Genomic DNA, 144,179 nt, shown 5'->3' on the forward strand with positions numbered 1-144,179 from the left:
AAAAAATCTTCTTCAGTTTAATAGAAAGGAAGCGGCAAATGAGTTGTATTTAATGTTGATTTTATTTTTAATTTTAATTACTTTTTATTTTTCTTATATGTAAATCCTATTTTATCCTTGTAAATAATTGAAAAAATGAGACTTTTTATAATTTTGCTAAGAAGATTATGGTACAAATCATTAAAAATGATAGGATAATGTGTAAGTCATAAAAAAAAAAGATTCAAATCATAAATTACTGTGTTAATCTATTTTGTGGATTAGTCAACCCAGGCCAGCATGACAATGAAGCCCATTAAAGTATAGACAAGCCCAAGATCAGGCCCATTTCTCTTTGGACAAAATGTCTAACTCATGTCATATGTGTCAACTACATATGGAAAAATTAAGCAGCAAATATATACTAGTTAATTAATTAATATAGCTATAATTTAGCTAATTTATAATTCACCACTAACATTTAGCGTTAATTATAGTTCAGATTTGTATAATTCGCACGTTTGTATGATTCTAAATTTGTATAATATAATTTGTATAACTTTTGTATAAAGTAATTTTGTATAATATAATTTGTTTAACTATTTAAAGTTTAAATATTTGTATTTGTATAAATTCGTTATTTCTAGTTTATACAAAAATGGCTTACTTATCCGCGAATTATACAAACTCACGAATTATACAAACCCGCGAATTATACAACCGAGGCAACTTAAATTATAACTATAATCCGTAAATATACAAACTATAGCTAAGAAGCCTAATTAAATTTATTACAGTGATTATTTGTGAAAAATTTCCAATACATATTGCTTGGTGAGAAAATACCTACCAACATTCGATATTTATAGTAAACTAAACAAATTTGTAAACTTTCAAACAAAATTCTTGTGAAATAAAAGAGAAAATAAATAAACAAAAAAACTAAAACAAAATTCTTACGAAATAAAATAAATAAAATAAATAACTAATATGGCACGAAAGAAGTTCCTATTTTGTGTTGAGTGTGAAATTCGTTACCTACCTGTCCCCTTGTGCTTGGTGTACTTCTGTGAAGTCGTTTAATGAAAATTGTTTTGTCTCTAAAATAAGATTTTTCATTTAAATTTAGATTAGTTTAACCCTAAAAACATAAATCAAACATGAAACATCGAGTGAATAAAAAAATATAATAATCTTTTAGGGAAATTTACATAGATATACTATAAAAAAAAAGGCACCAAGCTCCCGTTATGCACAGGGTTCGGAGAAGGATCCGACCTGACCTCCTGGTCACATGGCAACAACTTTACCAGTTACCTCAAGGCTCTCCTTCAGTTACTCCAAGGCTCCCCTATATAGATATACTATATTAAGAAAATATTTATCATTTATATTAATAATATTTTTTTCACTGAACACTTATAATACATTAATAATAAAATTTTAATACATATTACTGAAATAATTTATAAAAAATATATAATACAAATTTTATTATGAATAATACATTTATCACACACTTTAATATATTTATAATAAATTGTGTTAATTTCTTACCAAACATGCCTAATATAATTTAAAACAGTTATAACACATTTATATTGTTTGCATAATTTCACTTTTAATACATGACATATTTATAATATTATTATAAATAATAATAAATAAAAAATATCGCTAAAATTATTAATTATTTATTAAAAAATATTCATTCAGATAATTTTTCCAATTTTTTTTGTCTAAATTTATGTGATATTTTAGCGCACCTCAATGTGATAATCTATAGTTACATAAACTCCTAAATATAATTTGTTTTATATCATAAATCTAAACAAAAATAGTATTAAATTGGGATGAAAAAAGTACTAATAACAAAAAACATAAAATTGCTAGAGCTACATAATGGAATCCCATTTAACATTATATGATACATATGGTTAGACATCATCTTCTTATAGAGTTTTTTCAAACCCTAATCCTCCTATCTTAACTACCCCCCCCCCCCCCCCGCCCCCCCCCCCCCCAAAAAAAAAGACAATCTAATTGTACACAAACTAATTTAGAAAGAAATTACAATTACAATTTCCTAATTTCCCAAAGATTATGTGATTCTTCGTGAGAGATATCTTGTTGGTGGAAGATGTGAATTTTGTCCAAGTGCATGAAAGCTACAAATTCCAAATTGCCCAAAATTGAGTCAATGATCATCAACACCAATTTGTTCTTGTTTATTCCTTGTAATGAGCAGAACAAAATAAGCAAGAACAGCACAAAAAGCAGCAGCAACATTCCCTTCTTTAATCAAAATCTTAATAACAAATCCAGTAATATCAAGAGTCAATTTCTTGCCTTCTAACACCAAATCCCTTCTGGGTTTTCCAGCAAAAGTTAACAAAACCAAAATTGTAATCCAAGTGACTAAAGTAGCTGGTAGAGCTACAGCTAAAGCTGCCACCATTGAAAGAACCCCAAAAGCTACACCTAATAACACAGATGCATATAAAGCAGGCCACCCAGAAGAAACTGAGATTGTGGGGTTTGAAGAATTAGCTGAAATAGTTGATTCGTACCAAGAAAGTACTGATTTGAGGAAATTCCAAGAAATCGATAGCAAAATTGCGTAAACAGATATGAAGAGGAAGACCCATGTTCTTCTTTTGCTCATGATTTTGATGAGGAATATAGAAGAGATTATTGATTTATTTTCTTGTTGTTTTGGTAATTGAATTGTGGGTTCTTGTTCTGCCATTGAATTGATTTTTTGGGTATAATTTGATGGCTTTATTGGACTTTGATTTTTCCTCAATGGGTTTCTATTTTCTTCACTTTCTGGTAAACAAGGGGATAATACTAGAATGCTTTTAATTTACCCTAACGAGATACAACGCGCTTGTTATAGTGCGTGCTGTCACTCGAAGTATCCCAGGCCGTGATTCTAATTCAGATCTTCATAGGAAAAATTATGTGAACTATCAAATATTATTATTAGTGTATTATTTAATATGTCTATAGTTTCACATAATATTGAATTGCGATTATAATTTAATAAATTTTATTATTATATAAATTTAGGGGTTCATATATAAATTTGAAAGCGAATTTAGGGGCTAATATATAAATTTATAAAGCAAATTTGTATACTTTTTTTGTATTTGTATATTTCGAAGCTCGTATATAAATATATGGGCTCATGTACAAATCTCTAAAAGTTTGTATTTGTATACAAAGCAAATTTAGGAATTCATATACAAATCTCTAAAACAAATTTGTATTTGTATATACAATATCTTTGAAAATCCAATTTATATAATATAGCGACATATACAAATGGAAAATAACATAGCAACTGAAACAATAGCTATAAAACATAATTAGATAAAATACACCTAAAGAACCAATTATATTTCAAGTATTTGTTATTTTCGAAAGTTCGTATTTCAATCGTTTGAAGTTACACAAAAATAATTTTATCCTTCCTTCAATACTCCATTTCTGATGTTCTAAAATGAAAAAAAAAAAAATATATATATATATATATATATATATTCTTTACCTTCTAATTATGTATCAAAATCAAAATATTTTTTATATTAGGGAGATTTGCAGATTTAGTCCACAAGTTAGCGATTTGATATTGGTGGGTAATATCTAATTAAGCATATTTTATGTTTAATTAATTAAAAAAAACGCTTTTAATCATCGTGCTTGTGAATTTTTCGAAATCAACGAATTACTGACTATTGAATTATTTAATTACTTGTGTACATGTTGTGTGAATTTATATTATTACTTTATATTTGAAGATAGTATAAATCTAAAAATAATATACTTTATATGTAAAGGCACAAAGAATATATTTAATCAATTCAAAATTAAATATTCTTCGAGAAATATCACAAGAACCACAATTTTGCCTTTCTAAATTATCAGCTACCTTTTTTTTTAATTCCCAAAACACCACCTCTGTTTTCAATTATTTTTTTTGCTTTTCATGAAGTAAGATTGGAGATCAATTTGTCACTTCAATGAATCATTTGAACCTTTTACATTTTTTTTGTGTGTCATCTAGAATTAATGAGCTATTACTATCTTATACCCAAATGGGACAGAGCAAGAGCTCTTCTTATCTCTTTGAGTCGTCTGGCGAAAAAAGACTTTTTGAATAAGATAAAAAAAAAACATCCTTCAAAAATTGGGATGAGGCAATACCATTGGGTGATGTGAAAACACTTCTTGCGATCGAATGAGATATTAATTGGAGTAAAATTTATTAATGCATGCTAAGTTGAGTCACCATGAAAGGCATAAATCGCCTACGGGACAGTACAGAGATAAAATAACGACAGGAATGGACACAAATATATTTTTTAAATTTTTTTCTTGTGGGGGTAGGGGTAGGAGGTGGGGGTCCAAAATTAAGTGATTAATGGGTGGCATTTATCACTCTTTTGGAATTCAAGTCTCTGTGTGTGGTCCAAGATTCTTTGCTGCTGCATTTCACAAGCCATCTTTCAACACGGCATTTTATGTAACATTAAAAGGGAGAAAAATAAGCATAAGCTATAGCTATTAGATTAATGTGATAATCATCCCATAATTTACATCTAGAGTGTTTTATTATGTGGAAGTTTTAATTTGTTTTTTCCATCAAAACATACATTAATTGGGACTTTGAAAATATCTTAAACTAACAAAAGTTGAGAAAAAGCAAAAATGAACAAAAGCTGCAAATCTACTACTCCATTGAGATATACGAAAAAAGTGACTTGAAAGCATCAAACTGGTAATTATTATTTTTTTAGAAAGAAGTGTTCACAGGACTGATATAGTTATTATCACGTAATAGAAAATCATAGGTTTGAGTCCTAAATGCCGAATGCAGGATCCTTGTCGTCCTGTCCTTTCCTGAACTCTTGTGGTCTGATTCTTCTGATGCTTGGTAGGAAGATAATTCAACTAATCATACTTGTCCCTCCATGAACTAACAAGAAAAAAGACCCAAGAAAGTGCTAGAACAAAATCACCAACAAATTGTCTTGGCCAATCATAAGCCAAATCCTCAACCTTCCTTTCAAAATACACTCTCCATAACGCCATTGATACATGAAGAAAGATACAACCTTTAGCAAAAAAACTCTGAAATTCCCACTCCTTAACAAAAGACACCATGAATAACAACAACCCAATTACACATAACAGCAATCCAACAAATGAATCAGACGTTTTTATTAACAATTGATCATGTGGGTTTGATCCCAAAAGCTTTCTTGATGTTTCAATTCCATGTCCGAGAACAGATATTTCATTGAGATAGAACATTATCAATACACCACTAGTAGTCGTTATTAGTGAATGGAGAAGACAGATTATGAAGAACCCAGATGAGCCCATTCACAAATATTGATTTCAGATAGAAAAAAACCCAAAAACCTTTTGAGGTTTATGGTGAAGTAAAACTTTCAGCTACTTATTGAACAAAATTACAGAGACCCATTTGTATTTGTATGGATGAATTGAGAGTATCGAGGGAAATTTTGAGATCTGAGATTGATAATGGCAGAGTATTGAGGATGGAAAGTTTGAAACCCTAACGCTAGATTCACGGGAGAGGAAGGTCGCTGACAGCTGGCGATATGTTATTGGTAAGCGTGCATTTTGGAATTTGTTTGCATTGCATTTCGGTTTTTATTATTACCTGTCTCGTCGACATATTATTTGTCATTGTTACTTATATTATTTGAGGCCAATATTAATGACTGCAGCCATTTTAGATAAAAACCAACTAGTCAAGTTAGCATTTCTATCGCTCCATTTAAACTCGTCTCAAGAACCCTATTTTTTTTTAGCAGTAGGATGAATCATATTCATATTCATATTCATACTGTTGCAATATTAGCTGCTAAAATTACTTGATTTCAGTAAAGTGACTGATCAGACAGTTGGGAAATATTGTGCATTTTGTAAGGATCATTAAAATGAATTGATCTTAGCATTTTTCGCTGCTGCGTAAAGCTAATGAATAATCACAGATTCTTCAATTTGGTGAGTAGCTAGAAGCAACGTTTCTTAGAGCAAAGCACCAACATATCAGGTCAAATGCAAGCAACTATAAACTGAACAATATGCTGACAAGTAATAGTTACAACTTACATGATGCATAGGATATGTTAATTTAATAAATGTCAACAGATTAATAGTCTTGACTTAAATAAACACAAGGCAAGGAATCCAAAGAGTGATGGGAGTACAATGTACATGATTGATGATTAACTCATGTGTAATATTAACAAGAGGGGTAACCTGCAGAACATAACACTAAAGTTGCTGCTGAAGACAAGTATAGACTGAGCAATTGATAAAGAGTGAATGACCCATAACCAGTATACTAAATGCAGCAGTATCATTTATCAGAGACAGCAAAATCTCAACGATGCAACATTTAGCTACAATCATTGCCAAGAAACAAAGCACCTAAATTTCTTATCATTTATCTAAAGACTATAAATTTCAACTAGATTTTGCTGACAGCATAATTCAATTTTCACTACAAAAGGGAGTAAACTAAAACTAGAAACACACTATATCACTGTACTCTTAACAAATTAAACATCCCATTCACTGACACAAACGATCAAACACCTTCAAGGCGAAAGGCACTTGGACAATCTGGGCGAAGTCCTTTTCACAGATTCAACCTTCTTCAAACTCTTCTTCTTATTCGAATTTTCACCTTTAGATTTCACCTGATTAACCACAACAACATCTTCATTCCTCCGACTCCTCGTCCTCACAGCAACAGCTTCCACTTCTTTCTCCTCAAACTCAAGCTTTCTCGCCAAACCACTCTCCACATCCTCAGATTCATCAACCAACCTCCTTTTCCGCTTCAACACAAACGGAGCAGGCGGCATAGGTGGACTACTACTCTCCGAACATGGCAGTGGCACTGGAGAACCCTTTTCCGGGGTTTCTTCAAGCTCCGCGCGTAACTTCTCGATGCTGCCTTCAATTCGGCCCTGCAGACGGTGACGCGTGAAGCTAACGCCGCCCATGGACCAGTGAGCTTTCTCCGCCCATGACATAAATGGATCGAGGACGGAGATTGGTGGATCTACTCTCTGTTGGTTGGGCTTGTAGAATCTTGGTCTAGGGAGGCTGCTGCCGTAAAACTTTCCAGGTTCTAGGGCTACCACCATTGTTATCAAAATTGAAATGAGATTTGACGTATTTATTTGCCAATTTTCTTTTCAATTTATAGCAAGTATAGCGGATTAATGGGAATTGAAATGGACGGAAATAATTTTGGAGGGAAACTTGGCGCCAAATATTTACCGCCTTGTTTCTATTTTTTCGTTCTGAATATGAATATTTTAAACTTTTTATACATATTGGATAATGGAAATTATGTTTTGACTATAAAATTTCTGAAATTTGGAATTTTAGAAATATTGAAATAGTTGTTTTTGTTATGAAATATTCTATCTTTAACAAAATAAAGCGGAGAGAGTAAGAGAAAAGGAAGAAAAACAGAGGAAGAAAAAGAGAACGAGAAGGAAATTTCCTTTTCTTTTTTACGTTACCTTCTTCATGCCAATATGGCATATATATATAGGAAAAAATTAGTGGGCTGCCCATTTTCAGTGGGCCCCACTTTATTTAAATAATTTATTGTAGACATTCCACTTACATTCCACTTAACACTCCCCCTTGGATGTCCACGTGTAAAAAAAAAAAACTTTACAAAACATAATATACATATTTATCATGAATATCCATAAAGCTTGTGTCTACATATCTGGTAATACGTCTTGATAGCTGCCTCATTAAAAACCTTACCAGGAAAACCCAGTGGGACAAAACCGTGGTTAAGGAAAAAAGAGTGCAGCGCGTATTTTACTCCCCCTGATGAAAACTTCATTTGATATTTTGGAGACGGCGCATTCCAACCTTATGCCTTAGCTTCTCAAAAGTTGATGTTGGTAATGCCTTTGTAAAAAAATATGCAAGATTATCACTTGAACGAACTTGTTGTACATCAATATCACCATTCTCCTGAAGATCATGTGTAAAGAATAATTTTGGTGAAATGTGTTTCGTTCTGTCTCCTTTTATGAAGCCACCTTTCAATTGAGCTATGCACGCGACATTGTCTTCGAATATAATTGTGGGTATTTTAACATTATTTTTCAAACCACATCTTTCTTTGATGAACTGTATCATCGATCTCAACCACACACATTCTATACTTGCTTCATGAATTGCTATTATTTCAGCATGATTTGAAGAAGTAGCAACAATGGACTGTTTTGTAGATCGCCATGATATAGCAGTCCCTCCGTGTGTAAACAGATAACCTATCTGAGATCGAGCTTTATGTGGGTCTGATAAATAACCTGCATCTTCATAACCAATAAGGTCTACACAACCCTTATTAGTATAAAACAAACTCATATCAATAGTACCCTTCAGGTATCGCAAAACATGTTTGATACCGTTCCAATGCCTTCGCGTTGGGGGAGAACTATACCTTGCTAGCAAATTAACAGAAAATGTTATATCAGGCCTAGTTGCGTTAGCAAGATACATAAGTGCACCAATAGCACTGAGATATGGTACTTCAGGACCAAGAATTTCTTCATCCTCTCCTAGAGGTCGAAATTGATCTTTTTCCACTTCGAGTGATCGAACAATCATTGGAGTACTTAATGGATGTGCTTTGTCCATGTAAAATCTTTTTAAGATTTTTTCAGTGTAGGCAGATTGATGGACAAAAACTCTGTCTGCTAAATGTTCAATTTGCAGACCTTGACAAAGTTTTGTCTTTCCAAGTTCTTTCATTTCAAATTCTTTCTTTAGATATTCAATTACCTTTTGGACCTCCTCAGGGGTTCCAATTAGATTTATGTCATCAACATAAATGGCGAGTATAACAAACTCTAATTCCGTTTTCTTAATAAAAACACATAGACAAATGACATCATTTATATAGCCTTCATTTATCAAGTACTCACTGAGGCGATTATACCACATACGCCCTGATTGTTTTAAACCATATAATGATCTTTGCAGATTTATTGAGTACATTTCTCGAGACTTTTTACATGCTTCAGGCAATTTTAATCCATCTGGATTTTCATGTAAATTTCATTATCAACTAAACCATAAAGGTAAGCTGTAACTACATCAATTAGATGTATTTCAAGATTTTTATGTACAGCTAAACTGATGAGATATCGAAAAGTTATTCCATCCATAACTGGTGAATATGTTTCTTCATAATTGACTCCGGGTCTTTGAGAGAATCCTTGTGCAACAAGGCGTGCCTTATATCTTACAATTTTATTTCTCTCATTTCGTTTTCTAACAAAAACTCATTTATAGCCAACTGGTTTTACACCTTCAGGGGTTTGGACTACAGGTCCCAAAACCTCACGTTTAGCAAGTGAGTCTAATTCTGATTGAATTGTCTTTTGCCATTCTGGCCAATCACATCTACGTTGACATTCTTCGACGGATTTAGGCTCAAGACTTTCACTATCTTGCATGAGGTTAAGTGCAACATTATATGCAAAAACATTATCAATCGTGATTTTAGATCGATCTAATTTTATCTCATCACCGAAAGAACTTATTGAAAGTTCTTCATTCACTTGAGTCTCGGGTTCACTGATTTCTTCAGGAATATCAGGATTACTCAAATCTTGACCTTCTTCAGGAGTTTCTATTGTAGTATCATCTTTATTATTTCTCACGCTTCTCTTTCTAGGATTTTTATCCTTTGAACCCAACGGTCTACCACGCTTCTGGCGTGTTTGGGATTTAGAAGCTATGATACTTGTAGATCTTGGTATTGTTTCTGAATTATTCTTCGGTAAAGTTTCTGGCTTTTTACCCTGCCTTTTATATTGCTGGTTATTTCTCGGTGCCAGACGACAATCATGATTAAAATTTCTTCTTTGACTACGACCACGACCACGACTGGGGTCATGGCCTCTTTTTCGTTGGTTAGAATTTGTCTGATTCACTTCACGTATTGGCAAAGAACCAACTGGCCGACTATCATGATTTTTCTTTAATAGTTCATTATGTCTTTCAGCAATAAGAAGGTGAGAAAGTAATTCAGAATATTTTTAAAAAAAATTTTCGCGATATTACTGCTGCAGGAGCATATTCGCGGGTGGAAATATGGAGTATGTCTTTTCAAGTTTATCTTGCTCAGTAATTTCTTCTTCGCATAAATTTAACTGAGCTATAATTCTAAATAAAGCAAAATTATATTCAGTTATATTTTTGAAATCCATTAATCTCAGATTTAGCCAATAATGACGAGCTTGTGGAAGCATGACCAACTTCAGGTGGTCATATCTTTCTTTTAAATTTTTCCACAATTTAAGAGGGTCTTTTAATGTAAGATATTGTAATTTTAGCCCCTCGTCAAGATGGTGACGGAGAAATATCATGGCTTTAGCACGGTCTTGATTGGATGCCATATTGTCATCTTTAATGGTGTCTGCTAGACCCATTGATTCTAAATGAATTTTGGCATCAAGTGCCCATGATGAGTAGCCTTTTCCAGAGATATCAAGAGCAGTAAATTCAATTTTGGAAATATTTGTCATTTTATAAAAATAAAATTAAATAAAACTCTTACCACTTTTGTTATCTTGAAAAATTAGCCGGAGCCTCGTGCTGATAATGTGTTATGAAATATTCTATCTTTAACAAAATAAAGCGGAGAGAGTAAGAGAAAAGGAAGAAAAACAGAGGAAGAAAAAGAGAACGAGAAGGAAATTTCCTTTTCTTTTTTACGTTACCTTCTTCATGCCAATATGGCATATATATATAGGAAAAAATTAGTGGGCTGCCCATTTTCAGTGGGCCCCACTTTATTTAAATAATTTATTGTAGACATTCCAATTACATTCCACTTAACAGTTTTTAATTATTATTATTTTACTTAAGATTACTTACAAAAAAAATAAAAAGAGAATCTTCAATTTGTATTAATGGTCAAACACAAATCCAATTTATAAATACCATTTATTCATTTTGAAAACAATTACTTGATCCACTTTATATTGTATCATTTGATTTGCATGATATTTAAGAAAATAAATAAAGACTTTTGAAATTTATGGTCTAAAATAATTCATCAATAATTATGTAATTATAAATTATTTCATTAAAAGTAATAGAAAAATCTTATTTTTTTAACGTATTAAATAGAAAATTTCACGGAATCAAGTAGTACTTAGCTTGTGCAACCTAAACCATGGTTCTCTAAGAAAAATGAAGGATTGACCGATCTAAATATCTGCTAACCCAATCAGTTAAACTTAAAATAATCGACAAATATATATAAAATCTATGTATATTATGCATATATTTGTGTATAATCAATATATAATCTACGCATGTAATTAAAAAAAATGACTCAACCGGTTATTTGTGAAAAAATCCCTCACTTCTTGTTATAGAGTATACTGGACTTTTCTTTTCTTTGTTTTATCATCTATAGTCACCTTACATATAACCCTCTAACAATTTTATAGTTGTATTGTTTACTAGCCTATCACGTGGATATGATCTTAAATAAGATGATAGGGAGGATGATAAAGGTAAAAGGTCAGTATGTAGTTAAGAGTTATTTTATTAGTAGCTTATTCGTGTCTTTGGTTAGGTGAAAGTATAAAGCTTCGTGTTGGTTGTAGTATTACCATATTCATGTAGTTTTTGACTTTTGGTATTTGCTATCATATGTAGTTTACTGTGTTTAGGTGATCGCACCTTGTTGTTGTTGTTGTTGTTGTTGTTACGGTTCCTTGCATGTATGCTTCACATTGCGTTGCTATTAGCTATCATGTTTTTCTTTTAGTTATTGCGCTAATTTGCTTAAGGCCGATAGTCTTTCGAAAACAAACTTTTTACCTCAGAGAGATAGTGATAAGGCATGTGCATACACTCAACAATCTACCCTTCTCAGATCCAATTTGTTGGATTTCACTAGTTTTGTTGTACTACGTGGTCTAGTTCGAGTGTCTAAATGAAATATCTTGACAAGTTTAAGGTGCTCTCGATGTATTAAGCCTAACAAATATAGAAAATAATATCAATACAAACTAATTATTTAGATGTTTGAGAAATTAAAACTCTGACTACTCTATCTTGAAATTAAAACTCCGACTACTCTATCTTGATTGAATTATCTTTTTTTGTTGCTCGTACATAGGGAATGTGTTATTATATTAGAATTGAGACATTTCTTGAAAAGCCAAAGTCACAAATCTCTGTAATATGAGTATATATCAGTTAAAGTCAAATAAATTATATTTACCAACTTACTGTACGAAAATAAATGCAAAATCGAACTTTAATATACCTAATTATATCAATTTAGTAAGCATTGGTTTAGTTGATCGTTTGAAGAGTTGGTTCTAAAATCCCTGGTCGTGAATAAATTTACAAGGCTGGTTAAATGTATGCAGTATATATGATGATCAAATCATTTACGTTTAGAGTAAAATAAGATATATTTTTTTCAATCATCAAGTGTTTTTATGAAATTGATAGGATTTTCATTCTTAATCAAAAGTCTCTAATTTAAACAAATTATATACCAAAAAATATTGATAACAAAATATTTTCTCTTTCTAATAAATACGATGATTTTAAATTTAAACTAAAAAAATGAATTTAAATTAATTAATATTCCAATATAGCTTATATTGGTGAAACTAGAAAGTAATATGATTTTTAAAAACAAACATACTATAAAGTATTATAGTAGACAATGTTATAAAACAAATTAACTTATCAAATTAATAAAAAAAGTGGGATAGTAAGAGAAAAAGAGAAATCTGTGGCAGAAGAAAGAAGTAGAAGAGTTATTTGTTTTTCTTCTTCAGTGTATCTTAATTTTTTTAATCGGTAAGGCTATTTATAGCCAAGGAAATAGAAGATAAGGAAGAGAGACAAGGCAATATGCCATTTAGTGGGTCCTCTAATTAAAGTGGAATATCCACTATTTTTTTATAACACTCACCCTTAGATGTCCACGTGTAATGTGCATCATTAAAAAATTACTATGAAAAACTCAGTGGGAAAAAGGTTATTGAAGAAAAAAGTGTACGCATATCTGGTAATATGCCTTGAGTGTTGCCTCATTAAAAACTTTATCAGAAAAATCAATAGGACAAAATCTTAGTTAAGAAAAAAAGAGTACAACACATATTTTACTCCTTTGATGAAAACATCATTTGATATTTTGGAGACGACGCATTCCAATCTTATATCTTAGTTTCTCAAAAGTTAATGTTGGTAATGCCTTTGTAAAAAAATATGCAAGATTATCACTCGATCGAACTTATTGTACATCAATATCACCATTCTCCTGGAGATCATGTGTGAAGAATAATTTTGGTGAAATATGTTTCGTTCTGTCTTCTTTTATGAAGTCACCTTTCAATTGAGCAATGCACACGAAATTGTCTTCAAATACAACAGTGGGTACTTTGACATCATTTTTCAGGTCGCATCTTTCTTTGATGAACTGTATCATCGATCTCAACCACACACATTCTCTACTTGCTTCATTAATTGTTATTATTTCAACATGATTTGAAGAAGTAACAACAATAGATTGCTTCATAGATCACCATGATATAAAAGTTCCTCCGCATGTAAATAGATAGCGTATTTGAGATCGAGTTTTATGTGGATCTGATAAATAACCTGCATCTGCATAACCACTAAGGTCTGCACAGAGTTTGTTAGTATAAAATAAACTCATATCAATGATACCCTTTAGATATCGCAAAATATGTTTGATGCCATTCCAATGTCTTTGCGTTGGGGATGAACTATACCTTGCCAGCAAATTAACAGAAAATATTACATCAGGCCTATTGCGTTAACAAGATACATAAGTGCACCAATAGCACTGAGATATGGTACTTCAGGACCAAGAAGTTTTTCATTCTCTTCTGGAGGTCGAAATGGATCTTTATCCACTTCAAGTAATCGAACGATTATTGGAGTACTTAATGGATGTGCTTTGTCCATATAAAATCGTTTTAAGATTTTCTCAGTATAGGTAGATTGGTGAACAAATACCCCATCTGTTAAATGCTCAATTTTCAGACCCACACAAAATTTTGTCTTTCCATGATCTTTCATTTTAAATACTTTATTTAGATATTCAATCGCCTTTTGGACATCTGCAGAGGTTCCAATGAGATTTATGTCATCAACATAAATAACGAGTATAACAACTCTGATTCTGTTTTCTTAATAAAAACACATGGACAAATGACATAATTTATATAACCTTCATTTATCAAATACTCATTAAGGCGATTATACCACATACGCCCTGGTTGTTTCAGACCATATAATGATTTTTGCAATTTGATTGAGTATATCTCCCGAAACTTAGTACATGCTCCAGGCAATTTTAATCCTTCTTGGATTTTCATGTAAATTTTATTATCAAGTGAACCATAAAGGTAAGCTGTAACTACATCCATTATATATATTTCAAGATTTTTATGCATAGCTAAACTAATGAAATATCGAAAAGTTATTCCATCAATAACAGGTGAATATATTTCTTCATAGTTGACCCAGGTCTTTGAGAGAATCCTTGCACAACAATGCATGCCTTGTATATTGCAATTCCATTTCTCTTATTTCGTTTTCTCACAAAAATCATTTATAGCCAATTGGTTTTACCCATTCAGGGGTTTGGACTGCAGATCCAAAAATCTCACATTTAGCAAATGAGTCTAATTCTGATCGAGTTACCTTTTTTTCATTTTGCTCAATCATATCCACGTCGATATTCTTCGACGGATTTAGGCTCAAGATTTTCACTATCTTGCATGAGGTTAAGTGCAATATTATATGCAAAAATATTATCCATCGTGATTTTTGATCGATTTAAATTTATCTCATCACTGATAAAACTTATGAAAAGTTCTTCATTCACTTGAGTCTCGGGTTCACTGATTTTTTCAGAAATATTAGAATTACTCAAATCTTGACTTTCTCCAGGAGGTTCTTTTGTAGTATCATATTTATTATTTTGGTACACTTTTCTTTCTAGGATTTTAATCCTTTGAACCTAATGGTCTACCACGCTTGAGGTGTGTTTGGGATTTAAATGTTATGATATTAGTAGATGATACTTTTGGAACATCAATCCGGATATGCACATTTACTGCGGAGATATGTGACCTAGTTATCCATTTCAAATCAGTAAATGCATCTGGCATTTGATTTGCTATTTTTTGTACGTGAATGATCTTCTGGACCTCTTGCTCATATATGCGGGTACGTAGATCAAAATAAGATAGTGATGAAACTTTGCAAGTAATTTCTCTTTCGGGTTCCTTTTTCTCTGCCTCAAATTGCGGAAAAGTTGTTTCATCAAATCGACAATCTACAAATCGAGCAGTAAATAAGTTTCTTGTCAACAGTTCAAAGTAGCAAATTATGAAGGGTGAGTAAAATCCAACATATATGCCCAACCTTAGTTGAGAGCCTATGGTGCTATAAGCACGTATACCGCAAAAATAAAAATTTGTAGGCGGCTCGTGACCAAAAACTAATTGCGATGGAGAATATTTATTATAATTTATCGATCTGAGACGTATAAGTGTTGCTGCATGTAAGATAGCATGACCCCAAATAGTAATCGCCAATTTTGTTTTCATTAGTAGGGGTTTTGCTATCAATTGTAGGCGCTTAATAAATGACTTTGCAAGGCCATTTGTAGTATGAACATGAATAACATAATATTTAATTTTTATCTCAATTGATAAGCAATAATCATCAAAAGCTTGGGATGTAAATTCTTCAATATTATCAAGGCGAATAACTTTAATTGGATAATCTAGGAACTACGCCCTTAATCTTATTATTTGTGCTAATAACTTCACAAACGTCAGGTTGCGAGATGATTAGAGGCATACATGAGACCATCTTGATAATGCATCTATTAGGACCATAAAATATCTAAACAATCAACTAGGTGGATGAATAGGTCCACATATATCCCCATGTATACGCTCTAAAAAGCCAGGAGATTAGATGCCAACCTTCAGAGTTGACGGTCTGACAATTAATTTACCTTGATAACAAGCAGCACATGAAAATTCATCATTCGTAAGAATCTTCAGGTTCTTTAACGAATGTCCAGTTGAATTTTCAAGAATTCTGTCACGATCCAACTCCGTGGGCCGTGACTAGTGTTCGAATTGGGCACTCGTATACACACTTGTTATCTTTAATCAATTCATAACTAAACATGATATGAGACTTAAGGAAACATAATGTCATCTCGAAACTGTCTCATATTTATATATGTTACAACCTGTCTCCTGAGGAGTTACAACGTCGAAAATAACATAGTACGTAAGCCAACAAGGCTGTCATTATATGTAGGAACGTTTCACTATATATTATATACATATATCCAAGACGATAAGGCTGCCACTACACATCACATTCTAAAATATACATGTACATACGTAAGCCGGCAAGGCTGCCACTATGAATGGGATGGTTCCGAAACATAAGTCATACTAGCATAGCTCGACCACATCTATATACAACCCACACATATGTCTACAGACCTCTAAGAATATCAACCATAACATATGACGCGACAGTGCTCCGCCATACCCTTAGATAAAAAAATATATACATCAAAATATCTATACCAAAAGTCTAGGCTCCGGGACAATGGAGCACTTTCAAAACCGCTGAGTGAAAATTCTAAGCTGGCGGATCTCCGAAATGAACGTCTGTACCTACGGACATGAAACGCAGCCCCCCCAAAAGGAGGTCAGTACGATATATGTACTGAGTATATAAAGCATAACATATCATAAATAAGATCACATCTGAAGTAGAGATTCAGAAGACAAGTATGATACTCAAGAAATCACTGTACCTGTGCCTTATGAAATAAAATCATGCATGCTTATATCATATATCATATCCGACCCTTTATGGACTCGGTGAATTTGTCATATACATGTATATCATATTCAACCCATCATGGGGCTCGACTCCATCATCACATCACCATGTCATCATATCATATCATCATATATATATATATATATATACACCGCACCCGGCCCTCTAGTGAGAGACTCGTTGAAAAATGCAATGAATATAATTCCTAATATTTGAACTTGAAATCTCAAAATAAATTTTGAACCCATAAATCACTAATCAACCTTTAATCTTATTTTCAAAAAATTAAAATTTCTATATATACATTCATATCAAAACTACAAAAATATCTTGTATACACCATATAAGTAACTTTTTGTCGACAGAATGTTGGTAAATACCTTGCCCCTTCCACATTTTTTTCAGGAAAATCAACGAAACAAACATATACCGGAAAGATTAAGTATGATAAAAGACCGAGAGTATATCTCGGTAATATTCTATAATTTCGTTTTAGTCAACACGTCAACACACGAAAATTATCTGCTGCAGCAGCGGACCACCCCGAATGTAATCCTCGGGTAAATATCCAATGAAAACCTAACACGTGTCATCCTATTAGCTTTACTATACAAAGCGTGTTCCTTCCAGCGTACGATTAATTAACGTAGTTGATAAGGCAACAAAAATATCGCACCCTCTAAAACCCGAATAGTTCATACATAGTTGTTAGTGTGTGTTAGGGTTTTGGGATCACTGAGAATTCTTTTTTGAAATTCTTGCGCTGCAATGGACGTTGAAATCGAAGAAATTTCTTCTCTTGATGATTCTGTCAAGGTTAAAGACAATAAGGTATTTTGAATTTTTCATTTTCTTTTCCATTTTTTTGGTTTTTTTGATGATTGATGGCGATCGCGATCGCTTTATGATAGGATTTTGGTTGGGTTGATCATTGTGTATAATTCATCAGTTTTTGGCCTTAAAGTTGCCAACTTTGTTAAGCGTTGCATTGTTATTAGAGTTCTTGGCCTAGGGTTGCTTGTATTGTGTTGAGTAATAAAGTATTGATCATCGAAGAATTGTAATTGTGAGTCATGCTGAGTTGGCCTTTGTATAATGAGGAAATTGTTGAATAAAAAGGAAATGATCATTTTTAAAAATTGTTGTCCATAAAAGTGACTCTGGTGAGGTAGGGCTAAGGTCTGAGAATTTGGGTCTGCAATGGAGCAAAGTGGGAGGGGAGGGCAGTGGGCAGGAGATCAGGGTTTCAAAAGGGGATTCTGAAATTGTGCATGCAACATTTGATTCCTATGCTTCAGAATTTTACTGTACTAGAGTAGCATACACTACTGTAATTTCTAGCATGCCTAAATTAGTTTACAGTTTGAATATTGAAAATAGCCATTTCCCTTTGCCTAACAGGAGGCTATTACTAAGGATACTCCACATACTGTAGCTGGGTCCACATCTGGATCTTTAGACTCTGGCAATAACAACAGTTCCAATTCAGACCTCACATTTCATGAAGATCAGAATGATGGAGATGAAGGGATGGATGATGAATGCGATGATGTGTCAAACTATGATGATGACGATGACTATATGTATTACGACAATGATGATAAGGATGAATGTGATTACTTGAGTATGCAGGCACAATTTGATAATGTTGATTTGCCTGCTGGAGTTGAGGCAACAGTTTCTTGGTTAAATGAACCTGCTCCCAGTTCAAAAGCGTCTTCCCAATTTAGCTCTTCGACTCATCTAGCAGGTGCTCAGACATCAAATTCCGCACTTCTTGAGCATGCAAGTAGTAGTTTTGCTCAGGTCCCTGCTTCAAGCAGTTCTCTGGTGTCTGGAGGGTCAAATTCTCGTGGAAAGGAAGAGGCAACTGAAGATGAACTCATGAAAAAGTATCAAAGTTTTAAGCATTTTGATGTGGTAGAGGACTTCTCAGATCATCATTACAGTAACTTGGGCGTCCAGGGACAACAGGTAACTTGTAAGGGAATTTCTTGTGCTTTGCAGGTCATTTTCTGCTATTTTAGTTGTTTGTTAAATCATGAATGTTACTGTACTAACCTGTGCTGTTACTTTCTTAACAGCCACCTAAGGCCTGGAGTAAGAAAGTTCAGGATGAGTGGAAAATATTGGAAAATGATTTACCTGGTGAGTCAGATGCTGTTCGTTAGTGACCATTTGTTTTCCTTTTGGTTTGTATTTCTTATCTTGTCTTGGTTAATTTATCAATGTTGGTTTCCTGCGTAGAAGTCTTGTGAAAGTGGTATGTTTTCTCAGTCTAACCTTCTTTTGCTGGCTATTATGGTAAATGCAGCAATTGGTTCATGTGATATGTGTGGTTCCTGAAAAGATGTGTTGTTTCTGGTGACATCCATTGCAATTTATATTATGACGCATTGAAGTAAATGATAGAATAGCGATCCTTGCTTTCCCAGCTGGTTTTCCCCCACCTCAACTCCCTTATCCACTGCTAAATTTAGGACTCTATCCTCTTTGTGGCATGCTGCCCCGTCTGATTTCTCTGGTATATCTGATCCGTTTGAGGATTAATGTTGAACTCACACTCTCTCTCACCTTCAGATACAATATATGTAAGGGTCTACGAAGCTAGGATGGATCTCCTTAGGGCTGTCATCATTGGACCTCAAGGCACTCCATACCATGATGGTCTCTTTGTCTTTGATGTCCTGTTCCCTCAAAATTACCCTGATGTGCCACCAGTATGTATTGGAGTGTTCTTGTTTTTCCTTTATTTTGTAGCATGGAAGTATAAATATATTTATTTGCTTATTTTCCCTTTTCATTAGATGGTGTACTACTACTCTGGTGGTTTGAGACTGAATCCCAACTTGTATGATTGTGGAAAAGTCTGTCTCAGTCTTCTGAACACTTGGACTGGTCAAGGTAACGAAAGGTGGATGCCCAAGACATCGACCATGTTGCAAGTCTTGGTTTCCATACAAGCTCTAATTTTGAATTCAAAGCCTTTCTTTAATGAGCCTGGATATGAAACTTCATATCCTGGACCTGAGGGAAAGAGGAGATCTAACGCTTACAATGAAGATGTTTTTATTCTATCTTTGAAAACAATGACATACACATTGAGGAGGCCACCAAAGGTATGATCTTGTATCATTTTCTTAACTTCTACTTCATTCAATTATTCTGTCAAAAGTAACATCTAATTGTATTTTCCGTTTAGTCCAAGAATGTCTTTTCCGTTGAATTTCTGGATCCCTGAAATTTTGCTGACTTTTTAATGACCAATGCAGTTGTTTATTGTAAATTAATGCCCTCTTTTTCATTCTTCCTGTTAAATGGTGTCACATTTAATCTGGCTGCAATACTGGTAACATAGGTTTATCTGGGAAAAGGTGATCTATAAACTAGTTCATCCTTAAAACCTGTTTGCATCTTCTGTTGTTTGTTGTTCTGTAATTGTTCTGGTTGCATACAGTCAGTGAAGTAGTTTAGGACGAAGGGAAGGGAAGGTTCATAATGTAAAGTATGTTAGGGGTGACGAAAAGTTAGTAAAATTAGCTCGGTGGTTGTCATCTTAATATAAGTGATGTTTCAATTTGTTATTGGAAGTTGAACTTTTTCTGCTTAGGTTCCTCAACTTCGGGACCAAGCGCAGACAGTATCTGGTTTCGGAAACAAGGTTGGACATGGTAGCATGATTTCTTTCAACTACATAAATGGCTATATTTCAACGGAAGAGCTATAAAGTTGAAAACAAAACTTATTCTACTCTTATTCATGTGTACTCAAACAGAATCTTACATATTTTAACCAAATGGACAATCGGAACATTTACTATTCAGTACAGCATAGTTTTGCAGTCTTGAGTGATAATGGACGTTTGTAGATGTAAACGGTGCAAATTACTAATCTTTGTCGGTGTGGGGGGAGAATCTTAAGTATAAATCTTCTTAAGGTTACTTGTGCAGTAGTATCCAAGAGAAAGTATACATCTTTATCTTGAGGCTACTTGTGAAGCTGGCATGCTCTAATTCTTTATTTTGCATGCAGCATTTTGAAGACCTTGTCATAGGTCATTTCCGTTGCCATGCTGTAGACATTCTCTCTGCCTGCGAGGCATATATAGAAGGAGCTCCAGTTGGTTCTGTGGTCAAGGGAATAGTCCAGGGTGCTAGTACAACTGCAGACAGGAGCTCATCAACATTCAAAGAATCAGTATCCAGAATGAAGAATGGTCTTATATCCCTTTTCACTAAGAATGGTGCCAAGGATTGTGACCGGTTTCGTGCCTAAGCCTCTTTTGATATGAAAATCTCACGATGCGTTTGCAGAATGGTCCATTTTTGACTGCTTGATTTACTCCACTCACAATTTCGTGTACATAGAAACTCTAATTTTTGAATGTAGATAAAACCAGATACCTTTGTGCTGCTGCAGTAGGAGTTTGGCTTATTGTAGGTGGAAAGTAAATTGCAGCGGGAACTATAGCTTATTCTGGACAATTATTTAGATAAAATTGATCATACTATCGTAATATTTCAGAGAACATAATGTCTATTTCTTTCCCAAATGACTTGAGAAATGCTAGTGCAGCATCCCTCGCCTTTCCAGTTTGAGTTGATGGTAGTGACAGCCACAAGAGACATGGTGTATTACAGTTTGTCTATATAGGACTTTTTGAATTCAATAAACTTGAAATAGAAATTATGTAAAGAAGTTGTCTTAAACCATTACATATTGCACGGAGAAGTGAAAATGTTGCAATTGGCTCGATGGAAAATTTGAATAGAAATACATCACAATTCACAACTATCTACAAGTAGGTTGTTAATTGCTATTTTTATCCACCACAAGGTCCAAAATTACTCAACTTCTGGAGCTCACAGTATCATTTTGGTGTCATTTCCAAGTGCTACTAAATTTAGCAACAAAGTGTCGTCAGCCCATAAAGAGAGAGTAAATGAGAAGATCAATTGTCAAAACAAGAAAAAAAAGTTAAAAGTTTCTAAAATGGTTGCTGAGATGAATAGTCTTTAGGAGACAAATAATGGGAACACGACTGAGGAGGGCCACGAAGATTAAAAAACATATACAAGCTTCACTACTGCTTCAAGAGAGCTTTTTCGTGTAACAAGCAGAAGAGGAGAGAAATGAAAATCCAAGATGAAGTGATAGCAGCAAAGAATCAAATATACCTGTAAATCAAGAGAGCAGTAAATGTGCATAAGATACAGAATATGGTCCCCAAGTATTGCAGCAAACAATGTATGAGGTTCAAAAATGTGGTAACGAAATCATGAAATAGCTCAATGTGCATCAAGAGTCTTATGAAACGTACCATTCTTGCAAAAAGAAGATAGTGAATCCTGTAAGCACCAGCAAACAGAAGCAATTTCCGTTGGACATGAAAGCCAGACAATGAGGACTGACTTCTTAAGTAACTGTGCAAATTGCAATCCTACATAAACACAGTTAATATCGGTAACATCCGAGAAATCATTTAGCAATTTCACTATGGTAAGAAGTTGAAATTTAAGCTGAGATTCAAATAATTTTACATTATATATTACTCATTAATACTAATGACATTTATGGATGACAACACAAGGCGGGCCAAATGACATTTTTGTGATTTGTACTTTCCTTGAATAATGTCAACACAAGGCACACCTATGGCATCTTCATTTAATAAATAAAAACACAATACATACTATATACTTATTGAACTAACAACAACATATTTGTAGACGATTACATAAAGGATAAAACAACATACAAATATGTATCTTGTGGCAACGAGTCCTGTTTGTTTGCAGTTACCACACCTCCTACCGATGTGAGAAGGAGCAATATGTTGCACTCCTGAGGTTCTCTCATATTTAGTAGTTGCAAGTACATTAAAAGGGGGAAGGTGGCCAATATGCCTCTTCACCTAGGGGAAAAAACTTTTGTTTGTAAAGCCTGCAACTGTAGTACTCGCTAACGTAGTCCCTTGACTCAATGCCACGGAAATCACAAGATTTAATGGCATGTGAGCATGTCATATGGTAATTTCTCCATTTCCCACACGAACATTTCTTTTCTCGACCTGTGACCATATGCACATGAAGGTAAAGGAGGAAATGGGAATTCATGCAATCAGTGAGCATTTGTGCTCCCTCTCAACAAAATAAGGAAATGTATTTAAGACTTAATATTACAACTTTTTAATGTAGTATTAAATATTTACCACTTATAATATTTTATTTACAGGTCTTAATATATCTGAATTAATTTAAAAATTAGTTTAAATTAATTTCTTTTTAATATATTAAATTAGAACATAATTAATAGGAGCGATAATCACAAATACGACGCATTTACTCCCTCAGTCCAACAATACTTGTCCATTATTTACTTTGCACAGTTTTTAAGAAACTATAAATAGAAGGGTAATTTTACCATATTACCCTTTGAAAATAATAAATACAATGTTTTGAAAAATGTAATAGAAAAATGACTACTAATTAATGATAAGGGTAAATTAGAAACTATGTTAAAATTATCTCTTGATTTCATAAATTGGACAAGTATTGTTGGATATCTATTTTTAGTATAGTGGACAAGTAAAAATGGACGGAGGGAGTATTACAATAATCTAGTCACTGCAATAAATTAATTTTAAATTATTAAGAAATTATTAAATGTCAGCATAATAAATAAGAAAGAGAAAAAGGCATACCAAAAAGAAAAAAAATTGTGCTTTCCTTTTTGTAACAATCCATTACTATCTTTAAGGGATCTAATTTTATATTGCACACGTTTCTCCACCCCACATTTCACAACCAACAATAATTCTTCTCTTTCCCCGTTACTATAGTCTTCACCATATCACCATATTCAATAAAATTTCATCTTAACTGACTTTATCTTTATCGCTAAAAAAATAATCTTTAGCATAAGAATCAAAAACTTGTTCTTACATCTAGAAAAGTCTTAGGGTTGTCCAGGATAAAAGATTAGTCGAGATAGAGCCACAAAATTTTCACATTTTAACTCAAACACCGATGAAAAAGAATGTCTATCCAGTAAAGAAAAATATCTCTCCTTTAAAGACGAATTAAAATCCATCAAGGGAGATTCAAACCCTTGTCATGAAGATTGTGCAGATGGTGAAGAAAATCTCAACTTCTTCAAAACAAAAGGGGCAAAAACGGAAGAGCAAGATGGTGCAATTTTTTTTGTCTGATTATTAGGATTTTGATTTTGATTTTGTAAATCAAAATAAACAAAAAAAGCCAAAGAGTGTTTCGAGGGGAGAGTCTTCAAAACCCTCAAGAAAAAGATCTAGTTCAACAATAAAGAGGATTTAAAAAATCCCAAGTCAAAAAATGTCGAACATATTGTGAAGAGATTTTTAATAAATAATTTTTTTTTAAAAAAATATTTCTCTTTTATATATACAATGATATGAAATTGACGTGAAATTGGTATGAAATTCATAAACTTTATTTATTGACCGTGATTTTTGTGTTGACATGAAAATAATTTTATTTTGGTGTACTATGTGTATATGCAAAAAGATGCAAGTATGAATTTGGTACGAAATTAGTATGAAATTGTTATAATGTGTATTACTTGGTATGGAATTAGTACCAAATTGTTATAACCTGTGAGTATTATTTGTTATGAAATTGATATGGAATTGTTATGAAAAAATATCGAAAGTCTTTATTATGAAATTGGTGTGTACTTTTTTTTGTAATTAGCATGAAGTTGATATAAATTTCATACTATGTATACTGTTATAATGTGTGTATTTTTTGGTATGAAATTGTTATAACATGTGTAATTGGTATGAAATTGAAGATTCAGCATACTGTTATAATGTATGTATTATTTGGTATGCAATTGACATGAGTGACATTGACGTTGATGCAAAATACCAAAGTACGACATAATTTTTTGGCAATATGAAACATACAAGATCAGTGAGGGCGTAATTCGCGAGAGCGAATTAATCGGTATTGATGTTAGAAAATTTGATGGACCACGCATAGCAAAAGAACAGACCCTGGACACCACTAATTATACTACATCAAAACCTTTGAAATCATTTGCCAGATAGAAAATCGACTCATATCTTTCTTTCCCTTTTTTATTTATTTAGAATGCTGTAAATTTTTGCTTCAGTTTTTGACATTAAATAACATATATTATGTTTTTCTTTTATCAGTGTTATTATGCAGTATACTAAGAGTTTAAGTGTCATTTGATTTGTGTATAATATTTAGAATAAAGTTTAGCAATTAATTTTATAAAATTGAAATCCAGTTACATATCAAATTTTTATACATAAAATACAACTACAATTCTAACTAGATACCAATTACATACAATTATGCAGACTTCTGTACAGTGAGAAAAGACAAAAAAATATACCACATTTATACGAATCTCATATCAAATTAATACAAACTGTAAATAGATTATATATAAACATAATATACTAGTTTTATATCAATTTCATACCAAATTAAAATACAATGTAAACAGACTACAAATAAACACTATGTACCAATTTCATACCAAATGCATGCCAAATTCTTATAACATTTCAATGAACAATTCTTTCAAACAAATCACATTCGATAATCCAGATGTTACCTTATATATTTTGTAATTCATTCTTTGAAAAAAATAAAATTTAACACACCAATATTAATATATTCATAATCAATAAAATTGAACACTATTATACATTAATATCAGATTTTCCAATACAAATATATTCAAAAAACTAATCTGTTTATTTAAATATATTTTTATCAATGAGCGCAACAATCATAAATAAAATTATTCTAGCACTAACATATACAATTTCATCTGCCACCATATTGTATAAGTATCAATAATAATCATTTATTCTCCATGTCAATACGTCAATATCAAAGAAAAATTCTTTCAAAAATGATAAGAATAAAAATCAGAAAAAATGACCGAGAGAGAAGACAACAAGATGATTGAAAAAAATTCTTTTATAAAAGCAAATAACAAATTGATTAAACTGATTTGAGTAATTTAAGGAATATAAATGTCTAATCAGTTATAGTCTCTTGATTAGATGTCAATTATATAAATTATCTTTTCCATTTATAATTGGGTTGAGTGCTTTAAGGAAGATAAATAATTAATACATTTATTATTTTGTTATTTTCTAATCCATTTTTAGTTGTTTTATTATATTAAAAAATGTTATAAGCTGTCATTATTTGATAGATAAGATAAAAAATCATGTTATAACTAATAATAAAATATCTTATAAATATCATTTATGAAATTTCAGAACATCCATGTATCTAGGCAACACCTTGAAACATGAGAAAATTTCTAAGACATTCAAATCTCAAACACAGTTAGAAGTCCCCTAAATTAGGGGTGTTCATGGTTTGGTTTGGGTCGGTTATTGATTAAAATCATAACCAAACCAATTTAATCGGTTATTAAATGTCTAAAACCATAACCAAACCAAGTAAAATAATAACCACGGGTTTGGTTATTGTCGGTTTGGTTCGATTTGGTTCGGTTATTCAGTTTATGACTAGCCGAGACGATTCAAATATTCTCTCTCTACATTCTTTAAATTCTTACGAAGCTCTTTTTTTCTCATTGCCCACAGAGGTTCGAAACAGAAAAGGAAACAACCTAAACATTCGAAACAAAAAAGAAAATAACTTAAAGTCAATTTAAAATTTGAAAAACTTCTTATAAACCTTCTCAAAATTTGACAATCTTGTACTTGGGGTTGAGGAGTTGAGGTTGCTTTTGAGCCTTCACTGTTAGTTTATGACTGTGAGTCTGTGACTTTGTGAGAAACCAACATGAGAGGAACAGAAAAATAGATACTAGGGTTTTAAAGTTTTAACTTTTACCTTAAGTTGCTGCCTGCTGCTTAAGTGCTTAGTGCTTATTAGGAATTTAGGATAAAGAATTGAGGATTTAGAATTGGCCTTGAGAGTTGGGCTAATGGGCTTGGATTGTTGGATTTGGACTGCTGTTTAGTTGGGCTTGGATTGTTGGGCCTTAAAAATAAGTAGATTAATATTAAATTAATAATTAAAAGGTATAAAATATCTTTAATTATTTATGAAAAACTAATATTATACATATAAATAATTATAAATTTTATGTATATAATTATCGGTTTGGTTTGGTTATTTATTCAGTTATTTTTTTCTATAACCATAACCAAACCAAATATTATCGGTTATTCAAATTTAAAACCAAACCAAACCAAACCAAACCAAATGTCGGTTTTTTTATTCGATTTGGTTAAATTTTTGGGTTGGTTTTGGTTTTAACCAAAACTGTGAACAGCCCTACCCTAAATAAGGTTAACATAATATCATTATATTTACCTTAATTACCTATCATTTGACTCCAATTGAGCAGGGTGATGTTGATTGCTACTACCCAAAGCACAAAACGCTTCACCCAAACAAAAGCTTCCCTCAATTGATATCCATGAAAGTTAAAAATAAGTAAAACATCACAGATATCATAGCATTACTATGATCTTGATTATTAACCAATTCGTTAGGATTTACGTGCCGGGCCTGTGCAGACTCTTGGTGAGATTGTTCCAAGTGTGTGGCCCCACATGTTGCTCATTTCCTCTGTTGGTGGTCTTACAGTAGCAATGGACATAAAAGAAATTCTTTGCATGGCTTTTAATGTTTGGGTTCAATAACATTCACCTTAGTGGGGACCCCTAGCACCATCTTTCCTTAGTAACAGACCCATCAAGCAAGCAACAGAAACATAGTAATAGTTAACCAGTCATTCAGAAAAGTTATCTGGTAAGCAAGATCAACCACATAATCTTCTTCTGTACGAAGAAATGATTCATCGAAATAATGAATCACCATTGATATCGACACATCTGAGATCGCCAAATGCTCGGGAGTTCCTCTATTCAATCGTAGTAGATTTTCTCCGAAAGGAATTCAAACCTAAGGAGTTACAACTCTTCCATGAAGGGTTGGTGTTATTTTTCTTGATATTCTGATGGAAAACGACTCCCACGTTCGGTTCTGAATACTAGATATGACCTCAAAATAACAGGGGTCAAGGTCGGCTATGTTGCCGCTAGAAGCAGAACCCCGTATTTCTTCTAGAGAATCTCCTAATTGTTCCAGAGCAACTAGAAAGATATGAAACGGGAATGAGTGCACCGCAAGACCAAACAAGTTGCTCCCTCGCCTCGCAGCGACGACATCTGTCTTTTAAGTTAAGTGTTTTCTTTGGCCACCAATCTAGCCTTCAACCCCTCAACAGCTCCATCAGCTTTTTGTTGACTTTATAGACCCACTTGTAGCCAATGGCTTCTTTCCTAATTCTTTCTTGTTGGGATGAACGGAAAAGAAAGTGTGCCATCTAAATTGGGACAGAAACGAGTATCTTTTAGTTTTTGGGAATGTTGATCCTTTCCTCAAAACTCAGGTTGGGGCTACTTTAACTAAAATTTTATTTTGCATCCAAAATCCAATTAGAGAGATTGTAGAGAGAGTTTGATTCAAACCGTAGGCAACAAGATTGACTAGGAGAATGAACACTAATATATAGCGCCATTGACCATGTCTCTCAACTTCTCTAAGCTGCTAGTGAATTATAGAAATTTGGAATACATAATATAATGATTAACTTGGCTTTCACCGGCAACTATGACCTCTAACTTTACTAGTATATAAGTAGGCATTTTAACTATTCAAAATCTGAACAAATAGATACATTCGTTTTACTTGGCATCCTACATAACAATTTTGTGGCATACATGGCGTCCTACGCGTATTATGCCACGTAGGACACGTGTGTCTATTTGTTCAATTTTATACAAGTTTTATGTGCCTACTTATATACACCCAAAGTTGGAAAGCATAAATGCTTGTTGAACTCAAGTGAAAATATATATTAAAATGTGTTAATCTTATAATCTTACACATGTTATATGAAAAATTTAGAATAAAAAAGTTGCTAAATAAAGAAAAAGACATTGTATTTAAATGGATTAAAAAGGAAATTAAAACAAACCGAAACTAAGGGATTACTATTTAGCTTTAAAAGTGATCCTAGTACCTTGTTTCAAGTTGTTTGTCTGATGTTTGATATAATACAAAATTTAAGAAAATAAAGAAATTTTTAAAAACTATCTATTTTTTTTCTTGTTTTTCGCTCAGTGTTCGATGAGCGCATTGAAACTCCAATTAAATTCGAAGCGCACACTGCAGAGCCCATTATAGGATGTGCTCCCAGAATTTTGTGGATTTAATTATACTAGGTAGATAACTAGAATTAAAGAATTGTCACTAAATAAATAAATAAAATTTTAAAATAGATTAAAAAGAAAAGAAAGAGAGATTGAAACGGAGGTAGTATTAATTTAAGCACTTTGATTTTCTTAAATCATTCTGTCATTTTTCCTTCTATGCCCTAAAATAATTGTCCTCAGATGAGAAAGAAATGAAAAGTAGTACCATTTTATATTCTGAAAACGATAAAAGATTACTTTAAATTATTTAAAAGAAAAGTAAAAATATTCTATATTTGATTTTTAGTGTAAGATATCCTTGAAATTTGAATGATTAGAAATAAGATAAAAATATCCTGATTAGTAATAAACTGCCCCAAATATCCTTGAATTGTTAGAAATAAGACCTTCAGGTCTCATCTATCCTTTTTCTAGTAGCTTTGGAACAATTAAGTGAATTATCTAGAAAAAAATAAGCAGTTCTGTTTTTGGTAGCAATATATTTGGTCCTGTTTATGGGTTTAAATTAATATGTTATAAGAAGGATTAATATCAATCTCATTGAAATCCCGCTACCTTTATATTGGGGCCTGATTTAATCCAAATAGGCTCTTACTCTCTGAAAAGTTGCTATTCCAACAGAACTAACAATCATATCTAGGAGATAGGGAAACTGAGACAGGAGAAGAAGGGGAGCCTTGACGTAACTGGTGAAATTGCTACCATGTGATTAGAAGGTCATCAGTTCAAACTGTGGAAACTCAAAACATCCTCTTGCAGAAATGCACGGTAAAGTTGCATACAATAGACCCTTATGGTCCTTCTCCAAACACCGCGCATAGCGGGTGTTTAGTACAGCGGGTTGCTCCATAGAAAAATGGAGACAGGGAGAGAGAAAGAGGAAGAGAGAGGATCAAACACTATAAACTGTAAATGAAAAATTGTTTAAATTCATTCCTCATGTTTTCACTTGAATGTTTGAAAAACTACAAGCAATCAGTGTACAATATTGAGTAATACAGCAGCATGTTTCCCATATGTGCCACAAGAAAGGAGCAGATAAATTACATCTATGAGTGGAGTGGAACAGCTACAATGTTGTCGTAGGCTCGATGGAATTTATACTACGTACACAACACACGAAAATTCCCGACACATACACATAACTAGTTGGCAATGTACATTGCAATTTCGCTTCACCACCAAAATAACTCAAGTTCTGTCGTTCACATGATTGCAGAAAGCTGAAATTAATGAAAAATATAACAGTTCAAGAGTCAACGTATTGACACCTCACATGAAAGCATTTCTATCAAATTTACAATCAGAAGTGTTGATGAAGGATGCAATGCTAAAGAAGGTTTTTATGGAATAATAATATTCAATTTTTTTTTTTAAAAAAGGATAAAAATGAAGTTACCAGCATGGAGAAAGGAGCAAACTTATGGATTGTCATGGGAGCATTCTGTCAGTTCAGAACTCAACATGTGATGGAGGAGGAAATCTACTCGCTGGCTCCGAGTCTTACTGCTGTTCAATGGAAGAAGTTGCCAATCAGAAAAATGGTTTACATTCTATACGTGTTAATGAAAATTTTCCCATATCTCAAGATTAATCAATCATACTTACCCAACATTACGTCGTCGCTCACTTCTTGCATCCTGAAATTACACAAAGAGTTCAGGTTCACACAAGTACGTACTATTATTAATAAAGACCAACACTGTTAAGTAACGGAAAAAAAAGAGATGTAGATCTCCAAGATTAGTACCAATTGGTTCGATTATGAGTACTTGGTTCAAGACTAAAGGATCAAACAGAGGGTAGGCTGGTAGAAAGACATAAAAGTCTAGAACTATTTTGAGGGTTATATAGTGATGAAAGGTTAGAATACAATTTACTATGTTCTGATATAACTGCTGTTTGCGTAAATGTAGATTTAAATGTCGAGGGATATAAAAATAGGAGGAAGTGAGGAAAGAGTAAAGAAACAGGGTTTATGGGGCAAAAGGCCAGAAACAAAATATAGCTAAAGTTTAGGTTCGTGCCCCAGACAGTTGTTGGTGTCATTTCCATGTGCTTACAACATTTAGCAGTGATATTTTTGTCAATGATTTAGCTTCTGTTTTTTCTCTTTTGACGAATGATCTAGCATGGTAGATCATGAAGAAATCGTTCTCTTTCTAAATTTCAATGGCTATAATTTTCACGAGTGTAAATAAGAAATAGCATTTCTATGATGAAACCAAGAACTCCAACAACTCGCTAGAATCTGTCAAGATGTTCCTGCGTGCAAATGAATATGCTAGTAATAATAGCTTCACTTCATGAGAACCAGCTGATGCAGGTTCATAAACTAACCTTGTCATCACCATCCACACAGCTTGCTGCAGCCTCTAGATCCATTTCTGCTTGAAAAGCTTCCAAGACAAATGCAACAATCTGGAAGAGTCAAAGCAAACGTTAAGTGCTCGTTTATCATATTTTTTTTTTCAATTGTTGAAGTGTTTGTTAGTCGTTTCGGCACCAACACATGCTACGAGCCTATACAGAGGACAAATACATAGGAAAGAAGAAAGTGCCCGGCACAAAAGAATAGTAAACATGGATACTTACCAAATTTAACAGCCACAAAACAGAGATAAGATAGAAGCTCACGAAGTAGGCATAAGTCCAGGCAGTCCCCGTTAGTTCCTTGTAGCTCTGAAATGTTAGGTAATTATTATCGGATACTTGGACCACCCATGTTAGGAAAGCAGGTAGGTCTAAACTGTCAAAATGACATTAATCATCTCGATACTCTTTACATTAGCATATTTAAGCAGAATGCATGAAGGATGCAACAACTTGTAAAAACTAAGATCTTACTACAAGTTACTCAAAGTAAGTTCACAACGGTCATTGAATCCTCAAATACATAATTTATACTTGTAAGGAAAGTCCACTTTGTTCACGTACAGGTTAATACTCAAAAAGGCACAAAGAGAAACTAAACAAACGACTTACTGAAAACAACACAAAAAAAGAAACAAGATTTGTGATATTGATAGAATGTTGATATTTTAAATCACATCCAGAAGGATAATCAATAGTATTGGCATGTCACAAACCACTCAAACATCAGAAATTTGCCAAGTGTCTTCGACTTCCATCTGTTTGTTGTACACTCATTAAGCAGAAAAAAAGAAATACTCTCCTCTCTCAAAATTGTTAATTACCTCGTACATAATAATTACCATCTCAAAGCTGAGGAAATGTTCTTGAATAACAGAAATACCTCCAGTATAGGTACTTGTGCATATAAACATTATGAAAGAATCTGAGCATCAGCCTAATTGTTAAATAGACTTAGATCAGTGAACAACATTTGAAAACCATTACATAGTCGTCTAGGATATAGTATATCTACAACATCTTCCCACATGAGTAACTTGATTATAGAGTTCATGATGCAGACTTCCAAGTGTCTGTACAGGTCTACCAAGAGTAGGGTCAGATACATGCTAAAATATTGAGCATCAACCCAAAAGTTTGAAGTAACTGTGTGATTAAGAAAATGGACATTGGGCCTAATTCAACCCAAAAGGCTAGCTCATGAGGAGAGAATCTCCCAAAACCTTATAAGAAGGGTATGCGACAGTTCATTTGCAACCAATATGGGATGCTTAACACCCCCGTCTCCCGCACGCCTAGGACCGGGATGCGTGGACAATATAAATTTGGGGCCAAAAAGTTGGGTCAGATACATGCTGAACTATTTCAGCCTCAAACCCAAAACTTTAAAGTAATGAACATAGTTAAGAAAATGAATATTGGGCCTAATTAAACTCAAAAAACTATAGCATGAGGAGAGGCCAACCCAAAATAAGGGGAAGCAACAGCTCATTCACAACCAACGTGGAATACTTAACTCCCTCGTCCCCCACACGCCTAAGACTGGGAATTGGTGTGTGGACAATATAAATTGGGGCCCAATATTAGGTAAATGAAATAATAGGAATAGATCTAGCTCTAATAACATGTTAAAGAATTTCAATATCAAAAAATCAAAACCTTAAGGTAATGGGTAGAATAGTTCAGGACCATTTGAGCTCCTTTGGAAGCCCTTACACAACCAATGAGGGATCAGTGTCATATCTTCTAACAGGTCCAGTACTCTAGAAATGTTGGAAACTCGCATCGGGTAACCTGTGCGATAAGAGTGTGCCACCAACCTTTAAGGTAATCTTTATAAAGTGATGGTCAGACCAGCTATGCTATAGGCAGAGTGTTGGCCGGACAAGAACTCGGACGTCCAAAAGGTGAGAGTAGCATAAATGAGGATGTTGAGATGGATGTATGGGCATACTAAGACAGATAGAATCAGGACCATAGATGTATGGGCATACTAGGACAGATAGGATCAGGACCAAAGCTATTCGTGCCAAGGTGGGAGTGGCCTCCATGATGGACGAGATGAGGGAGGTAAGGTTAAGATGGTTCGGGCATGTGAAGAGAAGATGCACAAATGCCCCAATGAGGAGGCGTGATAGATTGGCTATAGTGGGCATAAAAAGAGGTGACAGGCCGAAGAAGTCTCGAGGAGAGGTGATTTGACATTACATGACACACCTGCAACTTACCGAGGACATGACCCTAGATGGAAAAATATAGAGGTTGAGGATTAAGGTAGAAGGTTAGCAGATAGTCGAGCGTTGTCTAATTCCCTTATCAGTACTGTTATTGACTTACTGTTACTGTACTACTATCTTATTCTTCGATTTTAGTATTACCTATTATTTCCTTTGCTTCAGTCATGTATTATTTATCGTTTCTACTTGTTCTCTTCTTAATTGTTTTTAGCATGACTTCTTCGCTATTGTATTTGCTATACATACTTGATTTTTGATATGCTTTACTTGAGCCGAAGGTCTATCGAAAACAACCCCTCTACATTCACAAGGTAGAGGTAAGGCTGCATTCACACCACCCTCCCTAGACACCACTTGTGGGATTACACTTGGTATGTTGTTATTATTGTCCAGTACTCTAGAGCCATTATACTCTTTAGGAAACACTAATCCAAATGATGTGCGCACTGTAAACCTCTTACAAATATTTTTCTCTCTCTATAAGTGAATGCACATGGATGTTAGTTTTTCGTCTCTAGCATTCTCATTTTCTTAAAACCACAATTTCATCTCAATTTTCTAGGTGGATCTTTCCTCAAAGGAATTCATTTTACACTCTTGTAAAGACATATGTATCATAGCACAGAGGAAACACAACAACGTTAGAAATAATGCAGCCACTTAAGGATTAGGCTCGGCTCCAGACACCAAAGTCATCATCCATCCTACCTATTTTGAAGGTGGCCCATTGGTTCATTTAAGCTTTCCTTTAAAGGTAAGAAAAAACACGACTGATCTATGAAGAATATGCATCATAAAGGATGATCAGATATACAAAAGATAGTTCTTCTAAGAAGATACAATGGTAATTGTGGAAATCCTAAAATCAGGATACCTGCATCCACACTTGCCAATTTCCCATCACCAATATGTTGAAAAGTGTGACCATGCCACTTGGATAGTCATTGAAGTTAAAAAGCAAATAGCTTGGATTGTCAAGAAAACAAAGTTGATTGACTTCCAAGTGGAAACCCTACAAGAATATGCAACAATAAAAAAGGATCTTGATATTAAATGATAAAATTGTTTCTTCCAAGAAGATCATGATGAAACGACAAAAAGATTGTCCCCTTGTCGTTTATCGAGAAAAAAGGTCCTTAGAATGGTCTAATTTCACCATTGACAAAAGGATACTCATTATCAGCAAGGTCAGTTTGGGCTAAATTGGGGTTTCCAGTGTTGACAATCCCCCCAAAGATCTGCACAAGTTAAAAAGTAACCAAGGGTGAAAAGGCAGAAGAAGGATAGGAAAAGAGTAGACAGACAAGACTTCAACATCGATAAAGAAAATGATGAGAAAAAGCTATTTCAGTTTCTCGTATGATACCATATTGACTAAGACCTATAGCCAAAGTCAATCTAACGGAGAAAAAAAATTAATTTAAGCACAAAGAGGACTTCACAAAGATTAAAAACAGAGTTCAGATGAGAGGAACGAAATCTTAATGGAGTGATGAGCATAGTAATAGGCTAATAGCAACAAATATACCTGTAAACCAAGAGAGCAATAAAAGCACAAGATGCAGAATATGGTCCCCAAGTACGGCATCAGACTTGGTATGAGGGTCAAAAATGTGGCAACAAAAGCACGATATCGCTCTACGTGCAGCAAGAGTCTCATTAATCGTAACATTCTTGCGATAAGAAGATAGCGAATCCTGTAAGCACCATAGTTGTCAGCACACAGAAGCATTTAGTCTATCCATAAGACAGGAGCGCTAAATTGTAAAGCATCAGAAAGAGAAGACACTGAATAAACTGTAAGCACCCAATAGTGGGTTTCTCATTCTCTTACGGACGCATTCTAAGTAAGAAAACATACTCCCAATAGTGGGTTCCTCGTTCTCTTACGGACGCATTCTAAGTGAAAAATACACTCTAAAAATAAGGTAAGCAACATTTTATAAGTATATATTGACTATCCTAAGTTATCTTTTGGAATATTCTATGCGATTTCCTTTTTCAAGTACAACGAATCTAGACTTGTATGATTTAGAAACATATTCACTTGATATTCTGACCACTTATCATCCTTTTGGAGACCATAAAAAGCAGATAATGTATTATGGTCAATGTAGGTTCATTATCATTATAAGCAAAGGTTATACAAGCCGCAAAAGGATAATCAAGAATTTTTCAAATCATTCTCTAGCTATAACATCTAAATCTTATTAACACCTCACTTCAAGAGTAGCATCCAGAAGTCAGAACATAGAACATAGGAAAAAAAATAATCATAAATCCATCCAATTAAGGAAGAAAACAAAAATCAAATCATGGAGAAAAGCATCTAATTCTTGTCTCCAAAAAGTCTTTTACTTGTACATGGTAATATATTTAGCAAAATAATTGAAGTACTCAACAAATGTCAGAAACGAGAGCGGAAAATTTGGCAGAATTGCAAGAGCAAAATAATTAAGAGGCCTTTACCATTCTCCATTTGACAAGAAAGTCAGATCATCAGGGGCTATAAAAGTAGCTGTTTCTCCAATAACTGTGAAAATTGAATTCATTAAATCAGTTAAAACCAGAAAATGCAGAGAAAATCTAGCAATCTCACTATGTGCAGAAAAGTGAGAAGTGCCAATTAATGCAAAGAACTTGACAAGCAGTAGCACTGTTGACTGGGTTCACATTATTATTAGAAAAAAAGATCACTTTTAAACACCAAGAAAAATATTGGCAGTAGTGCACCATATTTTAGACAAAAGACAAACAACCACCTCTAATAAATGAAGTGAAATCATGGAAGTGCACATATCTTCAGAGGATTCCTTATCTCTTGATTTTTCTCTATCCTTTCCATTAATATCTTTGAAGATATGACCTTTAGGCCTAACTCAACTGCAAAAACGAGCTCATGCGGGGAGGATTGCCCAAGACCATAGCCACAACCCGTTCCCTCAACCAATGTGGGACTTTAACACTCCCCACACACTCAGGACTCAATTGGAGGGTGGGTTAATGGGCCCAACAATGTTTAACACAACAACAAGGATCAATAGGTCTGGCTTTGATGCCATGAAAAGAAAATGGACCCTGGGCCTAACTTAGGCCTCAAAAACTAACTCGTGAGGTGAGGATTGTCCAAGACCGTAACCACAACCCATTCATAAACCACGTGGGACTTAAAAACAAACTACAAGGATTATCAAACAAAGGTGAGGTAACATAGCATAATTCAAATGACACTTTCAGATACAGCCTTACATATCTTATAAATTGAATATGAAGAGAGAAATCTGAAATACAACTATGAGCCAAACAATTTGAAATCTCAATCCAAGTGCTAACACAGTACTTAATATAAATTTAATAAACAACTCAGGCTTTGAAACCTTTGAAACCTACCAATGACCCAAGTGACGACAAAATCAAATTGATTTTGACCATCTCTCCAATAGTTCTCAAAACCATAAGTGTACACTTTTAGTGCCATCTCGATAACATACAGCCAGCCTGTGCAACAAAATAGAAAATGGTAAAATCCCAAATATTCTCAATCCAAAGAGTAAGCACAACACCACAATTTTAAGATGAGAGTCTGCGAAGAACAATGCTTGATGTCAAAGAGGCACCACCATAATGATAGCATAAGAAATTCAAATATTTATATTAATTACTCAAAGTCTACAAGGTCATTACACACAATTTGACTGTTGAGGACAACTGCCAAGTCTAAGGAAAAGAACACGAAGTATCTAGTTCTTTAATATCAATACCCATGCCCTTTCCCCTAGTGTCTTTATGCTTAAAGAGAAATTTCATTTTTTTTCCCAAGCTCTAAGCAGGACGAGAACGGCATAACCTTTGCTAGTTATTAGTAGGATTATTTGATGGCCAAGTGTAAACCTTGCTTTTGGCTACATGGATCTAAAGAAGTTCAGATGCAACAAGATGCAACAAGAGACTGCATATACAAGTGCACCATTGTTGCTAATCTAAGTTGGTATTTTTTCAGTGGGGTTAAACATTTTTCAGGCATCTTTAGTGAGACAGTATAAAAAGGAACATCCATGAGCCCTTTTTGATAATGACAATAGTTATATAAATATCAACAGGTATACTAAAAACTGTGCAGCACCCCTCAAAAGTAAGGCCAATTACAACAAAGGGTCCTATCTACTTTGCTACTTACAAACTGTCTAAAACATCAAAAATATCTTCAGTTTGTATTAACATTTCCTGTTTACACCAAAAAAAAAAAGCCTAAGCATGAACTTCTGGATGTTGCATTGCTTGTCCTTGAAACATCTCTGATTCCTTTCTGCCCAAACAGACCACCAAACACATGCTGGGACAATCTTCCATTTAACACCTCCTTTATTTTTTTGATTGGTAAAGGATATAGCATTTTAACACCTCCTTAATGCTTCCTAGCATCGCCTACCTAATCCTTAGGTTGATAAAAAATATTCCACAACTGATCTGCCCATTTACAATGTAAAAAAAGATGGCTACATGTCTCTGCCTGTTCACACATAGCATAGGTAACATTTGGAGCATAGTTGAATTCCTCTATTAGTGAACATCCATGAGCCGTAATGTGGGTTCTTTGGAGAGAGATATGAGAGCATTTGAAGGGGTTGAAAGTGATTGTGTTAAGTTGCAAACTAGTTTCTTGTTTCTAATTTCCTTTTGGAGGTGCCTATGTGTACAAATTGATTGATTTTCTTTTGTATAGAACCATGCTTTGGTGTAAGTTCTCTACTTTCTGGTATACTGCTTATTATACGGGATTTTCCCCATCATTTATAGAATTATTTTATCAAAGAATCTTCAGGAGACATCTTAAAATGCAGATTGACAGAAGACAACCTCCTAGACAGAAAAATAACTAGTGAAGTATCTTTTCGCCAATTTAACTGGCAATAATGACATTACCATAAGATTTCTGTGAAACTTTATAGAACCTTTGCTGAGCATGATCATGGCAGGTGTACTATGAAATTTTTCCAGAAATAAAGAAGTGGGCCAGTGCTGCACCTTGCCATATTGCCAAACTTACTGGTGTGTGGCGCTTCTTTAATGATTTCTTTTATAAATGGTACTCCCTCCGTCTCAATTTATGTGTCTTAATTTCCTTTTTCAAGTAATGTAACGGGGTTTTGAACAAAAATCTCAAGTATTGTAATGGGAATTTGAACCTAGGACCTACAAGTTTTTCTTGTACCTCTCTACTAGTTGGTGCATCTAGTGTAGACACTCAGGGGAGGATGTGGATCATCTCTTACTACATTGATAGGTAGCGTCACATCTGTAGTGAGAGCTAAATAGATGGCTCGGTGGTATAACAGATCATATAGGGTAGGTACTGTGAAGGATGCTTTATTCAGTCGGGCCTTTAGAGGATGGAAGAGAAGACATCAGACATGGGATTTTGCTCTATTATCACTAATGTAGATCGTATTGAGGGAAAAGGAATAGGAAAACTTTTGAAGGGAAAGAAGATGATTTTGTACGTCTGAGGAATAGCCTCCTACTTTAATGTCTTTTTGGCGCAATCATGAGGTTACTATTTGTATAGAAGATTGCGTGTGTCTAGTAGAGAACCATATCTTTCTGTAGATTCTCTATTTTTTGGTGTACCTCTTGTATACAAAAACTTCCCCATTATCAAGAAAATTATACTTAATCAAGAAAAAGGGTGGTGCACTGTTAAGTAAGGAACTAGCAATATTAAAGTCAAATCTCAAGAACTTAACTAAGTCCTCCAATTCAACAGAGAGAATTGTTGGGACAAAGGAAAAGTTTTAATATTTGAAATATCAAATAAAAATACAAAATACTACCAGCAAAATTCAGATATCTCTATCTTAAACTAATTAACCCTCTACTAAGCTAGTTGATGTATTTAAAGTAAACGGCAACCAAAGCTGTTAGTACTAATATAAAACCATCTAAATAACTTTCTACCTATTGGGGTCAAACTATAACCAGAGTCTGATGAATGAAAAAGCACATATCAAATTTCTAGAAATATTGGTGCCAAGCCCTGAAATTCATCATGCAACTTACCAAAGGTGAACTCCACCTTCTGCCAAAAGGTTTGACCCGAGTTGTTCTGTATATCGAGCTATAATGCACCAACAGAACAAGTCAGTGAGGTTCATACTGAACATAGAAAAGACGTAAGCAAAAATAATGTGAAAAGAGCAGGATATTTCTTCAGTTGTTAGTCCTTGTCTCAAGTATTTTATTATACATAAAAGCACAAAATTCACCACCCAAACAAAAGCTTTCCCCATTAACATCCATGAAAGTAAGTTATGAGTGAAACATCACAAATATCACAACATATGAGGATCTTGATTTATTTTTTGGGGTGAGAATGTTGATCCTTTCATTAAAACTCAGGTGGTCAGTAAGATGTGCCAATCCTTTCAAACATAAAATGATTTGGAAGAGGAGGTTTCTCTGAGCAACTTAGGAAGAAACTTGTATGGTGGCACTGTGTTATTCTTATCAAACATAGAAGAGCAACCCCACCTCCTTGATGTTGCATCCACACAGTACCGAAAGCACTAGACAGTAAATAAAGAAGGACAAAAGTTCCTTCCTTGTTCAGGTTCAATGTTCAGATACATGGTGGATGGAGTCAGGAGGTACTAATTCTTATAACAAAGGGAAGGATGCCAGTCACGCCACACTAAGCTTGATTCAACACAGTTTTAACAATTAGGGTAGTTGCTGTTATGACTTGGTTGCGGGATCAGTGGCTGGTAATTTATTCGTAACGTATATTCTTCATACCATTTTGCTTTATAGACATGATTGTTCAGATTTAACAGATCAGATACCAAAAGGATTTAATATCACTTCACAAGGTCAAATTAGAGAACCACAAACAGTCCTATATGCTGGGGCTACCTTAAGCATAGAGCGATAATTTATTTGCATCCAAAATCCAATTAGAGATTGTACAAAGTTAGATTCATACCGTAGTTTCAATAATAACAGCAACAAGATTGACAAGGAGAACAAACACTATTATGTACTCAAACGTATTGCCACGGACGAAGTCTCTCAACTTCTCTGATGCTGGTGAATGATAGAAATTTGGACATGCTTCAAAGATAGGCAACTACAATAGAAAACAGAACATGAGGGATTCTCTGGTATAACCTTCAAACTGTAATTGAAAGGGTAAATGGACTCACTGAATCTTCCTTCTGAAATCTTAGTCCGATTGCAGTGCACAGATCAGCAAATTCATCCAAATTTATCTGCATTTGAAACAGAGGAATTCATGAGAACAGTGAAAACAAAAACGAAGATGGAATTTTTAGTGATTGAGAAGATTTCATTCATGAAAATGAAGATGGAATTTTTAGAAACTTGAAGTTCAAAGACTTGAGCAGATCTAACAAACTTGAAATGGTAAGGTACTAGATAGATGTGCTTATTGTTTAAAATCAAGCTCTGGTGCTTAGTCATTCAACTTCATCACCAATCCAATAATCCAATAATACACCAAGTATTGATAGGATAAACCAAATATTTCGACTTTGAGAAGCGAATGGAAAATACAAAATAAGTAGTTTAATCTATCACATAATTTCACAACTTAAAGGTAAATTCAAGTTTGAGACATTTTAAGTACGAAACTGAAGAAAATAACTATCAATGCCACGAGTTTAAAAAGTTTAAATCTGTTTTCCATGTAACAATGTTCCTAGAAATGTTTGGCAAACCTAATAGTTTCGGTATACTCCATTATAAGCATAAAATCTACTTGTCTGCTGTTGTGTGGTCAAGATCATCAAGATAAAGTGTAAATATGAAAACAAAGCTAGAGCATAACAGTAAGACAAGAACTGTAGTTGCTATTACCGTTAGCAACAATGAAAAGTTCTGCAAATGGAGGCATCATTGTGATGATCACTATTCAAACAAAATATACACTTTGCAAAGGAAATAATTAAAACATAAAATGTTAAAGTCACAATTCAATCATCAGAACAATTCAAATTTGTACAAATCAAGAAAAATGGAGAGTAATGAGAATGAAAGTACCTCAGTGTATCAGAGAATTAAAAAGGATTCATAAGTACCTTAAAGTCACCAGTATCATCCAGCTCATTGAATATTGACTCAAAATCATCTCCTGATATTTTCGGCAATGTCCTGAAGACATTTAATGATAATGTATCAGTGTCTACTGCAACGTGGAACCTTGATAGATATAAGTGAAAGGAAGCGTGTACTACTAGTACATGAACAATCAACAATTTACAGGTGAATCATCAAATACAGGTGTTGGTAATGCCTCCTATCTTGTTATTGCATTCCTAATCAGTATCACAATTTAAACATTCCTTTCTCTCAACAAATGGAAGACATGATCTATCAAAATTCAAATATTCCTTTACCTCAGATAAATGCAAGACATTCTTTCTTTTTATGAAAACTAAAGTAAAAGCTATCTACTTTTTTTTCCCTTCCCCAGTCGACCTCTGGACAGAAAATAGAAAAAGGTTCACTCACGGAACCTCTACTTAGAAGCGATCTTCAGAAGTTCATAGATGGATTTTGAAAATCCAAATATTACACCATGCATGATTTAATTAGATTTATGATGAATGGAGCCACTAAGGATGATATCTCCCATGCAGCTATTGCAATGTGCACAACCTGGACGCTATCCTGACTAAGCTGCTAAAACAATGGAAGGTTCATGTCTAAAATAATGGTTGTGGCAACATCAGATTGCTCTCATGCCAGTACTGGAAATGCCGTGTCCCATAACACAGATTCACTACATTCTCAGCTAGAAAGCTTTACAGCCAGCATGTTGATATGGATTTTGTCAAACAGCCTTATCCAATTCAAGTTGTGACTACTAGGTCAATTTCAGTTTCAAGGAATGGCAGTAAGAGCCACACCACAAAAATAAGTCAATTAGTGAGAAAAACTAGAGCATAGCAGCAGAACCCCTATATGTCTGAAATGCATTGGAAGGTTACGTGCAGAATGAACTTTACCTGTATTTGTTAAGTTCCTCAAACAGAAGGATACATTGCTTCTTGTCGAGGACCCCGGTGTTCTGCCAATGTCAAAACAACACAACTTTAGGAGTGTCAACCAATACATTTAAAGAAACACAAAAACCCTTTTGAATCTTATATCTAAGATCGAATTTGGTGGATCTTTAGACATTATATCTCTAGATAGTAAGGTAAGGGGAAGAAGTTTATAAATCAAAATACCTTATTAAATTCTTGAATACAACAGAAATCTATGAAAGCACCAACTCCTTTTCCATTAGTTATTTCTGCCTTCACCCTGTGTTGCTCTCTCTCTCTCTCTCTCACTACCTATGCATACTTACATACATTACAGTTATTCATGTCAAACAAGCCGGATCAGCACTTAAAATGGATCACGGGACAGGCTAGGCTAGTTACTGCTTTAAATGGCCCATGGGACAATGGCCATTGCCAAACAAATCCAGTAGTTAAAATTGTCGGCATGGGTCCAATTATTTTATAGAGAGATAGAGCCCGTACAAAATTGGCTCCTAACCCATTTACATGGTCAATTTCAGGCTGGTTCGTAACCGGTCTGCCCATTTTGTTGTGTTAAATATATTTTACTGTAAAATTATTAATAGTAAATCGTAATTTGAACAATTAATGCGGATACCAAAATTTGAAGAACAAGGATAGAAGCTTCTCTTCCATGGGTAAAAGGAAGGAAGAGAAGGATATCAAATGCATGTAAACCACAGAAACTTAATTGGAGAACCAGTTATGAAATATCCTACTCACGCTCTCATCAATCAAGCTAAATGCTTTCTTCAAAGTCCTTAGCCTCTGACGATCTTTTTCAGCCACTTGTTTTACAAGCTACAACCAAAAGAGAATAACAAATTATATACGTGCAAAGTCAAAAATATACAGGAAAAGTACGAGCTATGGCAAACAATAACATGGTGGCAATGATTTCCAATAACTTGAAGCAAAACAATGGAAGACCTTACCTCACTTTTGAAGCTATCATATACAACAGCAAGAACTAAGTTGGTAACAAAGTAAACGCCCAATAACACGTACAGAACAAAAAACAAGCAAAACCACCGTGATTCCCTGAAAGGAAAAATACATACTACAGGTTTCAAATTGAAAAGTTACATAGAAATAAAAGTTAACCAAACATTAACTAAATAAATACAAACACCAACTAAGAAAGCTTGACAATGAGAGTAAAATGTATTCAGATGGTGCTCTTGTTATGAAGGTGGGAGACACTATCTTTAATTGTAGCCAAAAACATAACCAAAACTCAGCTTTTAATGGCAAAAACTAATCCCTTTTTTTTTTTGATAAGGACTGGCAAAAGCTATCTTACACATTAAAGCTTCTACTGCTGGGTAAACTTCAACAATATTATAGCGAGTATTTTAAAGGGAACTAAAGATAATTTTCTAAGGCACTCACTTGTATGCAGGAATCCATACATCTGGATTGTTTGATGTGGTAAATAAAACAAACATTTGGTACAATGTAGTGCCATATGAAGTAAACATCGTTTTCCCCTGCTGCGTGTCTTCAAAGAAGACATATGCTAACCAGCTCGAGAACAGAAGAAATAAAGCAGTTAAAGCCTGCAGGGGACAAAAGAGAACATAGACAAAAAGAGAAGGGTTTAGGTTAGCAATAAGTTGGAGAAAGGACGTAAGATGATAATATTCAGGTGCGAAATATTTAGATTATTATATCATCTAGCATATTGTATCTGTTAAAAGCTATGCTATGAAAATAACCATTAATCCTCAAAGATAAGGATAACTAACCACAACATTAAGGTAGGTAAGAAGCATTCCTGCAAGGATGAAGAAGCTATCTCGTAATTCCCTATTGTCAAAAGTATAAAATTAAGATCAGATTAGCAAAAACAGCTCCAAAACCAAGTCAATCAAGAAAAATAAAGTGCAGGATGTGGACCCAACATGCCATTTTTCTGAACCTTAGAAAGGGAGAAAAAGAGAAGGAACATCTAGTGGATTACACTGCTTAGGCCTCATTTGTTTGCACTTAATGGAGGCTTGATCTGAGTCATTCAGATCTCAATCTATTAAGAGTGTATGTGTGTGTGTGTGTGTGTTTTTCCTTTGACAACAACTTATTAGCTCTTCATAGGTCTGAAACATTCAAATCTAGTATAGTATAAAAATCATTAAATGTTCACTTAAAGATTCCTAGATATGTTAACATTTTATCAGTACTCTATTTATTATCACAGCCAACTACAGAAGCAGCCGCCTGCCACTACCCCACCAACCATCACCATTGCCAGACACCAGCACACAACTACCGCCCACTACCTCCACAATCTTCCATCACCAGCAACCACTTTTACCATCAACTCCACCGTACAACAACCACCACCTACACCACTATCCTCCACCGCAAAGCCATTATCATCATCAACCACCACCACTTGCCTCCACTGCACAATCGATGTCCTTGACATCATATGCAATATTAACATGACACTGATAAACAGTGGAAAGACAATGAATATGCATCAGCATGAATGAGTCCATATAAACCTTCATATTTAAAAAAAATATATTTATAACTAAAACATGATTTGAATGAGAGGTGCATTCTCATTATCAGATGAATAGTTGTGATTACTATAACTTTATAAATCAGGTGCATGTCCAAGACATACTTTACACATTTGAAGCTCATACAACAAGTCGAAGGTGGCAACACGATCACAGAGAGAGAGAAGACAGAGTGATTAAATTTAAAATCATAGCTAGACACTTCCATCCACTTCAAAGTTGATAAAAGGCAGAAATTTCACAAAACCATAGAAGAACATGCCCACCTTTCCTTGGTGAGGTGGGGGAGGGTGCAAAAGCATTATGGACAATGAAAGAATATAAGCATGAAAATATAAATGATTAACAGCAGTAGAACACAATGATATTTACTTAATATTTGGGGAAACAACAGCCAAAAAGATCACTTCTTTAAATTCCTTCACATATAATAACGAAGTTAAGAATTGCGTATAAAAACAATATTCCCAGTAAGGATTATATGTTCACATTTTCAAGTAAAAGAAAAAGACAACTAGACAAGAAAATTGTGACACCACTTGGAAGGAGAAGTCTGGGTAAAGAAAGTTAAAACATAAACATCAATAATGAGGTTGTGACTAGAATTGGAAAATCAATGAGCAGCGATCCTACAATGACGTACCTAATGTTCAAAATAAAGAACACCACACGGACATAGGGTGCAATACGGAATGGAAGATAATAGAAGTCTGCTAGAAAGAGAATGTAGACCACAATATCCGCAACCAAGATTAACAGCAAAATGACCTGAAATATCAAGACAAACAAGAAAGAAATTGTTATTATCTAAAATTTCTATCAGTTCCTATGAAAGTTTTAAGCAACCTAGGATTCTCCAATTCCAACGAACCTTCCCACAATTATTTTCCTCAAAAACCATTATGAAAAATCTAGTTATGCAGGTTAGTTTTGAACAGAAAACAGTTTAAGCAAAACCACAAGAGTCGCTTTTACACAAACTTTGTGGGCTTATTAGATAGAGAACTTCTTGTTGGAACTTACCTCCTGTGTAGGAAGGAATTCAATGGAAGTACAAGGAGTTAAAACAGAAAGTGATTCTGTTAATTAAAATATACATAATACATTATATTATATCACCAAAACTTTTAATCACTTATGCTCCAAATTCTGTAGTTCAAATCTAAATACATACATACATACATACATACATATATATATATATATATATAACAAAATATTTCGATCGCCTATGCTCTAAATTCTCTCTACATTTTCTTTCCTCCCAACATGAAAGAAAAAACGAATCCAAAATGAGAACTTTTTTCCGTTGTCCAATTTCATTCCCCTTTGTTTTTGTCAAACCAAAGGAAATAGGCAATTCCACCATTTTCTCTTCCTCTCCATTCCTTTCTTTAGTCACAAAACAAGTCGATTACTATTAGTAATGACTCTCCACGGAAGTGCTTTCCAAAGCAAAACACTAAAGCTATAGGAAATGCTTAAGAAGATGAGTTGGATGAAGTATTAGAGATTGTGCTGCTCTTAAAATTCCTCCTCTCTAATACGTCCTCACTTTGTCACTATGTGGAAGAACACAACAGTAGAACGTGCACCGGAGGGTGGAGACAATGGTGGAATATGACGATCATCATTCAGACACCTAAGAATCTAAACATCTTAACAAAGATCCATAGTTGTTGTCAAGTAAAATATCCACACCAATTTGGTGCAATATCTTATTGCTATTTTTGGGAGATTTCCAACAATAAAAGGAGCCACCATCACAAATCCATTCTATGTTTCTTCATCAACAGCAATATGCACTTGGTTGATTAATTATATGCTTTTTCTTCTCTTTCCAATGAGGAGAGACGGCCCCGTCTTTTCCACTGTAATAATTTTGTTTTCTGTTCGAAGTAGTAATATACTCCACAAACCAACCTCCAAGAATATTTAGTACTAAAAGAGTTACTTTTATCGGTGTTTGAGATTGAATGTAGAATATGAGGAAAATGGGGAAGGAGAGGAGGAGGAAGAGACCAACTTCACGGTCAATTTGATTATTTTCCTCATGATATATTGGTACTCTTTATTTCTGTATCTAAAGAAGGTGCTAAGTCACTCTCGATTTCGCTTCGAGGACTTGTTTTGTCAAACATCCACTGCTAACTGTTGTAAGAAATTTTTGAAAAAATGAGTTCCCTGGTATGCATGATTTATCTTATCATGTTTTGTTTTCATCAACTGCAGAATATGACATATCACAACCAAGATATTTCACCTTCTACTTTTAGGGAGAAGAGTGACAAGAACATAATACAAAAACACTAACGTCAGAGTAGGACTATCTTCACAAAAAATATTATCCTTTACATGGAGGAACGGAAATGTATGTTTTTTTTTAAATGAAGATCACCATTCATAAGGAGAGACACAAAAGGACTGGTACCAAATACCTTTAGTCTGTTGAGAAGACTTCTCCAGTAGAGATGGAAGCCTTCATATGATATTGGAAATAAAATGTGTATTACAAGAAGTAGAAGAGCAACACCCTGCAGAAGACAGTTTAAAAGAAACTGTTAGTAAGCCCAAGGTAGTCTACCCAGATTAGTAGAAATCTCTGGAGTTAATGTTTGTGTGTTTCACACGATTCTCCTACAGCCTAACATATGACTAGAGAAGTTCTTCTTCTGGAGCTACCTAGATAACTACATATATGTGATAGTAATGTTTATGCATCCAGATCTGGCCCCTATTATTCAATATTGGACCAGAGAATTTTCCTCTTTTAACACTACCTAGTAAAGACAGTAAAGAATAAGAACAAGAAACAATGAATAAGAAATCCTCACGAGCAAAGTAAGAATTGTCCCTAATTCTCGTGTAATAATAATGCAGCTATGGTTTTAAGAATGAACAAGAACTCCTAGTTTTCCTCATTCAAGCTTCCTACCAACAACAGCAACTATGCTTCAATCGAAAACAAGTTGAGGTCCGCTATACAAATTCTCACTATCCACGTCGCACTGTTAAGCCCGTCTCGCTATATCTATAACAACAACAATAACAATAATAATAACAATCAATAGAAATTAACAATAATAAGCTTATTTGGTATAAGAAGTTCTCTACCGGCATAAATTATTTTGACAAAGACTACAAACCTCACAGCAACACTGGACCTCAAGTAACGTCCTGACATGACTAAAACTGACCCCAACTAATTGATATTGCATGAATAGAGTCTCTTCCACTGTGCCAAACTCTAGGTCTGCATGAACTCCAAGAGATTTTTGGTCTTTTAAGACAATTTCCTTCGTGTAATTCTAGGTTTACCACATTTTTTTCAAACACCTTCACTACCAGATGGTTGCATACATATAGACAGATGCATTTGGAGGTAGACGCAGGACATGACCAAGCCATCTCAAGTGACTTCTTTCGATTTATCTTCTATATATGCTTCTTGCACCTTCTGCTAAATGTGATCATTTTTAATCTTGTCTAATCGTCTATGACCGTACATTAGCAACCGCATATATGTGACACTCCTCGTAGAAATGATGGACTTTAGAGGCTCATTACTCCCATATGACATTGTTGGTCTTATAGCCTAGTTAGCACTTCTCTAATTCAACCATTCTATTTGATTCAATGTGTAACATCTTCAACCATCATACCATTTCATGGAATATAGAGCCTAGGTATCTGAACTGTTTGCACTTAAGCACTGCAATCACGACTAATCTCATCTCGGCTTCACTCTTATATGTTGCTAAACTTGCAGTGCATATATTCAGTCTTACTTTTCTTATTCTAAAACCCTTACTCTGTAAAGTATTTCTCCATAGTTCAAGCTTTTGGTTGACATCTCGCTGGTTTTGTCAATTGTCTGCAAATAGTATACATCGACCTCATCGAATATACTGACTGTTACTTTATCCATAACTAGGATAAATAATTATGTGCGCTGTGTCACGGTTATAGAAAACTCTTCTTGTATCACCTAATATTGTTCTCAGACATGGTGGCTCCTTCATACATATCCTTTATGGCATTTATATATTTAATATGAATTCCCTTTTTCTTCTAATGTCCACCAAATAAACTTTTCTGTACATGCTATCATCATATGCTTTCTCTAGATCAATGAACACCATGCAAAGATTTTTCTTCCCCGCGCGATAAACTTCCATCAATCTTCAAAGGAAATATAGAACCTTTATTGTAAATCTCACAGACAGAGATCCAAAATGATTCTTTGACATTTTTGTAGTGTCCCTAGTTCTACACTCTTATCATGTTTTCTCAAAATTTAATTGGAGTGAAGGGGAGCCTTGGAGTAACTGGTAAAGCTGCTGCCATGTGACCAGGAGGTCACGGGTTCAAGCCTTGGAAACAGCCTCTGGCAGAAATGCAAGGCAAGGCTGCGTACAATAGACCCTTGTGGTCAGGCCCTTCCCCGGACCCCGCGCATAGCGGGAGCTTTAGTGCACCGGGCTGCCCTTTTTATAAGTTCAATGTCATGATAGTTCGCACGACTTTAAATATCTCTTATGTTCCTATATATTGGAATCAAGACACTCTTTCTCCACTAGCTGGATATCCTACCACTTCTTAGTATAACATTGAATAGCTTGACCGGACAAACTACTCCAGCCTCCCAAGACACTTCCAAACCTCTGTAAGGATACCATCTAGACCAGACAACTTTTCTAATCCTCATATTTTTCATGGCATCTGTTAGAATCCTAGGAATATTCTATAGCATATGCGTAAATATAGTAGGTAGCTTGATTTACTCCTAGATTTGCTCCTATTTTAATTAGGTATTGATTTGCTTCCATTTTTAGGACATGTAAACTTAGCGATTTAAACCCAACAAGAGAGGAGAAACAAGGAAAACAAGACATAGGTCAGTAGAGCCAAGCATATCGAAAACAATATAAAAATATGAGAAATGAGAGCGAGAAAGTCAGGGTAGGAAAGACCGGAAAGAAAGGAGCATTAACTACTATAGATAAATAGGATACCCAAAGTAAACCGGACCAACAAATATAAGCAGTAATCAAATGCAGAAATCAAATGTTAATAAACAAATGAGCAAAACTACGACTACTATGGAGAAAAGATAAGCCACCTAGCCCACCATGCAATGTGGAATTATCCACCACCATGCAAACTGTCCACCAAATGCAATGTGGAATTATCCTCCACCATGCCTTCTAGCTCTTGCTCAACCCTCTTCTTATCCAACAACTCAACAAGTCTGCAGTATGCTCGGACATGGTCCAATTTGTCTTTGTGAGACTAAAGAAGAGGGCCCAAATTTGTGTTGTAAAGTTGCAATGCAAGAATAGATGCTTGTTGGTCTACTCTGCCTTCCCGCATAATGAACACCAAGATACTATAATCTTTCCTTTTCTCTTCAACACTTCATGTGTCAGGCAAGCCCTTCTAGCAACCAACCATGTAAAGCATTTTATCTTAGTTGGTGCTAAGGTTCTCCATACCTTTCTCCACAAACATTGCTTAGAGTTGCCTTGCCGGGGGCTTTCCATTTTGTATGCCCTACTAACAGTGAAAGCCCCATCTTTACTATGTTTCCATCTCAAAGAATCGGGAGCATTGGTGGTGCCAGAGAATTTTTCTAATAGCTCTAGCAATTTGGCCACTCTCTCCACTTCCCAGTCATTCAAAAACCTCCTGAAGTTCAGATTCCACCCTTGTGCTGTCCAACATTCATTGATATTTGCATCTGGATTACTACATAGTAAAAACAGATCTGGAAAGGATTCTTTTAGAGGAACCTATTTGTTCCACGCATTTGCCCAAAACTTAGTTCTCCTGCCATCTCTCACTTCAATGTATATATTAGCAAAACCTCCACTATTCTGCGATTCCGACACTCTCTAGGGGTATTGTGCATATACTAGTACCACCATTATGATCGCAATCCTCGCAGTGGTGTTTTCCGGCCACTTTTCTGGCAAATCTTTTTTCCAATAACTTTCTGGCGAGACAACAAGCAGTTTTTCAGATCTATTCTTCAGGATAATCCAGAATTTACTTTATTTTTTGGACACTAGTAGACTTGTTTTCATGCCTCTCGGATCTGATATGTTTAGCACTAAATCTGTTGACTCTAGCACCAATCAACTATTCTTTTTATCTGAAGTAGAATACAATGACTTTCTTCAGTATCAGGTGAGTAAGTAGACATCTTCATCAATAGCTTATGTTGCCCAGATTGGTAATCATGTTAATCATGTTGCTTGTATCTCACAGTCCACCACACTTGGCCCTTGGATCATGGACTTAGGTGCTTCTGACCACATTTCTGGTAACAAATTTTTATTGTCTAATATTACTTACTCTCAGACCCTTCCTATTGTTACATTAGCTAATGGTTCTCAAACCATGGCAATCGGGGTCGGTCAAGCCAATGCCTTACCTTCCTTGACTATAAATAATATTCTTTTTGTCCAGGGTTGTCCCTTTAGCCTCCTGTCAATAAGTTGTTTAACTAAGGCTTTAAATTGTTTCATCTCATTCTTTGGTGACTTCTTTGTTATACAGGACCTCAATACGGAAAGGATAATTGGCAAAGGGCATGAGTCAAATGGACTTTATTATCTCAATTCTCACAAATCCAGTACAGTTTGTTCAATCTCTGACTCTCCAGATTTAATCCACAGACGATTGGGACACCCTAGTTTATCCAAACTTCAAAAAATGGCACCTAGCTTTTCCAAATTGTCTAAGTTAGATTGTGAATCATGTCAATTGGGGAAGCACACCCGAGCTACTTTTCCACGTAATCCTAATAATCGTGCAGGGTCTCTTTTTCATTTAATTCATTCTGATATTTGGGGTCCTAGTAGAGCCAGTTCTACATTGGATTTAAAGTATTTTGTTACTTTCATTGATGATTACTCAAGGTTCACATGGATGTTCTTAATGAAAGATCATTCTAAATTATTTTCCATATTTCAGACTTATTATGTTGAAATAAAGAATCAATTTGGTGTTTCTATTCGCACTTTTCGTACTGATAATGCACGTGAATATTTATCATCTCAATTTAAACAATTTATGTCTTCTCATGGAATTCTTCATCAGACATCTTGTCTTTACACTGCACAACAAAATGGGGTCGCACATAGAAAAATAGGCATATTGTAAAGACTAAACGGACTCTTCTCATTCAAGCAAATGTTCCATTGCGTTTTTGGTGGGACGCAGTGCTCACATCTTGTTATTTGATTTACCGTATGCCTTCCCAGGTACCATACTCGATTTTGTTTCCCCGGTCAACCTTATTTTCTTTGGGAGCACATGCTTTGACTATATACTCACTTCAGGAAAAGACAAATTTGCTCCCCGTGCTCTTAAATGTCTTTCTCGGTTATTCTATGGTACAAAAAGGATATCGATGCTTATCACCTGACCTCCAGCGATACCTTATGTCTGCTGATGTTACATTATTTGAAGGTCAAACCTACTTTACATCCTCTTTTGCTGAACAATTAAGCATTTCTGAGATTCTACCAGTTCCATTTTTTGGGGATCCCGCAATAGTCTATTCTTCCACATCATCTCATATAACTCCATCTTTCTCCTCTGCACCTCAACCACTATTGAACTATCATCATCGTCCACGCCCAAATGGTTCACGCTCGCTACCAAAATCCTTGCCTGTCGAGGACTTGTCTACACAGAGTCCTTCCATTGCCACTCAAAAAGGTAATCGATCTACTCTTAACCCTCATACTATATATACTTGTTTGAGCTATCATCGTTTGTCACCGACCCTTTCTGGCTTTGTATCATCTGTGTTTATTCCAAAGACTACAGGTGAAGCTCTTTCTCTTCCAGGCTGGCAACAAGCTATGATTGAGGAGATGTTTGCCTTACACTCTAGTGGTACTTGTTGGGTATATACAGTGAAGGTTGACCCTAAGGAACAATTGATCGCCTAAAAGCTCGACTAGTAGCCAAGGGTTATACACAGATTTTTGGTCTTGATTATGGTGATACCTTCTTTCCTATGGCCAAGATTGCTTCAGTGCGTCTCTTTCTATCCATGGTTGTTGCTCTTCATTGGCCTTTCTACCAATTGGATATTAAAAATGCCTTTCTTCATGAAGATCTCGAAGATGAGGTATATATGGATCAAGCACCTGATTTTATTGCTCCGGGGGAGTCTAGTAACATGGTGTGCAGACTACGACGAGCACTCTATGGACTAAAACAGTCACCTCGAGCATGATTTGGGAAGTTTAGCATGATCATTTAGGAATTTGGCATGGTACAAAGTGAAGTTGATCATTCTGTGTTCTATTGTCACTCTGCTCCAGGTTTGTGCATGTATTTGGTAGTGTACGTTGATGACATAGTTATCATAGGTAATAATGATGAGGGAATTATCAAATTGAAACATCACCTTTTCCAACACTTTTAGACTAAGGATCTTGGTCGATTGAGCTACTTCTTAGGTATTGAGGTTGCTCAATCCAAATCAGGAATTTCCATTTCACAAAGGAAGTATGCATTTGATATTCTTGAATAGACAGGGATGACAAATTGTAAGCCTATTGATTCTCCAAAGGATTCAAATACAAAGATCCTACCAGGTCTGGGGGAGCCCCTTAGCAATCCAGGAAGATATAGAAGGTTGGTCGGAAAGTTGAATTATTTCTTAGTGACTCGACCTGATATTACCTTCCCAGTTAGTGTTGTAAGTGAGTTCTTGAATTCTCCTTGTGATAGTCATTGGAATGTAGTTATTCGCATCCTTCGATACATGAAATCTGCTCTAGGGAAAGGACTTCTTTACAAAGACCGAGGACATGAGAAAATTGTTGATATTCAGATGCAGACTGGGCAGCGTCACCCTCTGACAGACGATCCACTTCTGGATATTGTGTTATAGTTGGGGGAAATTTGGTGTCTTGGAAAAGTAAGAAACAAAGTGTGGTTGTTAGATCTAGTGCAGAAGCAAATTATTGGGCTATGGTAGTGGCAACATGTGAACTCATATGGATCAAGCAACTACTGAAGGAGTTGAAATTTGGAGATACTAAAGGAATGGAACTTGTGTGCGATAATGACGTTGCACTTCACATTGCACCGAATCCAGTATTTCACGAGAGGACCAAACACATAGAGATTGATCGTCATTTTGTCAGACAAAAGGTACTCACAGGAGACATCATCACAAGGTTCGTGCGGTTAAGTGATCAGTTTGCAGACATATTCACCAAGTCCCTAGCCGATCCCAGAACAAGCTATATATGTAACAAGCTTGGTACATATAATTTGTATGCACCATCTTTGAGGGGGAGTGTTAGAATCCTAGAAATATTCTATAGCATATGTGTAAATGTAGTAGGTAGCTTGATTTACTCGTAGATTTACTCCTATTTTAATTAGGTATTGATTTGTATTGATTTCCTTTCCTTTTTAGGACATGTAAAACTTAGTTATTTAAACCCCAATAACTTGTGGGAATAATCAAGCTAAGTTCTCTCTCAAACTCTTATACTCTCACAGCATCCTTTACTTCTGACAATCTAATATTACGAGTGTAGCAAGAATTTCTATCCTGCAAGGTTATATGGATCTATAGAGTTATCCTCGTTATTTGAGTTAAACAATTGATCAAAAGGGGAGGAAGAAAGAACTGGCAAGAATACACTGATTAAGAATATGAAAGGAGGAGCTACAGAAGATATCCACACTCTACTCATTAATATGACTATAGAATTTGAAGAATTAACCATTGGGGGAAACCAGACAAAGGAATTAGTTCTCTATATAGCCTCCCCACCTCTCTTTGATCTCATTATTTTCTGTCAACATTTGCTGAGAATTCAGGAACAGTCTTCAATACACTTCGTCTATCTTCCTATAGAAATTTAATTTAAATTACCATGCAGAGGCACATGCATCAGTGCTGAATACTAGGAGGCAACAATCTCCTAAGGCACTTCAGAATAATCAAACGTGCAATAGGTAAAACAATAAAATTCACCGTAAATTAGGCCAAAATCAGAACCATCGATGGCTCTGCTTAAAAGTTTAGCTTCTTCACATACTTCTATTAAAGACTCATATATTTAACAACAAACCAGCCATGCACAAGCTTACCTCATATATAAGGGACTCAGCACCTGTCAAAAATGGCAGCTGTCCTAGATAGTAGTAGTCTCTATTATTGCATGACTCAGCTAATTGCTTGGAACACCACAATGGTTTCTGAGCAAAATGAACAGGAAATAAGTGAAACTATAATGGTCAGTTCTAAATTCAACAAACAAGTAGGAAGTATGGAGTCAAATTTAACATGCAGGAAAAATACAAAGGACTGAAACTGGAATAGAAAGCAAGGGAATTGTACAAACCTCAAAGAAGTTTAGAAGTACTAATGCAAGATAATTAAGTGACCAGAGGAAGTCAAAACGAGTAAACATGAAGTACAATTTTGCTGCCTCTCCAAAGCTCGATCCCTCCAGAATTTCCTCAGGTAGACCAACGCCATCTTCAGCCTGCATGTCTCACCAACAATTACGAAAAGGAAAACATGAAATTTCAGCATTTATCATCCAAAAAACTATTTCACGTTTCAAACCATTGTTCTCAAGGCTTTTCTACTAAATAACTAAAAAAAAGAGTAATTTGTTATGGACTAAATCATTTTATTACTAATAGCCTTGTAGGCCAATCCAGGCCTATTCTATTGAGACAAAAAAGTATTTTTTTGGAGGCAAACATAATAGAACATTCAGCTATCATCCTTCAGTATAAAGGTTATATCAGAGTGTCGACTTTAACTTCTTCCTCTGGAAAAAAAAGTTGTATAAAAGTCAAAAAGATATACAAAAGAAGAGTTACTGCATCTGGTGGACATTATGGAAAGAAAGGAATGAGAGATGTTATGAAGGAAAGGTTAGCAGCTTACAGAAGATCAAGATGAGATGTCTTACTCTTTTGTACTTTTGGTGTAAGTGAGATTTAGTGGGGGAAGTAGATAGCTTAGTGGAGTTTATAGGACAATTGTAAATTTTTGAAAGTTTGTTTTTGGATTTTGAATATGATGGCACCCCCTGGGGGGTTGTAAATCCCTTCTCATCAGTTTCTTGATGAGTTCTTTTGTGTGAATACAAAGCTACCTATTTCAAAAAAAAAAAAAGTTATTTCCTTGTGAAAAGTGATTTTTCAATAAAACCTGCCACAATGTAGTATGTTGGACATGGAATTCTTGAAAAAGTAAAAAAGACCTCCACTTTCACAAGAATGGAGCCAAATAAAAAAAAAGTCCAGACTGAAAACATTTGGAACATATGAAACTTTTGTGAGAAGTCACTAAATTCCTCAATGTCTTCTCTCTTTTTCTTGTTTTCTCCCCCACAGTATTCACCACATGAAATATAGAGAAATGATCAAGCCCACATTTTTCTCAGTACTCCTTGAGTCTTTAATATTTCCGGCAGCTAAATTAATTTCCTTGGAGCTGCAGACACCTGTTGGTTGTGCCTCATCTCGTCAAAAATTTCCTTCCTTTTTTTTCTAGAATGGTGTACCAATATACGTTTGAATTGGACCCATTAGACACTACCCCCATTTTACCACTCTAAGCATCTAATTTCAAAATTCGAATATTTCAGCAGCCCAAACACTACTACAGTACCCATACATTACTACTACTACACTATCTCTCAACAATTTGCATAAGTATTACCTATTAAAATCTCTACTTCATTAAAGCGTTGACCAAACAAAAAGAGGATGATTGATTTCACTGCATACTTCAGGAATTAAGACAAACAGATATGTCTTAGGGAGGTCAAAAGTGAAAGTCAATAGCCACCAAACATAGAAGTGTGGCTAAAACATAACAAAGCTGCAAAAGTAAGGAGAAAAAATATGTCTTTTCTCTTTTGCTTGTTGTCTCCCATTGTATTCACCACACGAAATATAGAAGAATAAAAAAAGATTAAAACCCAGATTTTTCGCACTCTTTGAGTCTTTTAGATGCAGCTTATCAGTTCCCTTTCAATTGCAAACACTCATTAGAGTGCCTCATCTCAGCTCAGATTGTCCAAAATTCCCTTCTTTTTTCAGAATGGTGTCAATATTTTCTTGAATTCAACTACTATACAACACCCCATTACCAAAAATCCAATCTTTCAATAACCCAAATATTAAAACTACCCATATCACCACTCCACCATTTTCTTTAACATTTTGCAGACTACCTAGCAAGATCTCTATTCTCTACTTCATGGAAAGCATTGACAAAGAAAGGGGTAACTTATTTCACTAGACAAGCCAGTCTTAGGAGGTCAAAAGAGCATTGAAATAGAAAAGGGGGCTTACAAGATCAACCAAAGCAGCAGCTTTTTGATAAGAAGATCCATAAGCAATAGCATCTCTGCGATTAAAATTGGAACCACCTATCCTCCGATTCAGACCCCAACTGCTGCTGCTCTCTCCTGGAAGCAAAGATTCTTCCATTGTTTGCTCTGTAAAAACTCAGCACAGTTGAAACTGAAGCAGAAATGAGAAGAAGAAGAAGAGTGAATGCAGTAAAGAAAAGGGTCGTTGAGGTTCAGTTAAGATACATAATTCCAAGAAAAAAAAATTACTGTTGTGGATGTCGTTCTAGTCACTATCAAGAAGAGATCCGCATACGTGGGCAAGGGTGAAAACAAAATCGTGGCACCAACGTAAACCCTTTTATCTTACTCTTTTTTTTAATCCGTTTTTAATATTTTTCTTTTTCTTATAAAACTTTTTACTTATAAATTTTTCTTACGTATAATATATTAAGATCATAAAATTTAAAAAAAACACATTTTGATATATGTTAGTGTTATTATATATTTTAATATTAAAAATTAACATATTAAGTATTAAGAATTAATATATTAACTACATGATATAAATAAGAAAGCACGAGAGATTGACCAAAAACAGAAATAGGCTGAAAAGTATTGAGGAGAAGTGATTAGACATGAAATGACTATATATAACTTATCGAGAACATAATATAAAATAGGAGGACATGAAAGTCGTGGATAAGAGTAGAAAGTTACTAGGTAGTTGAGAGTTGTCTTATTACTAGCCTATTCATGTCTTAGATTGGGTGGGAGTATAGCTCCATATTAGCCGTAGTATTAACATATTCATGTAGTTTTTGACTTTTGGTATCTGATTGTATCTGTGATTTAATGTGTTTAGGTGATCACACTTTGTTATTGTTGTTGTTACAGTTCCTTACATATTTGCTCTGTTTTGCTATTAGTTGTCATATTTTCTCTTTGATTTGCTTGAGCCGAGGGTCTTTCCGTAGTCTTTCTATCTTAGAGAGATAGTGATAAGACTTGAGTACACTCTTTATCTTTTTCAGACCTCACTTTGTGAATTTTCACTAGATGTATTGTTGTTGTTGTAACTTTTAAGTGCATGATGCAGACATAAAATAGAGAAAATGGTGACATAATTCTTTTTTACTCACGTAACCACAATAACATGTTCTTCTCATTATCTCAGACTAATTGTCCCATTAATACTAACCCAAAAAAATAATTATTATGAACCTCAAAGTCATGTTCAATGTTTAAATTCAAAGTTTACTATATCAGAAAAATAAAATTTATTAAGCATGTGATATTTTCGTATTTATTTAAGTTTTGATGGTTAAAATGAAAATATGAATATTAGTTATATGAAGAAAAAAAATGAAAAGTACTCCCTCCGCTCACTTATTGTCCAATTTGGACTTTATATGTCTCTTGAGAAATAACAATTGATAAAATATTTTATTCTAATACTTATATTAATTGATGTTAAGTTGTCCTAAAAAATGAAATTTGTAAATAATTTGACAAATAAAAATAAAGGAACGAGTAAAAGAGGACGTGCATCAGTCATCCAATGTGAAGTAGTTGGGAATGCTGATGGGGATCAACAAGATTAGCAAAATTCATATTTTTTTTTAAGATTTTCTATTCGGTATCTGAAATTCGTAAAGCTTCGAGTAAATTCGAATAGCACCACAAGCAAAATTCATGTTAGTAATAAACAAATCCATTTATTTGTTTTCAACTTAAATGATATTATGCCCCACATGGAAATATTGACTCATTATACATCTTCATTGCCGACAGATCTATATCACTGTTATAATAATTATTAGTCTTCCCCCACCTTGCCTTCAGTTTTGAAATGTATTTTTCTGCATTTCTTGTCAAAACAAGTTGCAATAACTTTAGTATGGATTTTTTTTTTTAAAAAAAAATGTATCACTATTTTGGATATCCTCATTCCAAATAAGTTTGTACACAACTTGTTAAAGTTTGAAAAGGACACCAGCTATCCTAACAAGGCCAAAAAAAAAAGTCAAATAAACAAACTTATTGAACTGTTCAAAAATACAAATGAAACAAAAGGTCCCCTAATGTGGATACACCTGTGAAGAAAATGAAACCATAAAGACATATTAGTACGATTTTTCACAAGAGTCTAATGAGATTTTTGAAATTTGGCCAATTGGAAGGCCACAACACATGTGCAAGTCAAGTCAATTCCTCCGCCCATTTGATATTTTTGGGTTCTAAGCAAAAACTTAGCCACATACCATTTACATCAAAATTACGTGCGTATCATGATTAAGTGATAAATTCAATTAACAATATAAGAAATAAGTTTCTTGAAAATAATTTTTTTAGTGAAAATAGCAAAACAAATACCTTCCAATTTCACTCTCTCTTCTATACCCTCAATGCACTCCGACTCCATCTTTTATTAAATGTTTTTCCAAATTATGCATGTAGGGCAAGTAAAAAGAGTAGACATAAGGTTTAAAAAGGGAAGAAATGGTCTAATAATTCAAAAACATCTGAGAAATGCATTTAATACAGAAGGAATTGCGACTACACTTGCACGTGGCTCCCAGTAGAAACTACAAAAATGAATTTTGGGTGTTCTACAATAATAAGACAATGCTCCTCATCTGTGCACTAGTATGACAACAAAACATATGAATACAACAACAATTACAAAAGATGAATGAAAACTCGTCAGTAGCGACTGCTGTTTCAACCAAACTAAGAGTAGTCCAAGTACACGGTATAATTCACACTACAAGCTCTACAACAGAAAAAAATATTTAACCTCCTAGCCTCTTCAATCTCTGTACTGTATCTACGACTTCACATTAATGTTCCTGCAAAAGCAAAGAAACTACTACTTAAGCATCTTTTGCCTAAAAAAAGGATTAATCTGTAGTTGCTCAGCGTGAGAAGATAAATAAATAAGCAAATGACAAGTCAGCACTTGTCTTTAGAGTCTCACAATGGTTGAAGGTTATGGGTTTTAGTCTCCTGATATGATCACGGATTATAGGGGAAATAGCTAGTTAAGAAAATCAAAGTAGGGAGTTCGGTGAACTGAATTGAAAAAGAGATTACTATAACTACCCAGCCACAAGAACAAACCTACTGAAATCCCACAAGTGGGGTCTGGAAAGGGTAGAGTGTACGCAGACTTTATCCCTACCTCATGGAGGTAGAGAGGCTGTTTCTGAAGTGCAGTAATTATGGAGACTCCCGCAAGTGAGAAACAAAAATGAAAAATCTGGAAAAAAAATCCTTCTTTCAATCTTTCTTCTTCGCCTCTGATTTTTCCTCCTCCCTTTCTTCTTACTCTTATTCTCCCTATCTTTCCCTTGTCTTTGGTGTTGTATCAAACAGGGGCGGACCCAAGGCATGTTGAGGGGGTTCATCCGAACCCCCTTCGTTAAAAAATTACACTGTATATATAAGATAAATTTTTTAATTTATGTGTATATATTTAACATTGAACCCCCTGAGCATAAGCCAAAGGACTAGCTCAGTGGCAAATGGGGTTCAATATTTCGCTTTAGCTTGTCTCAGCTCGCGAGTTCGAATTCGAATAAGCACATTTTTTTTTGATTAACGTGTTTAATTTTTTTTGAACCCCCTTCATAAAATTCCTGGGTCCGCCACTGATATCAAATTATCAAGTCTGTGTTCTTGTCAGAGAGGTGAGATAGTTAATAAATTTCCCATTTGATTCTTGTTCATTCGAGTAACATTAAGCTGGACAATACTTACTTATGAGCTAGCTTTGGGGTTGAGTTAGGTCCAAGTTCCAGTTTTATCAATGTCAGAACCACCACTATCCCTGATACTGAGCTATCCAATGTAGGCCACCCCCTCAATACTTTGTTATCAGTGCTCCAAGTTTCCAGTTCTAACATAGGAGGGGAGTTAAAGTCCCACATTAGTTGACACTATAAGCTTCAGTCTCTTTATATGGTTTTGACAATGCCACGTCATGAGCTATACCTTTTGGAGTTCAGATATTAGCATAAATCCAACTAATAGGATTGATTTTCTCTCAATTTCACTAGTTCAGCCTACTATTACTGTAAGATTCTAGAAAAAGCAAGCAAAGAGTTGGTTGGTCGGCGTACTATTTACTCGAATCTACTTCCCTTGTGCTTTTCCAATAAATTTTAGGCTTCTCACTAGTACAGGAAAGGGAAAGTGGAAACACTCCAGAGATACTGGAATTAGCCGAGGTGCACAAAACTTGGCTAGGACACCACGGTCATCAAAAAAAAATGGAAACACTCCAGAGATATCTTGAATGTAGCAAATTATTCTGGAAATTTTAGTAAACAGATCAGTTCACAACAAAATTGATTGTGGACAACAAGTAAAAAGATTGCAATAATTAGAGCACCAAAATATTTTTGAAATTTAACAGGCAGCTAAATGGTATCCTATTATCTCTACTTAAGAGTCAGCTTCAAATTTAGTGCTAGCAAATAGATTTACACATAATCAAGTTTACGAAAAATCAGATTAAACCATAGATTATCTCCATATGAAGGATAGTTGAAAAGGCTCACAAGAAAGTGAAAATCTAATGTTACCTCTTCATAAGTAATTTCTACTGTTATTTTTTCATATGTAACTTCTAAAAAGTTTTCATTAAACTTTTTAAAAGTAACTTCATGATATTTAATTTAACACTAAAACATAGCAGGTATGCATGAATCAGCTCCAAACAAGATAGTTGGTAAACTGAACAAATAGTTGACTAACTGACGAAAAACCAAACTAGACCATAATTTAACGACAAATCAAAGAGTTGCCACATGTATATTGGACATTGAAGTACATGGAGCACTCATAATTTTACTGTAAATCCTGAAAGTGAGGAAAGAAGAGAATTGTTGTAACACAATAAATAATTCCAGAAATTGAGGAATGATCAAATCACAAAGTCCAAGAGAGGCAACAAAAAGGATGATATTTTTAGCTAATCAAACAAAATTATTTTAGGAGCAGAAAAGGGCCAAAAATACCCCTGAACTATAAGAAAAGGTTTAAAAATACCCTTCATCCACCTTTTGATCTAAAAATACCCTTCTACACATCTTTTTGGTCTAAAATTACCCTTCCATCTAATTTTTTGGCTAAATATAACCCTTGAAACTAACAACCCTCTTTTTATTTTTAAAAAATATTTATCATGTGTCATTTTCTTATTGAATGAAATAAAAATCCCACCTCCACTAAAAAAAAAATCATAATTTATCTAAACCAAAAATAATATACCTCTTCAACCCCCCCCCTCCAAATTTTTTTTTAAAAGCTACATTGATAAACAAGACTAGGATTTTTTTATCCGATTAACCAAAAAAAAAAGACTAGATTTGTTTTAGTTCTTGGCTTGATTTTTCTTTACTGTTTAATAATACTTATTTTTTTACAATACTCATAAATAAAATAACTAAAAAAATTAGTTATATGTCTTTTAAACTATTTTAGTTATACGTATTTTAGTTATTACAAGATAGTAAAAAAAATACTTTAAACTAAATTAGTTATTACAAAATAGTTAAAAATAAATAAATAATTTTTTTTCTATTACAAGATAGTGTTTAGATAGTTATTGTAAAACTATCTTGTAATAATACGTATAACTAAAAAGATTTTTTAAATAAGTTTTTCAAATTTTTTTTCATAATTTATCCAAACCAAAACAATATACTTGCTTGATGACCATAAAAAACTAAATTTAAAAAAAAACTACAGCAAAAAAAAACTATTTTTTTATATTTTTTCCCATAATTTATCCAAATCAAAACAATATTCCTCTTCATGATCCCAAAATAAACTTTATAAAAAAATAAGAAGAAAACGTTATAGCAATAAAAACTATTAGATTTTAAAAAAAAAAAAAAAATTGGGGTCTTGAAGAGGTATATTTTTTTGGCTTAGATAAATTATGAAAAAAATTAGTGGAGGTGGATTTTTATTTCATCCAATAAGAAAATGACACACGATAAATACGTTTAAAAAATAAAAAGCAGGTTGTTAGTTTCAAGGGTTAAAGTTAGCCAAAAAGGTAGATGGAAGGGTATTTTTGGACCAAAAAGATGAGTAGAAGGGTATTTTTAGACCAAAAGGAGGATAGAGAGTATTTTTAAACCTTTTCCTATAGTTCAGGGGTATTTTTGGCCCTTTTCCGTTTTAGGAGCTATAGGTAGCTAGAAGATAACTAGTTTCCATGGAAATTGGACCAATAAATTGGATTCTGAAGTTTTAGAAAGTAGCATTAGACGATCAACGTCCACGAGAGGGATGTTAACTTGATAGAAGCATCCTACTAAAACAAGACAGCCCTTCAAGTCCAAGCAGTTAATATTCTTGCTATAAAGAGAGAAACATTGTATATCTTCATATATAAGGTACACTAGTGAGTAGTGACTAGTCATAAGTAGAGCTACTCAGACAGAAGAGTTTTTGTTGAAGGGGAATAATTCAATGGTGGACAATGGTGTATTGGTCAATTTAAGAAGATTGTCACGTGGATTGCAACTTATGAATATTATTATTTATCTTCCAAAATCTTCACCAATCCAAAGCAAAGACCAGACTTTAAGAACCTCGGCTCGAGTACATAAACATTTACATGAGTAATCTTACTTTATCTATTATATCAACTGATTGGAACTTTTCAGGGAAATCAGAATGCACAAGCCTAGAAATAGATCCCAAACTAAAGCTTGTGAGTTTTACATATGTTAGTCCAAAATAGGATACGTTTTTCTTATGTAGTAGTCCATAATAGAATATGTAGACTACGAATAGTAACTATCATCAATTTTAGATATGAAAACCAGCGATTTATGGGAGAGTCTTGTGCAAGAAGAGAGCACAGTTCCTAGCAGAACCAAGTTACTTTTACAGTTTTTATTCTTTTTATCCTCTATAATTGCTCAAAATGAGATGAAAGTAAAACCAAACAAATGGATGCAGCTGTGTAATATACTAGGTTCATTGCAAATTAATACACGTAACATGTTGCATTCTTACCAATTTCTATGAAATCCCTCATACATCAGTATATGCAGATTCAAAATGAATCCATATTACTGCTGACTACCCTCCCCCCTCCTCCCCCCCACCCCACCCCCAAAAAAAAAAAAAAAGAAAGAAAGATGGAAAATAAACGAAGAACTCAATGAAGTCGGACAACATGAAGAGAAAGTACAAGGGACAGAATGATTAATCAAATAACTGTTCATAGCAGTAGAAACAATCTCTTTTTAATAGCAAATGTGTGACTGTGTGAGGTTCTCTAAGAATGATCAACAAAAGAGGTGATCTTACAAGTACAACATGTATATGTGAAACACACAAAAGACATCTCTGTATGCCTAAATGTTAAAAAAGATTACCTCAAATCACACGTCACTCTTAGGCTTTTTTCCTGTCACAATCTGGAATATCCGCAGACCTCTACTAAATGCTTCATTGAATAGGATCCTTGTCTGCATTGGTTGGAAACCAGGCAGCCAAGACAGTACTGCCACAGGTACCATGACAATAATCCCAAACATTATCTCATATAGTCGCGCCACAGACACAACAGTTCCCCATATCATTGTGTTCTGCAAAAAGGGACGTAACACTTGGGCGATTGAAATGAAACCCCAACCAGTAGGAATGAAAGCCAACAAGCTGACGAAGAGATCACCAAATTTAAAAGCTGTGAACTGCAGTAAAGCAACAATTACAACTATGAAAAAGACTACAGCAAGGAGCTGCACAAGACGAAAGTATATGTGCTCCTTTGCAGCATACTTTTCACGAGCATAAGCTGTAATATTAAAAAAGCCAAGAGCCACCACCACATAAATCCACGAAAGCAAGTAAACAGCAATGCTTTTGCTTCCAGCAGCAATACCCAGCTGATATACAATGCCATACTGGAAAAAGAAGAAGCGAAGGTCTAGGATAATTTCAATTATCTTTCCCCACAGACCTGTCGTTCTTAAATGATCCTGTTCCTCCTCCCACCATTTTTCCCAGCTCTGTTCTGACTTTGCAAAAACACTACCACGGTACCAAATCCAGTTCATGAAGTCATCAAAATCATACACTGTCTTTAACCAATCAAACCCAGAAGGATTAAACACAAAGGGCCCCAAGATCCATGACACCACCAGGAACCAACTTGAGATAGTCAGTGCTATATATGTAAAAGTTCCTTTAGCAACAGGGCTGTATGCAGCATACACTGTAAGTATCAAACCAAGTTCAATTGCCTTGACAAAATGGCTACGAGCATATAACCGATAATTCTCAGCAAAACACTTGTGCTGAACGACAAAACCGCGCCCAGTTGCCCGGTATTTTGCTCCACCATGGAGAATGGTACGACCAAAGTAATGAGAACGAGTTCCCATTGAGAATGTGTAAAATACAGATGAAAGCTGAAGCATCATTGTTAGAAATTCCCAGATAGACGTAAGAAAACCATGCTCGAGAGAATTCTCCACAATCATTGGTAATGCGGTGAAAAGGCCCAGCTGGATGATAAATTGCTGGTTCAGTATGGCACCAAGTGCTCTGTTGTTGTCGGTGGTATCTGAAGCAACAGAGCCCTCAACCCCACTAAGTGCAAGGTAAAGTCGTCCCCATAAGAATGCATATACAGTGAGGACAATCATCATTGTATTAAAGAAAAATCCTACTGTTGTATAAAAGAAAGAAAGCATTCTGAAGAAATCCAGCCTATGACCCAACCTATAGACATCTCTGCTAAGAACTTGTTCACCATTGCCACTGGCAACCTTGGCTTCAAACATAGATATCTGATTCAACCCAACATCCCTTCCTTTGCCAACTTGTATGTACTCATGGTGAGTGACATTGCCACCTCGTAATGTACAGTTGAAGCCAGCAAAAATGTCTTCACTGATGTTGATCACTCTAGATGCCTTGCTTATTCCTCCCCTAGTTAGAAACCAAAACCTGTCAAAGACATCTGGATGTCCATAATGCATTCGGATTTTCAGGGGATTGGCTAATACTCGCTGTCCCAGGGTTACAAAACTCATTTCCTGAGCTGACATGAACCAAGCAAGGGATGACACAGAACCAGTAAATATATGTTCCCGAACTCCAAGAATTGTAGGCTTGCGAATACCATAGTAGCGTTTGAATTCTTCCAACAAGTTCCTCATTTTCAGTGCCTCCTCGAAGTAATTATCTTGGTTCATGTCGATAGTCTGAACTGCATCACCACGGGTAAAGATAAAGGCATGGTTTTGATTTTCTGGTTTCCCCTCCCCAAGCTTCAAAGGACCTGGCAACTTAACTCGATAGATCTCAACTTCCCTATCAAGTTTTTGATCATACTTCACAAGCACAGAATAATAATTCTTCTCATCCCTTCCTGAGGGAACCTCATCAACATAAGCTACACGAAGAGCTTCATTATTTTTCATCAGATACAATATTTCCTCTGCATGTGGATCCTTTTTGGCCTTCTGAGTACCATATATCTGACAAGCTACCACATATGTGAATTTCATTAAAGCAGTCCCATACTCGTGGCCTTTAAACAACAAACTCACTGAACTGTCAGCTCTGCTCAACCTCCTCGAAGACTGAGACCTTTCTGAGCTTAAACCACCAATGCTACCATCATGCCTCATAGAACCAAGTTCCACTGATCCTTCTCTGATATCCATCTCACATGCAGAATCCAGAAAGGCCAGCATTTTGAGAGCTCGATAGTAGTACATCATCCCCCTAACCGTGCGAGTAAGAGTCTGCCCTCTGTATGATGCCCAAAGACGAAGATCCCTTAGCTTTGTAGTCCATAACTCTTTCTTGTCATCAACCATTCCTTCTCTTCGCATTCGCTGCAAGAAATTTTCCCACTCATCAGCATAAATAGTCTGCAAGTAATATAATGTGGAAATACCATCTTCATTCTCAGTTCTAAGTTGCTCCTTGTTGTACAGTACATCTTCATTGTAATAAGGTGTCAAAACACTGAAAGTCATCATCTTCTCAACTTGGGGCGCATGTGGCATATTCATAAATAGAGAATTGCTAAAGAAGGCGAGTCGACGTCTCGCCTCAAGATTTCTCGGAATATTACTCATAGAGTCCCGAGATGTAAGAATAGTGTTCAAGCGGCGAGCCTGCCGATAAAATGTCTCATTCTCTGGATCTGGCAATGAAACTACATTCTCAAAAAGCAATCTAGTCGCAGATGCCTGAAGAGCCAGACCTTCCTCTCTCAGCTGATCTCCAGTCATCTTCTCTTTCAGAAAATCCCGAGTGGCAACCTCATATAAGGCCTGGAGAACATTCACAATCTTGTCAACATCCTTTTTTGGCTTGAGTATTAGATCTAGAAGAGCAATCAACTTTCCACGGATCTGGGGAAGAGCAGTCAGATTGTAGTATTTTGTGAACTTCTCCAGTTGAATCCACTGATCAATCTGCTGAAAGAAGGTTGTTATGATTGAATGCTCCTCACTGTTCAATTTGACAATTTCCAGCAGCAAATGCCTTGTACTGTCATAAGCCTCAATAACAGCACATCGCCTGTATTCATACTTGCTGATCTTATGCCAGAGCCACCTATCAGGAGCATCCACCAGCTCCTTCGCCTGACTGAGACCAAGCAGCACCTCGTTGCAGAGGAGCAAACATGGCCAACGAATCACTCTAACATTCCACGTGTTCTGGGGCAGCTCCAACAACTCAACCTCACGGTCATTCAGAATATCTTCTTCTCTGAAAGTTGCAATTATCTCATTCCAAATCAAGGCAAACTTGTTCGCCTCTACCTGGTTTGATTCAAGCTTTTTGAATGGTCGACCAAACCCATATCTGAGTTTCAAACGGAGGATGGCGTCCTTGAACTTGCTTTTTAGTGTTCCTTGAGCATTCAACAACTGCTCTTCTGGCATCAGATTAAACTGCATTGCACTTGCAAAAAATTGGAATCTCAACCTTAACTGTGGCATGTTCCGTATCTCTCCCAAGTGATCAAATAATCCAACTGCTGCCCCAACAAAAGAAGAGTAGATTGAGTACCATATCTGAATATCCATAAGATAAATCAGTACAACAGGAAGCCAAAGCAATCCTACTGAGAACCTGTTGCTATGGTTAAAGAATTCATGCCATTCGTACTTCACACCCCTGAGACGCAACAGTGCTCTTGTTGGAACGATCATAGGTTTGATCTGTAGAAAGTAACTGAAGGTAAACTTGGTCGCAAGCACTACCACCCAAAAGAGGGAATACTTTATGTTATCGACAAGGCCTTCCCTAAGTCCACGACCCACAAACGTCCGACTCTGGAACCACCAGGACAACAGGTAAAATATCCTCCAGTTCGTGTTCTCGAGAAAATTCCTGACCCATGGCAGAACAAAGAGTGCCAAGGCTAACAGTTCTGGAGCAATGAAAACAAGAGCAACCTCAAGAAAATTCACCACCCTCTTATTAGCAGCACTGCTCCAATTCCCATCCTTATTCCTCTGGATCCAAATCCTCCCATAGAATGCACCAAAGACCACAATCCACCCAGCTGCAACCACACTCTTCAACACCATTCTCACCCCATGCCACGGGGTCTCCCTAGAGATGATACGATATTGCATTCCTGCATCAAGCAACGACTGCAGAAACCTCATACTGCTCCAGGTAAAGAATATAGTTAACACCTTCACCTGAACCTCCCTACTCTCCAAAGCCTGCCACGGATACGGCCTCCCTTCCCAAGCTACAATTATTGCAGCCTGCAAAAACAACGTCAGCATGATCCATAGCTTATCAAAACTCCTATACAAATTCAAAAATGATCTCTGCTCCACAAATCCCGTCTTTCCAACCTTCTTTCCCTTGTTAGTTGTCACAAAAAATGTACTCCCAGTATCAATAGGCCACTTCAACTTATCAAAACACCTTTTACTCCAGAAATACTCATTGATATCATCATAATTCCGCCACGCCGAGTGTGGGGCAGTACCATTCCGACTATTATCAGCCTCAGCTCGGATTGTTTCGTAAATTGGCTTTACGATCCGATTCAGAAAAGCATTTTCACCAGAAATTGAGGGCAAAAACGGCCTACCAGTGTTCTCATCAATGTAATCTTCCAAAATCTTATTCAGTTCCATAGCCATATTGTGAAAAATAAAGCATAAACATTCAGGAACAAAACGTAGATTCGCTGACTCACCCCATATAAGAAGGTAAAGCGAGACATAAAGCAACTCACGGCGGTGGTCAGAGGAATTATGCCGGTCGGAAAGCCAAACATTGGATTTGAGACCGAGGAAAGAGCACCACGACGAATAGTTTTTAAGAAGCTGACGTCGGAATCGACGGAGAACGGCAGGGTCAAGAGAGTCAATATTGTCCGGCGGTGGAGAGAGACGCATCTGAGCATTGGCAAGGTGAAGCACAATATGTTCCCGTTGGTTACGAACACTAGAATCCTGAAAACCGAAGAAAAGGGCGAGCCAGTCAAGGAGGTCATAGTGAGGTTTCCACGGTGCAAATGGAGGTCTCCTCAGGTCACCTACGGAGCGTAAAGCCGCCGCCGCGGCGCGTACCTCAGGGAAACGTAGAGAAGGATGATCAGCTAGAAGATTATGAATCGGAATGATGTTATATGGTTCTTCATCTATAGAAACTTGTCTCGCCGCCGGCGTTGAACGTTGCCGGTGGCTCATTGTAGCATTCGGAGAGATCTAAAAGAAGAGATGAAGGGGTTTTGGGTGAAAAAGAATAAAAAAAAGCTTGAAACGGAACGTAATGAGGATAGAAGATGAATTTAGCAGAAATGGCAAGTGGCGCGTGCCAATGCGCGTGGGTAATAATAATTAGGTTCTTTAAAGTTTTTGAATAGAAATTTTTAGTACTCGCAGTCACTGGCAAACAAAAAAGATATTAACGGTCAATGCCAGCTTAAATATCAAAAAGATTTGATTGTGTATAAAGAAAACGATCATTCTTGTCATTATTTTTTTTTAACTTCGATTTTACAAAATTATCAAACAACTTTTAATATTTTTTTAATGAAGTTTTGAATCAAATAAACTTTTTTTGATTTTTCTTCAAGAACACGAAGAACTTCAAATTTCCAACTTCTTCAATTTTTTCACGAAATCACCTCAAATTTCAATGATAGCATCTCTCTGAGCTAGATATCAAAACTCAATATCTTTTGAGCTCGAATTTAACCTAACCCAATAAGACACACTTAAAATTTCTTCAAAGTTTTAAAACTTTAACCTCGTTTAATGGTGTCTTGTTGGGTTAGGTTGAATTCGAGCTCAAAAGATATTGAATTTTGATATCTAGCTCGGAGTGATACTACTATTGAAATTTGATGTGATTTCGTGAAAAATTGAAGAAATTAAAATTTTGGAGAATTTGATGTTCCTCATGTGTTTTTGGTGTTCTTGAAGAAGAAGAAGCAAAAAGAATATATTTGATTCAAAACTCCAATAAAAAAGTGTTAAAAGTTGTTTGAGTGATTTTGCAAAATCGGAGTTAAAAAATAATGGCATAAATAAGCCTTTTCTCAAACGGCAATGGCATAAATGAGTCTTTTCTCAAAGTTCAATGACATACTTGAGTTTTTTCCCTTTCATATATTGTACTCGATATGCGCTGAGCTAGTAAGGGCCTATAGTTTATCTGAACTCTTTTTTGACGAAAAAATATATTATTTATATATAATTAAAATTATTTTTTATATGTATAATAGATATTAAATTCCCTTTATTTTTCCGTATATTCACTTTTTCAAATTTTAAATTTCTTAATGAAAATTTTGATTTTACCACTAGCATCGAATGCAACGAAGATTGTACAATCCTTTGGCAGCTATTCAGTATTCTTACCTGTTTTTGCTTAAGGGCGAAAGGTTGGTGAAATTGTTTGTAAATTTCCAAGAGCCCACAGAAAAGAAAATTTCTATGGGGACCTATTTGTATATTATCGTAAAGATTACAAGGAAAATTAAAAAATTAAAGCTCAACTATAGCTTTTATCCTCTATTTGGAGGGTTGTTATTATTGTTTTATAATATATTATATTATATTATTTTGATAAGTATAATATGTAGATATATTATATTATATTAAGTCATTATATGATGTCACACATCAATAATTTGAAGAATAAATCTATAAAAAAAATATTGTATAGAACTATTATAAAAAAATAAAATAAAAAATAAAATAATTTTTTTAAATAATAAATTAAAAAATAACGGAATCACACTAAATCGATCGGTGCACAAAATAAAAATGTGATAACCACTGTGGGAGGAGGAGGAAAAGGTTCGCTTTCAAACATGTAGAATTTCAAGCCAATTACGTAGCCATATTTAACTTAAAATGAAATAGGGATGGATTTGGTGTCATTATAGGATATGTCAACATGAGACAATAAGTCAATTCAAATGAATATTGTCAATTCACATTGTTGATTAACCATCAAGATTCAAATTTAGTCATTTGAGAAATTACTTAAAAAATAATAAATTCCCAATAAAAAATCAAATCTCAATGAAAATTAATAATAGTAGTACTTTACTAATTAAGGCATGTTAGCCTTTTTACCATAATTAATAATATCCTCCTAATAATAATAAATGGTCCCTTATATTATGATGAATAACTCATTCTTCATGTATATGATTTCCTTAAAAGGCCTTCATAACAAACAATTAATATACCTTAAAACGCGTAAAGTAGGATAATATGCATGAATTTATGTCTTTAAAGGACTAATTCATACATTATTATTAGTAAAATTCATTGTACACCCATGACTAATTCATATATTATTATTAATAAATAATTTAAAGGACTATGCACTTGGACTACTAGTTATTAAACTTATATTTTTTTTTTGTTGAAAAAAAAATTGACCACAAAGAAGTTATGAATTAAGCAATAAGTCGGGGGATTTTTTGGACCAAATTATTGATGGCAGAGATATTTTTGGATCAAAATATTAACTGAAGGTATTTTTATTTAATTTCACATAGTTTTAGAGCATTTTTAACCCTTTATCAAAATAATAATAATAAATTATTTCTATTTAATTCAATATCGAACTTTATCCTACATTTTTTTCTGGTCGAACTTGCATTTGATATATTAAGAAATAAATCAAGAAGACTCACAAGTAGACAAATGAACAAGTGTCCTACCTACTTCACAAAATCACAATTTAATTAATCAATTAATTAATTATGAGTGTATGTAGTACTGCAAAGGAAAATGAATCCCTAATAAAGGAACAAGATTCCTTAAAAGGTGGAAGAATATCAATAATATTTTGTGAAGTAGGCTCACTGAAAAGTGAAAGTGATTAAAGCGTAGATTGTATTAATCCTTTGTTTTAAGGTGCTCTTAACTCTAATTTAAAAACTTCTCAATTGGTTTGTCTATGTGAAGAGAAAAGATTATATACTCCCTCCGGTCTTCTTTACCTGTCTACTATATTAAAAATAGATGTCCAATAATATTTGTTCATTTTTCTATTATTTTTCAAGACATTATATTTATTATATTCAAAAAGTGATATGGTAAGATTACTTTTCTATTTATAGTTTCTTAAGAATTATGCACAGTAAATAGTGGACAAGTAAAGATGGACAGAGAAGGAGCATATACTAACATTGATTTGGAAGTGTATCTTAATTAAAATCTAATTGTGCTTCAGGCATAAGTCATAACTCTTGAATTTTCATAATAATAAATTTTCAAATAACGGTTAATTCAACTTTGATTTTTACACATATTTTCTTTAAATAGAAATGAGTTGAAAATGTTTTTATAAAATTATTCTATCGGTTCATAAATATTCCTAACGTGATAACGGAATTTTTGCTTTTATATAATTGAAAGAAAAAAAGAAAACTTCCCAAAAGGCTTTTTGACGGACACGTAAGGTAAATTCAGTCAAAAAGATCCATTGTTTTCTTTTCCAGCCAACTTTTAACTAAAAATAGCAATTTCCGTGGAATTGTCTAATTATTAAAAAAAAAAATAGCTTTTTTCCTTTTTCGAAGAAAAGTAATTATAGACTCTACATAAGAAAAAGGAAAAATTAAAAGAATAAAGAGAAAACAAAAATATAATAACGTGTTTTATTGAAAACAATAAATTTAGGTTACCATCTTTGAAGTGCTAAGTATTTAGGGTTAAGAATCGATGATTTTTTAATATATTTTATTTAAATAATTAAATTATGACTTATTTTATTAAGTATCTGAATTCATGATAAACTGTTCTTATTGAATTCTTTCTATTCAAATTTAGGTTCTAGTTCATATATATGCATCGATGAATGCATGATAAAATGTATTGATAACTTCAAGTGTTCGTTATATTTATAAATTAACTATTTAAAATATGTCACATCCTTTAATTATATACATTAACTTTAATAATCATAAAATTAACTATTTCAATTGTGATCGATGTATACTATTGAAAGTAATGATATATTTTATGTGGTTAAGTACTTAACTATCTAATAGATACTTAAAAATGATGCAATTTTTTTTTTTCAAAATTTAAATCAAAAGTTTCTATTATGAACACTTATCAAGTGTTCAACTCGAACAAGTTATAGTCTGAATGTTTAAATAAAATTTATTAATCAAGAAGACAAACTTAGGTTATCTGTTTTCAAATAAAATAAATAGTTGGCAGTTGTATTGATGGGCAGCACATGCCTGATGCAACCCTATTACTCAAAACATTGCATAAATATAATACTCTCCTACCTTAGATCTTATCCTTCTAAACAAATTAAAAGAGAGGGGGTAGGGTGGGGGTTTACATAAATACATATGAACTAGATTTAGCATAATTACAATTTTATATGAATTTTGTTTAGAGACGTTCGTTTTGGGTAAAAACCGATTTAAATCGAAAAATTAAATTAAATCGATAAAAAAATTAATTTTTTATTTAGTTTGATTTGGTTTAGTTTTATATTTTTTAAAAACGATAATATTTGGTTTGGTTTTGATTTTGTTCAAAAAAATCTAAGAAATTATCAAATCGAACCGACAAATTATATACATATTTTTTAATTTTATATATATATATATATATATATATATATATATATATATTTATATATTTTATGAACTCTTTTTATGCAAAAAAATAAAGCACACTAATTTAAAATAGTAAGGTATGATACATTTTTTGTTTGTTCAACCATATCATTAGCTTATGCATTATTCAGTAAGTTTATATTGTTTAGTACATTGAATTAGCTAACAATATGAGGAGGAAGTTAAAGTTCTTGGTATAAGAATTATAAGATCCAAAATGGCATAAACATAATTTATTTTTTTGAATGAATTATTGTCTTTTTTTCTCTTTTGAATGAATCTTTTATTTTATTTTTGTGTATGGTTAATAAAAGAATAACCGAATCGAACCAGACCAAACCAAACCGAAATCGATAACAATCAAACTGATGGATGTATATTTTATTTTATTTTATTTGGTTTTAATAAATTTAAAATCGATTAAATTAATTTGATTTTGATTTTGATCCAAACCGATCCGTGAACACCCCTAATTCGTGAACACCCCTAATAGTCGCATTATTATTCTTGAAAGTTTTTCTTCCTTTTATATATTATCTTTAATTGTAATTCGTTTATCGTTGTAGTTATTGTTCCTTATGTATCCTTTATCATGTCTTCCGTAATTTTTGTCATTATTTCTTCATTTCAATTAATTTTTTGAATGAAGAGTCTATGAAAAATAATATTTCTTATTCAAATTTTTTTTGGACTATATTGAATATGTTGTTATAAATTTGAATATATAATTCAAATATAATACACCTATCACGAGCACATATTTCTAGGATCATTTCCTACTAGTTAACTGAGGTGCATTTCCCATTTAATTATAAGTTGCAGCCAACAAAATTGGATTAAATTACACTTTGATTTTTGAGGTACTCCACCCAATTCATTTTATTTTATTTTGAAAACAAACAAGACCTAAGTCATGTCCATTAAATAACATTATATTTTCCAAATGTTCTAATCAACGAAGTCATAATCAGAATTGCGCTATCTAAAATTCAATTTGCACATTATATATGAAGTCGTTGATTATTGCCACGTCAGAAATGAGGTTACAAAAGTCAAATGCCGCGTCAATTCTTTTTCATTAAATTAATTCGAAAAATTTTATAGGAATCAACCTAATAAAGTAAAAATTTAAATAATCAATCAATTAAGTCAGTAAAATTTGTTTGAAAAGTTCTGTCATTGTTTGTTTTATTTTTGTATTTGGTATTTGATATTTATATTAGAATATAATTGATTTAAATTCACATCACGTAGAGAGGAGAAGCCACTCCCTATCAATTTTATTTTATACTCAAAATCGTAATCGTTAATTAATTAAAAAACAGTCTCATCTATTGCATTAAACTTTTATTTGGTGATGTGCAAGTTGAAGCTACCGCGCTGAAATTAATCCGAAAACTTTCAAATTAAAACAAACCAACGCGTATGGGTCCGTCTTACGCTATTGACACTTTCACTGAATTGGAAAATTATTTTTTTATTGAATTTTACACCTAATAATGCGTTCAATCCATTATCCATCCACTTGTCAAAAGATATAAACTTTATTTGTTACTTTTTGTTATTCCAAATTCAAATTATATTCTCTTCATCTCTTATTAATTGTTTCTTCTGTCTTTATTTACTTGTTAAATATTTTTTAATTTAATTTTTTTTATTTGTCAATTTTGACAAATCAAGAAAGGATAATTTTTATCTTTCTATTATACCCTTAATTTTTTAACATTGAGTTAATGTCTTTAAAAAATGTAGTGAGTAAATATATTTAAAATCGAGCATTATTTTTTTAATAGATTATCAAATCAAAATTTGACAAGTAAAACGGAAGGGAGGGAGTATCATATTTCTATTTACATTTACATATCTCTCTTCATCTCATATTAATTATCATAATTTCTATTTTACACATCGCTTAATAAACCATAAAGAAAAATTTTATTTTATTCAAGAACAAGACTAAGCATATCTTATTTCAAGAATATTTAATACTAAAAATAAAATAGGATAAAAATAATTGATATCATAAAATGACAAGAAAATTAAGACAAATATTTTTAGGGGGTGTTTGACCATGAAAATTGTGAATATTTGAAAAAAGTTGTTATTGTATTCAAAGAGGAGAATGATATTTGAAAATTAGAGTTATGAATATAAATTGGAGTTTTTTTGTTGAATTTTTGTTAGTAATTTGGATGGAAAAAAAGAAGTGAAAACAACCTTTTGGTGTGTTTCAAATTTTTAAAAATTTTAGAAATTTATAATCAAACATATTTTTTGAAATTCAACTATTAAAAAAAAATAAAAAAATCCATGGCCGAACATCGCCTTATTAACGTTAACAACTAATATAAGACATGAGTGAGTATAAATTAATTCAATTTTAAAGACTAATTAAACAAATTCTTGTGAAATGAAATGTGACAAATATTTTTCGATTCGCTCCCAACAAAAACAAAAAGAAAACTTGCAAAATGATCTTACATGTTTTATAAGATTCTAAGAGTAACAAAAAGTCAAAACACGATACAGATTAAGTAGTATAAATTTTATATTATATATATATTTAAAAATATGCAAATTTAAAACAAACTTTGACATACTAATTTCATGTGTTCAGTGTTTCACTCCCTGCGATTATTCTGCTCTTCCAATCACCTAACTAAGAAAATATTACCAGTTTACTGCGAAAGGACGTGGTGCAGCAAAAGGGACTGCTGCTTCCTTAACCAGAGGTCTCGGATTCGAGCTCGAAGTATGTAAAAATCTTTGATAGAGAGCTTACACTGACGCGAATTCAAATTAAACGAATTTCGATACCCAGAGGTCTCGGATTCGAGCTCGAAGTATGTAAAAATCTTTGATAGAGAGCTTACCCTGACGCGAATTCAAATTAAACGAATTTCGATACCCAGAGGTCTCGAATTCGAGCTCGAAGTACGTAAAAATCTTTGATAGAGAGCTTACCCCGACGCGAATTCAAATTAAACGAATTTCGATACGAGGACATCATTTGAGAAACCAAATACTAAGAAATATGGAACCATTCTTTCCCAACTACACAAGCATCACTGTTTAGACCATATGTCATGCCACAATTCATCATATGTCAAGGAGAGGCGGAAGTAAGATTTGAAGCTTATGAGTTCAGGATTCTAGTTTCCGAAAGCTCTGCCCCTGGTCGGGGATATGTTATTCGTATGTCTAATGTATCAGAAGACATACACTGACATATACACGACATACAAAGTACATACAACAACAGTCATTTGTTTTTACCGGATATATACAAAGTACACATGCTACAAGAGGATATCCATAGGAATTTCAATTTCAAACAGAGGTTAAACCCCTTACAAGTTACAACTATTACGAGAGCTTCAGAAGTTTGCACGTAAAATAACAAAGCTTCAGAAGACGTGACAAATATACAATGCATCTAAAGATCTCATATACACCAGATTCCAGGCTACTAACATGACTCCTTATTCAGCAATAGATGGAGTTTGAGTCACATGTACTACTACTCTTTAGTTTCTTAGACCATTCATGAAATGTTACTAGAAAGATTGGAGCCCGATCACTTAACCTCACCATCCTCTCTGAGAACCACCAGATGAATGTCCATTCATCCTGTCCAGGATAGCATTGAAATCAACAGGCTGGCCACTTTCCTCAAGCCTTTGGATCACATTAACAACATGATCACCCCGGTAACCCATGCTCACTAGTTTCTCAATCAACTCATTGTATGGATGGTTGCGCATCTGCTGAGTTGGACGAACCATCAGATTTGCACTCGGGGTAGGCTGCTGATTTTGGAGAGGGAAGCTGGATGGAGGATAACCACTTTGTTGGAAGTTAGGTTGGGGTGGTGGATGTGCCCTTGTGCCTTCGCCATCATACACCACATATGCATTTCCTGGAGAGAGTGTTGGATGAGCTCCACTAGCTGCATACCCATCGCCTGGTGCACCAAATGAAGGCTTAAGATGCGGTGTTGCGGGCTGTTGCTGAAGGGGCCTACCAGACCTATCATACCCATAAGGCATTGCTTCGGGGCGGCTAGCAACTGATTGAGATATTCCAGAAAATGGCACTTGCATTGGCATACTATTGGGCATTGTCTCAGGAGTAGGATTTGGTTGACTAGGCAGATAAGAGGGATAAACAGCAGGTGATGTAGGTCTAGCTTGCTGTTGCATAGGTGGAATCTGCGTCTGTTGAACCTGTTGGGGTACCTGTTGCGCCCACTGCTGCTGATATTGGGGCATTGACTGAAGTTGTTGCGTCTGATTCACCTGAGGTGGCGCCGGCTGTGGTGGTACTTGCATTTGAGAATTTCGATACTGGGGGTCAGACGACAAATATTGACCTTGAGACAACTGAGTTGGAGCTTGTTGATTTGCCATCTGAGGAGGGGGTAAATAATAGCCTTGTGAGTTTGGCATACTTTGGGATGGAATTGATTGTGGAGGTGGCACAGGTGGCTGTTGTGGCTGCTCCACAGGTCGGTTAGTAAGAGAAGCCTGGGGTGCCACTTGATGGGGTAGTGCGAGAGCCAGTTGCTGTCCATGCACTTCAGGTGAGTCGTCACTTTTTTTGTCATCAGACAGGTGTTGAGCACTTCTCTCCTCATTCTGCTGAGAATTGCTGGATGAAGCTGATCCTTTCTGTGCAAGCTGAAGCTTGGCCAGCTCCTTTTGAGTTTCGGCAAGTTCTTGTTTATCTCTTAGAATCTGCACAGATCTGTGAACCTGCAGGAAGAACAGTTTAGTCAATCAAAAGCTATTTAAGTTCTTCATTGAAATCAAGAGCTGTTTAAGTTATGACATAATGTAATGGAAAAAACACTGAACACCAAAGAGCAACTTGAAAATTGCCAGTGGTTAAGAATGAAATCATTCATATGCCTTAGCTATGAATGAACACAGAAAGTGCATCTAAAGCTTCAAGTACAATCAAAACAAAAGGCACCTCTGCATAGGAATAGGTAAGCAAACCATACAAGTCAATTTCTACGGGGGGTCACATGTTACGCAAAAGAACAGATCTGCACCACACAAACCTCTCCAGCAACTACTGGTCCAAGATAACTCTTCATACATAAACTGCTAATTGCAAGTAAAGAACCAAGCACATTTTCCAATATGTCTCTCAATTAAACTACACTAACTTACATGCTGCCTGCCTAGTATCAGTGACAGGTCTTGAAACTAGTTCAAGACACAAGGGAGCAGTAACTTAAGAGTCTTAACTTTAGTCCCATAGAAAACAGGTAACTAACCTCTTGGACATGCTTCTCTAGAGCCTTCAGTTTTGAATCTACCTCACCGTGATCCCGAACTAAATCAGAGCGCATTTCTCCAATAGACTTATCAAGATTGTAACAGTATAATTCCAACTGCGACAAGCGTGAACTGATTCCCTCTAGGAAACGCATGAGATTGTCGGTATATTTCTTCACGGTCTTCTCAACAGTACATATCATGTCTTGGTTGAAGGAAGATTCTTCTGGAGGACTATATGCTGGAGCAGGAAACATCGATGACCTTGTCATTCTGCTTTTGTGGAACTCCTACTCAAAAAAAGAGCAAAATTGAGTTAATTCTAAGAAAGCGACTGCTTCTATAAATTTATAACTGAGTTACACTGAGTGTAAACTTTTACACCTTCCTGACTAATGAAGAAAACCAATCAGTTAAGTAAGATGCATATAAGAGCATGGATCCTAGTAACTATATTAACAAAGACTACATAACCATTATGGTGGAGTAAAACATAATCTCTATGGCAATGCAAAATGGTCCAAATAAGGCCCATTAGTGCAACTCTTTCATGGTTATTTAAAATCTAGACTCCAATCCAAGGACAAAAATTTCACCTTCAGACCTTAAAGCAAGAGGCAACCCAAGACCTTAAAAATTTCACTTGGGTTTATATGCATTTGAGCCGAGGGTCTTTCAGAAACAACCTCTCTAACTCCACGAATTAGTGATAAGGTCTATATACAATCTACCCTCCTCCCCAGACCCTACTTAGTGGGATTTCATTGGGTATGTTGTTGTTGTTGTTTGCCCAAATGATTTCTGTGAAATACAATTTTTTCTTATATACGCATAGTTACCCATTTTTGCAGTTCCATTTCCTCAATTTATTTATTCATGAAAAGGAGGAGGAGACATAGGAAAGAATAGAAAGATCATAATTTGCGAAAAGAAAGGTAAACTAGAGGTATCAACACTTTTAGCTCCCCTTGCAGGCCAATATCTCAAGGATGACAATTACTAGAAAAGAACAAGATGAACAATACAATACATGGAAGCATCAAAGTCAAAGTTCTAAAAGCAAAGCAATTGAACAAAGTTCGTATCAGAAATGGAAATCAGACTCTTTCTTTAACAAATGCACATAAGCCAGAGCGCGGCAAGCACCATCAACAATGGTGTAAATAACAACCTCTAGTTCAACCAAAAGCATTTGTTCATAGACCACACAAATTAGGGAAAGAACCACAAATGGTCTCTCATATCACACTAACAATCACATAAATAATTGTATGTAAACGCTCTTCCATCCCCTTCACTTTAAATCCGCAGGCGTTTTTCTTCCTATTTCCTATAAATTTGATTCCCTCCATCTCCCCCCTCCCCCCAGCTGTACTTCCCCAAAATAAAGCATCTCGATTTCTCAAGCAATCCAAACAACAAAAAAAGGAGCTACAGCGTTGAATACCAGCCAAAAGATTACATTTTTTGTGGGGTTATAGCCAACACGCACATAATCTTTACCAGATTCCGAATTCAGTAACTATTACCACAATCGAACAACAAATTTCCCAAATTTTCCCTGTAAATCTCAAAACCCTAAAGGTCAACTAGCTTAATCACAAATAATAGTGAGTACCTTAGCAGAATTGGCAGCGATTACAGGATCAGAGTGTGTTCCATTAGAGGGATCTTGATTAGCATAATCTTCATAGGAACAAAGAATATCATCCGACGCAAAATCAAAACCTTTAGAACCCGCATTGTTTGACCTACCAGATGATCCAGATGCCATTTTCAATGATCCAAAAACTAGGGTTTCACTTCGATTATCAAAACCAATATAAATAATAAAAAATTAAAAAGGATTTTCAACAGGCAAAAATGTATTGATAAGTTTTCTTGGTATGGAGACAAGAGATTATATTGGGAATCGTGTACTTTGCTTTAGCTTCACTGCTAAACAAGCAGGTTCGTCGTATTTGTAGATTTGTAAACCACTTGCTCTGTGTTTTAGAATTCTAATTTGACTACTCATGTCGCGGGTGGTCCAATTGTTTCATTTTTAATTAAAGATTTATTTAATTTTTAAATATAAATTTTTTTTTATTGAAAATATCATCTTATAATCAATTGTAATATATAATTTAAATTTAATTAAATTTTAATCCAAATATCACACATGTAAAAAAAAACAATTTTATTTTGACTATTATGTATTTTTTATAATTATTTAATATTTATTTTATTTTATTTAATCTCTATGTATTAAAAATTTAAGAGAATTTTATTACTTAATTTGTATACAATATTTAAAAGTTATTTGGTACAAAAATAAAGAGTAATAATCTTCAAAAGAATATTGAATTATTTTTTTGTCTATTTAATTAGGAGTATTAGTTAATTCTGAAATTATTTATTCTAGCATTAATATTTTATTGATGGAATAAGTTTTTTGTATGTACACAACATCTTCCTACCAAAGAAATAATTGTATAAAATAATAATTATTATTTTTTAAATATCATTAATAAATTTAATTTAACAAAATACATCTTTAATTACTAAAGATTTCTCGGGGTGTGTCATCTCAATAATGACCAATTAATATGAAATTAAAAAACAAAGAAAGACATAGGTTAAGATTAGGATAAAACTAGTGACCGACCTTAAAAAATTAAACCACCATGACTATGTGGTAGGTTATATTTTCTTCTATTTTTATTTATACCTTTTTAATGAATTTTCATATTGTATAACCATTAACTAAAATATATATATTAAAAAAATTATATACATTTAACTTGTAATTATAATTATCTTAGTTGAATGGCCAAATATGTTAAAACCCCTTTTCTTTATTGCAATTTTTTTCTTTTCAAAATCTCCATTATTTGTTACATTCCCACTATGGAAGATTATTTTATTTTATTTTTCAAAAAAGAATTCCTTTCATCGAACTCTTTTTGTAAACGCTATTTATGTCTAATTATTATTATTATGTTGTTGTTGTTGTTGAAACATAGTAGCACAATGCAATTTAAACCAAGATAGACATGCAAATAAAGGAAGTGAATTTTTTTACAAGTTTAACCGCTTGGTGGACAGTTCACAAGTACACAATTGAAGTTGAAAATGTGTATTTGACTTCGTCGGATATTTTAATTGAAATTATGGTCTTGACAAGCTTTAAATATATAATGACTTTTATTTCGGTTTGTTTTTTAATCTATTTTAAAAAATTACTTTCCACAAATTTACAAGCAATTCAAATTAGACTTTTAATTAATTTTATGTTTGGTAAAAGTTTTATTGTTAAACAAATATTATGACATAATTAAAATTCTTGACTTCAGAGATCTGATAGCCATATACCTGTTATAACATATTTTGAATTTAATTTTTTTAAAGAAAATTCCTTCAAAATTCTGTCTACTTCGTATAAGAAAAAATAATACCCAATATAACTTATATTTACATATAATAATAATGATTTTAAGTTGTGTTACGATCCAAAATGGGCCATGAGTGGCACCCACACTTAACCTCCTAAGTGGGAGAACCAACGAGACGAACCCCAACTTACATTAACGATTCAACTTATAAAATACGATAATAATGTGGAAGCTCAAACCTTATTAAAGTAAGAAATAATAAAAGCCACTAAAATCTATTACGTAACATTCCTCAAAATCTGAAAGTCATCACATTAAGGACATCTAAATTCTAAAACTAAATCTAGAAATGTCAAACACTAGAATAAATAAATAACAAAATGTGTCCGAAAACTAAAGACACCATGCCATAACCGAGAGAATCCATCACGAGCTAGAAGGATAGCTCACCCTGAAATTCGATGATCTTGAGACTGACTAGAGCTGAGGTCGAGTCGAAGTCGGTGGAACACTCGCTGCACTCCACAAAATAAAACAAGAAAAGATACAACTAGGGGTCAGTACAAGACAACATGTACTAAGTAGGTATCAATAGGACTGTCACGACCCAACCCCGTAGGCCGCAACTGGTGCCCAATTTTGAGCACCCAAACGTACCCTTATCCCAAATTAACCTTTTAACCGAATAAACAAAGGTAGTGATTAGAAAAAAATTGCTAAATAGATCAAAAAAAATAGATGTAGGCACGAGGGCTGATAGACCATCACAAAACACACAAAACCCAAACCATATATACAAAACCCACAACATAACTCTGTCTACAGACCTCTACAGATGATAGAATAGTCATATGACGGGACAAGGCCCCGTCGTACCCCTGACCAACATATCCAAATATACAGAGATAAAGTCAGTACCAAAATACAAGCTCCGAACAAGGGAGCACTGTCAACGACGCAGCAAATATCCTAAACAGGTGGATCAGCAAATCGAACTTCGGTACTTGCGGGCATGTAACGCAGCCCCCCGAAGAAAGGGGGTCAGTACGAAAAATGTACCGAATATGTAAAGTATGAATTGTAATAAATAAAATCATAATCTAAATAGTATGTGCAAAAAATAAAATAAATGTTTAGAATTTCAAAATACTTTTCATAATCCCAAATCATATATGCAAATACATATGCCGTATCCGGCCCCATTTTATGGGACTCGGTGAACAAAACGTGGTCGCCCTCCTGTCATTGGCGCCACAACACATCATAACATCAGAGTAGGGAATATCTCCGTAACAAATCATATCATATCAGATGGCCATATCAAATCATATCATATCACAAACATATATGTACATGGCACAACATAACTCCGTGGCATAACATTTACCACCCCATGTACATGTCATACCTGCCCCCTCACGTCGGGACACGGCGAATAATGCAGAGAAATACGCACGAAAACATATCCTGGCCCAGGCTCAGTGAAAGAATGGTTACAGTATGCACGAATAGAGTAGTGAGAAACTAAATGCAATTTAAATTACAAAATATTTATACAGACTCGATGGCATAATTTCGATAACAAATCATAAAAGGAAACTTGAATAATAATAATAGTACAAATACTTCCAAATATATTATGGAAATTTAACGGAGTAATTATTTATATAATATTAGGAAGCATAGCAAAAAGTTTCTTTCAAATTTTCCCTAACATAATCCAAACGGAATAACAACGAAAAATTCGGAATAGTGGGGCCCACCTCGGTCAAATGAGGTGGCACATACAAATCACGTGCGTTAGACTTCATAATATTATTTAGAAGAGTTTCAAGGTATTCAAAATTCATTTGTGCAAAATCTAGAAGTTTAGACAATTTTTTTTAAAATTATTCATAATTACCTAATTCAATTCTATTGAATAGAAAAGGGAAATTTTCGAGCGTCGATTTCGAAGAGTAGATTGATCCCCGAGGTTCGTATTCACTCCTATTACATCTAGGACATGCCAAGAGAAGAAAATGTAAAACTTTACATACCTTTTTGACGTTTTACGGTTGTCCAAATTCAATTCCCGTTTCCTCCAAAATCTACAATTGGTCACATTTATCAATTACTATTCATAAGACTTTAAGAACTCAATTTTTCCAATACTTGTCTACAAAAATTTCGGCAGCATCTCCCCTATATATATGACAACCTCGAGATTACAACTCGGCCACAATATCAACAACCAAGCCAACATCAACACCAATTCCATCAATAATCAACTTAAACACACCATAACATAAATTGATGTAATTTTCCAATTAGTGTAACAACTTTCAACCAAACTTTGCATTTCCAAATAAATATGAATATTTCATGTTCATAATTAATTTCAACTCATTCCAACATAGGTGAAAAATATTCCAAGTAAACTATTCAATATTCATCAATTCCATATTTCACCCAAAAATTCCATAAATGCAACAAAACTATTACAATTCATTTCCTTCTTTCTTGAATTGTCTTGAAAGTTCTAAGAGTTGGAAGACATAAAGACTTCTAAGTGAAATTACCAATTTGCCCCTCACCTTTTCTAATATTTCCAAGTTGAAATTCCAATTATGCCCTTAACCTTTTATAGTATTTCCACATGTGAAATTCCAATTTTGTCCTCAACCTTTTATAGTATTTCCACATGTGAAATTCCAATTTTGTCCTCAACCTTTTATAGTATTTCCACATGAGTAATTCCAATTTTGTTCTTAATCTTTTATGGTATTTCCACATGAGAAATTTCAATTTTTACCCTTAACAAATTTCCAATATTTCCACATCTCAATTTAGTCTTAAGAATTTTGTATCCAACAAGGTCAAACATAGCCTTGCCCTTGACTTATTACCATTATCCCCAAATTGTCCTAATGTGAAAAATACGGGTCATAACAAGGACTGGGCATAAAATACCGAAAACCGAATTATCGAACCGAACTGGCTATTTCAGTATTTTGATATTCAGTAATTCGATAATTTGGTTCGTTATTCGATACTGAATTTTATATTTTGGTATTTCGATTTCGGTATTCGATATTTATAAATATACCATTCGGTATTCGGTAAATACCGAATATCAAAATTAAATGAGTAAATGACCAGTCCATTGTATTCTCAACTCTATAGGGCCTAAAGGAGTAAAGGCCCATAAACATATTAGTAAAATGTTTAGCCCAAATTTCTAAATTGTCCAACCCAAATTCCTAACCCTAAGTAAACATATTATACACATTTTCTGAAACTTTCTCAATTAGCCCTAGGCTAGGAATGAATGAATGATTCTAGTGACCAGTGACCACTGCGAATTCTTTTCCTTTGCTCTTCGATTGCTGCAAATTTTTGAATGTAAGTTCTCTTCGCTTCTTCTCCTCCTCTTCCTCTTCCTTCTTCTCTTCTCCTCTTTTTTTCTTTTTTTTTTCTCTTCTTCTTTTCTTTATTTTCTCTATTGCTACCCAACTACTATTGGGGTTGGGTTACTCTTTTTTCTACTCTTCTTTTCTATTTTTTCTTTTCAGTTCTTCGACTTGTTGCAATTAGTTTTTATTTTCTGCTCTCTTTTTCTCCTCCTGTTGTACAGTTTTTTTCTCTGATTTGTAATTTTTTTCACTAATCTACTCTGTTTTTTGTCACTGTTTTGCAATATGTTGTCAGTTTTGTAATTGTTCTCTATGTTCTGCTTTTTTATTTGTTGTGATTGTAGTAAAATCTGTTTTTTTATTCAATGGAATCAAGCCAAAAGAGAGATCCAATTTTATTTTTTTTGTATGCAAATTTAATAAAGTATATTTTTATATATATTGAATTGTGCTTCAGTTGAAAAAAGCATGCACTTCGCTCCAGGCTTCTCGCTTCAGAAGTATGTTATCCTTGACATGCCCACTGAAATATGAAGATGATTATCCTCTGTGTCCTTTTAAATATGAATAGTTAGTTCAGCTTAATGGATCTTGTTTCATAGGAGAAACATAGTATAGCAATTTAGAAAATCTAACTTATTTAAGTTTCTTTAATAGCTTCCGTATTGTATTTTTTGATTTTGTTTTACACTTCCAATTTGTGTCTTATAATATTTGTAATCTCTTCTATGTTTAAATGGAAGATGAAACAAGTCAAACAATCAATGTCAGTGGAAGCTCACCTCTGGCTCTTACTGAGTATCTTGATTCAACATCGTAAGTTGAACAACATTCAGTGACTGTGAAGAGAAAAGTTATAGAATCAAAATCTACTGCTTGGCCGCATTATAATAAGCTCATAGAAGATGGAATTAATAAAGCAAAGTGCAAGCATTGTGGTAAAGTTCTCTTAGCTGATTCAACTAAAAATGGAACAAGTGGACTGAATAAACATTTGAAAACTTGTCCTAAAAATCCAAATAAGGTTAACACTTTCAATTCCAAGTACAAACAATCAAATTTAAACTTTCCATTAGAAGGTGAAATGCGTAATGGGGCAATTTGGACTTTTGATCAAGAGGTATCTCGGAGGACTTTAGTTGAGATGTTAATCCTTGATGAGCTTCCTTTTCGTTTTGTTGAAAAGGAAGGTTTTAAGAAGTTTATGAAAAAAACCAACCTTTATTCCGAGTTCCCTCCCGTAGAACAGTGACTAGGGATTGTTATGTAGTTTTTGGTGAAGAGAGACAAAAGTTTATGAAGTATTTGAAAGAAACATCATCAATAGTTTGTCTAACCACAGACACATGGACTTCTATACAGAGAATAAATTATATGTGTTTGACAGTACACTTTATTGATAGTGATTGGCTCTTGCATAAACGAATTTTAAACTTTCAGGTTGTTACTAGTCATAAGGGTGACGAAATGGCCCATTGTATTAGTAAGTGTTTGCTTGATTGGAAATTGGAGAAAATAATCACTATAACTGTAGATAATGCTTCTTCTAAAGATGACACGGTGAAAGAGTTACACAAACAAATGGTTAATTGGGGATCTAACATGAAATGTGGTAACCATTTTCACGTAAGATGTATGGCTCACATTTTGAATCTTATTGTGCAAGATGGCATAAAAAAAGTTGGTCCATCTATCAAACGTGTTAGGCAAATGGTGAAATATGTTAGACAATCTCCCGCAAGGATTAGAAAATCTGCGGAATGTTGTGAACTTAAAAATATAGACAGTAAGAAGTCATTATGTTTAGATATTTCAACTCGGTGAAATTCGACCTACTTGATGTTGGATGCCGCACAACATTTTGAGAGTGCATTTGATAGGTATTACCGAATGTTGGATACCTACTTGATGTTGGATGCAGCTTTAATTTCAGCTTGGTTGTTAGAACCTGTACCTAAAGGGACAACAAAAGCAAAGATGAGATCACTATGAGCATTTCTAAGAAGGCAGCAGCATTGTTTAGTTTGTTATTAAAAATCTTCACATCTTTTATTGTTGCTATTGTAAATATGATGTACTAACATATTCCGTATGGACTTCCACTTCAATATGGTATTATCGAATATCGTACCGAATCAAATTTTATTTTATCGATTACCAAATTACCGAATCAAAATTTGAAAGTTCGGTATTTATTATATACTTTGAATTATCAATTACCGAACCCAAACTTTGAAAATATCAAACCGAATATCGAACGCCCAACCCTAGGCATCATCGGCCGACTCATAAAAATTAATATGCATAAAGTAATAGGGGGAAATCAACAACAACGCTTAACAGGTGACAACCAATGAACAATTACATAACTACTCAACAATATCAAGATCACACATGAGGACTCAGACCTCCACATCATGCTCTTTTGGTGAATGAGTTATTGGATATTGGGTAGCATTAAGTCATTTAAAGTTGTTTTCCTTTAATATTATCATGCCGGAACGTGACATCCGATCCAAATATACCGTGTCGGCTCGTGACTCCTGATCCAGATATAATTACTTTATCATTCTTTATTATTACATTCCACTTCATTAATAATATTTCATCAAACCTTCTTTATTTAAGGCACCATTTTTGATAGGGCAAGTTTAAGATTATGGATTTCATGGCCTCGGGATTTCAGACGAATCACAATAATATATCAACCATCCAAACCACAACAGTTAAATGCATAGTAAACTTCACACATTACTCAATGAATATCAATCACTATTAAGAGTCTATCTATGATATAGAATAAAACCATAACCTACCTCAATCGAAGAATCGAAGTAAAGCAAGTTAATCCACTAATGTTCCTCCTTTCTTCAATGCCTCAGACCGTTTTCAATCTATCAGATATATAATATTTATAAGTAAACTAGTACGTTGACACCAATATTATTTATATGATTAACCTAGACCCTACAACTCATCCAAATCTATAATCAGATTCCTAAGTTTAGATACAACTAATATTTCAAGTCTCATATTCCTAAATCTTAAGAAAGGATTAAGCCTTAATTTCTTCAAATATCATAAATTTGCTAATATTCATATAATACAATACACCTAATATTTAATTACCTATCTCAATTTATCAAAATTTGAATTAAAATGTGATAATTGTAAGAAAAATTAAAAAGATTTATCAAAGCTGAATTACAAACTACTACATCGGTTCACTCGACAACACAAACTCAATCCATTCACCCTATACTTCTCTATGATACTTCTAAACAATTGTTACCCAATTATTAGCCTCAATCATTGGCATCATTAACTAATGTTTAACCACCAAAATTGTCACAACAATATGGACTCAGATTGCAACACCAAGACATTCCAATTTGATTTTCTTTACTTCTCACCACCATTAAATAATCACACTAATATGATCATCTATGTTCATAAAGAAAGGATAGGCATGTGATGATTTACCTGAACACTGAAGTGCGGCGTTTCCTTCTCGAAGTCGTCCGTGAAGGTAAGCTTCTACCCTTTTTTTTTTTCCTTTTCTAAATTAATTATGTACTAAAAGTCACAACCCTCAATAACTTAATTTAATATATATAGAATAAGTGGTATAGAGAATTAAATAAATTACCATTGAATAGTCTATAATTTTCAAAATATCCATTAAAATTTACGGGATGAGTCTTTTATGAAATAAAAAGGCCTAGTTTTCAAAACGATCTAATGGATCGTTACAAGTTGTTTGGTTTTTCACTTTATAATTAAATTAAAGAATAAAAGGAGATTATCAATTAGATAACTTGAGGAGGAGTTATTGATTGTACTAGTCAAGTGTACGTGTTATGCACGTATTAATGTGTTAATTAATAATAAATATATAAAAATAAATTATTATATTTACATTATATTATTAAGTACAAAAGACATGAAATGCTAACCTTTTCGATGTTGATGAATGAACAAGTCGGTGTCTAAGCAAAATCCTAGCTACTATAACGGCTTAGAAGCACATGCAACAACAACAATAACGTACGTATATGCAGACCTTATCCCTAATTTACTATTATTATTTTCATGAAATAAGAGGTTGTTTTCAATATATAACAATCAAATAAAAAAGATAACCTAATAAAAACTTACCGAAATTCAGACTTGTTTGAGATGACCATATGCTGCAAAAACAAAAGCAATAAATTAGATTTGGTCTACAGAAATATATGAATCCTTAATTATTATTATACCATGAAAATCAGAGAGAAAACTAATAGTTTTATAATTTCGATTTCAGAGATTTACGTGGAATTTTATAAATAAGTTTGATTTGGGCTGAAATTAAATCTATCATAGTTTTGCTACCCTAATTCGAAAGTCAAGAGTCCTAAACAAAGAAGAAGTTAAAGAATCATAAACTTAAATGACTATCCAAGAAGATATAGATATTTATCATGAGATATATAATAAAAATTATCTAAGAATTATAATTTTAGTCAGTTTTTAAGTACCAAATAGTAGGAGTAGAAATTTTTGCCTTTTTTTAAAGATTTTTTTTAGCTATATTTGTTTTGACCTTTTTTTGCCTATTTTGTGGCCTATATTTTTGGACCCTTTTCTCAGCTTTTTTAAAAAATCATAGTACCAAATATTAGGAGTAGAAAATTTTTACTTATTTTTCATGACTTTTTTGGTTATATTGTTTTGACCTTTTTTTTTTATATATATTTTTACCCTTTTTTTGCCTATTTTGTCGCCTTTTTTTTGGATCCTTTTTTGAAGCTTTTTTAAAAAACTTTTTTTGCTTATTATTTTAAAAGTTTTTTGATTATTTTTTTGAGATCAAGTCTATTTTAATTGGAAGAAGATTTTCCATTTAATTTTTATTATATTTATTATAGTTAATATTTAATAAAACTATAATAGTATAGTAATTGAAGAAAAAATAGTGACAAAATAATTTTGTCTAAAACAGAGTCTTTTAATGAAAGGCAAAAAGTTTAATCAACATTTTAAAGATCTTCATAAACTTAATATAGTATAGATTTGTTTGTTAGTTTTACTTCTCTTTTAAGTCCATTTAAAGGAATGTCTTTTTTTCATTTTTAGCAACTCTTTATTTCTAATTTTTCACATGATATTCTACATCTATTTAGTTTAAGATCGAAAAATTCAAAAGCTTTTTTATTTTCTTAAACTTCGTATCAAGTCAAAATCAGACAAACAAATTGAATGAATACTTAAAAGTACTACTAGTGGAACCCATGAGGATAAGGAAAAACACAAGTAACAAATGAGGAGCATTAGAGGCAAAGCAGAAAATGAATTGACATATTCAGTTAAAATTGAATTATTATACTATAACTTATCAAACACAATAAATCAACGAATAATTATGTTTAAAAATTCATTCGAATCCACAATTTCGTTATAGTTGTGAAGTTTATTTTTTAAATTCATTTAATTTATGTTTGAATGTTTTTGTGCTCCCGATTGAAATAAAATTGTTTGCAAAATAAATAAATAATCGATTGAATGTTTTTTTGTGGTATAAAATCATATTTTGTATATAAATATTTGCTATGTTGGTGTTGCTTTGTAAAACGACACCATAAATATATTACTTTGTAATTTAATTATTTTACGAACAAAATTTATCTAACACTGGTGATCTTTTCATATATGTTGATATAGTTATTTATTAATTTAATGGTAATAATTGGTAGATAGTTGATGACATTATAGTATAAGGCAGTATATGGTTGGAATATATTATAAAAATCAATTTTATAATGCATGATTTTAATTAGTACGAAATTTGATTATTTTTTAGTGTAAGTTATTCATTGTGATTAAAAGTAACTGCACACCAAACTTAACCCACAATTTACACCATTAAATATACACATTTTAATGATAGACTGTGAAAACTGATTCGCAAATAACAGAGGTTCCCAATGTGGATATTTATTTTGAGACTTGCTGCGTTAAGAAGACTCCACACAATGGATAGGCTTTTACCATGGCGGGTCCCCTGTGTAATGACTACCTGAGAGTATTACAACAACAACAATCCAGTGAAATTCTACAACATGGGGTCTGAAGAGGGTAAAGTGTACGCAGACCTTACTCCTATCAAGGTAGGACGGCTGTGTAATGACTACCTGAGAGTATGGATCATATATTTTTCCAATGTATGTATGCTGCTACCATTTGGTCCAAAGTCCTACAATGAGTGGGAATAGACAGATAAGTGTTGCATTGGACAGAAGAATTGGAATGGGCACAAGGCAATGGAGTTGTTGCTGGCTTGCTGCCATATATAAAATGACCTTGGTTGCCGGTGTTTACTATGTGTGGATTGAAAGGAACAATAGTGTGTCCAAGGCAATGAAAAGTGAGCTCCAGAAGGTACTCAGGAAGATTATCAAGAGGTCGTGTTTAGAGGATCATGTCAAGCACACCTAACAGGAACCATTACAAGACTAAATTTTTACCTCTGAGAATAGCAAAATTAGCAATGAGACACTTTTTATAGTAGTTGAACAATTGTGTTACTTTGATGCTCACTGTGTTTAGTGGTAGTGCCAACACAGTCCCCTGTACAGTTAATTGCTTTTGGTAAAAAATATATTTTTACTTGCCAAAAAAAATAATATATACACATTTTTTAAACTACCATTGTAAAACGGTGTTTTAAGTTTAATGATTTATAATAAAATTGAAATTAGATTATATTTTGGTGTAAATTATTCATTATGGTCAAAAAAATGGACACCAATATTAAACCAATTGTACACCATTTAATATACTTATTTTTATTTTTTTAAAACTAAAATATATAAAAAATTAAATCTGATGATTTATAATGTTATCAAGTTTTGGAATTGATAAATATGTTTGACTGATGTTTTAGTACTCTCTTTGTTCCTATTTACTTGTTAAATATTTTTTAATTTGATTTTTCTTTTTGCTCGTTATTTTTGACAAATCAAGGAAGGTCAATTTTTTTCTTCCTATTATACATTCAATTTATTAACATGGAGTTAATGTCTTTAAAAAATATAGTGAGTAAATATGTTTAAGACTCTATTAATTAATAGGGGTAAAATAATAAACTCATATATCAATCATTATCTTCTTAATAGATGTGTCAAATCAAAATTTAACAAGCAAAAAAAAATGGAGGGAGTATATTTTTAATTTTACTTTGAATGTATCGCATGAAGATATGTGAATTTCAAGATTGAAGGAGTCATTTATAATGCAAAGGCCAATTATGACGGTGTAATTAAGATTGCGGGAAAATTCAATTGAATGTATTTTTGTCATGATCGAATCTATTAAACCGTGTGGACGCTTACTCTAACACTTAGATAGGAGAATTCTTACCGTCCAATTTAAAAGTAGGCAATGCAAAAATTAATAAAACATAAGAAATATCTTTAATAATTTGAAGTATCATGAAAACTCAAGTATAAGACATTTTTATAATTAATCGAGAAACCTTCCCAAGAAACTGGTTTAAACAAGTACAAGAGCTTCTAAGATTATGAAATAATACACATAAGAAAATGGACACAACTTTCACCATAGGCAAAGAGGAGTAAAATCTGTCAAAGATCATTGTCATCTTTACCTAAAAAATATCATTAATCTTGCAATTATACTATACCAAATGATATAATGAGTAGTATCAGTACAAACAACACGTACTGATAGGCATCATCGGTTGATCTAAATCCACCATATAATATCATGCTAATGTCAAAAGAAATCATGCAATATAAAAGCACACCACCTAAGTGTTTATCCTCATTATCTTACTATTTTGGGTATAATACCCACCAATAATACACGTTGATCCCAATTTCTTACCTTATTCTACTTCCAACTCTACCATTAAACATTCAACCCTCGTATCACTTTAAAGCTTTTCTTGAGCCTATATTTTATGCCACCCTAAGGCTTTCCAGACCTACCTTGATCAGATATATTCTGGACCACTTTACAGTTCAAGTGAATGAACTAAAATTAAGATTCCCGGACATCAATCTAACCTAACCACCACATGAAACATATACAGATCATCAAGTTTATCCATACTTGAGTCTAACTCACCTTTCAAGTAACCTGGACCACTCAAGGATCCTCTGAGACATGGTCTACGGTATTAAACATTCAATTCCGATCTACATGAGAATCATTCCAATATTTAAACACAACAACCCCATCATTTATGCACCAAGATGTAATCATAGCCACAACTAATAACATAAACAAGACTCACACTCCGCACCCTGACTTAACAATCACTACAAGCATACCCAACAACATTGTAATAATATGGTTCACTCATGTAACCAACACAAAAAAAACAATCACATATACTAGGCTTGGTATCCGAGCCAACCATATAGTAACCTATAGCATGTGTGGTAGCCAATCCAATCAATAGCTATTTCGTATTAGGCGTGGTATTCGAGCTAATCATAATATGTACCAGAGATATTTCGTATCAAGTGTGATATCCGAGCCAATCGAATAACCTATATTATGTGTGGTATCCGAATCAACCGAATAATTTGTACCAGGTGTGGTACCCAAGCCAATCAGCAATCACAGATATCACGCATAATCATACACACAATGAAACAACCATACTTGTAAATCCACAAGTAAAGTAAACAAGTTCAATGCATAAGATTTACAACATGATATCATTCACATTCATCATGTATTCCTTAAACATGCTTTATACAAGCATTACATATGGAACATCAACATGCGCACACACATATATATACACATTTATATGTATTAAGCTCGATGTTGGACACCATTATGAGTATACATTCATTTTCAAAAGTAGTTTTCTTCCCCATTTTCATGAATTAGCACTTTTTCGTTCGTTCTATTCCCCATTGATTACAACAAGCCCCAAAATTCTAGTATAATCGAGAAATTCTACTGCGTTTAATCTTTATAGTATCATCAACTCACCTCAACAAGGATCATTAAAGATTAACAATCATAAACTAGATTAAAACCACTAGTCATATGATAATCACTACCTACTCATGTTCTAAACAACAATAACTAATAATCTTTTTAGCCATCCAAACTTTGTGCCTAAAGGCTTAAGCATGAAATTTTCACTACTCTACAAGAATATATTGAGACCAAATCGTTTCTTCTTTCAAATAGAAACAAGTCTAACTACTAAATTAAGTCTAGCCTACCTGGCACTAAGCAGCTACTGCAGAAATTTGATCGCGAACTTTGACTCTTTTGTGAAATTTTATCTTGTTTTCGATCTAAAATAAATACAAAATATCATAATTCATGAACAATGACCTAAATATGTTTGGATTATAATTTAATCCTAATTCTAGGTTAATTTCATGATCATCCTATCCAAATTGGGGCTTTTCGACTATTAATTCAAGTCAAAACCCTCCCCTAAGATTTTCACCACTGATTTTAAGGCTTAAGAATCGAACTACTAAGTTAGGGGAGTAATTAACTTACTTTTACTGATGAATATAATGGAAAATAGGTGAAAAATCATCCTAGGTCATCTTTGCACTTTTTCAAATTTAGTTTGTCAAATAATGAGCGATTTTGGAATTTCTGCCGTTTTAATGAGCTAACCCGCTATAGCGGACCCCAACCCGCTATAACATCCCTACCGTAGTGGAATCTCACCTGTTGTAGCGGCCTGCATGGGACAAAAACTCATAATTCCTCTCAAAAGTCTCTATTTCGCAACACACCTTCGAACCTTTACGTTCTAAACTAACCCTTCACGTCAAGTTCGATATCAGGAGTTCTACTTATTCAAATTCACTTCTAAAAAGTCTTACGAATTCCTTAGCGTCTTAGCTAATAAAAAATCCAACCCAAGCTTAGATATTTTATCCAAACCTTTTTCGGATTGTCCTAGACATCAACTTATTCAAGTTTCATTTTAGATTGAACCAACTTAAAACTTTCAAGTCACTACTCCAAAAGTTTTCTTACCCAATTTCTTTCACTACTGGTGTACTCATAGTGACAGGATGGGTCGTTACAATTTTTGTGGTGTAATTGTTTGACATATTGGTGGTTGCTTTGTAAAACAACACCATAGATACAATACTTTGTAATTTAATCTTTTACAAATGAAATTTTACTAACACTAGTGATTTTTTCATATATGTTGGTATAATTATTTATAAATTTGATGATAATAATTGATGACATTATGGTACGGTGTAAGGTAATATATACTCGAAACATATAACAAAATTCAATTTTACAACGCATGATTTTTAATCGGTGTGGAATTTAATTAATTTTTTAGTGTAAGTTATTTATTGTGGTTAAAAATAATTGTACATCAAACTTAACCAACAGTGTACACCATTTAATATATTTATTTTTTAAATTAAAATTATAAAACAATGTTTTAAGTGTAATGATTTATAATAGGTATGCAATTTAATTATATTTTGATGCAAATTATTCATTATAGTAAAAAAAAAAAGAACATCAATGTTAACCCAAAATGTACATTATTTTATTCTCATTCTCTTTTTTGTAACTAAAATATATAAAGTTGAAGAAAGAGAAGTAAAACGAGACCTGTCCAATAGAAGTGAAATGAAATTGAAGAGAGAGAAAAAAAAATATTTTTTCAAAAGTAATTGTATCAAACAAAAAATTTGCTTAGTGATGGAGATTCAATTAATTATATGATAAATTATCACTCCGAAAAAAATTAGCACTAAAATCTAAAAAATCAACCAAAAACACGTGGTCACTCACATTGGAATTGAAGAGAGAGAGAAAAAGAGAGAATCTTTATACCTAAAAAATAATGATGGAAGGGATGAAAACAATTAATGATCTGATTTTATTGAAAAGGAAAATAAGAGAGAAAGAAAAAGATCTTTAAATAAACAAAACGTATCCACTATAATTATAATTTGAAATCTAAAAAGTAAACATAATAAATTATAAGTCACACAAAAGTAGCACATTAATCCAAAAAAAAAAGTAACAAATAAAAACATGTATTTTATAAATTCTTATGTTTGTATTTAAAAACTTAATATTATAAATAAAAAGAAGTAGATTTATATTCTGTAATTTAAATTAAACACAATATTCTTATGATTTTTCCTTAATAAAGAGATGCATCTTGTTTAACAACACTTATGGATATGATATAAAAAAGCAAGAACATATATTATCTATATCGGTACTAATAATTTGATAACTATCTTCAAAAATTATAATTGTCATGATAATGTTTTATGATGAAAATCAAACATCTTTAATACAAATATAACTTAAAAATAATATTATATGCTCTAGCCATATGATCACATATTTTTTAGACAGTTTCAATCGTGGGAGCTATTTATGAATTTTATTTGGGATCACCATAATTGCACTCTCTTGCTTGATTATTTTTTTGTAGTAGTAAAATAATATTTATATTAATCATCAAATTAATTGTGATTCTTTTCTACTGCTTAGCCGAAAAGATACGTGGTCATGAAAAAAAATTAAGTGGATCAAAATTAATAAGAAGTTGTAGAAATTCTATAATTTAAAAAAGAAAATTGCTTCTAAAATATTAGATTGTATAATTTATTAGCTCGATAAGATCGACATTCTAATTTTTCTTCTTTAACATATATTGTTTTGAACCCATAAATAGGACCAAACATATTATTGGTACAAGAGGTTAAAAAGTTAATCAAGCGTTACTTGAACACTACAATTATAAATATGATTCATGGTGAAAATTAATAAATAGGATGACAATTCATTAAAGTAAGGTGTAAAAAAAATCTTTAAGGAATCTTTTGATACAAAAACTTAGGCGGACTATCCTAGTATCCGTTTTGAAATTACATTTATATATCTCAAATTTCGCGTGAGATATTATCTAAAATTAATATAATTTTATTTCAAAGTCTTATAGTATCACTTATCTCATACACCCTTTGCTTCAATTTATATGATTTACTTTTCTTTTTAATCAGTCCGAAAAAGAATGACATATTTCTATATTTACAATTTAACTTTAAAATGTTCATTTTATCCTCAATGAAATGATTTATAGCTTTAAAAATATCTATGACTTATTTTAGACTATGAATTTCAAAAGTCTTTTTTTTCCTCAATATTTAATATCAAGTCAAACTAACTCATATAAATTAAAATGGATGGAGTATAAAATATAAAATTAATATAAATATAGAATATCTTGCTTTTGAATCAAATGACACCTTAAAAAAAGTTGAGGGAGAGGGGGAGGCTATAAGAGTGAAAAAAAATTGGGGTGACACCTCCTTTTGTATCGCCGCAACTCATTAATTCAATTGTAAAACACATCAACATAAAAATCAAACAAAAAGGAAAAAAAAAATCATAAATCATCTAACTGATGAAGAAATTAATAGATCGAACAACAAGAGCATGGTGAAATTTATTAATGAACCTTTTACATTAATTATTAAAAAGACGCAAAATAACTTCTTTCTCCTTTTCTGTAAGACGACCCATGAGTCTAGCTAGTGTCTTCACGTCACGAAACCTCAATTGTTGCCTTGGAGGGGGTCTGCTAGATGAAGCTGGAGATAGAGGCTGCACATTTGTTAAGTTATCAATGTCAGATACTTCTGGAGAAGAAATCTTTTGGGGAATTGAATCAACAGTAGAACCCTGTTGTTGCCCCTCCATGTTTATTATTTTATGTTCGTCATTTTTGGGAGAGGAAGAGTACATATATATAAAGGGAAAAAATATGTGAGGCTGGGGGGTGGGGTGGGGGGACGGAGGGGGCGAGGTGTGGTCTTCCGGAGACAACTCAATTTTTATTAAAATGTTTGAATGTATTACAAAAATATGTTGACGGTTTCACTTTATTTATATCTTTGACATTGTGCATTTATTTATTATCCCAATTAGAATAAATTAAGTTAATAAATCACAAATTGAAACTTAGTAAATTTTTATCCTCATCATGATTTTATTTTTTTGGCAAAACACACAAAGACCACTTAAATTTAGTGAATTTAATTTAGGTTTCTCTAAAGTCTAAACTGCTAATGAACATAATTATTCATTTGAATTTGGTTATTTGATAGTCTTTAGATCTTATCTGTCACGACCCGAATTCGGGTGTGATGGCACTCATCTTAATCCATCGAGATAAGTCAGCTTAATACCCAACGAAAAGTAGATGCGGAAGAAAAAGAAAAGAATCAAAATTTAACTTAAGCGAAAACACATAAAAGAAGCTCAACATCCCCCCAAGATTGATTGTCACGTGTACAAGCCACTAATTTATTATCGAAGTACGAAAAGAAATACAGTCACAATGTCTTTGTCTCTAGAATAGGACTAAAACATAAGAAAAGAGCAAGAGGTGTCCGCTAGATAGATGTAACAGCTACCTCGACACTCGGAATGATAGCCTCGGATGTAGTAGAAAATGCTAGAAGATCATGCAGGTCCGGGCTCACAACCTACACAAGTGTAGAAGCAAGGGGTGAGTACCAAACAACACGGTACTCAGCAAGTGGATAACTAAAACTAAGCAAAGCTTAATAGATACAAGTACTCCTGTCCTCCCAACCGAACCTCCTTAACTACAACCTGCATAAAACCAGTCCAACTCTACACTTGTATAATAACAACAGCAACATAGTCCATGAATACTCATCAATGAATCATCTCAAGTCAAATTCAGCACATACAGAGCAATAAAGGGGTAAACACGAATTCACAAATATCAGTAAAATGTGATGAAATGCAATGAGATGATGCATGTCTGTCCTATCGGTACACATCCGCTGAATTACAGTCCGGAACCCATGGGGGACATTTCTGTCCATGTAACCTGACACGGAGCGTGTGGCCCGTCCCCTCAATATATATATCTTGCCACGGAGCGTGTGGCCCGACCCCTTTATTTCATAATACCTGCCACGGAGCGTGTGGCCCGACCCCTTTGTTCATATTACTTGCCACGGAGCGTGTGGCCCGACCCCTTTTGTTTCATATCATTTTCAGTATCAACACAATATGTCAGAACCAGTGCAATCAATTCATGTTCATATAATTCACGATAATAACATGACAACCACAATAATTTTTCATATCTCACATCAACATAGTCATTTCACATGTCCAAAATCACAACATATCAATTCCACCAATACATGTCATTAGATCACCATTTTATACTCTCATCTCCATTTTTTTTGTGTGTTCGTCGGCGGCGTGCTTTTCTTCCTTCTCGTTAGATCTGATGGCATTAGGCCATCAGATTATATGTATATATATAATTCTTTTTTTTTCCTTTTCCAAACTAATTATGTATTAAAAGTTACAATTTCTACTAACCTATTTTAATAAATATAAGAAAAGTGGTATAGGGTATTAAATAAATTAACACTTTAGCCCATTAATTAAATTAATTCTCTAAAATTATCCCTCAACTAATTAACCAAAGTTACCGAATAGTCCAAATAACCAATTAAAATTTTACGGGAAGGGTCTCGTTTGAAAGGAGGAGGACTCATTCTCAAAATGACCTAACGGGTCATTACATTATCCTAATAGAGTGAGATACACACGCTCGTCACATAATTTTTTTGTTTTTGTGGTATTTTAAAATTTTTATTTAAATTTTTAATGTTTAATAACTTTTTAGATTTTTTGGGGGGATAATTTATAATAAACTTTGCTTGAGCTTTCCTTTTTAGGCAAAAAAAGAAATAATATTGGCCAAAAATAGTGAGATTTTAACCAAATTTATTTTATAGATTTCCCCCCATATAAAAAAAGTACTATGTTAAAACAGATAGTCATTACATAAATACAATATTAATAAAATATATACAATTAAAACTTCATTATTTTCTAATTTTTTTGTGAAAAGACATATATAACCCTTTTGAACTATGACCCCAAAATATTAAGAATACACCTTTTCTGGATATTATCCCCTGAAGAATTTTAAAGTGAACTTATTTATTTCATTATCGAAGTGACAGAAATCGAGAAGCCAAAAAATATTACTCTTTTTCTATTAATCAAATTGTGATTCATTCTTTCTGAGATGAAATTCATCGGTGACCCTCTAAAGTTGGCACCAACTTTCACTTATATACTTTAACTAGGCTTTATTTATTTTAGACACCTCAAGTAAGGCTCCGATGTGTCATTTTGACACTTTTTTGACAATCACCAAAATATATTAAGTGTGTGTAATGCACCCGCCTAACGTGTCAAAAAAACAAATTAAATAAAGACACATGACATATATATCAAAAATAATTATCAAATAATGACTTTTGAATAGAAAAAATGACCAATAATTTAATGACACATGACATTTTTTTTATCCAAATAATAATTTTTTTTTAAAATAAAAATTAACAACTATTAACCCCACCCACCCCGCCGTCATCTTCTTCAACCCTACCCACCCCAACCCCAACCGCTCCCCCACCCTGTCGTCATCTTCTCCAACCCCACCCACCCCAACCCCTCCCCCACCCCACCAAATCTTCTTCTCCTCCAACATCCACTCAACGCTATCCATATCATCTAAAGAGGAAAAAATGGAGTTATAATGGCAAACAAAAATATAAATCAAATTGGATCAAAAAATTCGACGAACCTTCATTTTTTTCGGCAAGATTAATACAAATCTAAAATTATTATTTTTGAAATTGTTAAAGAATTCAAACCTTAAATAACCCACAACAAAATTCGAAGTCTAATTAAAAAACAAATGGACTATTCTCCAATTTCTCAGTTTTCTAAGAACAACTTCAACAATACAAGTAGTAATCTTTGAACCCAACTCATCAAGTTCTTGGTTTTTTGATGAATCAAGAGGCTTAGTGAATATGTGAACAAGTCTATCAACGATTCTTGAATCGTTTAGAGATATTGGGGAGGGGAATTTATGGGTTTTGGGCAAATGTATGTTGAAGAAAATGGAGAAAGATTGTGTTTTGTAAAAGGGATTTGTAAAAGAAGAACACGCAATGAAGAAGAAGAAGAACAAAAAAAAAAAATTAAAGAAAAAAATATTTTTTACGCGTTTAAAATGGATGCAATACACGCAATGTGCCAAGTCAGCACAAAGTGTCAAAATGGCACATCGGAGTCTTACTTGAAGTGTCTAAAATGAACAAAACCTAATTGAAGTGTCTAAGTGAAAATTGATGCCAACTTTAAGAGGCCACCGATGAGTTTCGCCTTCTTTCTCATTCTTTATCATCACCTCACTGCCGTCTCCACCTCATCTATCACCATCATCATTATAACCGTCAACACCACCTTGTCTTACAACTAAAAAACCATCACTCCCTTGACACAATCTATATTGTCAAGTCTACCACCACTGAAGTTATTCCTCCCTAGTAGTCACCGAAAAGAATTTAAAATTTTATTTACGTGATATATATATATAATTGCTAAAATGTATTTTCTTACATTTCCTTCCATTTTAATTTTTTCTTGTTTTTTAAAATTCTTTTCTTCATCCCTTATTGACAACGTCTCTTACCCAGAAATGGAGATTTGGGCAATAATTCTTCAATGTTTTTTTTTTCCGACCTTACATTCCTCTTCCATATTGAGTAGCATAAGTAAAGAAATTAGATTGGGTTATTCATGTGGATCAATTTGGATCCATATAAATAGTAAATAAATATATATTTATATATTGAATTCGAAATTAAAGAATGAATTAAAGAACACAACCTTTTGGACTTTTGTTGAACCGCTTTCTTTTCTTTGTTAAATAAGGAGCGAACTCACGAGCTTAAAATGTAACAAATACAGCAGATTAAAATTTTCCCTTTTCCTTCTTCTATTCCTATAAAGTTTTTGTGAAAATTCTTGTAAAGATTTCTTCTTCATAAAATATTTGTAACAAGGTATGATTTATAGATTGTTGTTCTTTGATATTGTTCGTATTTATATATATATAATTGCACTATTAGATTAGTAAAATAAATTTAATGATCATGCAAATTGTGTATTTGATAAAATTCTTCAATACCTTTTAGTACTTCAATATTTATGTGCTTATTCAATCTTTTCTCTAATCACACTTTCTAGCGATCAAATCCAATCTCTGATCTAGAAATCTTTGCTTTAAGAGGTCACATGACTTCCAATGTTTGATCAATATTTTTAGAGAAAAAACTCACATATACCATCAAACTTTGAGAGAAAAAATCATTTATGACATCCGTTAAAAGTTTGGCTCATTTATGCTATTGCCTTTGAGAAAAGGTTCATCCATGCTATTATTTTTTAACTCCTATTTTGCAAGACCATTTTTTCATGTGGTCAATTATAATTCGGCCACATCATTAATTTGTTATTTTTTTTAAAAAAAGGAATCTAACTCAATAAGACCATAAACAACTTTTAACACTTTTTAATTGGAGTTTTGGATCAAATGTATTCTTTTTGCTCCTTCTTCTTCAAGAATATATGAAGAACACCAAAAACTCTCAAATTTTCAACTTATTCAATTCTTCTCGAGATCACCTCAAATTTCAAGAGTAGCATTCTTCCAAGCTAGATACCAAAATTCAATATCTTTTGAGCTTGAATTCAACCTAACCCAACACGATCCATTTGAATTTTCTTCAATGTTTCAAAATTTCAACATCCTTTAATGGTCGAATTTTCTCCACACCACTTGATATTTTGAACATAGACTCAAAAAACACCAGGGAACAAGAATCTAGTGTAAAAAACAACAAAAAGTCACGAACCAAAACATATTTTCGAATTTTTGGGACTGATTTTCAACTTTTTTTGTAATATTCCTTTTTAATACGGGTGAATTTTTTTTAATTCCACAAATAATTTTAGAATTTTGGATTTTTTAAAAAGAGAAAATAAATGACGTGGCCGAATTATAATTGGCCACGTGTAAAAAATAATTTTGTAAAATTGGAGTTAAAAAATAATGGCATGGATGAGCCTTTTCTCCAACAACAATGTTATAGATGAACCAAAGTTTTAACAGATGACATAAATGAGTTTTTTTTTCAAAGTTCGATAAAATATTTGAGTCTTTTCTCATATTTTTATTGACTTGTTGGAGTTTGAATCGAAAATAAAGACTACGAAGCAAATCTGAACAGGTGAAAAGAAGAATACAATTTTGAATCAATGATATATTTGAATACTTTGGTAATAACATGTGTATATTTTGCCCTATTGTATAATTAAGACAAATTTAGTTAATAGATGAACGTAAAGAGGTACATTTGACCTTTTGTCTTAATTTATATTAAAGATTTGCATATAACTTTTTCCAAATCTCACTTTTGAAATTTCATTGGTATATATTTGTGTTGTGTTTGATTGACGAGGTTATGATTGCATTGCTAGAAGGTTTCAATTGTCATTTGTCTCAAATAAGTTGCTCCTGTAATTATGATTTGTTCGATTTTGATTTATCCATATCTTTCTAATCGTTGTTGCAGTAAAGCCTTTTTCAGCGATGTTCGATTTTGATTTGAAGCATCGATTAAATTCAAATCGTGCATTAGAGGATTCATTCGTAAGTGACGCTTCCAACAAGATTTTCTCCATACTCCTAATTTTTCCCCTCAAGTGCAGATTCCAGCCACTAGTGGAAGGATATTCAACTACAATACATTCCTAATTGTATTTTATGCGTTTTAATTTATTTATTTTATTTTTATTTTTAATCCATCCCAAAAAGAATGTCTCATTTCTTTTTCGACAACTTCTTAATTCTAGCTTTTCACATGACATGTTTAATACCACACGATTAAAAATTATTTTGATATATTTGACATATCTTTAATTTAAGACCATAAGATTCAAAAGTCTATATTTTTATTTTCTTAAAATCCACACCAAGTTAAACTTAGTGATGGGAGGGTGGCACCCAAGGATGAGCTAATGAATTGAATCCAGAACCATGGGATTTTAAATTTTAATTTTAGCAGAGATAAAATATAATGTGATTTTTCTCTTTATTACTTATATTTATTTGTCGCTGAAAGTAATATATATTATCTGAAATTAATTAAAGTGCTTGCAACTTGATCCAAACATAATTTTTAATAAATGGTGGTTAAAAGATACACCACGCTTCATGAATGACATTTTATTTTCTATTAAATAGTCTTAACTTCAGTAGACATGTTTCATGCCAATTGAGTGTTGGACAAAAGAAATATCTGTTCATTTTAGCGTAAGAAGTTTTTATAATACATATCAGTTTTATTTGTCTGACGATGTATATAATGTAACATTATTTATGGGTATATTTTTGCCTCAAATAATTATTACGTTTCTTTTTATGAGAGTCAAATAACTATTTGAATTTTATATTTTTCACGATATTCATATTAAAAAAGTTACAATTTATATTATTTTTCATCTTATTTTTAAATATTTTCATTTTTTAAATATAATTTTAAATATTAACAAAATTAACTTTCGAGAAACGAAATTTAAGTCTGCCAATTAATTTTCTGTATACTTGCTCTATATATAAATGAAACCTCACAAATTGAAATATGTCCAAAAATGGCGGCGATTTCATTCACAGTTGCTTCTCCTTCCAAGCCCTTAAACCCATCGATCGCCCCCAAAAACCCTACCATCTTCAATCTACTACCCAATCCATGGAATCCCCAGCTCAAAAGAGCCCTCTTTCTCAAATCTCCTTCAATTTCTCCTATCTTTATCAGGCCTTTAAAAACCCAACAATGTCGTACTTCTTCCACTCCAACCACTTCCCTTTTTACCGGCATAGTTGAAGAAATCGGCCAAATTAAGCAACTGGGTTACGATAAACCCGATAGTTTCACCATGAAAATCCAAGCAAAACTCATTCTTGAAGACATCAACCTCGGTGACAGCATTTCTGTCAACGGAACTTGTCTAACGGTGGATGATTTTGATACCCAGTTGTTGGAATTCAGTCTTGGAATTGCTCCGGAAACACTGAGGAAGACTTCTTTGATCGAATTGGAAAAAGGGTCTTTGGTCAATTTGGAGAGGGCTTTGAGGCCTACTACTAGAATGGGGGGTCACTTTGTGCAGGGACATGTTGATGGGACTGGAGAGATTGTTGAGCTCAAACCTGAAGGGGATTCTTTATGGGTAAAGGTGAAGACTGCGAAAGAAATTTTGAGGTACATTGTGCCCAAAGGATTCATTGCTGTGGATGGAACTAGTTTGACTGTAGTCGATGTGTTTGATGAAGAAGACTGTTTTAACTTCATGTTGGTGGCTTACACGCAGCAAAATGTGGTGATTCCAACGAAGAAAGTGGGGCAGAAAGTTAACCTCGAGGTGGATATATTGGGAAAGCACGTGGAGAAGCTTCTTAGCAGTGGCTTTGTAGATGCCATCAAATCTTCTTCATGAGAAAGGAAAGGTTGTTTCTTTGTACTTCATTTTATCCTTTGCCTTGCCTTGGTGTATTTCAGGATATGTTTCAATAAAATAAAGTAAACAATATCACGTGGACTCGGACTAGAGTCATTGTTGCTTCTTGACAATGTTCTATCTTTGTTAAGGAAAAAAGGTTTATGATTTTGTGTTTGTGCTGCCAGAAAACGAGCTTCAAGTTTATCTTTAGAATCTTTTAACTGTTTTTACTGACTGTCATTTAATTCATGTGTAGTGATCTATGCACAATTATTTCTTCTTTTGTTGATTCTCATGCAATTATGAGTTGAGACACATATCAGTTTTGTACATATGAGGTGGTTTGAGGAAAAAGTTGTAGGTGCCATATGCTTGATTCCTGTCATGTGTAGTTTTAATTTGCTAAAAATGTTGTTACTATAGGTTATTATTAATCAGTAGATGTTCATTTCTGTAGTTGGTTTAATTGAATATAGTCTAGTCGTCTGGACTCTGGTGCTTCAAACTGTCCAAAGTCATCTTCATTGAAAAAAATGTTTTTTTATGATGGTATTAATATCCAGAACATGAGATAATTGGAATATATTATCCTCCATACCAAACACACTCCAATTCAAACAGATTATCCAGATTGTAAACCTATACTTAGCTACGCATAGATCAATAAAGGATAAGAAAGAGAGCACCTTCAATTTCAAACAGAGGTGTAAATCCCTTACTTTGTTTGCCTTCGTACAGGAGCTTCTGTGGAGGTTTGGATGTTTAATCCTACTCCAGTGTACATTTGCATTTATAAAAGGGTCACACCCCGATATGGCATAATTGCCTTTTTTAAAATGTCGTTGGTGCACCACTAATTATTCCAACTACTATTTTAGTATCAAAGCTCAATGCAATTGATCTGAAATAAGAAAATACTTAGCGGTCTGATAATTTTTTTAGTTCTTTTGTTCAATCTAAGGCTGTAGTTGTGGTGCCCATTAGTTATCTGCTGAATTTATCTTAAGTTAAGACAATTCAGTGGGGAAGAGCCACAGTTTAAATCATAACTAATGTTAAAGATTAAATACTAATAGCCTCCTCATTACCACTCTGTATCCTTGCTACCTAATGAAAAAAACTAAATTTATGTGTTCTTTTCCTACTACATATTAACATTCTGTTGGGGCTTTGATTTCCAAGTTATTGTTGCTTCTTGACAAATATTTTATTGAACTAAGACCTGCATACTAATATAACCCATTTGCAGCAAGTAAAACAAAAGGCAGCTGCAGCTGAATCAAATTTGATGTAAGTAACCCAAAACTCTATAATTTGAATGTTGATAGAAAATCTTTGACCTATATATAAGTACCAGTTGTTAGAGCTTACCTTCACAATAGTTATCGATAGCAATAAAGTGCTCAAGGCTTGCTACTCAACACACTTATTTTTTTGCAGAATCTACTTTGTATTTTTAATATTTAGGATTTAGGAAAAGATCATTTCGTAAATTTAATTGAGGTCTTTCACGACCACACGAAAAAGCAACAACATATATTATCCATATAATTTAATAAAACACTTCAATATTAATAACTCGATAGCAGTCTTCAAAAGCATAACTATCATGATAATGTCTCATGCTGAAAACCAAAACATCTTTAACAAAATATAACCCATAAACAATATCATATGCGCCATATGATCCCATATTTTTGGACTCATCGTTCGAGTCCTCAATGTTGGTAGTTCCAATTGCAGGTGCTAGTTCTGAATTCTTTTATGAGATCACCTCAACTTCAGTGCTCTCTTTCTTGATTTTTTTTTGCCTGTAACAAAATAATACTCCTATAATCATCAAATTAGTTGTAATATATTGCCACAAAAGAAGGATTAAGTGGAACAAAATTAATTAGGAGTCGTGGAAACCTAGAATTTGAAAAAGATTTGCTCTTCAAGCTTTAGATTTTGCAGTTTGTCTGCTCGATAAGATTGATAATGCAATTTTATTTCTTTGAACATATTGATTTGAACCCATAAACATGACCAACATGTTGCTGGTATATGGGGTTAAAAAGTTAACTATACATTACTTGAACGCTACAACTGTAAATATAATTCATGGTGGAAATTAACCAAAATTAATAAAGAGGGCGGAACTTCATTATAGTAAGGTGTAAAATGAAATTCTTAAAGAAGTCTTCTAATACAAGGGATTAGGCAGATTATCCTAGTATCAATTGTGAGATTAAATCTATATATCTCGTGTTTGGTGTGAGGTATTAGCTAAAATAAATATTATTTTTATATCAAAATCTTGTGGTAGCACTTATCTAATGTAAAAGGTGGGATTGATAGGATATCTTGGTTTTGAACCAAATGACACTCAAGAAAATTGAAGGGGTATAAGAGTAAAAAACACTAGGGTAACACCTCCCCCTCTTTGCCTCCTTTCGTATGGCCACAACCCATGAATTCGATTATAGAACATATCGACATAAACAAAGATCAAATAAAGAAGGAAAAAAACATGAATGGTTTAAGTGATGAAAGAATTAAAAAGATCGAGCAAGTGCATGACTAAATTAATTAATAAACCTTTAGAAGATGTCATATCAAGAAGACGTAAAATTACTTCTTTCTCCTCTTTGGTAAGGCGACCCATGAGCCTAGTAAGTATCTTTATATCATGAAACCTCAAATGACGCCTAGGAGGTATGTAAGATGAAGCTGGAGATGGAGGCTGCAACTGCACATTTGTTGATTCATCAGTGTTATACACCACTGTAGAAAAAAAAGCGTCATCAGTAGAATTCTGTTGTTGTCCCTGCATTTTTGTTACTGTCACGTTCATTATTTTACGGGGAAGAGGGGTATACATATATATATATATATATATATATATATATATATATATATATATATATATATATATATATATATATATATATATGTATATATATGTATCGGAAAAATTAGAGGAACCAGGGGGTGTTGAGTTTTGAGACAACTCAACTTTTATTCAGATGTTTGGATGTATTAGAAAAATATGTTTCTGTTTTACATTGTTTCTTTCTTTGCCACTACGCATTTATTTATTATCCTGATAAGACTTAATCAGGTTGATAAATCATAGATTGGAACAGAGTAAACTTTAGTTCTCATCATGATGTCTTTGTTTGACAGAACACCTTTGATCCTCTAAATTTAGCGAATTTTATTTAGGTCTCTTTAAACTATCAATAGTCTTAATTATCCATTTGAATTTGGTTATTATGTCACCCTAAGAGAGTGAAATACATATGCTTTTCGCATAATTCTTTTTATTCACGTGGCATTTTAAAAAAGTATTTTTTTTTTGCTTTTTAAAATTCATTATTTTTTTTAGATTTTCTATTTTGGGGTCAAGTTTATAACAAACTTTGCTAGAGATTCACTTTTTAGGCACAAAAATCATCTGGCTAAAAATAATGAGATTTTAGCCAATTTTGCCTTGTAGATTTTTCCAAAAATAAGTACATTGTTTATACAGATAGTCATTACATCTAAATAAGATATAACAAAAATTATACAGTTGGAACCCTATTATTCTGCAATATCTTTTTATTTTACTAAAAAAAATGAGCTCTAACAAAGTATTTTTGAAATAGACTTGACCCGAAAAAGTAAAAAAATACATAGTTGAAATAAATAGTAATGCATCTAAACAAGAAATATTAAAGAAGTACACAATTGGAACTCCATTATTTTGGTTATATCTTTTTTTATTTGACTAAATTTTGGAACTCTTAAGTTTTTTCCAATTGATTTTGGCTTAATAAGAAAATACATTGTTGAAATAAATTGTTATTGCATCTAAAGAAGCAATACGCATTTGGCACTTCATTATTTTCTGACAAAACTAATCACTTTATGTGGCTAAAATCATGGAGTTGGAACAAAGTTTTTCTGCTTTTCTTTTAAATTGACCTGAAATAAAAATAATAGGAAGTTAAAATAAATATTTTGAACAAGATATACAATTGGAATAAATAAACCATTTATGACTATATGACCATTAACTTTGATAAATAGCCTACTTGGGAGATGATTTTCAAAACAAAGTTATCCCTACACACCTAAAAGATAGTGGGAAACAAAGTTATCCCTACACACCTAAAAGATAGTGATTAAGACTGCCGATAGTTTAAGGAGGATCTAAATAAAACGCGGTGCCAAATTTATGATTTTTTTAACTAAATAATATCAACAACATCACTTGGACTCTGACTTGAATCAAAGCAAATGTATTTGGATATTTGCATCTTTATACCTGCATGTAGTACTTGTTAGAGTGGGTAAAAGTCCCACATTGTTTGGGGAATAGACTGGTGGTTTGCTTATATGGATTTGGGCAATCCTTCCCTCAAGAGCTAGCTTTCGGGGTTGAGTTAGGCCCAGGTGTCATATCTTTACATGGTATCACAGCCAGGTCGATCCCCGTTTGAGCTTCCGATCCACACTCCAGTTGGGCCTGGGCGTGAAGGGGGTGTTAGAGTGGGTAAAAGTTCCACATTGGTTGGGGAATGTATTGGTGATCTGCTTATATGGATTTGGGCAATCTCCCCTCATGAGCTAGCTTTTGGGGTTGAGTTAGACCCATGTGCCATATCTTTGCATGGTATCAGAGCTAGGTTCATCTCCATTTGGGCTCCCGATTCACGCTCCAATTGGGCCTGGGAGTGAAGGGGGTGTTAGAGTGGGTAAAAGTGCCACATTGGTTGAAGAATGAACTGGTGGTCTGCTTATATGGATTTGAGAATCCTTCCCTCATGAGCTAACTTTTGTGGTTGAGTTAGGCTCAGGTGCCATATCTTTACATATCTAACATTGATGACTTAACAAATGTGCAGTTGCGGCCTTCATCTAACATACCCTCTAGGTGTCATTTGAGGTTTCATGATATAAAGATACTTGCTAGGCTCATGGGTCGCCTTACCAAAGAGGAGAAAGAAGTAATTTTACGTTTTCTTGATATGGCATCTTCTAAAGGTTTATTAAATATTAATTAATAATCACACACTTGCTCGATTTTTTTAATTCCTTCATCACTTAAAAAATTCAGGTTTTTTCCCTTCTTTATTTGATCTTTGTTTATGTCGATATGTTTTATAATCGAATTCATGAGTTGTGGCGATACGAAAGGAGCCAAAGAGAGAAGGGAGGTGTTAGCCTGATCTTTTTTACTCCTATACCCTCCAATTTTCTTGAGGTCTTTTGGTTCAAAACCAATATATCCTATCAATCCAACCTTTTACATTAGATAAGTGCTACCACAAGATTTTGATATAAAAATAATATTGATTTTAGCTAATACCTCACACCAAACACTAGATATATAGATTTAATCTCAAAATTGATACTCGGATAATCTGCCTAATCCCTTGTATTAAGACTCCTTTAAGAATTTCTTTTTACACCTTACTCTAATAAAGTTCCACCCTCTTTATCAATTTCCACCATGAACTATATTTACAATTGTAGCGTTCACGTAATGTATGGTTTACTTTTTACCTCATATACCAGCAACATGTTTGGTCCTGTTTATAGGTTCAAATCAATATGTTCAAAGAAAAAAAATTGGAATATCAATCTTATCGAGCAGTCAAGCTACAAAATCTAATGCTTCAAGAGCAAATCTTTCTCAAATTCTAGGTTTTCATGACTTCTAATTAATTTTGTTCCACTTAATCCTTCTATTGCTGCAAGTGGAAACATATTGCAACTAATTTGATGATTATAGGAGTATTATTTTGTTACAGGGAAAAAAAAAATCAAGAAAGAGAGCATTGAAGTTGAGGTGATCTCATATAAGGATTCAGAACTAGCACCTGCAATTGGAACTACCAACATTGAGGACTCGAATGATGAGTCTAAAAATATGTGATCATATGATATTGTTTATGGGTTATATTTTACTAAAGATGTTTTGGTTTCTATCATGATCCATTATTATGATAGTTATGCTTTTGAAGACTGCCATCGAATTATTAATACTATAACCATACTTGCTATTTGCCTTCCTTTAAATCTACACAATGCTCATGAGTTATTAGTAGTCGTGGAACTAGGGGAAAGCAGAAGTAACCAATTACCCCTAGGCTTTGATGTTCTAGTGTTGACACTTGAGAACTAACTACTAAGAGCTTGCTCGAATACAACCTTTACTTTATAGTTGTAATCTTTTTTGTGGGTGAGTATAAGTTCATAGGAGGACTTGTTATAACTTACATAGGATTTTGATTGGTTGTCGGAGAAGTCGATAAGAACTCAAAAAATTATGTACTGATTCTATATATTTCTTTTTTCCATCTATATTTTTATGATTAAAGTCTTAAGAAGTATATGTATGTTGTATTTTTTCTTCTCTGTTTTTTTTTGTGTGTTCTCTCTATTGGACTTGTTTAATTTAATTTGCTACAAATTTCTGATTGTTGTAAGTTTTTTATTTGGGCTCAAATTAGCCATTTATGACTTCATTGAAAGTTTGCCAACTACTAACCAAAGTTCAAACCTCACATGTTCTCATTGAGTTTTAATCGTTCTAGTAGATTTATAAAAATTTACACGTGCAATGCACGTGTACAAATACTAGTACATCTAAATTAAAGCTGAGTTGTCTCAAAACCAAAACTCCCCCTTCTTCCTCTAATTTTTCCCTTATTTATATATTTCCTCTTCTCTCTAAAATAATGAACATGAAAGTAAGAAAAATGCAGGGACAACAACAGGATTCTACTGATGACTTATCACTTGCCCAGCTGATTTTTTCTACTGCAGTATCTTGTAAATATATGGCTCCTGGGCCTAACTCAACCTCAAAAGTTAGCTCATGAGGGGAGGATTGCCCAAAATCGATTTATGTAGACCACCGGTCTATTCCTCAACCAATGTGAGACTTTTACCCACTCTAACACTACCATCAGTAGCAAATTGATCATCTATGTGTCAAAAACTCAAGCAGTAAGTAGGAAACATTACTTATGGTGATTGTACTAATGTGGTAATCTGAGCGGGTTCACGTAGTGTAAACGCCAATGAGAAAAGAGCCACTTTTAAGTTTCAATCTATGCTGCTAAGGTGGTACAAGTCTTTATAGTACTGAAGAGTTGTGAAATCTTGTTTAGGACTGAGATTGAGATTGAGATTGCTGATTTTTTATTTTTTTTGGGCAATGTAAAGGGTTATTCATTGCACTGCTGGCATGCATGTTCAGCTATTAAGTGATAATTTCTTGATTGAACTAGATTATGATTGCATTTCTAGCAGGTTTTATGTCTCAATTATGTTGTTCAGTCTAGTTACTTTCTCTTCAAAGCAGTTCCACTTAACTTCAAACATGTGGAAGAGTGAATTCTGACATGTTGAGTTGTGTCTAGATACGACGCTCGAACATTTCAGAAATTTGGGGATGGAAGAAAATCCACAACATTTCACTATGCTGTGGATTTTCTTGGTATCAAACATGTCTGATACAAAATTTTGAGTGTATTTTCTTGGTATCAGCTTAGAAGGAGAAAGCGTGTGACAATTCCCTCTAGAAGGTTGGCCGATTTCATTGTGGAGCCTGGATGACAAGAATGTGAAGAGCAAGTTGGTGCAGGGAAGCAGTGTAGTGAGTTTTGCATTGCAAGGGCAGGCTATTTTGTGTGTAGTTTTCTGTCTTCTTCTGTGTCTCATCTCTTCTTCTTATCTGTTCTTCCATATCAGTTCAGTTGCTATGTCTTTGTGATTCCACTTAATGATTGCAATATATATTACAACAGTTCCCTTGGTTATTATTTCAAAGTATGATATAATGGGCAATCAGAAAATGTGTTACAGGTCTTTACTTACACAGAAGAATAAGAAGTATCTTTTGTTACAGGTCACTTTGAAATTTTTATTACTTCTTTTTCTCCTCGAGGGTCTATCAGAAACGTCTCCCTACCTCACAAGATAGGGATAAGGTTCGCGTACATTCTTCTACCCTCCCCAGATTCATTACACTGAGAAGTTTCACATATGTATAGTGCTGGTAATAGACCTCTCATTCAGTGATTGCTATTGCATATGTAAGACAGAAAGTGAATATTAGGTCCCAATAGCAATTACGTAAACCATGAATTGGTGTATTGTAGTGCAATAATTGAGATTTCGAGATTCTGGATTTGAGTCTTGCATGTTAAAAAGCATTTAACTCACTCGTGCGAATCCAAATTAATTGTGTAAGTGAATTTTGGATAACGGATGATTTCAATATAATTATTTTTTTAAATATAAAACAACTGCTCAAGTTTTGAAGTGATGGTAGAGTAGATGCTGATAGGAACTGGAGAGAGTGACATAATCTTCTTATCTCTGAATACATATTATCCTATTGGTATACAAGTTGCCATCTTTTTTGTATTGCGTTTTGACCCATAATTTTAAATGAATGGTGGTTAATAAATGTGACTAAAGATAAGCCAATATGACCGTAATGACATTTCATTTTTTATTAATTAATCAAACTTGAGTAAACATGTTTCATGTCAATGGTGGTTGGACCAAACATGAGATTCTTAAGAGTGTAGCTATTGGGAGTAATGAAGATATACTTTTTTGCTTTCCACACTTTAAACAGATGCTAAAGTGATTGTTGTGTCATGTGATCTTCTTTCTTTCTTTTATTTTAGGCCGTGCAAAGCAGATATATTAATTATAGTGATAGTTTTGCTAATTATAAACGTAATAATGCACTCAAGGGTATGACTTAGTGGATTGAGAATCAGGTAGAGATAAAAATATAAAAGAATTATTCTCATATGTCCTAGCCTTGGTAAATAAAATAACTTGATACATGTTCCTGAAGATGGAAAGTATCTCGTGAATTTAGTCTTAGTGACCAAAATTCGGACATCATAATTATAGATTTTTTTTTTACCAAATATTATAATAATCTACTTAAAAAAAACTTACCATAAAGTGTATCGATTCGCTCTCCATCAATTCGGTCTATATCAAAGGGAATATATCCAAGTGAAGTAAATAAAACTCAAATTTTCATTAATCTGTCAATTTGGAATTTTGGCCCACCAATAGGAACACCACTTACATGCCTGGCAAATTATTAGTCACATAATTTACTGTTTAATAGTTGATGCAAAAAGAGTGGCTGACGAGGAAGTGGACATGAAATGCGTCATGATTCTACTTGGCCAGTTATAATCCTCACAAATTGAAAATATTTCCAGCCAAAATGGGTCTACAGTCGTCTTAGTTGGATAATAAATATGATTTTATCCGTTCCAAATTTTATTTTATTTTATTTTGTATATTATTTTACTTATTATAAATAACTATCTATAATGATCTTTTAGATTATTTGATAGTATAAAATTCTGCCATGTATACTACTCTGATATATTATTATATTAAAGTTACACTCTATCTAATTATATACTATGTGTCAAAGGCAGAGAAAATAATCTCTCATGCCCACTAACGATTTGAATAAAACAGAATAATTATACGAAAATTTCATGTGATATTTCCTCCAAAAAAATCATTTAATTAAATAATATTTATAATAGACTACAAACAAAATCTCCATTTGATAGGCATTACTTGAATTGACTATTGGACGAATGAGTCCTTTTCTCCTCCTTTGGGTGTTTTTGTTTCATTAACTTTAGTAATTTATTTATTTATTTTATGATTCCAAATTCCTTGGAGTAGAATAACTTTTTTATTTTCGAATTCTTGTCAAGTATTTAGAAGTCTTTTGAATTTTGGTAAATTCTATAAATTGAAAGGAGAAGGAGAAACGTGGAAGGATACTACAAGTTCAAATGTGAAAAAACCAAACCAGCCGCGAAATCAGGAAAAAATACTTTATTTAAGAAAGATTTAGAAAGACACTATGGATTGGACGTGTGTTTTCTCAAATGTTCTTAATTTACTAGTCACAAGATATCATGGCCTCAATATATGTTATTCTTTTTTCTTGATTTATGAGATATTGAAAATTATTTTTTTATATTTTTAAATTGATAATTATTATAATTTATACATTTTATGTCATTTTAATTAATACATATTATTTACTTTGTTTCATTTTATGTCGCATCAAAATTTTATTTGTCTTTTAAATATTTTAGATTATTAATTATTGTTGTTTATAATATCTTTTACATAAATTTCAAATAATGTATGTTACTCTCTCTGTCCCAATTTATATGGCACTGATAAAATTTCAAGAACCATTTAGATTTTGTCTATGTTTTTAAAATTTTCAAGTTGATAATTATTGTAATTTATTATACCTTTTATATCATTTCAAATAATATATGTTACTTCCTCCGTTCCAATTTAAATTGCTAATTATTGTGATTTATAGTACTTTTTACATGAAATTTTGAAATTATTAATCAGTGTAATTTAAAATACTCCGCACTTAATTTTTTAAAATATATAACATATTCCAAAAGAGTAAAAAAGAAATTAAAATAAAAAAAATACAAAAATTAATATAAGTAGACACGTCAATGACCATCTACTTGCTTTAAGCAGCTGAAGCAGACAGGACAACTAGAAGCTGCTCAAGCAAGCAGTACGATCAGAAGCTGCTGAGTTATTCCCTTATATATAAATATTAATTTATCAAAAGATTAGAATTTATATATCATTACATTCAGAGTTGCAATACGTAAACAACTACAGGAGTATCCAAATGTTAAACCACATTATAAAAGTTTGAAAGAGGGTGGTTGAAATGAGGGTGAAGAAGGGTATGCTTATTTTTGAAAATCAGTTTAGCTTCATGCCGGTACATCCAACTACAAAAACCATTCATCTTGTTAGGAAATCGATGAAGCACTACATGAAGAGGAAAAAGGACTTACACATGGTTTGTGTATCAATCTAGGAAAATCATATGATAGTGTCCCAAGGAAGAATCTTTGGCGATGCTTGGTGGCTAGAAGGAATATGAATATATAGCGCACACTAGGGTGATTAAGGACGTGTACGATGGAGTCATGACTCGAGTAAGGACAATAAAAGGAGATTCAAAGATACTTTCCAATTGTAATAGGACTGCATCACGAGTCAACTCTTAGCTCATATTTTTTTTTGTTGGTGATAGATAAATTGACTAAGAGAATCCATGATGAGGTGTCATGATATATGTTATTTGTGGATGAGATAATTCTAATTAGTGAGACTCACAATGGACTTAACGCTTAGCTGTAGTTTTGGAGACTGACCCTAGAGTTTAAAAGATTCAGGTTGAGTAGGAAAAAGATGGAATACTTGGAGTCCAAGTTCAGTGACATAATTCCTAGATGCACAAGTCATCTAAAAAGGAAATTTCAAGTATCTTAGGTCTATTATCAAAGAAAATATGGAGATTGATGATAATATCATAAATTGTATTGGTGTAGGATAGATAAAAATAATAAAATGGAGGCTCATATTCAAAGCAGGATAGATAAAAATAATAAAATGGAGGCTCACATTCAGAGTATTATGTGACAAGAAGGTGCTACCTAGCTAAGCTTAATAACAAGTTCTATCGGATGGTGATTAGACCAAGTATGTTGTATGCGGCCGAATATTGGCCAGTCAAGAACTCCTATATTTAGGAGATGAAAGTTGCATAAATAAGGATATTATGATGGATGTATGGGTATACTAGGAGTGAGAGGATTAGAATGGAAGATTTGGGATAAGGTAGGAGTCGTCGTGGCGGAAGAAAAGATGAGGGTGACGAGACTGATATATGTTTCAGCCATGTGAAAAGTAGAGACACAAATACCCCGGTATGGAGGTGTGAGAGGTTGACTAGATGATTTCAAGAGAGGTACAAAGGTAGGCCGAAAAAGCATTGAGGAGAAATGATTATATATAGTATGACACAATTGCAGCTCACCGATGACATGACCTTAGGTAGACATTGTAGATGACACAAATTATGATAAAAGATTGGTAGGTTGTGGAGTGTTGTCTTACTTATCCTTTCATACAAGTTGTAGAATTAATATTTCTTGTGTAATTTCTTATCCTTAATTTGTGTTACTATCTACTGCCTTTTGTATTTCGATTGTTTTGTTGAAGTTATTGTTCCTTCTTTTCTATGCTTTTCTTTTTTCTAAATACGATGTCATGTTGAATACGGTATTTTGCATGGTTTCTTCACTTTCATTATTTCATTTTCGATATATTTTGACATGCTTTTCAATTTCTTAAGCAGAGGGTCTACTGAAAATAGTATTTCTATCTCCCAAGATAGGATAAGGTCGTAAGTCGTAGACTATACCCTTACATTAAATAAATTCAATAGCTCATATATAATCATTAATTTTTTTTAGATATATATAATATATTTTTTTTAAAAATAATTGAACCCCTTTCTTCCCTTTATTTCTGCCTCTTCAATTAGGAGCGAATGAAGCTTTGAAGTATTCAATTCATTTAAATTTAATCTTTGCGGTACAGAATATAAATTATTTTTTATAATATACTAAATTTAAAAATAAAACTCATAAAATTCAAATTTTGATTAGCATTACTAAAGGGATAATTATTGTTATACCCCAAAAAAAAACTATTTATTATTGGATACCCAATTACTTTCATATTCTTTGTTTTTAACTATCTCGCACATATGATACCATGAGAGTATATAATATACTCGGATGATATCAAACAGTTTCGTTGAAACACTATCTATTTTTTCTTGATACTATCAAAGTATATTATATTCTGATGGTATCAAGAAGAAACTGCTTGATAAATTACTTGATACTATCAAATGTATAATATATTCTGATGGTATCAAAGAGAAACAAGGGAAAGGGCACTAACATAAATACACATTTGATACCATAAAAGTATATATATACTATAATGGTATCAAAGAGAAGCAGTGATGCTGACATGAGCATAACGTCATGCTCGAAATTAAAAGGGAGAAAATTGGGTAAGAGGGCAAATAATTTAGATTATGAGTCTATTAAAAATAAATAATTTAAATTAGGTCTAAATTAAATAAATAATTTCACAATTAATTTATTTTATATAGTTTTCCCATTACTAAAATTGTTTTGAATTACCCATTGAACCGCGGACTATGGCTGGCGGATAGCATTCGGTCGTGAAAAACACGAATGAAAGGAAAAGTTAATTTTTTGTGAATTCTAAGATGTCAACTTCCCATGGAGTAGTAATTAGTGGTCCGCCGAAAGACAAGCCATGAAAACACATCAAAGCTTGTCGTGGACTCTTGTGATGCATACACGTGTCCTCATTTGCTTTGTCTAATACTTCAAAATATCTACCTATTAAATTTCGACCTTCAACTTTGTCTCCCAAAAAAATCCAACCTGGCAGTGCAAATGTGCCTTGAAATAAAAGGAGAATATAGTAAATCAAAAAATATTTGATATCATAAAATTTATTGTGTGTTCTTAACGAATTTTTATCTCCATACTATTATATTTGAGATTATGAATTACTTTTTCACATGATAAAACAGAGATATCGATGAATGAAGTAGAATTATCTAAAACTTCAGCAAATCACACAAGCCACTTAGAGTCGTATCTAAGATTTAAATTTTTATAAATATAATTTTAAAATTTAGTATTAGAATCATTATAATTTTAAAATTTTAAATTATCTGAATTTTGATTAACATTTCAAAAAATATATATTTTTTTTATCATATTCAATATGAAAAAATTGTAACTAATAATATTTATCATATAGATTTTTAATATTAAAATATTAATATTATAATATTGAGTTGATCTAATCAAATTTCTCGGATAAGTGCTGAACTTTAAAATGCGTGCACTTGATAAAAGGGCATTTGCAATCTAAATTCTTATTCTCTTTGACGTACAAAAAGAACTAAAAAGATCCTTTTGTCGATTAATTATAATAAATAAAATAAGATACTCGTGCAAATATCATTCTTGTGCTGCAAATATGAGGTTATGAATGGAGGTAAAAATAAAAAGATAGCAAACATTTCTTACAATAATAGCGTAAGGTTAGTTTTAGCCCACCTCAATTATTCTAGACATTATTTTATAATCTATTGGCTATCAACTTTTACATGTATAAATATAAATAATTTACTCAATCTTGCTCACATTTTTTTTCTTTTATAAAAAAATTAAACTCGATTCTCTCATTATTTTTATTTATTTTATTGATCACTAATTCATACAATGCATATTGGAGTTGCTGTGTACCGATTATGAAACAATTAGACGACATAAAGAAGTCTATGAGCCTGTTTGAATGAATTTATTTTAAGTAACTTATAAATTAAAAATTGCTTATAAGTTTAAAAAAAATAGATGTAGTTCAACTTATTTTTTATTTTATAAGCTGTTTTCAATTTATAAGCTACTTAAAATAAATCCATTCAAATAAATTCAATTATTTATTAGGGTTTATTTTAAGTATAAAATGACTTTAAATTAACCAGTCAAACACTCAAAACAACTTATAAACCAATTCAAACTCTCTCTCTCTCTATATATATATATATATATACACACACGACTAACCATCTTTCTTTAATTAGTAAAAAAAAATTTAATTAAAAATGAACGAATAGTTATTGGTCTATCAAAATTCGTCGATTTCACGAGTGATTGTTTTTTTTTGAATGTTTTATTGTCAAAAAATAGAGAGTGGTTGTATTGCGGCGTACTTTTTGTGACTTCATGTTATATGGTCCTAATTACTCCCTGTATAAGTAACCTCCCAACTTCCTCCCACTTTCTGTAAACTACTATCGATTCCCACAAATCTCTATCACAAAAAAAATAATTTTTCATCCAAAAACAACATGAAGAAATCAGGTCTCTTAGCAGCCTCTGTTTCTACTGCTGCTTCCATCTCTTCTACCATCACTACCAATTCTTCTTCCAAACTTCAAATTTCTCTTCGCAAGGTAAATATTCAAGTTTTTAGCGGATTTTCCTCTGTTTTTTCTTTTCTACGTCGCTTTAATGTCGCTATCTCATCTCTTTTTCTCTCGTTAAAATCAAATTTTAGGCAGAGATTCATATCTACCATTAAAGTAATGGCATAGGCTGAGTCTTCGAGGTTTATGAGTTCTGAATTTGAAATTAGTACTACCTACATATTTAACAAATATTGGTAGAATCAAGAGTGTGACTTAGTGATCGAGTTGAAAATCATAATGTTTCAAGTTCAATTTTAGGTAACCACCAGATATTTGAATTGGTGGGAGTTAACAGATGTCCACGAAATTAGTTCAAGTTCGTATAAGTAGGCCTGGACATTATAATTATTCCTTTTTTCTAAAAAAAAAAAATAACAATAAAGTTTGATCCAAAGCTACTGGATTGAGAACGAATATGTAGCCAATCCTCTCCCTCCGCCCCCTATGAACTGGGATTTGTACTTTAAGCATATATAGCAATAGATATTGAATTTCTTTTCTTTTGTTTCAGGACGATAATTTGAAGAAAAAGGATGAAAATCGTTCAAAGCCTGTGAAAGCATCAACATCTTCAGATAAATTTGCGCCCAGATTTGATGGATTGAGGTTTATTGAGACGTTGATCACTGCTCATAGATAAGTTCACAAAAGAGGCAAAATTAAAAAAAAATGTTTTGGATGGAAATGTACAAGGAAAAAAGAAGAAGAGGAATTTGATATTGTAATTGATAGTCCTATTATGAGTTATATTTTCTGAATTTATACTATAAAACAAGACGATTGTTTCAAGGATCAAATTTCACACAAATTGTAACTTTTCTTCCTTTTAAGATGGGGAAAACAATGTTTATGAGATTTGACTGAAGAACGTATGATTTTGCGGTTCAAATTTGTTTAGATTCTTTGGCAGGCTTTGACCACTTTATTTTTTCTTCTTTTTGATATTGGGTTTAATGGTATGACGTATTAAAATATGACAGTGAGAAGATTTGTTGTGCGTAGAGGGCAAGCAGACACAGATTTGACCCAATATCAAATTGGCCAAAGGCTCAGAATGAGACTAAGAGCCCAAAAAAGCAACTTTTATGTATGAAGTGCTTTTAGAACTTTGAAGTGCTGAAAATTATTTTTATAAATAAGCAGTTGAGTGTTTGGATAAAAGTGCTTATGATGTGAATTTTAGGATTAAAAGAATAAAAAAAAGATAGTTTGGGAATTTAGTTAAAATATAAGAGATATAAAAGTAATTTCCATGGTCAAAGAAAATGACTTTAAGCACTTTGGAAAAAAAAGTTAGGAATCCTAACTTTTCATTTTTTACTGACTTTAAGAACTTTATGGCTTAAAGTCAGCATTAGACAAACACGTCCAAAAGCTAAAAAGGGGCTTTAAGTTGGTTTTGACCAACTTAAAGCCAATCCAAACGGGCTCTAAGAATTTTTAGTTTATGAATTTTGGAGAATAATTTTTTTTTTCTTATTAGGTTTTGAATCGAGTGTTTGTATAGATTCAATAAATCTCTAAATATAAATATAGAGTTTGAATTAAAACTATTTGTTTTGTTGAATCCATATTTATGACTATCAAGGAAAGATCTAGGGGTTGTCAGGGTGTTCATTCGAACTCCCTTTCAAACGGCTATTACAACAGAACTCAAGGGCCACCTCTGAGATTTTGAGATATTGTGTTTGTGTCTATGTAGCGATTGGACAGAAACGCTCAACTGTGGTAGAATTAGTTCAAATTCTTTCAGAAGCAAATGCTCTGAAATATTCTATTCTTGTAGCAGCCACCGCTTTGGATCCTGCTTCTCTACAATTTTGGGCCCCATATTCCGAGTGTGACATGGGGGAATATTTCCGCGATAAATGGAATGCACGTATTAATAATCTATTATGATCTTAGTAAACAGGCGGTAGCATATCGACAAGTGTCATTATTGTTACGCCGACTGTTTTTCCACTGCCAGAAGGCCCCATTAGGACAAGAACTTCACCCTTTCTGTTATACCCTTGAGTATCTACTTGTAATTGTCATGCTCAAACTGGGAAGCTCCCGACCAAATCCTACGAAAATTTAAAAATCAAACAAGGAAAAACCTTTTTTATTTTGTTCATCACGTGTAGGTTGACTCAGTGGTTCAAAATTTACCTTAAGGTTTCAAGTTTAAACTCAATGTTTTTATTTTTCAAATCCCGTTGATCAAAATTTTGGATTCGCCACTGCTAATTATGGCTTTGTCGCTACTTGTGTGCTATTTTTGATATCTTATGGGTAAAAAATAAAATCTCTCGTATAAAATCTTATATCTAAACTCCCGAGCTTTAATTTGGTATAAGAGTGCACATGTGATGTGCAGTGTCATGGATTCACCTGCCTAGATAAAACTTACTTTTTTTCGTTTCAATTTATGTGATGTTATTTGACTTCACACGAAATTTAAGAAAGAAACAAAAATGCTCAGCTTCAACTTATCGCTCTTCCTTTTATTGGATGTTTAAGGCTGTTACATAACTTGGACAGTCCTATTGTGGCTTTCAGTAATACTCAATGTCGAACAACCAAAAAGATAGAGACAGGTTATTTTAGTAACAATTTCATATGAACATCAATTCAATCTCAGCCGGCAAGACATTGATTCATGATTGAAGGAGATAAGCACCCTTCAGCTATTAAAGTTATAATATTATCTTTATTAAATGAATTTCATACTTAACTTGTAATTAAGAAAATTCAATAATTGGACTCTCTGACTTATGTGATTTCAGGATGGGAATAATTTATAGAATCAACACATAACTAATAATAGAAGGTATTAAAGAAAAGGATTACAAGTGCAACAAGACCTGGTTTATGTTGCTCAGGCTGTCTAAAAATGTTATTGCACTAGTGTCAGATCTTCTAAAAATGTACTACTTTTGGAGGATCCACATTTTCAAAAAGTCCGAGCAACATAAGTTGAAAGTATGTACATTCAATAAAAGAACCCATCACAACAATATTGCTCTTCTGATATGACTACCATCAACAGTTCTGACATTTTCTTTCCAACTCAAACACTTCAATGAAGCGAAACTATAGAGAACCAAAACATTGTGTAAAAACTGGGGAAAGCAAAACTGTCCAAAATGATCTGGATCTCTCTCTAACTTGTAACTCATATTACTTCTCTATGATAACATGTTAGTCCTATTGACGTTCTGCTGTATATATGTGGCCTAGCATCTCGCCTTTGGCCTCACCATTTGTCAACAGTGAAATGTCTGTGAAGACACGTTTTTTACCGTTAAAATTGCTGACGTTAATCTGCCAGAAAGGTGAAAACTACTGCTGCCATTGTTAAAGGATGTCACGATTGTGTCTTTGTTTACGGGTGATGGACCTACCCATGCGAAGCCGCCGAGTTGTGAGTGCTTCGAACAAAACCTCCACGGCATCTTCAAGTGCTTTAGCCTGTTTACCCAATCCATAGGAAACAAAATTTGGAAGGTCATGCAGCTCATCGAGGAGGCCTATTGCTGCTGCTGCTGTACACGTACGATCCCATGATGGTTGGGGTCTGCACTTGGACAAAACGTTAGACATGACTCGGGAAAAGCCAAAGAGAAAGTAATAAAGATGAATGAGCCATCGCTGCAGATTTGGGATCATGTATCCTACCTGAGTTTATGCATCAAGGATGCTCCTGTGTTCAGCGTTATGCAAGGAATCTCCTCCTCACCCCACATTAACTTGTACCGTTCCTAATTATTAAACATCTCAGATCAATTGTTTGTCATTGAGAAATTGATTCACATTTTCCAAACTCAAATAAATCTTAACATCAATGCAACTTTGGCATGACAGGTGAACTAAAGACATACAACAACAACAACAACATGCCCAGTGTAGTTCCACAAGTGTGGTCTGGAGAGGGTAGGATGTACGCAAACCTTACCCCTACCTTTGTGGGGTAGAGAGGTTGTTTCTGATAGACCCTTGGCTTAAAAGAGGTGAAACTAAAGAAATATTGTGAATAATTTGCTGTACCAAGTTTTACTCTTTTAAATCCAACTAACAGTCTTGTACTTCTTATACACGTGCCTCTCTTTTGTATGTCTTATACACGTTACAGAAGAAGATATGTTTTGGGATGTACTCCGAATAAGCAAATACAAATATGGAGTGGATAATAGCACTGGATGTATAACCTCTTCTATAACTGTCCATGTAATTCAGTCCTTCTGAGAGAGATTATGAAGGGATGGAAGGACTTCGACAAAAGATTCAACATATTTGCTGGGAGGTGAGGTAGGATAAATTTGTGGTATCAGACTTTGGTTATACACCTTTAAGGTCAGAGGGATAGCAGATACTTTCCATCTCCAGTGAGAAAAATGCAAGTGTGGCTAAAGAGATTAGGAGGGATGGTGTCCAGGGCATTTGAGGAATTTAGCTTCGAAGGCACGTATAAGACTTGAGATCGCTCAAATGATAGTATATACTAACTTCCCTGCATCAAACAAAATCATGGAGCAAGAAGACAGCTGGATTTGGAAAGGGAGTACTGGAAAGTTCACCATTAAATCACTTACATATTCTCTTAGGAGGAAAGAGACATCTTTATTTAACAAATAAGGAGAAATAAAATATATATTTTCTGCTGTTGTTTTGTCCAAGCAAGTTGATGAAGATGTTAATCATTTGCTCATTCACTGCAACACCAATCTGTGGAATCTCTTTTTGTGATTTCTGGTGCCTTTTAAAGTTCAAGTTCTATACACATTAAAGACACAAGTGTTCTGCCCTTTCGGCAGCTATGCAAGTCAATCGTCTTATTACGTCCCCTGATGGAGCTTTATTAATAAATTTAAGTGGTTCTAACACGCACAACTGCAATTGAAATCAGTGCATATAATATAACAAACTTAAGCAACTAAAGTAATCACCACAGTAGAGGCAGAACCTTTTTCAAATGTCCTGTAAGGCTGTAATATAAGTACTTCAATCAAATTAAATTAAACCTCAATTTATTATTTATCTTTCTTTTTTTTTCTTCCTTTTGAAAACATGGCGACATCCGACTACTTTGAGATGCGCTACTTGAGGTGAGGGTCTGTCGAAAACAGTCTCTCTATCTCTACAAGGTAGAGGTACGGTTTGCGTACACTCTATCCTCCCTAGACCTCACTTGTGGGATTACATTGGGTATGGGTATGTCGTTGTTGTTTTGTCTTTTTGACAATGTTGATGGCAAAAAATTGTTAGTTAGTAATGGAAAATGAATTTAAAATTACGAGTTACATTTGCGGGCTGAAATACCTTCAAACGGCTGAACATTGCACCTGAATTGCTCCATGTCCCATCAATTAGAATAAAATTCAAGGAATGGTCTCCATCTGCCTATAAATAACAGCATAAACATCAATATTCATACAATGGAGAATGAGATCATCACATAAACAAGTTCACGTGACTGATTACCGTCATGTGGTTTGAGCAGCGAAACTACAAGTCAAACTGGCATAATGTGAAATTATATTGACAAACACATGTTCAAAAGAAACTGCATAGCATTTCTTTTTCAGTTTCAAAAAAAAAAAACTGCATAGCACCGGGAAGAAACATTCTCAGACTATATAAATAGGTGCATTCCACGCCATTTAAGTCTTCGTCATTGTAATTTAGCCAGACAGTAACTTTATTCAAGGATAAGGGGTGGATAGCATAGAGGTAAAAACCCATACATCCAACCATAAGGCGGAAGTTTGAATCACCAAGGAATCAAAATGTAAAAGGACCCTTCTTGAGCTCCTAGTTGTTGTTGTTGTTGCGTGTGTATATTGGGTGGGGGTGGGGGGGGGTAAGGCCGGAGCTTTGGGAGAGTGATGTTTACCATATTAAATAAAGATTACACTCAAACAGAAAACACACGGTTAACTCAAAGACTAGCAAGAGAAACATAAAGACAGAATCTCACTTGATGGAAGCAAAATAGTTTTGAGAAAAACAAGAAGCAAAATAGCTTATCCCCTCTATTGGTTCGGGAGAGATAGAGAAGTAAAACCAATTTACATCTCTAAAATTTCCTTCTGGGTAACTCCATTATTTTCTACTAAGGGATTGAGAAGTCTTTTCACTTTTCCCAGTTTCGACATCATTCCCCAGAATTGCTTCCAGAGAAGAAAAGAATGGGAAAATGAATTGCTCCTTTGTTTCTACTTTTGCTTCCCCTAACTCATCTTGCCAATGACAACTTAGCCATATTACCAAGAAAAAAGTTAGGATGGAGTACCATCTCATGATGGTTTTCTACATGTGCAAAAGAAAGCCCGGCCATGCTATCCTTGACAGAATTTGTTGGTGCATTCTTGTTGGGATAAAGACACCAAACCTTGTCTTTTCCTGCAAATTATATAAAATGCAAATCAAAAGGTAGTCTCCTGGAAGGTTCTGATAAAAAAGGTTGCACAAGATTAAATCAAGTAAAGCTTAACTTGTTTAAATAAAGAAACAGGATACGTAACACTAACTTGGCTCCATAAGCTATCTCCTCTTTTCATGCTACATAGATGGTGTCAATTATAAGTGATGTATTATCTTAACATCCGAAAACTTGTGATCATGAAACTGGATAGAATTGTGATCATGTTCCCATTACCATGAAAATTCAAACATGGCATCTAAACTTAAGTTAATCCATAATCTAATGTTCTTGACTGCATCATTCAAATTTATGTCAACAGGTCCATTAGTTGAATAAGATAGTTAATAACTGAATTTTCCTCTTTGCTGTTGTCAAGATATTGTCAGGAAGTTGACCAAAACTGAGAAACATGTTAAACAATTAGGAGAGGGGAAGCTAACAAAAGGCTGGCAACATTTTCTACTAACGCAGACATGTCAAAGATAGAGTGATCCAAGAATTTGACATTATCATGACTTGCACATGTTATAAACAGACCACCCACCCACTAATTTACTTGAAGTGATTTACATGCTTAATGGGAAAAAGGGCAGCCCGGTAAATAAAGCATCTCTGGGGAAAGGCTGCACCCCAAGGCATGTGATGTAGACAGCCTGCCATAATACAAGCATTAGTGGCTGCTTCCACAGCTTGAATGTGTGACCTATAGGTCACACGGAGAAAACTTTACCATTGCTCCAAGGCTCCCCTTCAATTAGTTCGGCAGGACACCTCAATTCCGTCTTAACCTAGCATGCAAAACACATGCTTACAGAGTCCAATTTGGTTTATTACATCTGTTGCTTTGTTACTTGTTAGCTACATATTGTATGATATTTTGCTATTCATATTTAATTTTGGCACGACATGTTTTGGGGTAGACAGAGTCACGTGTACATGCCTACAAGGACACTACCCCTCGCCCTCTTGGCTCAATTACATAACAATTTTTTATCATTTTACCAACCACAGTAAGCTGTGTACTCCAAGATTCTGTAAACAAGACTCATAAAAGACAAGCATCCAGTTAAGGAATCGAGTGAAGGTTATGAGCACTCTCGGATGGCTTCAAGACTCATGCTTGGACATACTCTACAGCTATTTCATCATGGTAGAGTGTTGAATTGGTGAACAAATTTAAAAACAAATGAAAACCTGCAAGCTTGAGTGCATCCCACATCATATCCTCATGTTCAGTTATTCCATAAAGACACAACGTAGCAGCCTGGACGCCAAATATTTGCCACAACAACTTCCCTGTGTTATTTTGTCGCAAAAAATCCTGCAAGGATGGAAAAACATCAATTATGGATCATTTCTATAAAAGGAGTGTAAATGTAAAGAAAATGAAAGGTTTTAATGAAAAAAAGGAAAGAAGATGAAGACGGATGGTAAACTTTTGTACCTTTGGGTGCATGTACAACCAAAACCGCATCCGATTCCAAAGAGGACATGCAATAAGTTTTGAGCACATACAATCGCTCGAGGAAAGCCAACACTTAAGAATTCAAAACAGAACCAAAACCAAATATGATGCCATCAAAACCTATTCGTTGTGACAAAAAAGTTAACCTTTCTAAGGGACAATCTGCAGATAACAGCAATATTTCATGCTATAATGCAGAAAAGATCCCACAAACAAGAATAAAAATGTGAAACAACCCTGGTTTGATGAGCAAATGCTTACCTTCTGACAAAGGTAACCCCTACTTCCAAGCACACGACATGCAATTTGACGAGCTGAAAAGAACTGGAGTTTCTGTTCAGAATCACCTAAAGATTGATATTTTGCTCTATGCTTTTTATCCTCTTGCACCTTGAAGTCACCCTAAAGATCAGATCAGAGATATGAGCTAATAAAGGGCAATTAAATATTTTTTGATCAGTTAAAGAACAAGTTATTTTGAAAGAGATGAACAAGTCTGAGGTAGAGATATGAAGTTCCTTATTAAAGATAGGTAATCGTTATCAACTGAAATCACCGAAATACATGTATTTACCATTACCTTCACTATGTTATAAATTTGATCTCTCTTTTCTTTTGCTCAAGAGGATTGGCAAATAAACATTGCCCAGTTAAGAAGTGACTTAAAGCTGGTATGTCATTCAAAAGTGAACACACTTAACTCCAAATTTGTTTTGTCCTGCAAGCTAATAATCTTATTCATTTTCTCTAGGTAGTTAATTGTTTTTTTTGTTATCAATCATCAGTTTCATTTACAAATTATTGTAATTTTAATTTATCCAAGAGTAAAGTTTAAATATAAATACAAAGAGAATCTTTCTCTTGATAAATATAAATAACAAGAGATATTCCAAGGAAATACAAAATACAACATATTAGTATGGACATTCTGTTGTCAAATAAAGGATTTTATTAAAAAATTGTTGTAAAACATAGAATTGACAAGGGAGTGCTATGGGATGGAAAAGTATTCTATATATTTTAATGATGGTGGTATCCGGGCCAGCTTACATACACCTTGACTATTCCAATGGGGTACCTACTACTTCCCACCGGCATAAGTATCATAATTCTACCAAGGGTTAGACATATGATTTCCTTTTGTTGAGATGGGAAAACTATCTAGTGATATTGTCTCTCCTGGAATATGAACCTTGTCTCTTAAATTTGCACTCATTTCATTGACCACTAGGCCATACCTTGGTTATGGGATGGAAAAATACTTAATAAGGCGAGGCATGTTTTATAGGAAGACTGTGAACCCAAAAATATTATATCGTATTATAAATGATCAAATCTGATAGACAGTTGAAATAGCACACAGAGAGAATATAGTGAAAGAAGGTAGCCTCTTATGTAGACCTCCCGATAAACTGGTTTGTAGGTATGAAATTACAATGATTGTTAGTAACAGAAATGGGTGCGGTAGAACAAAAATTACATGAATTTTTTTTGCCTAAAAAGATTTTAAAAAATTCCATTAGCAATGTGAACCTAATTAAGAACACAACATAATGAAAGCATAGGATCTCTACAAGTGATACGAGCTTTAGTGAACAAATACACAAACGCTTGTAAATCTGTAGAGGGATAAACTTAATTAACCCTGTAGTATAAGTGTGCGATTTAGACAAATTAACTTGCCTTAAAGGAAAATATTTAGTATTGAAATAGAACAGACGTGAATAGAGAGTCCAATACCTAGAATGAAATAGACCTGAATAAAGCATAATGGATTTAGATGATTCATATAGCCAACTCCAATCGATTCGGGATTAAAAAAAAATAGTTGGTGCTGATTCATATTGTTGCAAAATATGATAACGGTCCTAGGATAAGGCATTAAAAAACCGTCGATATGTGGGGCAGGGGCGGACCCACGTGCAAGTGAGGGGGGTTCGGATCCGAACCCCCTTCGTTAAAAAATTACACTGTATATATAAGATAAATTTTTTAATTTATGTGTATATATTTAACATTGAACCCCCTGAGCATAAGCCAAAGGATTAGCTCAATGGCAAATGGAGTTCAATATTTCGCCTTAGCTTGTCTCAGCTCGCGGGTTCGAATCCTAATAAGCACTTTTTTTTTTCTGATTAGCGTGTTTAATTTTTTTTGAACCCCCTTCATAAAATTCCTGGTTCCGCCACTGATGTGGGGTGATCAATTGAGACTCCCTCTACGGCAGGGGCGGAGCTACCCTTGCTCGAGAGGTGTCGAAGACACCCCTTCGCTGGAAAATTATATTGTATAGATAGGTCATGTTTTAGTTTTATAGGTATATAAATCAGTATATACACCTCTTGACACAAGTTGGAGGTTCAACGTAGTGGTTAAGGTGTTGCAAAACTTACTTAAGGTTGCGTGTTTGATTCTAGCTAGCGACATAATTATACTTTTTTTGACACCCTTTAACAAAAAATCCTGGCTCCGCCAACTGTCCCACAAAGATCTCTATGTACTTGTCTAGGACAAGTGAGATCTTCCGTGGAAGTAGCTCAAACAAAGAAGAGTCTGGTATGGTCTAAATTCAGGCACGGCATACCCTGCCAAAAGAAATTTCAACTAGAAAGGATAAGAGAGGAAAGGAGTAAGAGGAAATATCTGAAGCTTATTATTTTGTATCAACTGTGCACAACTACTACTGAATAAATGGTCCATAGGGAAGCAGTTCTACAAACGACATATAACAGTAAGTCCATCAGTGACATTCAGTATTCCTATGTTTAGCATTACAACAACAACATACCCCATGAGATCCCACAAAATCCCACAAGTGGGGAGACTTTACCCCTACTTTGCGGAGTAGAGATGCATTGATTGAAAAAAATAATCATTGGCCCTAACTACTTGTCTAGGAGTAACCCATCAATAAATTCAACTAACAAACTCACAGCCTATGTGGCTCAGACTCTTCAAAAATGAATTCTCCAAAATTAGTGCATTTTTGGTGAATCCGACACGGTTGCAGCATCAAAAGTGAAGAGTCGCGCAACTTAGCTCACAATGCACAGCTGAGAATTGAGATTGCCTTTTTTCTGACATAGAGAATCCATCATAATCTGGCTTAACAACATTCAATTTTTAAGCAACCTCTTTTTTATGTTTTCACCAAATCCTCAAATTAATCATTGCAAATATTCTGCTCTACGTGTCTGAGTATAGCAATACAGTTAATCTGAAACAAGAATGCAGAATGTACAAGGGAAACACAAAGAAGGGAAGAATGGGAAGAAAAAAATCAAATCTTTTACCGAAAGTTTGCCATGATTTCCACCAAAGACCATGGGGGCATCAACATTTTTCTCCAAAAGATTCAAATCTTCAACTACCTGAGTAACCATGGAAGGTACAGTTGATGTAGTCCCCCAACCCCTCCATTCTTGAAGGCTAATTGCAGCTTCTCCATTGCTGACTACTTTGTGGGGTTCAAATTGTCTTGAAGAAGAATGATCAGCAGCTATTGTTGTTGTTGTGGAGAATAGTTTTGAGGAGTCCATTGAAGTAATTGTTTTGTTGCAGAATTGTTGAAGAGGAAAATGGAAGGAGCTAATGAAGCTCAAGGGTCTTGTTGGAAAAATCAGCATCCTATTCGGAAATCTAAGCCCAATTTTTTGTAGATGCTCTTAAAAAGCTCATACATATCATTTTGGGCCTCCAAAGCACATTGGGCTTTGCTAGATGGATATGCTGCAATTAGCCCAAAGAAAAATTATAGGGGAAATTACGTAAAATTTTCATCAAGGTCTTATTTGGTCGCCCTCATTTAATGTAACGACCCCTCCAGTCGTTATGGTATACCAACGGTGAAAGAAATTGGTAAGAAATTTTTTGATGTAGTGACTTGAAAATTTAAGACTAGGCCAGTCTCAGATGAAATCTGAGCAAGGTGAGGTCTAGGGAAATCCAAAAAAGGATTGGATAAAATGTCTAAACTTGGGTTGGATTTTCTATTAGCTAAGACATTAAGGAATCCATAAGACTTTTCAAAAGTGAATTCGGATAAGTAAAACTCTCGATATTGAACTTAGCGTGAAGGGGTTAGTTTAGAATGTCAAGGTTCGAAGGTGTGTTGTGAAATGGAGAATTTTGGAAGGATTTTTGAGGTTTTGTTCCGTGCAAGGCGCTACAGTGGGGTTAAGTCGTTAAAGATTGTAGAAATCCCCAAAATCGCTCATTGTTTGGCAAACTCATTTTAGGGGAATTATAGACGCGACCTAGGGAGATTTTCACCTATTTTTTATTGTATTCATTAGTAAAGGTAAGTTAATTACTTAGTAATTCATTTCTTAAGGCTTAGAATCTGTGGTGACCATCTTAGGGGAAGATTTTTTGAATTAAAGGTGAAAGAGCCTAATTCGAGTAGGATGATCATGAAATTGGCCTATGATTAGAATTAAGATATATTTAGGTATATTTAGACTATTGTTCATTGATTATGTTATTTTGTATTTGTTTTAGACCTAGAACAAGCCAAAATTCATAATAGGGGAAAAATCAGATTCAATAGAGCTTCCAAGGCTTGATTCGAGGTAGGTGATGGTTGTTTGTTTTCCAAGTTATGTAATGTGTGCATGTTGAATATTTTATTGTATTACTTGTACAATGCATGTTGGAAAAAACATAAGGGTGAATGTAAAATGATATCATGTTGTATCTCATGCAATGAACCTGCTAATTTTTCTTGTGGCTTACTAGTATGGTTGTTTCATTGTGATTGTGATTGTTGGTTGGCTTGGGTATCACGCGTTGATACATATTATCGGCTAGCTCAGATACCGCGCTTGGTACATATTATTGGTTACCTCAGGTACCACGCCTGATACGGGATATCATTCGGTTGACTTGGACATCACGCCTAGTATAGGTTACTCATTGGTTGATAGGGGTTAACGCTTGGTGCATGTTTGGTGATGTATGTGTATTGGTTCCTTGAGTAATTCGAATTGTTTGTGATTATGTTGGACATGGTGTATGTGTTTGTTAAGTCAAGATTTGTGATCGGAGTCTATTTTTGTTGTTGACTTGTATTACTATGTTCAGTTACCTGTTTACATTCATATAGTTGGAACTGGACGATGATCCTACTAGTACACGGTAGTTTGTTATACTAATACTGCATCTTCTCTTTCTTAGTTGAGTACACGACATATTCAGGTGGCTGCTTCACGATCTCAAATGTGAGAGTTTCGTTATCTAAATTCAATGATGAGCTATTTTCTTCGGGCTGCCATGAATTCCTCTTCGTTTATTGGTTCATCTGTTCGGACTCAGACTATCTTAGATTATTATTATTTTATTTTGGGATTACAACTCCTATTCTTGACTATTTAGCTGTTTTGGTACCTCAATTTTCAGACTCTACGGGGTTAATTTCGCATATTTTTATTAATTTTTTTTATGGATAGTTGTTTTATTTAATGAAATTGTTACTTGAAATGATTTAATGGATTAGTTATTGGATTGGTAGATGGTTCTCTCATTGGAGGTTAATTTGGGTGTCACTCACGACGATTTGGATCGTGACATTTAACTTGTACCCAACATATAGGTAAATTAGACAAAATGAGTTTTATGTTTTCCCTCATTCTTCTTCTTCTTAGTTGATAATATTTTTTGAATTTATATCAATAAAAGTATAATGTTTTGAGGAAGTGGATCTTTTTTTTTTTGGAAAAACTTAAAACCAATGGCAAATTATTATTGTTGTTAAATAAGAATTGTTATTTTGACAAATTGATGATTCAAATTTGATTTGTTCTGTATCATACATGAGACTTTATTAAGAGCTCGTTTGGATCACCTTTAAAAAATAGAAGGATTACACAAATCTTATAGTGTAAAGAGTTAATTACATTTTATCCCTACTCTTTTTCAAATTATAAAAATTCCTTAAATTTGGTGGAATCCGGATACATCTCAAAACGTCCTGATATATCACGTAAAGTAATGTATCTGACTGATATATCGTCTAATGTGATGTATCCAACCGATATGTCGCGTAAAGTAATGTATCCGACTGATACATCACTTTACCCAATACATCACGTAAAATGATGTATCAGAGAATAGGAGAGAGTAAGAATTTTTGTAATTTTTTCAAATGACAGGAAATTTTAAAGAATATGGTAAAATAAGTTGTGTAATTAGGTAATTTTCTTTTTAAAAAATGACTTTTAAGTCAGAAAGGAAAAAGTAAGGGACCAACTTTTATCTTTTGACTCTTTTTTGTAAATTTGAACTTATTTTTAAATAATTTTTTAACTTCCAAACACTTTCAAAAATTTAAAATAATTTAAAATTTTATTTAATTAACTTTTAAGTCAATCCAAACAGGCTCTAAATCTACGGTCTAAAACCAATTCATCATTTTGTAGATTCACTGCAAAAGCTCCTCCGTACTATTTCGGCCTCCGAAGCATATTGGGCTTTTAGATGGATATGGTGTAATTAGCCCAATCTATAGATGGATATGCTGCTATTAGCCCAAGCCAAAACTATACTGCATACTCCATTTATTACATTTTTCTTGTACACTGACCATATTATATTCCACAAACTCTACCCTTTTGTTTAGTTTTCAATTTATATATAAGAAATATACATGAAACAATAGAAAATGGGTTCTATGCCGCAATAAATATCTCTTCACGTATATAGTTTAGAAGAAGATGCAAATGTGAGTAAAACGTATAATGTTATTAGCTTGTTTGACCAAGCTTTCAAACTTTCAACAAGCTAAGATTGCTTATGTTAGTTAATTAGTTGTTTGATCAAGCTTTTAGGAGGAAAAGTAAGTGATTTTGAGTAGTAGCAAATATTATTTTTCAGAAATTAAATAAACTAATTTTTTTCAAAAAGTATTTTTGAAATCTTGGCCAAACACAAATTGTTGCTCTAATATTGTATAAGTACATATATTGATGAAATAAATAATAGAATAACTCACAATTAAAATCATTTCTTAAGTCTTCCCCTGTATGGGGCCAATTTATATATGAATTTTACACATTTTGTCCAGTCTAGTTGAATTTTTTATATCTAACCCCAAATTATATGTTTTGTTTTTTTTTACTTCAAAGTAACATATATATAGGTAAAGTCTATCAAAAACAAGTTCTCTATTCTATAAAGATATAAATAAAGCGTGTGTATATTTTACTCCTTTTAAACTCCGCACATAAAATTATATTGAATATTTTATTTACTTCACATATAAATTACATTGAGTATTATCGTAAATTAATAGATTATTTACTCTAGAGCCTTAATCATCACGATAATGAAAAACCATAATTGAGATTTGAGATCTTCTAGAACTATCGAGAAGCCACAAACAAATTATAAGTAGACACATGTTGTCATTTGCCATCGGATTCTAAATTGTATTTTAAATTATGAATTCCATGGCTAACTTTTGTGATAAGCCAAAGGAAAAAAAGTTTATTATTTTGAAGATTTGGACGGATAACTTTCTCACCCTTATTCCCTAGCTTGCATTATCCAGATCAAAATTGATCTTTAAAAAATTAGTAGGCGTTTGATCAAAAATTTTAAATATTTATTTTATTTTATTAGAAATTTATAAAGTTAGAGTATGATTGTGTATAATTTGATTAGTCCAGCACTAGTTTAACGGATGTTGGTCTCTTTGGTATTATGATCAGACAATCATCATTTTTTGGATTAGCTTTTGAGGTTTAGTTAGATTCAAGATCCATTTTGTTATTGTGGTATCAGAATGAGACTTATCTCAATTTTCATTTTCGATGTTGGAACCTCCATATTATATTATCCACACACCAAATATCCAATCCCGTGTGTAAGGAGGTGTGAAGAGTTTTACATGGCCTCTTAAGAAATAAGTGCAGTCTCTTTAATCTGACTTGTAAAATCCTCATATCTTGAACTAGCTTTTAAGGTTGAATAAGATTCAAAATTCATTTCTTCACCAAATGATACTTTTTGCAAGGAAAAGAATAAACAATAATTTATTTGAAATATATGAGAATAGAGTCGAAAACCAGATTTGGAGCACTTTTCAAATTTGAATTCTAACTTCAAGTTAGATTTTGACACTTTATAACCAACACTAATTTTTTTAATAAAATAAAATATTATTTCATATAAAAATGAATAATTTTCCTGGCCAAACGCCTCCAAGATTATCAAAAATATTTTTTTCCTTGTTCAACACTTAGTTTTTTTTTTTCTTTCTTTGTTAGCCCTTGGGGATCAAAAGGGTTGGAGAACCAGCAGGAGCACTACAAGTGGTCAGGAGTTAAATGGCCAGAATCAACCGCCCATAAACCAATTTAGTCAGCGATAAAGACTTTTTTTTTTCTATTAATTCCATGAAATATCAATATTATCTTATTGGATATTGAATCATAATTTAATCCAACAAATAATTCGAAGAATAATGTTTTACTTAACTTTGTCGGTGAGATTATCAATTATTCCCTCTTCATGATCTTTTCAATTTCAAAATATTCTAGAGGATTTTATTTTATATTTTATTTTTAAAAAATAAGTGACTGGAGAATTGTATACTAAAAATATATAAAGCATATGTCACTATTAAGCTAAGTTACGAATTTTGAATAAATAACTTATCATAACATGTCGAATTATACTTACTAATGGCATATATATTAAATTTGCGCTGAAACTTGATTTAATCTTTGAAAACAACAAAAAGATAACATTTTTTAATGTTTCATTTACAACAATTCTCTTGCGTATATATATATATATATATATATATATATATATATATATATATATATATATATATATATTATAGTACTTTATTATATACATGTTCATTTTTTTCAAAAATAGACAAAGAGGTCAAGAACTTCACTTTTAACTTGTGGTGAAGAATGAAGACTCATATTCGTGTAATTGATAATGGACAAGGAAATTATGACAAATTTATTTGCCACCAAAAATTCTTACACCAAAGACAATAAAAGTATAAATTTAATAAGGAAATATCATCCTCTCATAAATGTACTCCTTATAAGATATATCTAGAAGGGCGTCACGATAGTTCTAGTATATTGCCTTTTATTTAAAGAAAAAAAAAATAGGCCACATACCTCTAATCTTTAAGAAACTTCTTACGTTTGTTGATTTTTCTTTCTTTAGAATAGAAACATTTTTTTCCATATTAATCAACTGTCAAAAACGTTGTCACACTGCTGAAAATAGGCAAATATTCTGTTGTTTTGTGCGTAAGCTAAAGTCTTTAATTTACTCTCTCATGAAAAAATTGGTTGAGATTTTCGATAAATTTCATTGCGTCGTAAAAAATTAAAAAGATTAGCGTATCTTATGCTTATAAAAGGTGTCAAATTACACGGAAAAAAAGAGTCACTGCTAACTTTAATTTGATAAACACAAAATATTGATATGAATATAATAAACTGTCCTAAAGAAATTCAAAAGTATTTATTTTTTGGAGAAGTTATTTTTTTGAGCTTTTTTCGGCTTATTAAGACGAAAAATAACTTATGTTACAATTCAAAATTACTTATTTCTTTCGTCAAATTTTAATCAAACACCTTTATTTTTTTTTATAAAATAAAATCTATAAATATTTTAAATCTTTGAAGTTTAGCCAACACGTCATTAATCCTTAGTCTATGTAGAAGCTATAATATATTGCTGACTTGATTTTGAAAGTAACTCGGTCAATTCATGTGCGTTTTACCAAACAATGAGAAAAAGACAAATAAAAAAAACACATAATCTTTGTTTTTCCACTTTTGTGTACTAGATTATTTATTTTTTAAAATACAAGTGATAATGATATTAGTATGTTATTAGTGGTATCAACTCCAAATAAGGTGAAGGAGGAGAAATGTCAAAGGTGAAGCAATTAGCTCATTATGACATCGACCACTAATTATTCAAACTCCGATGACCTGAAAACAAATAAACAAAATGCTCTGAATAGGTTAAATAAAGATATCAAATTGAATTTGTTGGAATGTATGCATTCACCATCACTTTGGGACCACGTTTCCTAAATAGAATGACAATGAATGAACAACTAATGCAAGTAATGAATAAGACAAGACTTTACGTGGAAAGGCTCCTTGCTTAAAGGAGAAAAAATCACAACCTGTCCAATAGGATTTTACCAATCATTCTTCACTAAGATGCAAGAGCAAAATGATCTATTACAACCTATTGTAACTAGACACTAACCCTCTCCACCCCTCGGCTTGCAATACCTCTATTACAAGACTTTGAGCCTAAGCAATATCTCTATTGCCCACTACCCCAACTAATTCTAGTTGACGTAGACTTTGAACACTCCGATCAATGCTAACTCTAGCAATGACTCGAAAACTAAGCAATAAGTCTATTGCCCATTACACAACCACCCCTAGGTTAATGTAGACTTTTCTAATCACCTCAAAGCTAACTCTAGCAATGAAGTCAAAATGACATAATACAAAGAGAAGTAATCAATATTCCTTCATCTGATAGGAACTGATTTTACAATGTTTAGCACACTACACTCAACATTACAACAAAACAACAACCTAAAACTATTCTCCGATAGTAGCTCGATCAGGTCCCTTGCTGCCTTGAGGAAGTTGTTCTATCTTTGAGCGCACACACCTTTTTCCCTTTTTTCTTGAAAATATGATGTGTAAAACTAACTTGTTTCATGTCCTAAAGATAGTGTTTAATGTATGAAAGAAACAATCTAGTCTCCTCTGATTGGCTGGATGCTTGTTGTCCTTCAACTTCTACCCACCAATCACAGCAAGTGGTGACAGCTTTTACAGCTAGTCCTCATTTGGTCTATGACACACATCATTCATGGGACTAAGTCCACCTATCAGGTCCCATGGTTTGTCGATACACAAAACACGAATATGCACCTCTGCTGCAGTGCCCACCAACTTTTGCAGCTTTACAACTGTACTGTACTTCCTTGCCTTTGACATACGTTAATCATGGGACCAGATCCATTTATCAGGTCCAATAGTTTGTTAAATCATCCAAATACATATATAACAAAATTTCTTTTTATTGAAAATTTATATTGTATGAACATGACAAACATGAATTATTTTGATTGTATATTGTAAATAGTTGACTTCACTTGATAATTAAAAGGTTTAGTGAATTACTGACAAAAGAGATTCAAAAATTACTTTAATTAAGTAATCATCAAGTATTACAATCTATTAATATTATATTTTGAATCTCCTTGCGTTATAAATTCCTAGGTTCGTTTCTGCTTATATATGTCATGTGAAGCTTGAGAAGGGCATAAAATGCACTTCAAAAGTAGATTCAAGAACAAGCTCAAAATTAATCCCTTGAATTCAAGTACAGTCAAGATCAAGTTCATCAAGATTCAAGATCAAGCTCATAAGCCCTTGAATTTATATTTGAAAAGATGAATCAGAGGATTCATAGAGATTGTAACGCTCATATTTGAAATAAAATACTACGATTGTTGTGATATTATTCAGTGTTAATTATTATTTTCTCGACACGAATTTTATTATTTATACATAGTATAAAGTTATGCAGGAGTTTAATTAAGGTCAAGAATCTAAATATGTACGTGCATGGGTAACACCAATTTTTATTATATACCATGATATTAAGCACCAATTTCTCTTCATGCAAGTTGCCCATAGTTGAAGGAGAATGCAAGAATTTCACGTATGAAATTAAGATATTAGATCTCCTATGAAACCCTTTCCAGTCAATTATATTGTAGCTAATTTGGACTTTAATTAAGAAGATTTGTGACTTGTGGACTAATTGTGGAGAAAATTATATATGGGAATCTTCTGTCCCCTATAAGTTGATCTTGTTTCCAATTTAGCAGCCTATGAAAAGGCATGCATGGTTTGGTGGCCGCCATTTCATCATAATCAGAGACAAATCGAGGGTTGGTGTAAATTTGGAAAACTTTTAAGTAAATATATTCTTTGGATATCTAGTTTATCAATAAGATCAAAGTATATACACTATTTATACATTTTGATGGTATATATTGTGTGTGGATATATATTATATAGTTATATTCAGTATAAAGCTTATACTATTTATATATTGTGTACATATTTTAATTTGTAGACTAAATAACTCAAAGACATTAGTTGTAATTTTCCGTTTAAAGTTTTTGAGTTTGACCATTAAAGAATCTTATCACACGTTTTCATTTGATTTACTGTTTCAAAATCTATTATTTATACTCTTTTTAGGTAGATTTTCAAACATATGTAACAATCTTGAGCTATAAAAATTGATTTCAAATGGATTCATATGTTATCTATGGGCAAAATATATTTACAAATACTTAAATTTGGCTGCAAGTATTAATTTCACCTTTAAATTTTTTAGGAATCACATAGTGTAGAGGATTAATTACCATTTTCTTCTATCCTTTTTCAATTTACAATTTTTTTTAAAAACATGGTAATCTGAATATATTAATTTAATAATATGAATATATTAATTCAGTAATCCGAATATATTAATTAGGATTTTATGCATCAACAGATAATATTTAAAGCATGATACATTGAAATAGAGATAATTTATGAATCAGAATTAATGTATCCAGATTACTGAATTAATATATCTGAATTAAAAAAAGAGATTTTTCAATTTTTTAAATATGAATAAAAATAATTAAAAATATAATAAATGAAAAAGTATAATTAGGTAATTTTTCCTTAAATTTATCCGATAACTATCTAAACATCTCAACTATTGATTATAATGTCATTTCTTAAACACAAATGTATGACGTGATAAACTGTATTTCAAAGTCAATTTTGAGAGCCTAAAGTCCTGTCAAAATCCAAACCCAAAATAAAAACTCCAAATTTATCGATATGGAGATAAATATCAAAAACATACTTTAATTATTTTATTTTTTTTGAGTTTTATATCTGAACTATTAGAAGTGTGAGTTTCATATCTAAACTATCACTTATTAGTTTGAGAAACACAGTGATGTGTGTAATACATTCTCTCTATTTTTTGAAAAAACATTGCCACATGATATTTCACACGAATAAAATATTTCACCTTGACAAAAATTAAATAAACTATTAATATTAGTAAATCCAAAGATTAAAGTATTTCTACCCCCCCCCCCCCCCAAAAAAAAAATTATTTTTTTTTAAAAATAACAAATTATACCCACTCTATCTAACTTTTCGCTCTTAATTTTTTTTTAAAACATTTTTTTAGGTTGGGCGGGGTAGAATTCTTTTTAAAAAAATAAAAATAATATCTAAATTATTATTTGAGGAGGGGGTGAAGTGAAATTAAATTTTTTTTTATAAAAGAATAAAAATAAAATTAAAAAAATTGGAGAGGGAGGGAGAGTATGGTGAGAGAAAGTGACGAAGTGGAAGAAGAAAAATACTTTATAGTTTGTTAAGCATGTTGCTATGTAACGATTCACTTTGGTGGTTAATACAATCACTTTAATTACAAAAAAAAAACTTTATAGTTTATTTTATATTTTTTTTCTAGGTGTACAAATCTGTATTCTCTGTGACGAACAACCGCTGCAACTCAACTTCTAACACCGACGTGAATAGTATTCCGGCGTGAGCAGTATTTTCCGGCGGCAACCAGGGTCATTTCTACCGGAGTTGGTACCTCCGGTTTTTATACCTTTATATATCTACCCTTTGTTCATATACTTGTAGTTATATTTTGTCGACTTTAGACCCCCGAATAATTTATTAGTTCATACGCATTTTTGTGGCTTTGGATAGTGATGGTAGACTAGTGTCATGTTCTC

At 33.2% G+C, this 144,179-nt stretch overlaps 10 protein-coding genes and 1 non-coding gene across 21 annotated transcripts; 3 read left to right on the forward strand and 8 right to left on the reverse strand.

The window, feature by feature from the left end:
• Window positions 1-1,983: 1,983 nt before the first annotated feature.
• Window positions 1,984-2,822, reverse strand: LOC129892006 (uncharacterized). The gene has a single exon (XM_055967526.1). The coding sequence runs from the start codon at window positions 2,726-2,728 to the stop codon at window positions 2,177-2,179; it is 552 nt and encodes a 183-aa protein (XP_055823501.1). The 5' UTR covers window positions 2,729-2,822; the 3' UTR covers window positions 1,984-2,176.
• Window positions 2,823-4,404: 1,582 nt separating this feature from the next.
• Window positions 4,405-5,661, reverse strand: LOC129892047 (uncharacterized). Its single transcript, XM_055967582.1, has one exon. The coding sequence runs from the start codon at window positions 5,368-5,370 to the stop codon at window positions 4,936-4,938; it is 435 nt and encodes a 144-aa protein (XP_055823557.1). The 5' UTR covers window positions 5,371-5,661; the 3' UTR covers window positions 4,405-4,935.
• Window positions 5,662-6,331: 670 nt separating this feature from the next.
• On the reverse strand, window positions 6,332-7,262 carry LOC129892105 (uncharacterized). The gene has a single exon (XM_055967650.1). The coding sequence runs from the start codon at window positions 7,173-7,175 to the stop codon at window positions 6,621-6,623; it is 555 nt and encodes a 184-aa protein (XP_055823625.1). The 5' UTR covers window positions 7,176-7,262; the 3' UTR covers window positions 6,332-6,620.
• Window positions 7,263-17,598: 10,336 nt separating this feature from the next.
• LOC129891538 (putative ubiquitin-conjugating enzyme E2 38) lies at window positions 17,599-21,514 on the forward strand. Its single transcript, XM_055966931.1, has 6 exons — window positions 17,599-17,793; window positions 18,364-18,936; window positions 19,047-19,110; window positions 19,543-19,682; window positions 19,770-20,081; window positions 20,995-21,514. The coding sequence occupies exons 1-6, from the start codon at window positions 17,731-17,733 to the stop codon at window positions 21,235-21,237; spliced, it is 1,395 nt and encodes a 464-aa protein (XP_055822906.1). The 5' UTR covers window positions 17,599-17,730; the 3' UTR covers window positions 21,238-21,514.
• An 8,646-nt stretch (window positions 21,515-30,160) lies between these two features.
• LOC129891539 (two pore calcium channel protein 1B) lies at window positions 30,161-58,076 on the reverse strand. Of its 2 annotated transcripts, none has more exons than XM_055966933.1 (24): window positions 57,839-58,076; window positions 55,864-56,007; window positions 55,610-55,717; window positions 47,914-48,009; window positions 46,119-46,243; window positions 44,696-44,756; window positions 44,340-44,506; window positions 43,883-43,988; window positions 43,671-43,748; window positions 42,885-42,946; window positions 41,955-42,027; window positions 41,061-41,126; window positions 40,841-40,984; window positions 39,919-39,976; window positions 37,252-37,359; window positions 36,331-36,394; window positions 35,390-35,558; window positions 35,035-35,099; window positions 34,736-34,826; window positions 31,847-31,933; window positions 31,592-31,672; window positions 30,860-30,891; window positions 30,651-30,757; window positions 30,161-30,474 (listed from the first exon to the last, which is right to left on the reverse strand). In XM_055966933.1, exons 1-23 carry the CDS (start codon window positions 57,974-57,976, stop codon window positions 30,673-30,675), a joined length of 2,208 nt encoding a protein of 735 aa, XP_055822908.1. In that variant the 5' UTR covers window positions 57,977-58,076; the 3' UTR covers window positions 30,161-30,474; window positions 30,651-30,672. The 2 variants fall into 2 exon arrangements, with proteins under 2 accessions (XP_055822908.1, XP_055822907.1); XM_055966932.1 differs by having other exon boundaries at window positions 30,651-30,760; window positions 57,839-58,075.
• A 2,285-nt stretch (window positions 58,077-60,361) lies between these two features.
• Window positions 60,362-70,733, reverse strand: LOC129891546 (callose synthase 12). Its single transcript, XM_055966942.1, has 2 exons — window positions 65,244-70,733; window positions 60,362-60,689 (listed from the first exon to the last, which is right to left on the reverse strand). The coding sequence occupies exon 1, from the start codon at window positions 70,554-70,556 to the stop codon at window positions 65,250-65,252; it is 5,307 nt and encodes a 1,768-aa protein (XP_055822917.1). The 5' UTR covers window positions 70,557-70,733; the 3' UTR covers window positions 60,362-60,689; window positions 65,244-65,249.
• Window positions 67,534-67,612, reverse strand: LOC129893654 (small nucleolar RNA J33). Its single transcript, XR_008767541.1, has one exon. It is a non-coding gene; the product is annotated as a small nucleolar RNA J33 (small nucleolar RNA).
• Window positions 70,734-78,256: 7,523 nt separating the features above from the next.
• On the reverse strand, window positions 78,257-82,227 carry LOC129891960 (uncharacterized). Its single transcript, XM_055967469.1, has 3 exons — window positions 81,878-82,227; window positions 80,259-80,549; window positions 78,257-79,728 (listed from the first exon to the last, which is right to left on the reverse strand). The coding sequence occupies exons 1-3, from the start codon at window positions 82,031-82,033 to the stop codon at window positions 78,562-78,564; spliced, it is 1,614 nt and encodes a 537-aa protein (XP_055823444.1). The 5' UTR covers window positions 82,034-82,227; the 3' UTR covers window positions 78,257-78,561.
• Window positions 82,228-106,591: 24,364 nt separating this feature from the next.
• Window positions 106,592-115,644, forward strand: LOC129891796 (riboflavin synthase-like). Of its 10 annotated transcripts, none has more exons than XR_008767239.1 (3): window positions 106,592-107,501; window positions 108,744-108,784; window positions 115,383-115,644. XR_008767239.1 is itself a non-coding variant. In XM_055967277.1 (2 exons), exon 1 carries the CDS (start codon window positions 106,646-106,648, stop codon window positions 107,489-107,491), a length of 846 nt encoding a protein of 281 aa, XP_055823252.1. In that variant the 5' UTR covers window positions 106,592-106,645; the 3' UTR covers window positions 107,492-107,501; window positions 115,022-115,303. The 10 variants fall into 10 exon arrangements, 4 of the variants coding, with proteins under 4 accessions (XP_055823252.1, XP_055823255.1, XP_055823254.1 ...); XR_008767234.1 differs by lacking the exon at window positions 115,383-115,644 and adding an exon at window positions 115,022-115,303; XR_008767237.1 differs by lacking the exon at window positions 115,383-115,644 and adding an exon at window positions 115,027-115,303.
• A 6,573-nt stretch (window positions 115,645-122,217) lies between these two features.
• LOC129892102 (uncharacterized) lies at window positions 122,218-123,404 on the forward strand. The gene is made up of 2 exons (XM_055967647.1): window positions 122,218-122,447; window positions 122,974-123,404. The coding sequence occupies exons 1-2, from the start codon at window positions 122,343-122,345 to the stop codon at window positions 123,100-123,102; spliced, it is 234 nt and encodes a 77-aa protein (XP_055823622.1). The 5' UTR covers window positions 122,218-122,342; the 3' UTR covers window positions 123,103-123,404.
• Window positions 123,405-125,238: 1,834 nt separating this feature from the next.
• On the reverse strand, window positions 125,239-133,968 carry LOC129893079 (uncharacterized). The gene is made up of 8 exons (XM_055968570.1): window positions 133,627-133,968; window positions 130,595-130,735; window positions 130,313-130,405; window positions 130,063-130,189; window positions 128,737-128,846; window positions 127,764-127,844; window positions 126,123-126,205; window positions 125,239-126,021 (listed from the first exon to the last, which is right to left on the reverse strand). Exons 1-8 carry the CDS (start codon window positions 133,957-133,959, stop codon window positions 125,802-125,804), a joined length of 1,188 nt encoding a protein of 395 aa, XP_055824545.1. The 5' UTR covers window positions 133,960-133,968; the 3' UTR covers window positions 125,239-125,801.
• Between the last annotated feature and the right edge of the window lie 10,211 nt (window positions 133,969-144,179).

The sequence above is a fragment of the Solanum dulcamara genome, chromosome 6 (assembly GCF_947179165.1).
Source record: "Solanum dulcamara chromosome 6, daSolDulc1.2, whole genome shotgun sequence".
Classification (NCBI taxonomy): domain Eukaryota; kingdom Viridiplantae; phylum Streptophyta; class Magnoliopsida; order Solanales; family Solanaceae; genus Solanum; species Solanum dulcamara.

What these genes read in the sequence shown, in the direction of transcription:
- LOC129891539 (XM_055966932.1), bottom strand. Translation starts at nt 57,976, where the DNA reads ATGGAAGAATCTTTGCTTCCAGGAGAGAGCAGCAGCAGTTGGGGTCTG. An exon ending in CTGTTATTATTGAAACTACG is followed by an intron (nt 39,977 to 40,840) that starts GTATGAATCTAA and finishes GGTGCATTATAG; the next exon opens with CTCGATATACAGAACAACTC. An exon ending in TTTTGTGGCTGTTAAATTTG is followed by an intron (nt 31,673 to 31,846) that starts GTAAGTATCCAT and finishes TGACTCTTCCAG; the next exon opens with ATTGTTGCATTTGTCTTGGA.
- LOC129892105 (XM_055967650.1), bottom strand. Translation starts at nt 7,175, where the DNA reads ATGGTGGTAGCCCTAGAACCTGGAAAGTTTTACGGCAGCAGCCTCCCT.
- LOC129891546 (XM_055966942.1), bottom strand. Translation starts at nt 70,556, where the DNA reads ATGAGCCACCGGCAACGTTCAACGCCGGCGGCGAGACAAGTTTCTATA.
- LOC129891796 (XM_055967277.1), top strand. Translation starts at nt 106,646, where the DNA reads ATGGCGGCGATTTCATTCACAGTTGCTTCTCCTTCCAAGCCCTTAAAC.
- LOC129893079 (XM_055968570.1), bottom strand. Translation starts at nt 133,959, where the DNA reads ATGCTGATTTTTCCAACAAGACCCTTGAGCTTCATTAGCTCCTTCCAT. An exon ending in GGGGTTACCTTTGTCAGAAG is followed by an intron (nt 130,406 to 130,594) that starts GTAAGCATTTGC and finishes TGAATTCTTAAG; the next exon opens with TGTTGGCTTTCCTCGAGCGA. An exon ending in TCCTTGATGCATAAACTCAG is followed by an intron (nt 126,022 to 126,122) that starts GTAGGATACATG and finishes GTCCAAGTGCAG; the next exon opens with ACCCCAACCATCATGGGATC.
- LOC129892102 (XM_055967647.1), top strand. Translation starts at nt 122,343, where the DNA reads ATGAAGAAATCAGGTCTCTTAGCAGCCTCTGTTTCTACTGCTGCTTCC. An exon ending in TTCAAATTTCTCTTCGCAAG is followed by an intron (nt 122,448 to 122,973) that starts GTAAATATTCAA and finishes CTTTTGTTTCAG; the next exon opens with GACGATAATTTGAAGAAAAA.
- LOC129891960 (XM_055967469.1), bottom strand. Translation starts at nt 82,033, where the DNA reads ATGGCATCTGGATCATCTGGTAGGTCAAACAATGCGGGTTCTAAAGGT. An exon ending in TCGCTGCCAATTCTGCTAAG is followed by an intron (nt 80,550 to 81,877) that starts GTACTCACTATT and finishes TTTTTTGAGTAG; the next exon opens with GAGTTCCACAAAAGCAGAAT. An exon ending in TAGAGAAGCATGTCCAAGAG is followed by an intron (nt 79,729 to 80,258) that starts GTTAGTTACCTG and finishes TTCTTCCTGCAG; the next exon opens with GTTCACAGATCTGTGCAGAT.
- LOC129892047 (XM_055967582.1), bottom strand. Translation starts at nt 5,370, where the DNA reads ATGGGCTCATCTGGGTTCTTCATAATCTGTCTTCTCCATTCACTAATA.
- LOC129891538 (XM_055966931.1), top strand. Translation starts at nt 17,731, where the DNA reads ATGGACGTTGAAATCGAAGAAATTTCTTCTCTTGATGATTCTGTCAAG. An exon ending in TGGGCGTCCAGGGACAACAG is followed by an intron (nt 18,937 to 19,046) that starts GTAACTTGTAAG and finishes CTTTCTTAACAG; the next exon opens with CCACCTAAGGCCTGGAGTAA. An exon ending in ATTACCCTGATGTGCCACCA is followed by an intron (nt 19,683 to 19,769) that starts GTATGTATTGGA and finishes CCTTTTCATTAG; the next exon opens with ATGGTGTACTACTACTCTGG.
- LOC129892006 (XM_055967526.1), bottom strand. Translation starts at nt 2,728, where the DNA reads ATGGCAGAACAAGAACCCACAATTCAATTACCAAAACAACAAGAAAAT.